Source organism: Cupressus sempervirens, chromosome 1, assembly GCF_028749045.1.
Source record: "Cupressus sempervirens isolate cs-2001-9-10 chromosome 1, ASM2874904v1, whole genome shotgun sequence".
In the NCBI taxonomy this organism is placed as follows: Eukaryota; Viridiplantae; Streptophyta; class Pinopsida; order Cupressales; family Cupressaceae; genus Cupressus; species Cupressus sempervirens.
The window spans coordinates 416,009,156-416,153,334 of NC_143118.1; positions in this window are offsets into that span (position 1 = coordinate 416,009,156).

The window sequence follows — 144,179 nt, forward strand, 5'->3', positions numbered from 1 at the left end:
CATCATGGACAAATGATGGATCTAAGAGAAATAGATATGCTGGGAAGAAGAGATATCGACATATAAAATCTATGGAGTGCAGAATATCGAGGAGACGAATACACAAATAATGCAATACATTTTATCAATGCTATGGAACAAAATGATTTACTTATACTTAAAGATATGATGATGAGTATATCATATGAAACTTTAGGTGCTAAGCAAAAAAAAGCACTTGATATTATTATGACACATTATAATCAAGGTGAACATGTCATGCCATTATGTATGATATTTCAAGAAATAGATGGAACAAGGAAATCATATCTAATTCAAGCCATTTGTCAAGATATTTATGATGCCTTGAACAAATGTAAGTAATTAATCAACTAGTCTCTACTATCATTTGTATATATCCCCCTCTAGCGAAGTAGAAAGTGCATGATAGCCTCCATTTTTGGCCACTCACAATAGAATGCCAAGCTTTCATGAATTACTAATGAAGGGCATCAAAATGTAGTTTCTTAGGCCAAAGAACCCATAGCTAGCTTCATATACTTCTCTAGTAAAGGAATTCTAAGTTTGGAATCAATGCTATGAACTGCTTGTTCTAGGCCCTTGTGCCAAGTTAGGACAAATAGGTCACGATATAGTCTAATGATGTCTCCAGCCTCAACCTTAGCTCTGGTCAAGCATCTAATGAATGACCCAATCATATCACTATCGGTCCTCCATGTATACTCATAATTGAAGATCCCTTCCCCAAGAGCTAGGCTAATGGCAATCCGACTCATGTCGTTAACTGGGTAGAGGATTCTATTCCATCTCTCCGATTTTACATTGCCACAAAATGCCATTGTCCTATTTTTAGTTGCATGAAATAGATAGATGTTCAAATCCATGATTAGGAGTGAGATAGGAAGAGATATAGATAGGATTTGGCACCCATAAAAGAAGATGAAAGCATCTAGACACAACCTATAGTAACATTGGCACATGATGTCATCCTGAAAATCCTTAATTGGCCCTCGATTATGGATGATTAATCATTAGATAAAAATCACGACTATCCATTATTACATGAAGCTTTGAAAACCATCCTAAATTATGATGGCTGCTAATCAAATGATAAACCTAAAGAGGGGAATGCCCTAATTCAATAATAAATATTAATATAAGAAATAACAATTTTTCCTAGGCATGCTAGAGAAGAAAATTGAAAATGAAACAAGGTAGAAGAAGAAATATATAGGCAAAGCTTATACAAGTAGTAGGGATTCAAATATATAAATATAAATAAATATATATATATATATATATATATATATATATATATATATATATATATATATATATATATATATATATATATATATATATATATATATATATATATATATATATATATATATATATATATATATATAATAATCTAATAAATACATGAAAATCAAAAGGAAATGAGAGCAAAGAAAGAGAGAGAGGAACAAAACAAAATCTAAGCTACGAGCCTAGGATTATCCTGGAGGAGATGAATCATTTCTAAAGAGCAAGGAATTAACTCCGTCCACCACCAAGTTTGCTAAATGGTCTACTATTTGATTACCTTCCCTAAAAATACAATAAATCCTACAGTCTTCAAGCTTATCCTGTAAAATGAGGACTTCTTCTAGCTGAGAATTGAGAACCCAATTAAGGGTAGATCATTTTCTGATAGCATTTAAAACAATTTGTGAGTCTCCTTCAATTGCAACTTTATATAATTTAAGCATGAGGCATAGTTGAAGACCTTGATACAAAGGTTCAAGTTTTGCTAGATTGTTAGAGGTTGGCTTGTTAGCCACAACTTTTTTAGCTATGCAATGTCTAGAATCATCGTTAATGATACATCCGATATTGGCTACACTTGGATTGCCATGAGCAGCTCCATCAAAATTTAATTTGACCTAGCCATTTGGTGCTAGCACCCATCTACAATTCTTTCTGGCCTCTTTATTCTTTTTCATATAGAATAGTGGTGGATTGATCAAATTGGACTAATGCTTCTTCATTAGCCTCCCAACTTAAAAAGGATCCTTCCTCTAACCATACATTCCTAACGTATGAATTGGTCATTTCAGTAATACTAGCTTCTATTTTTGGGATTAACTCTTTATATTTAATTTCCAAGTTGCAAAAAATGTGACGATTCCTTTCCTTCTACATTTACCAGGCCACAATGGATGGAGAAATATTCCATAACTTCTTGTATAAACCCTTAACCAAATTTGAGGGCCAACCTTTAAGTAGATCAAATAGGGATTTTGGGAAAGGGGTAGACCAACCCAGCATGCACTTAAGCCATTCCCAACAATTTTGGGAAAAAGGATAGTTAAACAAAATGTGATCTACATCTTTGGGATTTTGTTTACATAAAACACACTTGGAAGGACACTGAATACTAAGTTTAAATAACCTATCCATGGTTAGGATCCTATTTTGGATAGCTAACCATAAAAAGAATCCAACTTTTGGAAGGCATGAGGTATCCCAGAAGAGCTTTAATGGGATATCCACTTTCTCTAATTTTTGGGATTCTAAAATAATCCTATATCCATTTTTAACGTTATATTGACCATCATTAGATGCTGTGTAGATTAATACATCTCCCTTATATAATTTTTTAAGCTTCCTATCTTCTAGTAACTTCTCAAAAGCTTTAACCATCTCAACATCCAAGTCCAAACCTTCCAGAGATTTCCACATCCATTTAGGGGCCTCATATATATACCCTAGTGTCTTGTAATCCCCAACTTTGTTACCCCATAGATTAATCAATTTTTTTTTGAAGTCTAAAGGGATATTTCTTTGAAGAAGTGGAGGTTGTCCATCCCAGGAATCCTCCTAGAAGAGGGCCTCATCACCCTTGCCTACATCCCAAGTTAAATATTTGCTGATCAACTTACAAAATCTTATCATAAAGTTCCAACTTTCTGATCCCTTAGGTGGGTTGATTACTCTGAAAATTGAGAGAGTAGCATCCACATTAAGATATTTATTGTAAAGAATCTTAACCCATTTGTGTTGTCGTTCATTATATAGGTGCCAAATAAGTTTTGCACCTAAGGGCTTCATTTTTCCATTGAAAGTTCTTGATCCCTAGTTCACCCAAGTCCTTGGGTTTAAATATGCTATCCCATTTCATGAGACTCAATTTATTTTCCTCTTCACGATCCCTCCATAGAAAATTTTGCATTTTGGAATTTAATTTATTGAGGTTCTACTTAGTTAAATGAAGACAAGATAAAGGGAAGGTTGGAATGGTTGATAAAACTGATCAGATCTTGGTACATTTACTAGCCTTTGTTAGCCATTAATCCTTCCAACAAGTAAGCTTAGAATCTAATTTTTCCAGAATATTATCCCAAACCTTACTTGATTTCATTCCTTTCTCAAGATCAATACCTAGATATTCGCAAGGAAAGACATCTTTGCCAAATGACTAGTTGTAGTTACAATAAAAATATAATTATATTATAATATATAATAGAATTAAAATTAATAAAAAAGATACACAAAAATAAATAATTAGTTATAGCTATAATAATAACATAATATAATTATATTATATTATCTATTAGAATTTAAAATAATTAAAAAAAGATGTCAAATAAAAATAGACTATTAAATGTGATTTCAAATATTGAATAATAAAAACAATGTTTTTTCATCTTAGTCTATGAAAAATCATAAACCAACTAATATAAGGTGTAATATTAATAATGAACATATATATATTAAACACAATTAATATTTCCATTACTTCAAAAATAATATCTAACACACACACACACACACACACACACACACACACACACACACACACACACACACACACACACACACACTCACACACACACACACACAAACAATAGGTAGATAAATATAAGTCAATTTCAATACAAAAAATTATAATTTTATTTAGAAAAATAAAGTATATTTTATATTAAGATGGTTTGAATTTAAATTTTGATTAAATTAAACTAAAAGGGAGGCAATACATAAATTTAAATTTAAATTTAAATTTGAGTAATTAAGTGTTTAAATATGAAATAGTTAAAAATATCTATTATTTCTGATAGATGTTGCCCATTAGGAATTTTCTAATATTGATCATTTTTTAATAATAATTTTTTGTTTAGTGTAACAATTTAAACATGCTAAAAAATAAAATTTAGAAAAATATTTAATAGATACTATTCATTTCTATAACATAAATGAAATATAAAATAAAAATATCAGTACGTGAATAAATGGATTGGGAGTACACTCAAATTCAAGACCTCTTACATAAGAGGCTCACAATTTACCATTCCATTGTAAGATCTTTCTTGATTTATTTAATTTTTGAATTTTTAAAATATATTCATTTAGCATCTATTATATTTCTACAATCTATGCTAATGCACTTTCAATTTATGGATTTGACTGTGTATAGTTTTCTTTATCATCAACATTTTAGATGATATTGCATAATTCATCATCAAGATGCTAGAGAGAAATATCTTATCCTGAAATTCACTTTTCAAACATACATTGATATTATCATTAGTTCTTGCAAAACCAATTTTCATTAAATATACCATGCTCTAGGGGCTTGTCTTAAACCATATAATGCTTTGTGCAACTTACGTAACATGTTCTTCTTGCTAGGTTCAAAAAATTCTTCAAGCTATTCAATGTAGACTTCTTCTCCCAATATTCCATTAAAAAAATGCAATTTTGACATCCATTTGATATATCTTCAATCCTTTGTAGGAAGCATATGCAAGTACTCCTTCCAACCTTGCAATTGGGGAAAATGTATCTCTATAGTCAATTCCTTCCTCTTGTGCATATCCCTTACAAACTAATCTTGATTTGTTCTTTGTGAATTCACCTTTCTCATTCAAGTTCACTAGTAAATTTAGGCCTAAATTTTGACACAAAAAGGTCAAAATTGTGACCAGAATTGGTTGAATTGGCGACTAAACTTGTTGTCGATCTTTCTTAGTCAATTTTTTGACGTAGACATTTTGAGACATTTTGCATCAAAATTTTGACTTCATAAAGGTGGATTTACCAATGTTAATTTCATTGATTTCCTTACTCCAACCTAAACTATTATTTTCCCATTTGTGGACGTCGCTGGTTAAAATTTTGACGTGAACCCCTTCACCTGTGACAGCCAAATGGTAAACTTTGCATCGAAAGTGCGACCGACACCCCTTAATTTTTTATGCCAGTGTGATACATTCAATGTCAAATGGAAGACATGTGCATCAAAATTTTGACCAATGCTAGGTAGAAATTTAGATGAGCAATGCCAATTATTGTAAAAGCTTTGCTCTTATAGGAGCCTTCTAAACTGCACAAAATTTGATTCTAAAGTGTAATTTCTCGGTGCATGAGAGTCAGGGTATCGTGCACATTTCTACCTCCACACCATTGTTTTGTTCATCACATGATTTATTTCATACAAAACAATGGGAAGGAGGAAGAAATCTGCACGATACCTGAGTCTCCATTGAGCAATTATGCTTTACAACTAGAAATTTGTGCAATTTAAAAGGCTCGTATGAGAACAAATCCATTGCAATAATTGGCACAACCTATCTAAATTTTGGTTCTTGAGACACCATTGCTTGTGAAGATTGCAGGGAAAAATAAAATTAGAAAATAATTATTTATGAGGAATGAAACCCAATAATTTCACTTCAAATAGATAAATTTGACAAAAAAACTTACAGTACCAATCACATCATCATAAGAGCACATATATAACTATAACTATAACTATAACTATGTCCAAAACCAACATAATTTATAAATATCCACAATTCAAATATTATACCTTGATGTTTTCTTTAATGCAAAGTTTTAAGTAAACTATGTTATCGCCCTAGATGATGTAATACCAAACTATCATTAGGCTAAAGACTATAGCAAGATTTAAAAATGCAAGGAGAACTACCCAACCAAAGTAGAAAATGACATGAAAAGTTAACAATCTATCAATTGACACCTCTAGATGAAATATTTATAACAATTGAACTGAATGTTATAGAAACAAAAATTGCCTTAAAATTGACACCTCACCAGTTTTAGTTCATTTGCATCCATAATGGCTTCACAAAAGTTAAAAGCTTAAAAATTGTGAAGAACACAAAAGGAACTTGTAGTTCAGTTGCACGGTGAGGGTAAGAGACTGTCAATATCGATTGTGGAGTTGCAAATAGGTAGGCGATAAACATAAAAAGGTAGTACAAGGCACCATTTTCCATGTTCTAATATGATGAACTACCTTGGAGCTAGTTCTAAACCTTGATTTCTTAATGTTGGACTTGATCCAACAGTACCATTATTTGGACGAGGTCCCACATGACACTTTATTGCTGATTCTAAAGGCGCTAATAGAGCATTTTCACAAGCCAATCTCCCTTGCGAGCCTAACCAAAAGAGAATTCTTGATTGAAGAATGTCGAAGATAGTCACAATGTTCCTATTAGCCAAAGATAGTCATGATGTGTCTATTGCTAATAGGCACATGGCGACTATCTTAAACATTCTCCTATGGCTCTTGTGGTTCTAATCTTATAACATGAGGCTTCCTCTTCTTTTTTTGAGCATAAGGTTGATGTGGACTTGTAATAAGAAACAAATGGGTTTAGTTTTGATTATGTACAACACAAAGAAAATGAATATGTAATAGCAATTTTTGACAGAGAAATGAACTATATAAACTTATAAAGCTCATAATAGTAATTGGCCATAAACAAGAGTTAAATTCTAAGTAGACAAAGTCTAGACACATGAAGCGTACATGATTGATCAAAACCAAATCACTGCTAAGCCTTTTAACCACTCATTAATAGCACTTTCTCTATCACCAAGTTTGTAGTAGGGTTTTTATTTATTTTTGGATCTAACGTTAATATGGCATCTCCATCCAAAAATTTCTTCAAAGCTTGAAAGATTTATACATGAAGAGATAAAAAACTCAAAATCTGTCATGAGAAATAGAGCTCCAACATTGATAGTTTATACAATCTATGAAATCAAAAAGTACTTGCATATAAATTGAAACTATAAGTTGGAGAAGTGAGAATAGAATTGTAGCCCAAATGCTTGAGAAGTAGTCGAATATGTTATATTTTTAAAATATGCATGTTAAATTTGGAGTATTAATTAAAACTATACATTACAATTTGTAAAATTGACTCTCTTTTTCCTTTATTTTTAACATGGTAATTTTTAAAAAATACAAAGCTCGTTGTCTTAAATCTACACATATACACATACTTGTACAAGGACTACATAACATTAATATTTAGTTTACACATTTATAAAAAGGCTTTAGAATCTTTCAAACTAATGCAATCTTTGGGTATAAAGCTAAATTCCATGACTATTAAACAAATATATATTGAGCAAAAAGTTGATTTTCATTGACATATAACAGGGCAACAACCATGCAGACTGGTATCATTGGTTGTAGCATTTAGGTATAGACTGAAGAACAATAGAGCATTTCCTTTGTAGGGCTTCACTGCATACAAAAAAGAGGTTTGAGAGCAAAGAACATTGACAAGCAAGATTTGGCATTTACCATATTAGACAAGGACATTCCACTTAATCACTTTTTTAGTAATTTCAACTTACAGACAACATAGCGGTACTGAGACAAGCTCACTGGATTAGCCCAAAGTCTATCTTATTTCCTCCTTTTTGAGCCCTTATCCCCACTATTTTATTTATTTTTTCAATGTTCATTCAGCTCTGCCTTGATGTCAAAACATAGACATATATTCGTTTACTCCACATTACGTTACATTTTTTGTTGTTTTTTGCAACAAATCTAAGTGGATTGTAACATTAAGAATGAAATGTATATGAACATGATAACATGTCCAGGTGCATGAATCTTAGTAATCAGTTCACCTTCCACAATTAATCTTGTTCTTACCTCTAAATGAGATAAAAATGGAATAGATCATTGAAACTTGGAACACAACATTGGACACATGCCAATTGTCTACAAAATTAAGGATCATAAATTGACTACCATCTCATTCAAAGGAATCAAGGATGATTAAATGTATCCTCAAAATATTAGTAGTCTAGTTTAAGTAAAGCCTAAATTACTTTTCCCAAGACACTGAGAAAGTTGGAAGAAGATATATCCCTTTAGTTGCCTGAGTTATCTACAATCTTCAAAGAGATTAAGTAGCTTTTAGGGTTCTAGAAATAGAAGTACACAAAATAAACAACAACAAATTAAATAGCTTAGAATTTTGTTGACATTATTACTTCAATTGCAAAAAGTTATAAAGCTATTCTCAAAAAGTCACCTTGCTACTCCATATAAATAGGTTTGCACCATTTTAGACAAGATTTGTGTTTCTTTATTCATGGAGGGGCTAGATTGGGTAATTTCTTCCCTTTCTGAGGTTGATCCTTGTAATCATTATGCTCACCTCATTTAAAAGATGAATCATTTATCTCTAGGGTTATTAATATAAGTTACATCCTTCCCCATCCCTCAAAAAATAAGCATACCAAAATAACTATGAAAAATTTACCAAACATATATCTTAACAATAGTTATTCTTAGCGAAAAAAAACTGCTAGGATTTACTAGAATCGAGCATCCATGTGGTGATCTTACATCTAAAGATCATTTGAAGTGAGGAAAGGTGATTTTTCCACTACAACCACCCCATGGTCTTTAGATAATTGTTAGAACTTGGAAACAAGGCAGTATCATTATGTCCATTACTTTGATCCTTCTCTTTTTCTATTTTTTTGCAAAAAATCATACTCCTATAGAGAATTTGACCTACCTAATCTAGCAAAATAACTCTTTCTCCACAGCCTCCTAAAGTTAAAGTATTCAACACACAAATGATAAAATGAATGAAAAATGTCATCTTGATAGCGTCTCATAATTTTTGAATGAAAATTCTCCCACTTGCATCCAATTTTTCAATTATGAGTTTAAGTTATTTGACTTTTAAGTCTCTTGGTTGAACATTACCAAGGCAAATTTTGTCTAAAGAAAAAACATTAGAAATGATACATTCCTTTAAGAAATGGATGTCAACCAAAAAACTGGAATTAAATGGCTAAAAAATTAAAATATTTTTTTGGATCAAACTTTCTATCTTGTATGCTTTGGCTCTTGGTGTTCCATTTACATCACATTTTCTTTAACCTAGAGTCCTACCATTGAAAAAAAATTTCCATCTGGGACACACATAAATTTGTTCCCACATTTGAGCTTCCAATAAGTTCTTAAATTTCCTTGTCACACTAATTATGCTTATTTATTCTAGATAGCTAGGATTACGTCTGTTATTGAAGATGAATACCAAGAAAAACTTTCTGCGAGAAGCAAACAGCCAGATATCCACATGTAACACAAATCAAAATACCTTGCTTTGATAAACAATTGCTAGAAAAAAGAATTTAGAGTCCCAAATATCAGCCCAAGTTACTGAATATTATTACCATCCAAACAAAATTTTTCCTTATACTTTGAAGATCATTTTTGCTACAAAAATCAAAATCTAAAATATTACATAATCACATATTGCCTCTTGGACGATGGCTTGTACAAAAAGTGGAGTTAATAAAACTAGGGCCTATGCCTTCATGTCAGCTAGATACAGGTCTAATCTTTTTGTTCAAAATGCCTATTTCCAGCACACTGGAGTAATTCTCACATCTACACTCAACTTTACCCAACAGTTCACAAAATTATAGAAGCCATTTTAACTAGGTAGAAGCATGAAGGAGGGTGCATTATCATTAGGGCCACTAGCTACCATGAATTTTTTAAGACTATGGCGCATTTAGCTACAAGTGAAATTAACTATGTTAAAATTTTATGGTTTTGTTTTCATCTTTAGTAATTGCTCTAGATCTTCGGCAAAGTATAGGGATATGAATTCCAAAGAAATTCTTGAGATATGGGCATTACACTAGATTTGGAATCTATGTCAATTTTAGATTTAATTAAGATGATAATGTTAATTTAATGATCTTGAATTCAGTGTCATGACCAATATGCATCTCCTAAAGCATGAAATTTTGAAATTTATCATCAAAATCCTCACCCATAAGAAAATTATTTCAAGTCATTGAATGAAATAATATATACTGACTATAAGATTTAAAGAACTTGATATGAACTCTTAAGCCATCTTTTATAGCAATTATTATATCTATAAAATAATCTTCTTTCCTATAATAAAGGACCCTTTCTATGGAAAAAATATATAAATATATTCAAATGTCCAAATCTCAACATGTATGATGTCTGTATTTTTACTATTTTGCCAATCATTTACATAGGCATGGTCTCAAGAGTGAAGTCTCTATAGGTTCCAAGCTATTTACTATTTTACTATTTTACCATTCCCAAGGTTTGTATATATTTACTATTTTACCAATCATTTACATAGGCATGGTCTCAAGGGTGAAGTCTTTATAGGTTCCAAGCTATACCTCAGTTAGTTTAAGGAGTCACATAATTATGGTATTTGCAATTATTTGTCCCATTGGGTCTATCCAGTACAGGCTAGGAAAGGTTGTAAACACAAGGACCAGGAAGTATTCAAAAAGAACATTATCTTCCCAAAATTCTATAGATTCTACAATAGAAAATAAGTCACTACCTATTAGATCATTTTCAAATAATTTCACTTTTTATTAGAAAGAGATATATTCCAATAGAAGACATTGTTCACTATTACATAGAATTTCAGCATCAGTTGGGAATGAAGTGACACTTGAGGAGCCAAATATTGATGCTCTTGGACAAATTAGAGATTTAGATAAGACATTAGAAGGCAATAAGTCATATATGTCTATCTCATTATCAAAAACTAAATCACTTGCTGTTGAAGATCCTTCCAGTTCAAGACAGTCAGTACCCACTAGAAATACTAGCATGAATGGGAATCCAAGAGTGTCAAATGAAGATTTAGTTCATGGTGCAACTTTTATAGGGATAGTGAGAAGACTATAGCCATTTGGCACTTTTTTTGATTTTGGAGCTCTCATGGATGGACTAGTACATGTATCCAAGCTTAGTGATATAGCTTTGTGCACTCAAGGTCACCATGAGGCATTCCACAAGGACCTTGCACTACACCACCTTCCTAGAGAATCCATGAGTAAAATAAAAAGGTTTTAGGATGTTAGGAATATTATGAATCTAGACACTGAGTATTTATCTAAGAATAGTTTCCTAAAACACTATTGAAGATAATAAGGTTTTAGGTTGTGTCTAGACATTGAGTATGAATTTGTACATAATGTTCACCTTTCTCTTTCTCCTTGACAATCAAAACACTCAATCTTAAATATCAATTCATAACACAATGTATAACTCTTTAAAGTTGTTGTTCAATTTTATAAAAGATATTTCTTCTAAATTGAACATAATTCATATTATATATAAAAACTAAGAAAAGAAATAAGAAGTAATCTAATTGACTTCACCAAAAAAGCCTAATTCTATACAAATAAAAGAAAATTCTCAACAACTTAAAAAATAGAATACAATATACTAGAAACAAGAATTATGTGAAATTAAGACTTAACTATTAGAAATGGTTATTATACATCTGATGCTGATGGCATTCCTTCACCCTTTTCATTCTCTATATAAAATTTGCCCAGGAAGAATATTTATTTCAAACAATATGCAAATCAATTCATAAAATGTACTACAATTAGTTTCAAAAAAAAAAATCTCCCAATTACCTATAGACATCATCTAGAACCTCTTTTATCTCATGTTTGAAATGTCTTGCTATACCCAAGCTCTCCAAATGATTTACCATTGAGAGGCCAAGAATCAAATTGATAGGATAAGCACCGAGCATTGCACCAACAAAAAAATGTCTCTTAGATTTACATGATCATTATAAAAATATCATCAAACTATATAAAATAATATTTAAAGACCAACCTATATCATAAGTAGAAAGAGATGAATATCTTCTCTTAATTTCCAAGAACAACATATTTATCCTTGTAATATTATCATCTATGCACATCAAACCAAATGATTTTCTCTCTTTGTTCTCTTTCTTAGCCTGCCATATAAGGAGATGAGTGGTTATAAGAGAAAAACATATATAGTTAAATGTAAAGAGTACAGTAGGTAATATAGTTAAATACATTGGAGGAATCTTCAACAATCATAGATTTGACTTTCGGATGTGTTCTTGTATTGAAATTCTTTCTTCCGTTGAAGTTGAAATTAGAGGCCCCTAGATTAAAGATATTATTACAAATCAGTTCAAGAAAACTCAATGATAGAATTGATTATGAAATAAATATATGAATGAGTATAAAATTGTAGATTGTGCACTAATCATACCCTTCAAAACTATAAATAAATTGGACTATGAGTAGGGAAAACACAAATGCTTAACCACAAAATTATTGTAGTATTCAACTATGTTCTTCATAGCCTATAAAAGTTGACTAAGGTTGCAATGTTTATAATGATTATGGACAAAAATATAAATTAAAACAAGCAATATTATCATCAATTTTTTCAAATGTAGAATTAAATGGTTGTAAGTATGCATTTCTACCACATGCAAATGATTTTGGGATATAGACCTGTAAAATCCAATCTCCCAAGGAATAGATAGCACCACTTATCACCATATTTGCCAAAATAGGATTTTTCATAAAGTGATGTTAGAATAGTTACTAAAATGGTCATAAATTATGTTGTTATAGTAAAAGAATACTTTAACTTAAGAAAAAACTACACAATATTAAAACATGACATAATGCTTTAAAAACTAGAAAGGTACCTATAACGAAGAACTTCATTTCAACTTGCTGATTGGTTGTCACTATTAACTATAAGTTTCTCTTTAAAGTTTGACTTTACTTGGTTTCGAGAATGGTTAAATATTCTCTACTAAACATGGCCAACCACGTGAAGGTGGAAGCTCATTTGGCCCCTCCCCCCCCCCCCCCCCCACTCTAAATTCCCCATTAACATTTAATAACATTCATTCATTCATCCATTTTTGAAATATAACATTCATTCATTATAATCACATGATAACATGCATTAACACATAAAATTCATTAGCACACAACATTCATGAATAATTCATTAACATGCAACATTCAAGAGTAAGTCATTCATGAATAATTCATTAACACAATATTCATTAACACCCAACATTAATGAATAATACTCATTAACAATATTCATTAACACAATATTCATTAACAATATTCAAGAGTAAGTCATTCATGAATAATCATTTCTTTTTCACTTTCTTGCTGTTTTTTTTTCCATAAAATTTCTAAGAGGAATATCAATGTCCTTGTCATCCCCCTCCTCTATTGGTTCTAACACATATCTCCTCTTCATCCATTCAGGAACATCATGAGGTCACTACACCAAAGGGGGTCCGCTACAATAACAAGTACTTCATGAGTTAAATTCACACTATTTTATATTAGTGAATTATGAGTTTTTATTTAAATAAAAGAACTATAAATAAAAAAATTAATTTAAAAGTACAAAACATATATTTTCTTTACCTAAATGTGCGACATGATCTACCTGCTGATCAGTCTGAACATCCTTTGGCACTCGTCAACACAACATGATTCTATATCCTCAACACAAAAAGGTTACAACAAGTTCAATTAAAGATGTTAAATTGTATTAATAATTACATAATTAGTTTTAAATAGAAAATGAGCACCTCCATCGACATTACAATGCACATCAGGGCCTTCATGATGCTATATATGATCTATGCGACGATTAACAGGTTGCATTGCAATGTCATGCACATTATTATAGATTTTTACTCAAGTATTCAATTTCTAATATATTTTTTGGCATATTTACCTATGCACATGATGCAGGAGACTATTCAATTGGGGCAATGGAAGCTTGCCATAGGCATTCAGCCATGACTGCGTAGCCTTGCTTGAAGGAAATTTTTGTGTGTTCTTCTATGGCCTCCAGATTAAAATCAGCACCCTGCATTTTTTGATTAATTAACAAAATTATTTTCATTTTATAAATAATTTTTCTATGCAATTAATTTACTTCTACTTGCAATGCATACTTTGATTTTTGAATATTGCCCAGAGCCAAGCCTGTGCTACCCAACCTTTTCCAACTTGGCCTTTGTTTCCTTTGATGTGTCCTACAACCTATGAAATGTTTGAAATATGTTAAATGATATCGATATAAATATCAATACTAATTAGTGGATTATTACATTAATCTACTAGTAGTTATTACTATTGCATACCTTTTTGGATTTTTTGGTGTACTTTCTTTTCGATGTTCCCCTTTCTCCTTTGCATCCAAAATTAACTCATTCTAGTCCCTCACTAAAACAAAGAGAGGATGCTCATACTTCGGGTTTAGGACGAGACTCTTTCTATATGAGTCCCTCACAACCTTAAGATGTTTGGAAGCTTTTTGTAACACTTTCTTATGATAAAAAATATTACTACCAAACTCGTGCTCTATATGTTTGATGAGCTCATCTTTTATTCTTTTTATCTTGGAAGTTCCACCTTTTAAGAAAAAACACAAAATTGTTAGATATAGCTAGTATAAGAAAAGACCCAAATAAAAGGAAAAATGTTGCACCAATTAATGATATGAAAAAAATAAGTGGGATAAAATTAGTTTAGTTATGATGTTCCACCTTTTATGTATGGTGGGCCTGAATCTTCACAGCGTGAGGTCATAAAGCCTCCTATAAAATGTATCGTTTCCTGCAAAACATGTCATGTGATTATTAATAGTAAGAACCATTAAAATGAATCATGGGAAGAATATTTTTCATAGTGAATAAAAAATACATAAAATGAAATAAATTTCATCTTTTTAGTGATTTATTTTAGGGTTGGAGGGTCAACTTGACCAAAATTGACCAAAAAAGAAGTTTGGAAAATTTTTTAAAATGTCTAAAACCAGTCAAACTCTACCAGGGTTTTGTTGCTGATGTTTTGAAACTAAAAAAATGTACTGTGACTATATTAATTAGTATACCTTGAAAAAAATATAGTTCATAATACATATAACTTGCCATGACCTTCATTTTTTTTCAATCTTAATTGATGTTGTAACTGATCATACCTAGGACATTATGGAAAACAAATATTGCTAAAATAGACAGTGAAGCTGAAAGTGAGCACTCTAAAACTCTAATAGGAAATATCAATGATGTTGGAAATCATTGAAAACTGAACATTGAATATGAAAGAAGACTCCGACTTTTGGTTCTCTATAGAAAAATTGGTCAGTATCTTCTACTGAAAGCATGATATTATAATGTACCAAATGGAACATCTCAATGGTACACACACTTCCACTATTTAGATCATACAATTCCAATAGAAATATTTAGATCAAATTTAGAACTCATAGATGCAATTCAAAAATATTAAGTTCAAAAATATTAAAATGCAAAATAGACTTGTGCAGGGTTGTGCGCTAGCATAATAGACTTGTTAAATATCAATAGAGGAAATCATGAACTCCAAATTACAAGTGATATAAATGTACATGTTGCTTTTGGTCTCCCATCAATGTAGCTACAATATTACTATTTGAGTAATCCAAATTAAAACCACCAGGGGTACTAAATCAAATACTTCATAGCTCAAATTGAATCACTAAACTAGAGAATTACTTGTATAGACAAAAGGTCATTGATAATTCAGATGGTCCTACCAAATCCCTAATAAAAAGGAATTCTAGAATAATTAAACAACTTGCACAATATGACATACTAAAGAAGGTCATGAGGCATCGCTCCACATCAAAAGCCCTTGCATTCACCACTTCCTATCATGTTTACTTCTTGCAAGAAAATCCTTATTATAATATTAAAAATAATTATTTAAAGTACTTAGAATCTTAGGACATTTCAAAGGCATTGATTCTTCATTGTCAATCAACAACGTTCGATGTCTACATAGCTCCCATGCTAGAAACATGGGTAGCTCTAGCAAATGATGGTGAATTATCACCACTACATGCACTATGATTCACATCTAGTAGCATACCAAATGGTGCATCTCCTACCAAAAAAATAAAAACACTATGTGATGCACTCAAGATTAATGTACAAATTATCAAGTCATAATTAACACAAAACCAAATATAGAAAAACAAAGATTTACCAGTTGGACGTTCCCTTGTTGCTAACATTGCAGCAAGAAATCTCGTACAGGTATTTTTCAACCTCGTAGGAGTCTCCTGCACTGGATGACCTGAACAATACATTGTTAGCAAAGAAATTCTGAAATAATAAAAGTAAGAGTTAAGTTAAGAATTTTTGAATGTTCAAAATAAAAAAATCCTTCTAACTTGTCAACTAAAAGATTATTTTACCAGTGATAGTCAGAGCTCTGCTACTACCGACCTCACTGCATTGTCCTTGACTAGGTTGTGGATCAATCGTCAAAAAATTATGTATAATAAGAATTTAGTAGTTAAAGTTTCTTACAACTCTTTAAAAAAATTACATCAATAAAGTATTTTTGCACATATTACATATTTTACTTCACAACATAAAATATTATAAAATATAAATCTTTATTAAACTTTTTTTATAACTAAAGATTAATTATTGCTTACTTCATAATGATGAGCTTGTGCTCTCAAATTTGATAGCCTCTTCATCATCTCCTCAAACTCCATATTTGCCTCATCCAAATTTTTTATTATTTCTAAATTAATTTTTAAAATTTTTTTCTTCAACATTTTTGTTACATTGGGAGTTTCAACAATATCCTCATCAGAAGGCATAGCTAGTGGCTCAGTACTTACTATTGGTGCTTTACCTTTATCCTGAACATCAAATTGTGAGAGGAATATTAGTAAAAATATCATAAAAACTCAAAAATCATAAATAAAATAATGTAATAATATAACATTTTTCAACTATCTAATTTGTACAATTTCAATAAGGTTTACCCTCGTTGAAGAAGGGGTGGGAATAGCATCCTGGTGGCCTCTATCATCTGTTGGATCCATATTGTCCTATCACAAAGATTAAACATAAAAAATCAGCTAATTGAAAGCAATAGATAGTAGAAAAAAACTTATTAACAAAATGGTATATAGTACTTACAACCCTCACGATAGTAACTTTTTTTGTATCTATGTGATTTAAATGGTAATCTATTAGTAGTTCTTCCCTTGCACTTATTGATTTTATTGCACAAACAAAAACTTCATTCCCCTCATGTGCCTCAAATATGCAATTGGGTTGCTTACTAGTTGAGGAATGTCATGTACTATTTATAAAACTTGCAATATTACCTGTTGCTTTTGGTCTCCCATCAATGTACATAGAAAATCTTTTACTTTGATTATTTTCTTTCCGTTGTATATAATTAGCTAATAGTGCATACCTATGCATACTTTTTTTTATATCAAACAATCTGCATCCAACCATTGTAATTGTAACATGGACCAACATACTTGAACAATTCGACAACTTTATTGTAACATACCTTTATCTCATCCATGGAAAATAGGCCCAAACCATGTAATGAGGATGGAGCAATGTGATATATCCTCTCATTAACACAAAAATCAATGTTAATTGGAGGTAGCTCATTGGGTACCCATTCTTTCTCAATGTGTGTGTACCAAAAGGGCACCTTGATGTTGCCTTTGGTCTCATCATCATAAGAACATGACCCCCCATTAGCAAGAAAAAATTGTATGCGTTTATCAAATTTTTTTCTAATCTTTTGACCTCTAGTTGATCTCCCTATTTTAGTTATACTACATTTAGAGCTTTCATCTACCATTTCATCATTTCCCTTATTCGATGTAGATAGATCTGACAAGTACCTATTTGGTGGGTCCTGCAATCCATCAAATGGAAAGTGAAAGTGACAAATATAAACTGTAGTAAGTTGAAAGTGATTATACAATTATATTTCTATACAGACCTTCTTTTTCTATATAACATTATATGATTATATAATATGTCTATTTATAACATACGTGCTCAATGATAAACAAGAAGAATATAAGAAAATTATGTCTATTTATTGACTTATACCTACTAATCCATGCCACTGCGCATGATCCATGCCAAAGGGATCAAATTTCCTACATATGGTAATCATTTATCTTAAGTTAGCTAAAAATTACATGAATGCATAAACATGAACAAATTTGCCTTATATATGGAATGCAAGATCATCAATAGAAGGGGTGACAATGTACCTGTAGTCAATTGACTATTTGCAAAAAGGGTGATAATTAGACACAATATAAACATTTGTAATTATAAATAACATATGTTGTGATCATTAGAAATGAACACAATAAATATTTAATCAAATTTCCTGCATATGTCAATCATTTACCTTAGGTTAGCTAAAACTTAGATGATACATGCTTGCTACAAATAACTTAGAAGACAACATAAACAATAGGCAACATCATAAACATGAACAAATTTCCCTTATATATGGAATGCAAGATCATCAACAGAAGGGGTGATGGTGTACCTATAGTCAATTGATTGTTTGCAAAAAGGGTGATAATCAAACACAACATAAACATTGGTAATTATAAATAACACATGTTGTAATCATTAGAAATGAACACAATAAATATGTAATCAAATTTCTTGCACATGTTAATAATTTATCTTAGGTTAGCTAAAAATTACATGATACATGTATGCTACAAATAAATCAGAAGACAACATGAAAAATATGCAACATCATAAACATGAACAAATTTACCTTATATATAGAATGCAAGATTATCAACAGAAGGGGTGATGATGTTTGTACTCATTGATTATAATCATCATCATCATCATCATCATCATCATCATCATTTCCATCATCACCATCATCATCACCATCATCACCATCATCACCTTTCACCATCACCATCATCATCATCATCATCATCATCATCACCACCACAATCATCATCAGCACCATCACCATCATTTTCATCATCATCATCATCATCACCATCATCTTGATCTTCATCCTCTAATTCTTCATCATCTTCAATATCTTCTTCTTTCATAACATTATACTTTATCAGCCTTCCTCTTGGATCATGTCTAACAAAAAATGACCAACCCTATTTATGTGGAACCTTTGAGTGAAACACTTGCTCACATTGGCTTGGAAGAACATAGGACTCATCTCCAACTAGCTCAAATGACCTTGTATTAATCATTGTAAATCTATTACCATGTTGAATAACTATTCTATCTAGATCTTTTTGATTTAGTCATAACCTGTACCATTTGATGAAAAATATAAATACTTTGAAGGTGTTAAATTCACACTCAATTATATCATCCTAGATGCCATAGTATTTATTTTGAGATCATTGAGGATCTATGTTGTTTCTAGATGATATGTTGGTGACCTTGAAAATTGTAGTTATCCCAGAATCACAAGTTTTCTTTGTGTCATCCAACTTTTTTATGCAAAATTTGTGGCCATGATAGTACATATCTTTGTGGTGCTTGACTTACAATTTTTGAAGTGTGTGTAAATTATTTGCATCATGAGTTGATATGAAACATATGTCAAGTTATGATCATTAATAAATTTCTATGTACCTCTCCACCTCTTAAACCTTTTACTAGATCAAATACCATTAGCATAACATTGGAATCTCCATTATGATGAGCTTCTATAACCAATGAAGCAACACCTTCCTATGTTAATGAGCAACCATTTTGTTGACATCGTTCAATCCATTCTGTCATCCAATCAAGATTGTTCGCAATATATAAATGTATTGCATCCCACTCCCAACCACTTGTTTCAAAAAAAATACACCAATTATAAATAACTTATATTGAAGATTTATAAGAATTAATTAACTACAATAACATCTTAGATTTACATCTCACTTTCCTTGATCTATCTTTTCCCATCAAGTACTCCCCTTTGAATTTGTTAACTGAGTTGGGATCCAAAATATAATCTACATGGATCTTTGCTACAAACTTAGGAAGATATTCACTAATGTACAACATGGTTTGGTATACCATACATCCCTCCACCATAGAATCCTTAGGATGTGCTCTCTATTGAACCAAGCTTTTCAAAAATTTCAAGTTCCTCTCAACCATCCACATTGACTTGGTTGGTATAGGTCCATACAATTCAATCTCCTTAACTTGATGTATGAGGTAGTGTTCTTGCGCATTGAAAAAATTTGGAGGTAGACACTTTTTCATTTCACACATCAAAAGAGAAAATTTTCTCCTCTAATATTTTATATCTTCTTTATTTATTTCTTTAGATGACAACCACCTCATGTATTTTCCGAGATCATATATAACCTGTTTGACATTGTTGGAAAAGTGGTGTGGGAGAGATAGAGGTAGAATGTATTGCAATATTTGTAAAATGATCTTGTAAATATTTTATAAAAGAATGCAATTAAAACTACATGGTGTATATTAACATATAATGAATACAAAATAAAATGAATTACCTTAATAAATGTATGCCAATTGTGTGTTTTTAACCCTAGCCCAAATTCACTTTTCTTTAATATGAGATTGTTTATGTTCATAGCAAATCTTGTAGGAAATCGTAATTTTTTTATGACTTCTTTTATAGCATTGCTCTATTGCTCTGACAATAACCAACTAAGGGCACTTGTATCAATCTGGTCACTACAAGTTTTGACAGTTTGGTCTTTGTCATGTCTTCCATCCAAGATTTTCCATAATTTCTTTGTTACATTCTTTCCAATATGCATAGGATCAAATGAATGCATAATTGGGAGTTGCTCATAGTACGACAACCTAGTAAATTATGTAGGATAAATTTTTAGTCCTTTTGGAAGTTGTTCATTGATGTCTTGACAACCTTCACAAGTACCAATCACATCATCGGTAAATAAAACACAATATTAAAATATAAATTTGAAACAAAAACCATCAAATAGAATGACATTACCTCGATGATTTATTTTATTGTATGCCAACTTCCATAGGCAAGGTGTCATTCTCTGTGGCTTTGACGTAGTCTCTTCTTTTCCATTGAAAAGATGTTTTTCGATTATTCGGTACTTGTGATTTCTGTGCAGAAAATGTATATTCTCATCAAAAACCTACTTTCTTAAATTTTTTGAATGACAAAATTTCACCTTTGGACCACAAACTGGACGTACAATTTTTCCCTTTGTCTGAAGACCTATAAGATTTTGTATAATTGGATTAAATGTGTTAACTTTGACATACCAAAAAAGAGGTGTTTTGAAGAGAACATACCACAAAAATGTGTTAGCCCAGGGGCATGATGTGTTGTCCATACAAGCATTGCATGAAATTGAAATTGTCTTTGTCCTATTGGTCTACAGATGTCATACATAGTAACCCCATTCCATAACACCATCAACCTGTCGATAAAGGGTTCAATATATACATTGATATCTTTAACTTGGTACTTACCTAGTTGAATGAACAAAAACATTACATAATTATTATGACCATTTTGATGGATTAGTAATAATTAATTAATTTAGATAACTACTAAATCAAAAAATACTTGGAACAATTAGTGTCAACATTATGTGCTCTCTCTTTATGGACAACCAAGGAGGTATGTTATTTTTGATAACAACAATAGGCCACACTGAGTAAGTAGATCTCATCTCTCCAAAAGGATTGACATTGTCTGCTACCAATGAAAGCTTGAGATTACAAGGTTCTTCTTTAAAGAGTGGCCTTTTTTTCTCTCTTTTCTTAAATGTCAAACCATTTGTAGAAATTTTCATAATGTCATCTTGACTTCTATTGTGTGCATGGTAATCCATAAATTGTGCCAAGCTATTGCACCTAAATAATCATTGTAGACGCGGAATAATGGGAATATGTCAAAGAATCTTGCAAGGTACCTTTTTTGTTAATCGATCTGATTGATATCTACTAATATGACAAATAGGGAATTATGTTGCAAATTCATGCTATTTATGATATATAATATGATCATTTAGACATGCATGTATTGTTTGATACTTCATTCCAATATCTTTCATGATGGTAGATAATTCTTGATATGAGCAAGGTAGAATGTTTGATGGTGCTAATAAACATTCACCTATCAACCTACGACCAAAAATATAATTTGTTAATTTAAAGAATATTAATTACTACATGAACCCAATGTTAATTGTAAGGGAACTATGAGTAAAATAATGAAAGAAGATTGCATACCTTAACATACATGTCATTACTAAGTTGGATAAACCATTCATAACCTTCAAGTTCACCAACAACAATACAATGGGAAGAAGAGTTGTTTTGGAGCCTTCATATAGGGACTCGTGTGCCTTCTCAAGTATAGGTACATCAAGCTCTGTGTCATCATCATCATCATCATCTTGATCATCACAATCATCTTGATCATCATGATCATTTTGGTCATCTTCATCTTCATCATCATGGTCTTCTTCCATGGTATCATTACCTTCTACTTCAATATTCATACCTCCATGTTCCCTCATTTGGAAATCCACATTCTCTGAATTGTCATGGTCCATAACATGAAACTCAGGGATGTTGACCTATATAAAAATGATGACCTTATATTAACCATGTCCATGATGTCATCATCAAATCATGTCTTATGTAATTTATAAACTATTGGTATATTTGTTTCCCCTTCAATGTGACCATGTTACCTACAATGTTGCTTAGCTATTGTGATTTGATATCTTTGAGTTTTTAAGCCCTTACAAATTTTGCAAGGACAATAACATTTTTCATCACCTTTTCTTTTTAAGTTAGACCATAGTCTAGCAATTGTCTCCCTATTTTTTTGTGTGTTGATATCATCATACATGGCCTTTCTTGAATGGAATGACTCTTTGGTGGAAGAAGGATGATTTGTTTGCAACCTGTAGATGGTGTAGTAAGAGGAAGAAACATATAGAAATGAATACTAAAGCGACACAGATAGAAATATGTATAGATAGAGAGATAGGTTGATAAAGAAATAAAGAAATATAAAAAATGAAAAGAAACAAATACTTATTTGACCTTCCATAACTTTACCTCTACATATTGCACTTACTACATACAAGTACTTCTTGAGAAAATGGGCACCAACAACCAAGAAGGGAATAGGAGAGTCCATTTGGCTCAAGAGGAGGATGCACAAAGTGACCAAGGGGCAAGGGGAAATGCTAATCTAGAGAGAGGAGAGTCTCTAATGTTCAATAGAACCCTACTAAAGACTATCACAGAGTAAGAACCTCCCCAAAGAAATACATTTTTTGGAACTCTCTACAAAGTAAGAGGTAAGGTGTGCAAAGTTATTGTAGATTTCAATTCAACTGATAATATGGCCTCAATAGAAATGGTAAAGAATCTTGGATTGAAGAAGTTGCCTCATCCTAACCCTTATAAGGTTTCATGGCTAAATAAGGAGCAACAGGTCATAGTAAATGAACAATTTCATCTTCAATTTGAGACTATTTGTGATGTTGTAGAAATGGATGCTTGCCACCTATTGTTAGGCAGGCTTTGGCATTTTGATGTCAATTCTAAGCCAAAAATGGGAAGGAATGCACCATGAGACCACTACCAAAAGATAGGAAGGAGATCCAACATGCATCTAGTGTGATGATGGTTGGAGATAAGGAGCTTTTGAAGACCCTCAGGGTGAAAAATACCCCTTGCTTTGCCATAGTAGTAAAGCCAAAACTTGGAGAAAAAGGAAAGGATTCAGGTCTATGAAGCAAGTAGGAGTTGGGAAATGTTGGAGTGGGGTTAGCTCAAGATATTTTGTAATCTTCAAGAACCTGGTAAAGTGTATATAGAAAGGTGAAAATAAAAAAGTATTTTTATAGCTACAAAGGAGGGATCGAGAGCATTATAAATAATGAAGAAGAAACTTAAATCCATACAGCTTCACCTCTATTTACAATTTGACCTTTCTGTATGTGAAATATAACAATATACAAAATTTCTAGTCACATTTTCACTTAAAAAAGAACACCAAATATACCTTTACTACAATATCTTCTTCAGATTCTTCGCTATTAGATTCTTCAAAACTGCAAGGTCCTGTGCAGAAAAAAGATGAGATGTACTAAGTAATTTTTGATGGGCAATATTTAAACAAATCAACTACAAATTTTTTTATTTATGAAATTTAGTTTCTTTATTATGTACTGAAGACTTGGCAAGATGTTCCCACTTCTATCTATATAATGCCTATCTACATGGTTGTTTGCAAATAGTCTAGTATGGTGCCACTTTTGAACAACAACAAATGTCACTGAGGCTAGTAATTTGGCTCAATAGATACACAAGCCTATTGACAACATAGAACTTTTAGTTTATATAGCATTTAGCTATCTTCTTTAAAAAAAATTAAAGAGAATACAAACAAACTAATGAGCTATGTCTATGTCAATTGAATAGCAAGTGCTATAGTGAGTATTAGGAAACTGATCTTGCAAATAACATCTAGTTCATAAAGTAGAACTTGGTAAAATTGTCCTTCACTTACATAATCTCTAAATCAATACCATAGCTATCACTAAGGAGACATAAGAAATGTAGAACTGAATCTCACCACAAAAACCAATAAAAATGAAATAAATTACCTACAAAATATGAGTCACAGAGGCTTTTGTCTTGTTTCTTTGCGAAAAGAAATTAGTAGCTCCCTGCAAAGAATCAAAGTGAAATAATCATTCAAATTTCCTAATATCATACTTTAAATTTTGAGTAGCAAGTGAATTTCCAAAAATCATATTTTTAATTTTGAGAAGTAGTAACTTCTCCAAGAATTTTCAATTTCATTGGTTGGTTTGGTGTTAATGAAATGCATAATAATCAAGGCAACAATTGTGTTCTAGAGGGTTTTCTCCTCTTTGTCATTTAGTAATTCAGAACATGTCCCTAATCCATGGTGTGTGAAGTTGTAAAATTTTTCCCCAAGTTAATTCTTTGTGACTTTAGGCTAGTCTTGAGATGCAACCACTTGACATTTGCACCAAACCCAAAATATTAAGATAAGCATTTCTCATATGAATCGTGTGAGCTAGAACAACAACAAACACTAATCTATATTGAAAACCGACTACCACTATTGATGGACTAGAATCTTCTCTAGGGTGTGGATCTGTAACATTTGCTCCACAAGAGTCTAAAAGACATTGTGAACATTTTAATCAAGTAATGTTTCTTACTTGTAAGAAAACCTTAGAAACATAAAAGTTGATAATCTGAAAAGTTCTCCACAATTGCACATTAAATAAATAGAAACAGATCTACAAAATAATAAAAAGGAAACTCGATAGCAACTTGTATCGAGAATAATTGATCAAACTCTGATCACCTCAATGTGAAAATTCATTTAAGATATGGTGATTAAAAGTTAGGTTTTTTCTCAAAATCATTCCAACTCAGAGGACCAAATCTTTTCTAATTAGTTTAATATAGATTGGTGAATAGAAAATTCATAATAAAAATATGATTTTTTTCCACTTTTTCAAACCATATTATGAATGACAAAAATGAATTGTATACGAGTCACTCCAAATCCTTAGCTTTTAATATGCTTCATAGATGAGATTGATCATGACTTTGTTGATGATTTCGAGTGATAAGGATACAAATAGAGTGTAGTTTCTTTTTAAGCTCATGGTTTTTAAATCATTTTGAAGGTCACTATGTTGGAACAATCAAAACCAAAGGAGTGGATAGAACAGTCAGAGCTTTAAGTAATATATGAGATTTAAAATCACTTGTAATATCAAACAACTACTTTGATATGGCTTAGAGAACCTAAAAATCCAAACATTATAGGGAAGCATCTAATACAAACAAAGTATTTTTCACATACTTCACATGGATGATAATTTTACAAGCTCATAAACAACTAAAGCTCACTTAACCTTGAACAAAACTAATAATTGTTCTTCAAAACTAATGAGGATAGTAGAATACCCAAAAAACTTAACTTAGATTTGGTTGAATTTAACAAGAAGGTTCTAAAGACCATTCATTATAGAAATCAATTCAAAGGTGATGTCTTGTTGCATATGGTAAGAGAATTTTACTTTCTAAAAGAAATAGAATGATTACTAGCTCGGTGACACATTTTGATACAAAGAATTATAGTGACTTGTCAAAATATCAATATGCTCAATTTGGTATTATATGTCAAATTTTATAGTGCAACTTGACTTTGAAAGGTATAGGTATTATCTTTAGTTTCTTAGCTCATATTATTTAAGTAGATTTTGATGTAATGAATCTTGAACTCTATTTTGAAAAGAAAAGAGTTGTTGATTATTTAACTTCCACTAGTGCCACTTATCCAATTTATATAAAAAGAATACCATCAATATTTGATAATAATTTTCATGATAAGTTGATGTAAAAAGAAGTAGAACGAAAGTATAGTTATAGTCCTGATTGAGTTGAAGACAAATTTATGGTATTCATTGATTGTGAAAGATATCAAAATCATATATTATAGTTCAAAATTTTGAAATAGAAGAAGATGTGAATGTTAATTTTAGTTCTAATCCAAGATATAATTCCAGATATTTTTAATGGTTATATACATACTCTTGTCAATAAATAAGGTTGTTATTTTTAAAATAACATTTAATCTTCAAAGCCACCCAAATGAAAACACACAATATTTTGGTCTTTTTGTTTCAATAATTCACTTATCCAATGAGCAATAATATCATTAAAAGCTTCATTACATTATTTATAATGGTCTTAAATTTTGTCAATTACAATCTTCCATAGAAAGAAAAGAAGTTACCAATTGCCTAGCCTAGATAGTTATGTTGAAGGAGATCTATGTTGTGGAACACTTCCAAGAAATGCAAGTTACACTTCAAAATAAACAAAGAAACACAAAGTAAAATGGTATTTTCTACTTCTATAAATTCCATTTAATCCTAATATTAACATAAAATAGAATGAGTTTAAATGACCATAAACAAATTGGCTTTATAAACTTTCATTAATTCTTTGAAATTTTTGAAACATTTAAATTGAAACCCAAAGTAACATGAATATTTGAACTTAGTTATCAAACCTTATTTTAGTAGCATGCTAAGGACTCCAAGAGCCTTACAAAAACCAAGTAGGGTGGAAGTAATCCACCATTGGTAAGAAATAAACATTGCATGTGCATATAGCCTCAATTAGAGAGGATTATCTTAACAAGAACATCACATAAGAAATAAGATTAAATATAAAAAACAACGATAAAAAACTTTAGTCTAGCCATTATATCAAGCCTTCATTTGGATAAAAAAGTGGATCATCACATACACAAAATTGATGAACATTAGAAACAATGATGAGCATATTACTTTCAAATTGATTTAAAGTTCTATATTTGATTGATACAATATAGAAATAATATTCAACAATATAAAACCCTTTGCCAATCAGCAATAAAAACTTCAAGAGATGATACCAAAACCATGCTGTGGTCCTAGGCTTCTTATAATTTTTGTTTAATTTTTGTGTATTTAGATTCATTAGGGTTCAAATACACCTTTCTATTTTAGTGTTAGTTGTCACTCTAAGAATGATGCCATCAATACTTTCTGATATTGTAGTCAATGTCATGAATCTCTCTTATCAGTGACTTGAAAACCTCATTTTTCTTTTACAGATGCCTATTATGTTGCTGAAGTTTACCTAAAAATGTTGTCCTTAAAATAACAATTTTCTTGACATCTTATGATCAATAATTGATTGTCTCATACATCTTTATATGCACATTTTTAGAAAATTTATGTGATCTGTTTTGCATGGTGCTTCCAAATTTGATAGTCTACACATACAATAGTCTACATAGACATGTTCAGACTATTAATGATTATACATTAAAAGAATGTATCACAAAACCACTTTAAATGTGCATATAAATAGAATAGTCAATTAAACCCAAATGATGTACATAAGAAGAGAAAAGTCATCATTCCTTAGGCTCAAATTTAAAAGATCAAAAGAAAATTTTATAATATGCAAAGTCTTGCCTCAAGAAAGTCTATCATTATTTTCTTAGAATGCTTCAGCAAGAGAAATGGCTTAAACAATGAGTGGTTTATAAGATGCGTAGACTATCAACAATTGATAACTTATTATGAAATATATAATATAAACTACCAACAATTATGCATAAATATGTATAATACATAAAACTAATAACCAATGTAACCTACAACATGTGCCTAAGGAAAGAAAGTTTTATCAATACATGAGAATGTTGTAATGTGCAAAGTTTTCTATCAAGAAAGTGTATGCCTATTGCCTAAATATATTTTTAAAAATGTAGTAGTTTACCAAACAATGATTGGTTATAAGAATGTAGTTATCAAAAATAAATAAGCATTAAGACATTTGTGAATGCAATAAAAATTTGATTGAACATTAAAGATTGCAATGATGCATAAAACAAACTACAGTCATGTCTCACAAAATTGTGTCATCATGTGTGTGCAATGTGCATGCCTGCACACTTAGACAAGGAAAATTGTTTGGTGAGAGGTGAATGCAATTGTTTTATGCATCAATATTCTCCAATATTTATTCATCACTTTTATTATACTAATTCATACTTGTATATTGTTGATGGCTATATTAAACATCCACTATTTGATAAAAGAAACTAGATATATCCTTCATGATGCTGGAAACAAACAAACTAACTAGGTATGTGTGTGTAATAAATTGCTCTTTTTTTTTGCAGGGGAAACCCCTACTTTCCATAGCCTAGTTTCGTGAGAGCATCAAGTTCTAGTCTATAATTGTATATAAAGATATATAAATACACTAAGTGTATAAATTGTGAAAGGCCGTTGTAGTTTGTTTACTGCATCATTATGATCTTCAGTAATCATTTAACATTCTTATTTCTCTCATTAGTTGCCTACCCACATATCTATATTGATTGCCTATAAACTACACACTAATTAATGAACTATTTATCTTCTAAGCATGTGTGGACAAAATTTTTCTAAAAAATGAGAGAGAGACAACTCAAGTTTATTTCTTGCATTATCATAACTTCAACATTTTTAGTGCACCACCAATTGTCTCTGACTCTTTGGATTAGCCTATATACTATGCAACTTAGCACCAATAAGAAAAATAAATTGCTTCTTATTTACACCCGAACTACCATGCACTCTTAACTTGTTCGAACTAGGTAAGTGAAATAAATTGTTTACTATTCACATCCTAGTTGTACTATATATTCTCAACTTTCTGATATTGGGATCTCAATGATCAAAACAATATCATTTGTATTCTATTTCTAAAAATTTACCAAAATAAGCTAATATGTCACCTTGGGACATTGCACTGCAGTACTAATTCTCTAAGATATATTTATTGGAGATCCTTCCCAAAGATGGTTTGTAGTCAAAGTTCCTTAAATTTGATGCCTATATGAATTTGAAATTTAGATACTAGCTTAATGCCTTCTAAGTTCTATATTTAACATGAATTTAGATTCCAATGAGAAAATGTAGATTATGCCTTCCAATTGATCACTGACCATATTAATTTTGTACAGATAATTATGCCTTCTAAACTTGACAATAGCACTTATTGCTTTAATCATAGTACCCTGAACCCTAAACCATATCACAACCTCTTCTACTGCATCTTGAGGACCTAAGGATGGATACTTGGATAAATCATCTAAAGCTCCCACTTTGGCCACGGTCAATTTGTTTGCACTATTGAATTTTGAAATCTTAGTCAAGAAACTAGAACGAGTGATGTTGCATCTAATTGACTTGGCATAGGCTTAAACTTCTCAAGCTCCCATTTTGTCCATGGCCAATTGCCATATTATATTTTTAAATATTAGTCAAGAGAACTAGACAAGTAGAGTTGCATTTGATTGATCTAGCATAGGCTTAACTAAACAAAGAATAGATTTACAAGTAGTAGCAACCACCATAATGTCATACACATTAAGGAAATATTTATCATCATCCTAAACAAGGTCACACAAAAGAAATTTCTTTAGATAATGCATCAAGTGTTGATAGATTGAATAATTGTGATCTTATGCCCTTTAATCCTCATAGATAGTATTCTTCCCCTTGCCCTTGGGAACTCAAGCCTTGCAACTTCAAGAATTTTTCCACACTAACATCAATATTTATTAACCTACCCTATCACAAATCTCTCATGCAAGAACAATGTTGAATGTTCTTTATTATCAAAATAAGTAGTTGATTACTCCTCCAAATAGTCTTTGAACCGAACATGATTTGAATAAACGCATATATTTGGACATCTTCTAGACTCCACATTCTTCTTTTGATACCCCTCACAATGCTTCCCTATTGTCTTGTATGGACAAATCCAAATCTACTCACTCTGGTCTCCATCCTCTTAGTAGTAAGATGATTTTCTTAGACCCTTCTTGCACCTTTTGTACATGTTTCTTTGTGCATGACATCCCACATCCTTGTGGATGGATATTATATACCTTTCTCCATATGATTTCCAAAATGTTAGCTCTTATTGCATGTAAGATAATGTTAAAATATATTTTGTAATGTTCTTACTTAACCTATATTAAGGTTTTGACATTTCTTAGGAAAATGATTTGATCTCTGCAAATATCATAGGGTCTTAATCCTTGCAAATGCCAAAGAAATAGATATTCAATACTCAACCATATATACTAATGGATCTATGGCAACACAATACAAAATTACGAGAAAAGAATTAGACTATCAAAAATGTCAATATATAGGAATTATGCAGGAAACTCAATATTTATTTGTTCAAAATAGGTTTACATTCATTCTCCTCATGTCATCGATCATTGCAAATTTTATAAACTTATACTAACTCCTAAAATTCAAAACCAACCATAACTACCCCTGAACTGACCATAAACTACTTATTTTTTTAGTCTATCACGTTATGTTTATGATGCCAAGTTGATAAAAATTAAATTTCCCTTGCATATGAATACTGGCAAATTATATCCAAATGATTGTTTCACAATATAAGGAACACCTTTTTTTGACTATTTCTTAGTTTACCCCATCAACCCTCTATTAGCCTTTGTTAGACATATTTTGACTCAAATTACATTCATATAGTGTTGATCACTATAATTACATTATAGAATGAGTTTATAGGTCATATTAAACTATATTTTCTATTGGAACATTAGGTGATCCCATAATGTTCCTTTATCTCTCAAGTGCTTCTACAACACAAGGAAAACATTCGAAATGAAAAATATAGTAGTAGAACAAAAAATATAGGTTAGTGAATAGAAGATTAGGAGCGAATAGTGTAAAGTTTGATGAGTTGAAAAATAAAATAAATGAATTATAGGGAAGAAAATGATGCCAAAAGGATATATAATATTTTGAGACTCATTGAAAATATTATTGTCTAAGAGCAATGCCAAGGATGATCTAGCTGCAGCTAGAAAAAAAATGTCAGTTCAAGATGATACCTTGGTTGAGTTGGATAAGAAAATTGCAAAGTTGAAAGTAATAGAGAATGAGTCAAATGCCAAGATAGAGACTTGAGTAGTGGACACACATTTAATATTCCTAGACTTATTGAAGTAATTTTGTAAATTTTATCATTCAATTTCTTAAAACCAAGTAGTGATGTCAAACCTCCAGCTACTTTTGAATTCTCTTTCACCAAAACTGAACTATATATGAAAGAGCAAGTAGGGTAGATGAAGAACCCACAAAAAGAAAAGATTTCAAACCATCACAATTTGATGTCCGCAATTTTCCATAAAACCCTCTTCCAATTTTATCAGCTCGAGAAGGAAAAGTGAAGGATGAAGTTAGCCACACAGGTTGCCAAACCCCAATCATATTCACATTGTAGGGGAAACCCCTACTAGAGAAAGACTATACACTATCTCTGAAATATACAACAAATAGCACCATGTACTTTATAAAATCTCCACTATTTTGTAATATCCAAGAAAATTATTAGCAGTTGGCTGAAAACCCAATTGATAAAGACTAAAATTTTACCTATTACAATGGTTGGCATCAAAGTCAGGTCTCATTTGACATGTTCCTTTAAAGCAACTTGGTACTGGTGGCAAACTGACATCACTAAAGCTTTTTGATTTTGTCCAAACACCTACATTTATATTGTCCAACTCTTTAGCATGAATGTTAACATGGAGATTAATTTTCACTAGATGAGTTTGGCCCTACACAATGTCATCTTAGTTTTAAGCAAAGTTGGTAATCCTTGGTGAAGGCTATATCAACACATGCGCCTGACATGAGTCCTCTCTTTGGGAATCCCCCTTGCAGACACTATGTGCTCATGCAAAATGCTGGAATGTTCTAGAACCCTTGACACTGACTTGTTTAGATGAAATGTGATTTTTGTCCCTTTTTTTTGTCTTTATTCTATTGTGTGCATCACAATTGAGACCAAAATAATTGGTCGCAATTGCGACCAACACGGGCATGTTATAAAAAAAAAAGTTTTCTTTATACATCAACCAACTAATCCATTTAAAAGAGTTGGTTAAAATTTAGGGTTAAATGCACTAGTGCTTGATTCTAACTATTGAGCATGTTCTTATCCTTTGGCCTTGGTACTAATGTCCATGTTTTTTTGTTCTCCATTTGATCAATTTCCTCATTCATTACTCTAATCCAATATTCATTCTCCAATGCATGTTCAACTATTCTTGGCTCAAACTCACATAGTAAACCTGTATTATTCTTTAATAAATTTCATGTCATGATTCCCAAATATTTTTCTCCAATGATTTAACTAGGTATGTGGTGTCTTCTCACATATTTTTCTAAAATGGGTTTAAGTCTTCTTTTATCCTTTTGGTATTTCACTTGATTCATCTTGTTCATTTTCTCTACATATTTCCTATTTTAACCAGTCTTCCTCTATCTTGTGTTTGGTCTCCTCTCTCTATAACAAAACTCCTATAGAGAAATGTTTGGTAGTATGCTGGCACTCAATAAAGCTTTTCTACTTAGCCTCAACATTACCTATCATGTTGATGCTCAACAGTCACTTTCTCTAGTTTAGGTAAGCTACTTAGTTCTCCTTCATAGATGTATGCAAAGTTTATGTAATCTTCAAGTTCCTTCTTGTATTTTTCTTCAATCTTTTCTTCAAAATTGTCAACTCTAATAGGGTAAGTACACCAAGTTGTGGTGTCAAAAAGGTGACACCATTTTTTTTCCTAACTTTCAATAGTGCATACGTGCTATAGTACGCACATGCTATGGGTTGGGTATTCTGAGCCATAGTGCATACTCGCTTTTAAAAAACCTCAATTATTATAAATGGGCTACAAACCCACAACCCATTGATTTTAACTTCATTTTCCAACTTCTCCTCCTCACAACACGTACATGATTTCAATAAATTGAAGGTTTTCACCACTCGCCTTGTAAATATGCCTCCTTGCCATCAAAGTTCAAGATCACAAGAATGCGATATGTTGTTTGACCTTCATTTTGCATTGTTTTATATATTTTTTGTATTTTTTTGTAGGTTTTTTTTTTCAATTTTTCTTTAAATTTGTTTATTTATTTAGATTTCAATTGATTTCATATTAGGAAATATGAATAATGAACTGAAAAATCCCCAAGAAGATCAAAACTGAAACCGTCAACAAGATCCAAACCAAAACCATCCACAACAAGAACAACAAATTTTGCAACCTACACTAATTGGAAGACCTCCTCCTAGCACAAAAGAAAACATAATAAATGAAATAGAAAGAGGAAAAATTGAATTAGAAGCACTCATTGGTAGGTTGAAAGCTTGTGGACAAATTAATCCAATGAGAGCTCAATTGGCATCCTCCCTTGAGGCCATTAAGACCAACATAGCTTCTATTAGTGGTCAGTTAGATATTTGGCAGGTTAAGAGGGATGAAGAAAAAAGATATTATACAAATGAATTATCATATCAAGATGTTAAAAAAAGAGATATACCAAAAGGGAGGATTTGTGCATTATTTAGAAAGCCTGGTGAACAAGATACTATTAGAGAGACAACCAAATGGTTCCCCATCCATTGATGCATACACAATGGTATTAGAAATAATTTTTTGGATAGATGATGGATGGTTTTTGATGCCCCTCCTTGCAATAATCATGAGGTCCCAATGTATTTCTTAAGGAAATTGTATTGTGAGTTTGTCCTTGGGGAAATCCCCAATTATTTTGATGTATTAGACTCCTAGGGTAGATGTGGGGGGTCATCATTTAAGAGGTCAAGGGTACGTCATGACCCCACTGTAGTTAGGACAACTGTGGTCAAGCCATAGGTTGAGCATGTGACTATTCCTTCAGTTGTGAAGGAACATGTAGAGGCCAACACTCTAGGGACTATTAGTGGTTTGACATAGACCCTCATTCATTGCATGACTCCATTAGTTGAGGAGGATAGTTTTGCATGTCGCGGTCACATGTGCACATCATGCGAATCCTTATGCATGTTTGGTAGTAATTCCAGAGATGGTGCGGATGATGGGCTAGTGACTGATCAGTTCTTGAATGAGACATTTGGCATTGACACATAGGTAAATTACAATTATAATAAACTAATTTGATCACATTTCATATGAATAGTGAATGACTAATTAATTAGCATGTATTGACATCGTTCAAAATTTAGGATCAGCATGTTGGCAGCCCTAGTTGCAATCCCTCAACCCCATTTTTCATCCCGTCAATGAGTCCAGAGGTATGTATCAATTTAATCATTTAAATTAATATATATATTTATTAAGTAATCATATGAAGGATTGACAAAAATTTTTATGCATGTACATCAATTCTCTATAGGACCTTTGACATTCACTATTCGAGCCTAGACATGATACGACCTTCATAGAGGTACAATTATTTTTGGTTAATTTAATTCATTTGATTATATTTGTTTCATGTTTCATGTTACATGTAACATGTATTGTATGACATGCAGCTCTTGACATCTAAGACTTCTCCTCATCTTCGATAGTTCATCAATCGTATGAAAGAATTTTCTTGGTTTTAGTTTTTTTTTATAATAGTCAATATCAAATTTTCTAATGTTATTTATAAGTGATTATATTGATTGAATTTTTGTAGGGTCTTGTCACACCCAATTGTCCATGAACCTTCGAGGTGGACTTGCAGAGTGACTTTATGATGGCGGTAAGAAAATAGTTAATTTTGCGCGTACATATATTTGATTTCAATGTATAATAATTATTGATTCATATATACTTTTTTTTTATTAGCTTGAGTTAGAGAAGAGCCTTGACAAGAGGATGAGTGAGTGTGTGAGGAAGACCCCATCATCACCATCATCTCCCTCCACACGATGACCAAAGACCTCTAGAGATTTGTTTCATTCGCCTCATGGGAAGGAGAAGATATAGTTGATAAACATGTATGTATAGGCATCAGAAGACATATATGTTGGATTTTATGTTAGTGGACATATTTGATATAAATTTGATGTTTATCTGACATTTTATATTTGATGTATCACATTTATTTGATGCATGACATTATTAGATTTATGATATTATTGGCGAATATATGATATGTTTTTTCATGTATGAAATTATTAGTTGTCATAATATATTATGTGTTTGTTGATGTATGACATTATTGGTTATCATTTTATATTACATGTTTGTTCATGTATGTCATTATTGGTTATCATAATATATTATATGTTCCTTCATGTATGACACCCTAGTACTCATACCCACATGCCCAAGTACTAGGTACTCGGTGGAGAGCATCATAGCTAAGGACCTTGATTGAGATTTTAGATTTCTTTTTGTTTTTTTGCTTGTGTATCAGCTCATGGTTTATAAAGCTTAATTCAATACCTAATCAATTCAAAACTTTGATAGAATATTAATTAACAATAAAATTTATCACTATTTAAGCATAAGTTTATCATTTCCAATATGTCATCATCATATGATTTATGATCTTGTTCATGTTTAAATTTTTCCTTCTCTTTTATTTGTTTATCAAGCTTAATTCAATACCTAATCAGCTTGAAACTTTGATACAATATTGATCAACAATAAACTTTATAAAATATTATTTGCATTATTTATCATTTTGCATTAAAGCTAGAAATTTATCATTTGCATTATTTCATTGTCATATTATTTATGATCTTCTTGTTCATGTTTAAAATTTCCTTCTATGTTATGCATCTAAACATTTATCATAAATTATTATTATAAACATATAACAAATTTGAAACTGAAAACAATACATTACATTTGCAAACTTTATCACTGTTCTTGATTTGAAAAATCATTGTCATGGCTCATAAATTTAAGTTTTCTATAAATATAAAAGTATAATTAAAAATAAAGTTTGACATATCCAAGTACCGCTATCCCCTATTATAAAAAATAGCTATACCCATACCCTAAGTACCCCAAGTACCCTCCTCCCCATGCAACCTTGTATATTATATGTGGATCTTAGTGTTTTCTATACACATATGTGGTCTATAGGATCTCTTGCTACTTATAACTTCCTCTGACCTTGCCCAACCTCCTCACCAAGTTAATTGATCCAAACTTGTAGCATCACTCCCTTACCCTTCTAGGAACAATATCCCTCCAAACATTTTATAGATCAACTAGGGTACCATAGCACTCCCCAGTCCAACCATGGTTTCCATAATGTCCTAAGGTCTTATTGGAACACTTGTACTATGCTTGAATGGATAACAATAATGGGTTTGTACTTGATTTCAAGATTTCTTCTTAAAAGGGCTACAAGGAGAGCCCCTAATTAGGCATCGACCCATATTTCTAGGGCTAGTAGCTCCTTTTTCTTAGAGTTTCAACACCTTTGGCCTTAATAAAAATTGATTCATAGGACCCATGCTCAAGGATTTTTAGGGTCTTAGGGTGCATACAAGTCATACAACAAAAAATAGCAAAATTGAGGGTTAGGTAGAATTTTCTTGGTTGCATGTTGTCCCCACTTTTAAGACACCTTCCATGCTTCATCAAGACTCCTCCTCTATGAGTTAGAACCTCCTCATACCCCTCTTTAATCCCTCGGAAGGGAAAGTCTTCATTCTTCAAGCTTTGTTCTCGAGAGCTCTTTCTTTGCTAATAGTCCCTAGCCGGGCATTGCCTAGCTCACCTAGGGCTTGGCCAAAGAATTATTTGCACTAAATTTTAGGGACCTTTCTTGCATAACATGATACATTAGGATTTGTAGCCTTGAAATCTAGAAGACCATGGAATTTCCATGGCGGAGACAAGACTTACAACCCTTTCATGATAAATAACTCCAAAACTGGTAGCAAACAAATATCTTTGAAGAAATTTACAAAACCTTTCACAACTTGGTCATAAACTATAACTAATGCATGGTGAATATAGAGGCTACAAGTATCTAATGTTTTTTAGCTATTATAGAGAACTTTCATATATTTATTGCTCGACCTCATTCAATCCATGTCTCCTAGCTTAAGGCTCTTCTTTCATGGCACTAATATCCTTAAAAGTGTATTATGCTAGTGCCTTAAGATAATGGCATGCATGTCCCATGTTCATCTATGACAAACTACTTTCCTAAACCTTTTTGTTCTTTAACTTCTTGAATTTGATGCTTTTTCTACTATACAAATCATCTTTCACATCACCAACAAGACAACCATTAACTTCATTATTTTGACATCTTTTGGAATCCATTTTCTCATTTAGGCTGTGAATTTTGAAGTGCCTATTGTCATCTTCTTTAACACTACTATTTCCATAATGCTATAACTATTCCATTCTCCAAAGGGAAAACCTCACTATTTCAATGTCTTATCCTTAATGCTATGACAATTGCACAACTTTGGACCTCTAGGTTTGTTAGGTTCTTATTCATTAGATCACCATTCGTCATAACAATATAATAATATAATGATATAGTGTAGCCTCAAAATCACCATATATCACTAGTGCACTGACATGTACGCAACAATATTTGAAAGCCATTGTTGAATTCTTAGTTCATGCTAGGTGAAACTTTTAAATTTATTCTAATAGAGTTCAGCATTGAAAAAATAGGAGTAGATAATAAGTTTCCTCAAACTACCAACCTACCACCAGCTAAATGGCATTTGGAGCTCCTGTTCATAGCTTTAGAACTGTGATTTTTCCTTCTTCATTATCCCTTTATGAACTAACTCACAACTTTACAACTCATTGTAGTATTTGATTGTGAGTCATCTTGCACATACAAAACTAGGTGTTTTGTTAAAAGATCCTTGAAACATTTTAATTTATTACTCCTACTATAAATAGTACTAAATGTCTTCTATTCTATTACACATGATTACTAGATTTATTAATATTGTTGTCTCACTATGTCTTATTATTTTTTAAATTCACTATCATATGATCGATTAAATTAGTTCGTATATACCTCTACCATAAAGGATCTCCATGTTTTTTACCATATGACCATAATTTATGTGATATAGTAGTAAACTAGCATTTAAGAGGTTTTTCATTATACTTTAATCAATCATTGATCTCAATCAGACACCTCTATTCCATTTGCACATAACTACTACATAAGCTTCTCGCATGTACTTTTTCACTTGTTTGGACCTAGCACTATTGTTGTGCTTAGTTGAAAGAAAAGTCAGAATGATTTTAAAGATTGTCATGATCATACTTTTCTACTTGACATTCTTTTACTTATTCCATCTACATAGGAAATGATTCCACATTCTTTAACCCTACCAAAAAGCCCTAGAAATGAACAAAAATATTAACTTTAATACCATGTCATTGTTTTCATGGAAATTAGTATTTTGATAAATATTTAAGAGATTTTTTAGAGATATTGATAATTACACTACTACAAAGGTTTAAAAAGTTGTTCATCACACTCACTATTGTTGCTTTGAATATTTTCTTTTGATCTCATCCCACGTAATGCCTTTACCTTATGCATTGATTATCATTAATGTTTTTTTGACAATTATAGTAGCCTTTTATCTTAAACCCTTCATTAATATCATCTCCCTTAGTCTCTGTCGTACATCCCAACCAATCATTACTTGAAATGTAACACTTTCCATAGTCTTTCTTAGTGATGTTTCAGTTCAGCATGCCTGAGAATGTTCGAGCGCTTAATGAGATCGGATGAGGTTGGGACTAGTGTTTACCTAGCCACTCAGAGGTAACAGAATAGATAGCTTGATCCCATGATGAAAGGTGAGAGAGATTTGGTAGTTGGTAACTTTGTACTAGCCAACACTACAAGTTTCAGCATCACTCGAGATGGCATTGCAAAATCAACATAGAGTAAGATCTCCAAAAAGTGAGAGAGGTTATTGTAGCTCTCTACAACATAGTCCTATAGGATTTGAAATTGCATCCATACTTCGCACGAGCTTTGAGATATACCCCATCAAAGATCACTACCCTATGGCGTTTAGTGACATTAGGGACATTTTGGTTTGGCATGCCTGAGAATGTTTGAGAACTCAACAGGATGGGACAAGGTTGGGGATAGGGTTTACCTAGCCAGCTAGAGCTAACATAATAGAGAGTTTGATCCCGTGATGAAAGGTGAGAGAGATTTGGCAGTTGGCAACTTTGTACTAGCCAACACTACAAGTTTTATCATCACTTGAGATGGCATCGCAAAATCAAAATGGAGTAGGATCTCCAAAAAGAGAGAGAGGTTATTGTAGGTCTCTGCAACATGGTCCTATAGGAACTAGAATCACATCCATACCTTGTATGAGCTTTGAGATATGCCCTATCAAAGATCACTACCCTATGGCATTTAGTGACCCTTAGGGACATTTCATTTTGGCATGCCTGAGAATGTTCAAGCACTCAAAAAGATGGGACAAGGTTGGGGATAGAGTTTACCTAGCCACCCATAGCTAACAAAATAGATAGTTTGATCCCATGATAAAAGGTGAACAAGATTTGGTAGTTGGCAACTTTGTACTGGCCAACAATACAAGTTTTAGCATCACCCGAGATGGCATTGCAAAATCAAAATGGAGTAAGATATCCAAAAAGAAATAGAGCTTATTGTAGGTCTTCACAACATGGTCCTATAAGAACTAGGTTCACATCAATACCTTACATGAGCTCCAAGATATGCCTTGTCAATGATCACTAGCCTATGGTATTTAGTGACCCTTATGGGCATTTTTGTTCAGCATGCCTAAGAATGTTCAAGCACTTAATGAAATAGGGCAAGGATGGGAATAGGGTTTACCTAGCCACTTGGAGCTAACAAAATAGATAGTTCAATCCCACGATGAAAGGTGAGTAAGATTTAGCAGTTGGCATTTTTGTACTGACCAACACTACAAGTTTCAACATCACCCAAGATGGCATAGAAAAATCAAAATAGAGTAAGATCTCCAAAAAGTGAGAGAGGTTATTGTAGGTCTCAACAATATTGTCCTATAGGAACTAGAATCACATCCATACCTTGCATGAGCTCTAAGATATGTCCCATCAAAGATCATTTCCCTATTGCATTTAGTGACCCTTAGGGACATTTTAGTTTGGCATCCTTGAGAAAATTCAAGCACTAAATGGGATGGGATGAGCTTGGGGATAGGGTTTACCCAACCACCTAGAGCTAATGGAATAGACAGTTTAATCCCATGATGAAAGATGAGTGAGATTTGGCAGTTGGCAACTTTGTATTGGCCAACACTACAAGTTTCAACATCACCTAAGATGGCATTGCAAAATCAAAATGGAATAAGATGTCCAAAAAGTGAGAGAGATTATTATAGGTATCCACAACATAGTCCTATAGGAACTAGAATCACATTCGTACCTCACACAAGCTCTGAGATATGCCCCATCAAGGATCACTTCACTATGGTATTTAGTGACCCTTAGGGATATTTCAGTTCAACATGCCCAAGAATGTTTGAGCACTCAATAGGATCGGACGAGCTTGGGGATAGGGTTTACCCAACCACCTAGAGAAAATGGAATAGATAGTTTTATCCCACGATGAAAGGTGATCTGATGGATAGATCTAGACTAATTGCAGTCTTGAATGCTTAAATAAAATCAAACTAGCAGAAGTCTTAATACATTTAACATAAATGAAATTAAGCATCACAAACTCAAAAGCTTGAGGTGAAATAAATAGAATTGAGAGAGAGAAGAAGATAGAAAGTGCAAACAAAGTTTGATTTCAGAGTTCGCTATAAACATGACTACATCTCCGAGTCGGCTCCAATAGAGTATGACCGATCTGATTAATCTCCAGAAATCAATTACAAATATGCACCAAAGAAGACCGTTTCTTCTAGCACTTCGAGAGCATAACAATACTTTGAAGTACAAAAATAGCTCCAAAAAATATATTAGAAAAATCTCCTTATTCCTTTAAAAAAACTTCACTAACAGCAATTTCTCTCATGTCTCCCTTAGTTTTCCCAAATGACATCCTACCCCCCTTTTTATACAAAATAATTTTCCTAAATTGGCTCAAAACCAATTAAGAGTATAAAAAAAAACATCCCCTTCGAATAACCTCCTTTGCAATTTTTACATTTTGGCATTTATATAATTTTAGGGGTTAATGTTGTTAAAATAACAAATAAATCTATTTTAAGGGGGCTCTGCTATTTGATACAGGTTAAATAACACATCTGTCATGCATTTAACAAGAAACATCAGTGGTGTATTGGCACATAGCTATTTTAGGGGCAGCCAGGTTGAGGGTTAAACTCCCACCTATGCATCTTTTCAAACAACTTTGGAAGCATTCATAGTTTAAATAGAAAATCTATTACAAAGTTGCTGAATGCTCGACGTGTTCTAGTGGCAAGGAGAGAAAGTAGGGAATGAGAGGTTGAGGGTTCAAACCTCCTCAACAAATTTTTAAACCACCAAATTTGAGCTTGAGGTGACATGTGGCACTATTTTATTTTCTCATATTTTTGACATGTGTCATCACTTGAGCTGCTGATATCATGATGACATCATCACTGTTACATTTTGCCTCCAAAATTCAAACAGCCATAACTTTCACATATGAAGTCCATTTTTGATGAAACAAACATCGTTGGAAAGCTTGTGATGAGATATTCATTTTGAAATTCATTGGTGGCCACTTTTGAGATGGTTTGATTTTTCCCCTTATCTAGCCCTCTGGTCTACCTATTGACCAAAACTTTGACTGAGCGTAACTTGCACGAACAGACTCCTTTTTGCTTCGTTCAAGTTGCGTTGGAATCAGGATGGTGAGATCTTTTTGATGGTGCAAAAATTTGGAGATTTGAAGACACTTCAATTTTCACTGAAATTATCCACTGGATCAGGATCTAAACTAATTGTAGTATTGAATGCTTAACTAAAATCAAATTAGCAGAAGTCTTAATACATTTATCATAAATGAAATCAAAACTTAAGATGAGAAATAAAATTGATAGAAAAGAAGATAGAAAGTGCAAACAAAGTTTGTCCTATATCACTTGTACATCTGAATACCTCACTCACAAGCACAATGAAGACTGCAACAACATTTTTGATCATAAAAATTATTCTATCACTTCCATAAACATCTACATCAGTTGTCATAGCCACTAACCAATAAACATTGACTAGCATCAAGCTGAACAATAATGCATAAATGAAAGAGAATAAGTCAACAACATATCGATCCTTCACAATAGGAACACTTTTACCCAAGGAACCATCAATGCTTTCAATCATCATTCCCTCATGTTGTACTATGGGTGCATCCTCCAATATCTGACATTGGTTAGCTACTCCAAGTTCAAGTGTAGAACCACCTGTACTGAGAGACATAAGAGTTAACTCTTTACTTTCATTAATTACCCTTTTTAACTGTCTTGTGTTTGCAAAATAATTGATCAGTCTTAATTCTATGAGAATATACAATATATTGAATGCCATCTTTAAACAAGTGATAATGTTTCTTTTCCCTGTAGAAAATTGCTTTTTTATTATAAAGATAAGGGCTACCAAGCACTATCCCACAGATATCTAGTGGAACTGTTGTCACTTATGTTTTCACCCTTGTCCAAGGCCTATGCGTGAGGACAACCTAGTGAAACAATGGAAACAACCTCCAAGCTGTGGGACCTGAACTGTGAGGTTGAGTCTCCAGAGAAGGTCGGCTTCCTCTTACTATCAGGGCGCACCTAACTACTCTCAGAAGGAAAAGGGGAAGAAGGAGATGTAGAAAACAACTCTACCCTACCTAAACTATGGAGGTTATGCACCAGAATAGAGTGTTCAGACCCATTTTTGCCCATATATGCACTACAAAATCGAGATAACATTCAAGAGACATACACATCCAGATTTATGTCAATCAATTACCACATACAGATCAGGAAATCGAACTGAATAACTCAAGGAAAAGGATTTCACTTATATATTATCTAATAGGCTAAAAAAAGATATAGCATGCAAGCCACAGATCTCAACAATGCACCAATGAGAGGCAAGATGGATGCACATGCACATTGATGGCTGAAGGAGATGATACAGAATGTTATACAGCTCAGAGACAAAGGGAATTTTACACTGTAGACCTGTGAGTAGTAGCAGAGAAATCAGAAAAGGAGTCACCTAAGAAAATATCACAAAATTGCCTTTATAGTTTAGGCATAACTGAGGATTTTTTGCATTACATTTACTTCTCAACTACTGGCATGAACTTCTCACCCTAAAAATTCAATCAAAGATCTGGTGGTCTTAAGTTCCAAAATCTGATATTCCTCTGAGAAAGAGCCTGGAGAAGACAAAATGGTGCCATAACTGTGCTATGACCAGGTAGATGGATCGACTGAGATGGAGTGTTTTTCTATGTTTCGCATTCAGTTCTAGTGGTCGAGATTGATCATGAAGATCATATTAGCAAGATAACTCTCAATTTTCCCTTTTTGGTGCATGAATCAGCAGAGCCGACAAGTCAACGTATCCTTGGCATCAGAATGAACTGTGTGGACCAATAGCTTTCTACCCTTTTTCCACCCTGCTAAGTCTTCTTGTGTTGACCACCCTTTTATTGAGCTAACCGCGCCACCCTCCAGACTGTTATCATTAACCGTAATGATCACACTAACTGTTAGCCTCTAACTGCCAAACTTAGTCAAGCTAGCGAGACACATGTCAACAAGGCGATGTGTTGCCATGGTATCTGTTATGCAACTTCAGAAGATGAGATAGCGTTGACCCTCGATCTACCTTAAATCTAACGATCATGGAGACTCATCATACCACTATATTGTTCTTACCCTGAGCCCATAATATCTGGTGCCACCTCAGCAACCGCCCTATGCCCAAATGACACTTGGCAATATCTGACCAACATACCCTGTTGCAACTTGGCCCCACTGATCCACATGGTGAAAGGGCACCATGTCGCTATGGTAAAGATTGTACAACTTCACCATGGTGACATGGCACCTTCTGTCAATTTTCCTTGATCTGACGGCAAGTAATAGATACTACTCCTTAGTGCATCGATCAATAGACACTAGCCACGTATTGCTATCTACATTTCCTGTGCCTCCAACCCTAGACCCAATAGGACATGTGTCCTCCAAGCGCCATGTCGCTAACATAAAACTCGTGTAGCTTATTCATAGCGTGATGGCGCCTGCCGTTGATCTCTATAGATCCGATGGTGGAGATCTTAGCCTTTTCTTGCACTGGCAACATTGGAGATTTGGTCCCATGCGCTGACTATACTCTGACTTGGCATACTTAGTTGTTCCCCATTGGACTAATGAAGCACCACCTTGGTTTGAAAAGGTACCAACCTGGAGGGTCCATATTTCTTTGACCCTGCTAAGGGACACGTGGCACCCAGGCACTTGTCGCTGTTGTAAATCTCACGCAGCTCAACCATAGCGCGATGGTGCCCATCGTAGATCAACTTCAATCTGATGATCAGAACCAACTTGTACTTTGCACATCCTTCCCTCTGAAAATCACTAGGCCTGTGAACCACATAAGCTCTAACTCATACACCTGGCACCTCCTAATTGTCTTTGAAGCACCAACTTGGCAGAAATTGGTATTGTTTAATCTTGCCATGCCACGTGTCGACTAGGCGCTATGTCGCTAACGAAAAACTCATGAGTTTTCCATTGGCACCATGGCGCCTTGCCACTTTTTGAAACTTTTCGGCCTATGAAACTGACCGCCCACCGCTAGACCTTTTCGTCAATGCAACCTGCCCACCGTTAGACCTTTCTATCGGGCGCCATGTTGCTATGAAGATTTTTTGGCCAACACACAATAGCGACATTGTACCCACAGTGCCGTGAAACTTTTCTGACTCGCCAAACTTGTTGCCTAGCCCGTTGGACCCACCAGACATGTGGCGAAAGGGTGCCATGTCACAAATGTAAATCTCATACAACTCCTAATGATGAAATAATGCCAACCATAGATCTGACTTAGATCTGACGGCAGAGAACCTACGGGCCGTGGAAACTTTTACAAGGTTTGATCACTTAGATTTTTCAATGTCTCTTAGGCATTAAAATAATATTAATTCTGGGACTAGGCATTGGACAGGTTGATCATTTGAAATTTGAATCCTTGGCGGGTGAATAAATGATAACATTTCTAGCGACTCATAGGGGACACAAGCCTGCTATGTGTATGACTAGTGGTCTCATGTGTCCATTGGGCTATGGAGTCAAAAAATGGGTCTGTACATACCGTGAAACCCTAACCCTACCTATGAGGAGATCAAAACATTGGAAACCCTAGCTTTGCCTCTATAACCTCAAAACTATCAAAACTTCGGAAGCTGGCAACTCAAAGAGAGAACCATGTGCATGTGCACTTATTGAAAAGTAGGAAACAATAGAAAGAACTAAACTACTTATGCACATGGATTCACAATCTTTAGAAACAGGGCTTTAGATAGATCCCATTGACTGGAATGGGCAAAATCTTTCCATTGGGCCTACTCAATTAAAATGCATTAGCTTTTCTGCAACTGGCAATCAGATAGGTGCCACTCCATAGTCCATCAAATTTAGAATGTCTTCCTAGTTTTGCTCTATTTGAATCCCACTTTAGAACTAAATCTCCTTCTCTGAAGGTCCTAACCCTAGCCTTCTTATCAAAATTCCTCTTCATCTACTGTTGATATGTCTCTAGGGTTTGCATAGCTTTAATTCTCTTTTCTTCTAGTTCAATCAGCTCTGCCATTCTTACTGACATGGCATTATCTTCAATCAATTCTAGCTGATGAGCTAACTCCAAGGATGGGAATTCCAATAAAATTGGGAGTCTAGCCTCCCTACCATATACCAGCACAAAAGGTGAATTCCCAACAGATCTCTTGGATGTTATCCTATCAGCCCACAGAGCAGTTCTTAATTTCTTATGCCAGATCCTCTAATTGTCTTCTATTGTCCTCTTCATGATTCTAATCAGATTCTTGTTGGAAGACTCAGCCAAACCATTACCCTGGGGATAGTCATTTGATGATGTGCTCAGGTAGATATTGTGATTCATTGCCCATGCACAAATATGGGTTCTAACAAAGACTTGGCATTTTCCGAAATGATAGTAGGAGCACCAAATCTAGATACAATTCCATCAAGGAATTCAAGAACTGATGCTTCTGTAGCATCCGTCAAGGCAACTGCCTTTGTCCATCTAGTGAAATAATCAGTAGTAGCCAAAATCCATTTATGACTTGCACTAGATGGAGGATTAATGGGGCCTATAAAATCCAACCCCCACTAGGTAAAGGGTTGATCCACCTGAATAGGATAAGGGGGAGAGCTGCAAGCCTCCGTTTGCCTAAAAAGAAAGCACACTTCTCACATTTTCTCACATATCCATAACAATCATGGAATAGAGATGGCCAATAATAACTAGCCCTCATGATCTTCATGGCAGTTGTTCTTGCAAAGAAATGGCCACCATCAGGGCCATCATGAAGTTCCTTAATCATCCTCTCAGCTTGATCCTTTTCAATGCATCTCAACAAGGTCCCATTAAAATCCCTCCTGAATAGGATACCATCAATTACAACATAGGGAATGGACTATAGTCTATATTGTCTTCTTTTAGCTCTGTCCAATCCTTGGGGGTATCCATTCCCTGATAAGAAGCTCTTCATATCATTTATCTAGCTCCTTGGACCATTAACATTTATTTCATCCTGCTGCTCTGTTATTACCATAGTAGCCTCTTCATCTGAATCCTGTCCTGATAACATTTCTTTGCACAATCCTCTCCCTCTTACTAGCTTGGTAATCTAAATATCAACATCATATTCCATTACCCTAGTGATCCATCGAGCTCTCTTTTCACTGATATCCTTGCTTAATAGGAAGTCTTTTACCCTAGCATGGGGCACCAACAAATGGATCTTATTGTGGGACAAGAGGTGCTTGAATTTCTTCAAGGCTCTGATGATTGCAAGGGCTTGCTTCTCTACATAACTGTACTTATCTTCATATTCCTTGAGCCCTTCACTAAAGAAGGCTATGGACTATTCCTCATCCTTGTCATTTGTTTGAGTCAAGACAACAGAAATACTTGACTCACCACCCAGAGTGTAGAGGATGAAATCTTTCTCAAAATTTGGGTTCATGAGAGTAGGGGCTGAGGCTATGGCTGTTTTGGACTCTTCAAAACTCTCCTTTCCTTCCTTGGTCCATGAGAAGACCATACCTTTCTTAAGCATAGCTGTAAGAGGTTTCACCATGGTAGCAAGATTAGGAATAAACCTTCTTACAAAATTTATTCTACCAAGGAAACTTTGTAGCCCCTTCTTGTGTTTAGGAAGAGGAAGGGCAAGTATTGCCTTTGTTCTTTCTGGATCAATGGTCAACCCATCCTTAGATACAATGTGTCCCAATAATTTTCCTTGGCTTGTAGCAAAGACACACTTGGCTAGGTTAAGGGAAACCCCAAACTCTCTACATCTTAGAAATACCTATCTTAGATGATCAAAATGATCTTCTACATTTTTTTGAATATACAGTTATATCATCAAGGTATACTAAGACAAATTTTTCAATTAATTTTTTGAAGGCCATCTCCATTGCCTTTTGAAATGTGGCACCTGCATTTGTTAGTCCAAATGGCATCTTGCAATAAGCATAGGTGCCCCATTTAGTAGTAAATGTTGTCTTATATCTATCAGATTCTTTAACCAACACTTGGTTATATCCAGAAAATCCATCAAGAAAAGAGAATCTCCTTGACCCACTGAACTTGGATAGAATTTGCTCCATGGAAGGGAGAGGATGGTGATCTTTAAGAGAAGCCTGATTGAGGTCTCTAAAGTCCACACACAGTCTGATTTCTCCATTTTTCTTCCTTATAGGGACAAGATTAGCTACCCATGATGAGTGCTTGATAGGAAATATTATATTAGCCTCTATCAACTTGGATAGCTCTTTTCTCATTAGAGGTTCAATCTTAGGATTCACTGGCCTCTATTTTTGTCTTACTGGTTTGGCCTTATCAATTAAATCTATGGTATGCTGAAACAAACTAGGATCAAATCCTTTTAAATCATCATATGTCCAAGAAAATACATCATTAAATTCTTGACATAGATGGATGAAGTTTTCTTGCTCAGTTTCAGAACATACTTTCCCCATATTCAAAATTTTTTTACCAGCAATCGTAACTGGGGCATAATCATCCTTTTCTTCAGCTAGATTCATTCCTTTGCCTCTTTTTTGATCATCAAGATTAAAGACACTCTCCAAGGTTATGAGACCCTTGGGCAACTTGTTAGAACTGAGATGAATGATCTGATCACCATACTGATCTTGCAGTCTTGACTAATTTCTGTCTGATAATTCTGCCTCATTCTGCAAGAATCTCACAATTTGCTCATCAAAATAAAACACCTACCAATGAGTGTTGTTATCAGGAATGGAAAGCCTCACTACCACCCTTATTTGTTGCTTCTTCTCCTCCTCAAGATTCCCTGGTACATCATAAGATGCACCCATTGTTGCAAGTCTATCATCATGTTTGTTTTCTTTCCTAGGAATGCTCTGAATATTAAATGCATTGAAGCCGTCAAGAAAATCCCAGACTCTATGTTTGTAAGACTTGAGTAGGCCATTTTTGGTGATGTTCTGATTTCTCACTTGGTTCACTACCAACTCACTGTCTCCATATACTCTCAAGGCTTGAATTCCTCTCTTTTGGGCAAGTAAGACACCTTGAATCAAAGATTCATACTTGGCCACATTATTGGTGCAACTGAATTGGAGTCTAAAGGAGAAGTAGTATCTTATATGTGTAGGAGAAATCAGCATCACACCAGCCCTTGATCCATTTCTATTTCTTGAGCCATCAAAGTACATACTCTAGGTTCTATTTATATCATCATTAGTCCCAACAAGATCAGGAACTTGAGCATTTTTCTCTATTATGCAATATGTACTAAGGCCTATCTCAAGAGTCTCTAAAATAGGTTCAAACTAATATGTACTAGCCCATTCATCCAAGAAGAAATCAAGAATCTCTACTATGGAAGTGGCGGGCTCATTTACTATGTCATTTTCATCCATCTCTAGAATAGGGCAATTCATGTTGACGAGATTGGGGTTGTAAGATTCAGTGTGATGAAGGGCTTGAGGTTCTACTCCAATTGAGACATTGGCTCCATATCTGGTCTTAAATGACATATATGACCAATCAGCAGATATGAATTCACCAATTTGAGCAGTGAAGTCTCTTAAAAGACAGATAGCAAAATAGGGCTTTAGTTCAGCAACAGATATGTCCTGAATCATAGTGCAACCAGGGCATGCATGTAGGGCCACTTCCACATTCCTAAGGATACCTATAGTTTTGATAGTACTACCATCTAATTGTAACACATCCCTAACAATGGGCTCATATTTCATTCCTAAAGCATCAGCAACACACCTAGGCATTACTGAGCTACTAGCCCCTGAGTCTATCATGCAACTGTGGACTAATTTGCTTCCTATAATCAGAGAAACATAGAATGGAGGAGGTCTAACCTTTTTATTTGTCTCCACATCCCCTACTGGTTGTACTAGACTTGTGGCACTCTCCATGGTAGATGGTTGATCCTTGGGTTCAATCTTCTCTAATTCTTGTTGCAACATCCTCTTCTGCATTGGTATGGAAACAACAACATCCCACATAGAAATATTCACATTGGTCTTCTTCATTTGCTCTACCACACTCAAAGGTGTATTAGGAGTTTTGGTAGAAACTTTGGGAGCTGCACTTATAAGAGGTTGAGATGGGGCAACATAAGGATCACTTGCATATTTCTTTATAAAATCTTGCTTTTGCTGTTGTGAAGTACCTGTTTGTTCATTTGCTGCATGTGCATGAGGTGCAACACTTGAAGTTGAGGCCTGCTTAGGAGGAGGAGGGGCAGCATGTTCCATAGCTCTCTTCTTGGTTCTTGTGTTATGAGCAATAGAATCCTGGTTTACATTACAATGCTCCCCAATCTAATGATTCATGAAAGAGAAATCATCATGCCTTTGAACGTATGAGGCCTCCTTGGGATGATCCTCCTTGTATGATTGCTTTGCTGCAGGTTCTTGATCAGTCAGGGCCAAATAAGATTCTGCCTTCTAGCACATGCAATAGGTATAAGAATAGTTGCAGGAAGGACAAAAATCTTGATCTTGCGCCAACTTATTTTGAGGGACTATAGCTCTGTTTTGATTTGAGCTGGAAGCAGAAGCATGACTATTTTGCCTACCCTGATCAAAAGAGCTATTCCACTGATTAGGAGACCTACCACCGTTTGGAGCTTGATATTGCAATTGGGAAGGCTTGCCACCTTGAGCTTGCTGCCTTTCTAAGGCCACCACCTTGTTACTCATCTTTTGTATTATAGAAAAACTATCCTCTAATCTCTTCCCTTGGTCCTTCAACTCCCTCCCTTGTTCTTGCAATTTTTTATCCATGGTCCTCTCTCTCTTATCTGTATTTAGGACTAGACCTTGGAGCATTTCTTTGAGTTCATCTATTCCATTTGAGGATGTGGAAGCTTGGGGAACTGGAGGAAGGGCTTGTGATGTAGAAGTTGTAGGAAGAGGGGCCATTGTTGGTTGGTAGTTGGGAACATCAGGAAAGAAAGGCATAGGGGGCCTTGGAGCCAATTTTCCTCCTTGTATCAAGATGTTCTTCACTTTTATAGCTATCTCATAAGTGTTAGGCAAGGTATCTCCTCCCATAGTTTGGATTGTAGTGGCAATATCACTGTTAAAAGCTCTAAGGTAATGCAAGAAGGCATTACCAAGGGTAGGTTTCATTGTAGTTGGTATTCTATCCCATGTCTTTTGAAATCAATAATTAAAATCAGTCATACATTCATGGGGGGCTCTTTTTATTGTAGCCAGCTGCTCTAAAAGTGACAAATGGTCACTCTTATCCTCAAAATGTTTGCATAATCCTGCTCCAAGTCCATTCCAATCAGTTATAGAACCATGAGCTAAGCCTCTATACCACTGTAATGCTTTTCCTTTTAAAGATGAGGCTAGAAGTCTAACAGCAACATCATCCTCTATAATACCATGAATGTTACAGACATTTGCTACTTCTTGGATATGCTCTAAGGGGGAGATGGAAGTTTCACTAGTAAAATTAGGTATACTTTTAAGTACAGATACTGGTATATCATGTCTTTGGGCTAATAATAGAGGACTTCCATCATTAAAGGTAGAAAAAGCATGAACTCTTGGCTGTGCCATGTAAACAAGTGTTCTATTGATGAGTGTTGATGGCAATCTAGGCTGAGTTCAAAAGTAGGAGGAGTAGAGATAGATGTTACAAGTATATTAACTATTATTACACCCCTAACTAGTGATAATGAAGTTCTAGTCCTCCTTCTAAGATTTGAAAAAGAAAGCTCTTGATATTGAAATTTACCTCTAGAAGACGCCCTTGTTTCAGCTCTGGGCATGAATCACTGCAACTTTGGCCTAGAACCAGATTTGTTGATGTTCAGAGTCGCCAAGTACTTTGAAGGATCAGCCTCTTAAAGGCTTGAATACTAAAGCCAGCACTACCTCTTCAGTATTAATCTCTGAAACTCTTTCTTCTTGACACCAGTAGACTTTAAATTTTTCTTGAAAACAGTCCCATCGGGCGTGCCAAAAACTATTGTCACTTAAGTTTTCACCCTTGTCCAAGTCCTATGCGCGAGGAAAACCTAGTGAAACAATGAAAACAACCTCCAAGTTATGGGACTTGAACTGTGAGGTTGAGTCTCCGGAGAAGGCCGACTTCCTCTTACTATCAGGGCGCACCTAACTACTCTCAGAAGGAAAAGGGGAAGAAGGAGATGTAGAAAACAACTCTACCCTACCTAAACTATGGAGGTGATGCACCAAAATAGAGTGTTCATACCCATTTCTGCCCATATATGCACTACAAAACCGAGATAACATTCAAGAGACATACACATCCAGATTTATGTCAATCAATTACCACATACAAATCAGAAAACCAAACTGAATAACTCAAGGAAAAGGATTTCACTTATATATTATCCAATAGGCCAAAAATAGATACAACATGCAAGCCACAGATCTCAACAATGCACCAATGAGAGGCAAGATGGATGCACATGCACATTGATGGCTGAAGGAGATGATACAGAATATTATACAGCTCAAAGACAAAGAGAATTTTACACTGTAGACCTGCGAGCAGTAGCAGAGAAATCAGAAAAGGAGTCCCCTAAGAAAAGATCACAAAATTGCCTTTATAGTTCAGGCATAACTGAGGATTTTTTGCATTACATTTACTTCTCAACTACTGGCATTAACTTCTCACCCTAAAAATCCAATCAAAGATCTGGTAGTCTTGAGTACCAAAATCTGATATTCCTCTGAGAAAGAGCCTGGAGAAGATAGAACGGTGCCATAACTGTGCTCTGACCAGGTAGATGGATTGACTAAGATGGTGGAGTGTTTTTCTATGTTTCACATTCATTTCTAGTGGTTGGGATTGATCATGAAGATCAGATCAGCAAGATAACCCTCATTTTTCCCTTTTTGGTGCATGAATCAGCAGAGCCGGCAAGTCAACATATCCTTGGCTTTAGAATGAGCCGCGTCAACCAATAGCTTTTTACCCTTTTTCCACCTTGCTAAGTCTTCTTGTGTCGACCACCCTTTTATTGAGCTAACCACGCCACCCTCTAGACTGTTATCATTAACCATAACGATTACACTAACTGTCAGCCGCTAACTGCCAAACTTAGCTAAGCCAGCAAGACACATGTCAACAAGGCGTTGTGTTTCCATGGTATCTATTGTGAAACTTCAAAAGATGAGATAGCACCAACCATCGATCTGCCTTAAATTTAATGATCGTGGAGACTCGTCATACCACTATATTGTTCTTACCTCAGGCCCATCATATCTGGCGCCACCTCAGCAACCGCACTACACCCAAACAACACTTGGCAATATCTAACTAACGTACCCTATTGTAACTTGGCCCCACTGATCCACGCAGCGAAAGGGTGCCATGTCGCTATGGTAAAGATCACACAACTTTGCCATGGTGACATGGCGCCTTCTATCGATTTTCCTTGATCTGATGGCAAGTAATAGATACTACTCCTTAGTGCATCGATCAATAGAGACCAACCATGTATCACTGTCTGTATTTCCTGCACCTCCGATCCTGGACCCACGAGGACACATGTCCTCCAAGCACCATGTCGCTAACATAAAACTCATGCAGATTATTCATAGTGTGATGGTGCCTACCATTGATCTTTGCAAATTTGACGGTGGAGATCTTAGCCTTTTCTTGTACTGGCGATGTTGGAGATCTGGTCCCATGCACTAATTGTACTCTAACCTGGCATACGTGGTTGTTCCCCATTAGACTAATGAAGTGCCGCCTTGGTTTGACAAGGTACCAAACTGGAGGGTCCGTACTACTTTGACCCTACTGAGGGACACGTGGCACCCAGGCACTATGTCGGTGTTGTAAATCTCGTGCAGCTTAACCATAGCGCGATGGTACCCATTGTAGATCAACTTCAATCTAACAATCAGAACCACCTCGTACTCTACACATCCTTCCCTCTGAAAATCTTTGGGCCCATAAACCACATAAGCTCTAACTCATACACCTAGCACCTCCTGATTGGCTTCGAAGCACCAACCTGGCAAAAATTGGTATTGTTTAATCCTACCATGCCACGTGTCAACCAGGCGCTATGTCGCTAACGAAAAACTCGTGAGTTTTTCGTTGGCGCCATGGCACCTTGCTGCTTTTTGAAACTGATCGGCCCGTGAAACTGACCGCCCACCACCAGACCTTTCTGTCAATGCAACCTGCCCACCATCAGACCTTTTTGTCAGGCGCTATGTCGCTATGAAGATTTTTCGGCCAACACACAATAGCGACATAGCGCCCACAGTGCTGTGAAACTTTTTTGACCAACCAAACTTCTTGCTTGGCCCGTTGGACCCACCGGACACGTGGCAAAAGGATGCCATGTCGCGAACGTAATTCTCATTCAGCTTCTGATGGCGAGATAGCACCAACTGTAGATCTGACTTAGATCTGACGGCAGAGAACCTGCGGGCCGTGGAAACTTTTACAAGGTTTGATCGCTTAGATTTTTTGATGTCTCTTAGGCATTAAAGTAATATTAATTCTGGGACTAGCCATTGGATGGGCCGATCATTTGAAATTTGAATCCTTGGTGGGTGAAAAAATGATAACAGGAACCACATCAAATTGTACTTCATCCACAAACTTACTAGTGATTGCAAATCTTAAGGTGCATTGTCTTGTTACTTGCAACTTATCATTTTTACAAATTCAACCTAGTGGATAAGGTTTCTTATGTAATGTAGTTTTCAATCCCAAGTTTCTTACAATACTTTCAGAGATCAAGTTCACTTGAGAACCACTATCTATGAGTCCATCAATTTTAGTGTTCTTAGCAACAACCCTTAAATGAAACAACTCATTCCTTTTCTTATCTTTAGAGAAATCATTAACTTTAGATGAAGAAGTGCAACTATGAACAGAAACACCAAAGATAGGAGCTTTACCATTTACACCCATAGCTGTTATCTTAGTCTCATCATCTAAATTTGAACCAAGATCCATAACAAAATTTGTGGCTTTCTCCTTACCTTTTTGCTTCTGATCAAATTTCTGAGCCCACTTAGGCTTCAATTTGGGATGCAACTCCCGACAATGTTCTTCATCATGACCCTTCCTATCACAATGAGTGTAAGAAAGTTTCTCATCCTTCTTAATTGTAGCTACCTTCTTTCCTTTCTCTGTCTCTACATTCTTATAAGATTTCTTTACATCATTATCAAAATTATCAACAAAAGATCCTTTACCCCTTGACTCTAAGTGTATAGCTTGAACAGACACTTCATCCAAATTACAAGGGTTCAATACCAAAATAGAATGCCTAAGCTGGGAATGAAGACATCCTATGTACTTCAACAAAGTGTCCTGGGTGTACAAAGGAAAATTTAAAGCAATAGCCCTTTTCCTAAATTCTTGGGTGTACTCTTGGACAGTTTGATCTTTCCCTTGCCTAAACATTTGCCAGTCCATCATTAACTGTTGCATATGTCCTAAGGGATAAAACTGCTTCTTAAGAGCATTAACAAACTCTTCCCAAGTTAAACTGACTCTACCATGTTGTGAAACTTCTGCCTTAGTCTTGCTCTCCCACCAAGTTAAAGTTGTACCTCCTAACTGAAGAGTAGCTAATTGAACCCTATCAACATCATCTAATAGGTTCTGGACTCTATAGTAGACATCTACTTGTTGAATCCAATCATCCAATTTTTCAGCATTAAGTTCACCACAATACTTAGGCAAGGAAAATTTTACATCCAATTTGATCTTAGGCTTATATCCACTCTTGAAAGGATTAAAAGAAGTAGAATGAGAAGAAGATGGAGAAGAAGGAGAAGATGAAGAAGATGATGAAGAGGGGGATAGAGGTTCAAGAGGGTCACTACCATCTCCTACTCCTTTGGCTTTGTCATCCTTTAATGAAGATTTTGCTTCTTCCTTCTTCTTAACATTATTTTCCTTTCTCAATTGTCGTTTGTGTCTCTCTTGGAGAAGAATTTCCACCTTAGCCTTCATCTCAAGGAACGTTCTTTGAAATTCTCGCTTACTAATCTCATCGGGAACCTCCATTCCAACAATAGACACCTTTGAAAAATTTCTTCGCTTCCCGATCTCAGCATTAAATTCTTCAAGCTTGGCTTTGCCCTTTTGAATCTTGGATCTTGTTAGCATTAAAAAAAAAAAACTACAATAATAGTCAACTGGGCTCTGATACCACTTGATCTGATGGACGGATCTAGGCTAATTGCAGTATTGAATACTTAAATAAAATCAAATTAGCGGAAGTCTTAATATTTAACATAAATCAAATTTAGCATCACAAACTCAAAAGCTTGAGGTGAAATAAATAGAATTGAGAGAGAGAAGAAGATAGAAAGTGCAAACAGAGTTTGATTTCAGAGTTCACCACTAATGTGACTATGTCTCCGAGTTGGCTCCAATAGAGTACGACCAATTTGATTAATCTCCAGAAATCAATTACAAATATGCACCAAAGAAGACCATTTCTTATAGCACTTTGATAACATAACAATACTTTGAAGTACGAAAATGGCTCCAAAAAATCTCCTAGAGAAATCTCCCTATTCCTTTAAAAAAATGCACCAAGAGCAATTTCTCTCAAGTCTCCCTTAATTTTCCCAAATGACATCCTACCCCTATTTTATACAAAATAATTTGCCTAAATTGGCTCAAAACCAATTAAGGGTATAAAATAAATCATCCCCTTCGAATAACCCCCTTTGCCATTTTTACATTTTGGAATTTATATAATTTTAGGGGTTAATGTTGTTAAAATAACAAATAAATCTATTTTAAGGGGGCTTCGCTGTTTGATACAGGTTAAATAACACATCTGCCATGTATTTAACAAGACACATCAGTGGTGTATTGGCACCTAGCTATTTTAGGGGCAGCCAGGTTGAGGGCTAAACTCCCACTTATGCATCTTTTCAAATGGCTTTGGTGGCATTCATAGGTTAAATAGAAAATCTATTACAAAGTTGCTAAATGCTCCACGTGGTCTAGTGGCAAGGAGGGAAAGTAGGGACTGAGAGGTTGAGGGTTCAAACCTCCTCAACAAATTTTTAAACCACCAAATTTGAGCTTGAGATGCCATGTGGCTTTATTTTATTTGCTCATATTTTTGACATGTGTCATCACTTGAGCTGCTGATATCATGATGACATCATCACTGTTACATTTTTCCTCCAAAATTCAAACGGCTATAGCTTTCACATATGAAGTTTGCTTTTGATGAAACGAACATCATTGGAAAGCTTGCGACAAGATATTCATTTTAAAATCCATTGTTGACCACTTTTGAGATGGTTTTATTTTTCCCCTTATCTAGCCCTCTAGTCTACCTATTGACCAAAACTTTGATCAAGCGTAACTTGCACGAATGGACTCCTTTTTGCTCCATTCAAGTTGCATTGGAATTAGGATGTTGAGATCTTTTTGATAGTGAAAAAATTTGAAGATTTGAAGAAACTTCAATTTTCACTCAAATTATCCATCAGATCAAAAGGTGAGCAAGATTTGGTAGTTGGCAACTTTGTACTGGCCAACACGACAAGTTTTGGCATCACCCAAGATTGCATTGGAAAACTAAAATGAGTAAGATCTCCAAAAAGTGAGAGAGGTTATTATAGGTCTTTGCAACATGATCATATATGAACTAGAATTGTATGCATACCTTGCACGAGCTCCAATATATGCCCTATGAGAGATTGCTGCCCTATGGCATTTAGTGACCCTTAGGGATGTTTTAGTTCAGCATGCCCGACAATGTTCAAGCACTCAATGGGATGAGATGAGCTTGGGGATAGGGTTTACTTGGCCACTTAAAACTAAAATAATAGAAATTTTGATCCCACGACGAAAGGTGAGAGAGATTTGGTAGTTGAAAATTTTGTACTAGCCAACACTACAAGTTTTAGCATCACTTGAGATGGCGTCACAATATCAAAATGGAGTAAGATCCCCAAAAAGAAATAGGTCATTGTAGGTATCTACAACATGGTCCTATAGGAACTAGAATCTCATCCATACCTTGCATGAGCTTCGAGATATGCCCATTCAAAGATTGTTATCCTATGGCATTTAATGTTCCTTAGGGACATTTTAGTTTAACATGCCTAAGAATGTTCACATGCTCAATAGGATGGGACAAGCTTGGGGATAGGATTTTCTTAGCCACTTAGACCTAATTGAATAGACATTTTGATCCCACAATAAAAGGTGAGAGAGATTTGGCAGTTGGCAACTTTGTACTAGCCAACACTACAAGTTTGAAAATCACCCAAGATGGCATCACAAAATCAAAATAGTGTAAGATCTCCAAAAAGTGAGAGAGGTTATTTTAGGTCTCTACAACATGGTCCTATAGGAACTAGAATCACATCCATACCTTGTACAAGCTCTGAGATATGCCTTGTCAAAGATCAGTTCCCTACGGCATTTAGTGACCCTTAGGGACATTTTGGTTTGGCATGCTTGAGAATTTTTGAGCACTCAATATGATGGGATGATCTTCAGGATAGGGTTTACCCATCCACCCAGAGCTAATAGAATAGATAGTTCAATCCCATGATGAAAGGTCAGAGAGATTTGGTAGTTGGCAACTTTGTAGTGGCCAACACTACAAGTTTTAGCATCACCCAAGATGGCATTGCAAAATTAATATGGAGTAAGATCTCCAAAAATAAAGAGATTTTATTGTAGGTCTCCATAACATGGTCCTATAGGAACTAGAATCACATTCATGCCTTGCATGAGCTCCGATATATGCCTTGTCAAAGATAGCTGCCCTATGGTATTTATTTACCCTTAGGGATGTTTCGGTTTGGCATTCCTGAGAATGTTTGAGTGATGAATGGGATGGAAAAATCTTGGGGATAGGGTTTATTGGGCCACCCAGAGCTAACAAAATAGATAGTTCGATCCCACAACCCTTTTTCCACTAAGTTGCAAATTTGATCAACTTTGACAACTTTCAACAATGCAACTTTGCATAAAAAGTGCAATTTTTACATTTTTCACTTGATTACACTTCTACGACTTGGAAAAGGTTTGGAAAGACTAAAATAACTCAATTCCAAATGCTCAAACCTTCACCAATTCCCAAACTCCTGCAATGTTTTTAGCATTTTTCTAATTTTGCTTTGACATTTTTGCAATTTTTGAGATCTTAAATCCTAGATGCTTAAAACTTAATCTAATGACCCTAAGGACCTTTATAACCTTCTAAGAAACATAAAAATCCTTTTTTTCCTTGAGAAATCACCTATATTGCTCATTTTTGACCCCTTGGTTCAATTTGGCACTTTGCCTTATAATGGCACCTAGAGTCCAATTAACCTTACATCTTGGGTCTATTACATCCTAGGTGTTATTGGATAGATATTTGAATTACCTTTCATTTGAATTTGGTTTTAGCATTTTATCTATTCATTTGTGCAAGTTATTGCTATTTTACTAAGGGTATGGTTAGTATTGTAATATGACTAGTTTGTATTCATGGACCTCTAACTTGCAACCCAATGGTGGGACCAGGCTGATTTTTGGTAGGAAGCAAGTTAAGGGAGTATTTTCACATATGGAAAAGTTTCAAAGGCAAAAAAATTGGTTTGCTATTTTTGCTTGCAGGCCCTAGGCTGAATATCACTATGTATTTAGCAATGTTTTAAAGAAGTGGTCTAGAACTCCCAAACTTGTCACTATTACCCAAGGGAAGGGTCAAACTGTTTTCTGGCATGGTGATGAAGAGTCCCAAGTGTATTTCTTGATTCTATGACCCCATCTCTTGGCACTCTCTTTGGAAATCCAGCCTAATTAGGCCTAATAGGATTGTGAACCAAGTTGGTGTTTGGGTATGCTGGAGTAGGATCAGCCCATAAGACTTTGGGATCTTCAAGAGTATGGAAAAGGGTATCTGGAAATGTATTTTTTTTTCCACTTTGTTTGGAGAGCTTGGAAGTTAGCCCTTGAAAACTAGAAATAGACCTACTAGGATTCTTAGGCCTAGATTTGCGAACTAGGTCTATTGGTGGTGTTTGAACCTTGAAAGTGGATGAATCCTAGTGGGATAGGTTTGAGTATGATAAAAAAACTTTTTTTGAACCCTTGAAAGCATTTTCTCTAATTTTCCCTATTTGGCCTAGTTGAGGGCTAGTGTCCCTAAAGCCTAATTGAGACCCAAGTTTGCTATGAACTCTAGGGAGAGGGTAAGACCTTGGAGAAGTGGATTCCAATTGGAAAGATAGAGGTCATCATTGGGAAGATCCTAGTAACTTTGGTTGGCATCTTGTAGTGGGTTGGGTGCTGCTAGGCACTATAGGAGGTGGTGGTAGATTGTGGTTGTAGACTCTACATCAAATTTGATGCCATAGGTATAGCAGTGGGAGATCTTCCTAAAGGATACCATGTTTTTATATAAAATAGTCAAATTAATAATTATAAACATGGCGCAGGATCAAAAAATAGGTCTTAGAAGTGATTTCTTGGTCAGATTTGAAGAGGCCCTAGTTTTTGGCCTTGTTTGGTGAGGGTTTTATAAAAAGCACATATAGAGAGTTGATGGGTTCAATCCAATTGAAGAATCCTCACTTTAGGATCATATTAAGATACTTTAACAATTTTTATGGTTGGGGGACAATTATTTCATATAGTTCCTTTGTAAATGGAGCAATTTTTATGCCTAAAAAGTGGCCCATAGTGTAACAACAGAGGCTTGGTCCAAAACAACCATACCTCATATTTTGATATGTTATAGAGAAGCAAAATTAGTATCCTAATATTCAATTTATTTTCTTGATGTTATGGAAAAATGTGGAGAAAAATGCAAGAGGACAACATTTTATGCATTTTTTCTCTTTTTACATCATCACTTTGGAAAAGTGGAAATATTACTAACCTAGTTTAAAAATCAATTCTATTCTAGTTATCCTATTGAATTATTGTATATTATTTCATGCTAGTTACAACTAGATATAAAATTCGCCAAGGAAAGTGAACTAAGGCTATATGGAAGAAGCATGGCAATTTTCTCAAGGATTTACCAATTTAATCTCTAGACATTGTTCAAAAATGGATAAAGAGGGAAGATCCAATTGTAAACTTGCTTTCAAATCAATAAAATATACATATTTTAGTGAAATTTCTTGACATTTTGCAAGTATAGTATGAAAGAATAAGGGGTGGATGATGACCTTTCTAATCTGAATGTTGATGCTAAGTTTTTCAAGGTTTTTGGTAGTGGTTTGAAGTTTTTATAGGTATAATACAAAAATTCAATCATAAACATCCAAATACTAATATCCAATTGGTAATGATTAATTATTTATGCACTCTTATGGAAATCAAAGGTCGCGATTTAGTCTTTAACAAATTTATTTTTCTTCAAATCTCTTACTTGTAGCCAAACTCATTGAAATGCCTCTCATTGGAATCTAGACCATCTACATGCTCCTAAATCTTGACTACCAAGACCAAGGAAACTCTCCTATTGGAATTTGTAATCTTGGTTTCTCTCTTCTTTCAAGTTTATTTCAACTTGTGAGAAAAATGATTATTTTAGTAGCATCTTCAAATTAACTAGCATACTACCTAGTTGTATAGAGAATTTATCCACCAAATTACTAGCAATTAAAGATCAAAATCTAAATCTTGACAAATAATAGTGAGCATCTACCCATTTCATAACAATAGAACAACTTAAATGAAAAAAATTTCTTGGAACAACTTCTTTGTCTAACTACACAACTCAATATTTGTGTTGTGAGAGAGTAGGATAGACTGATGGCCATCTATTCTTATCATCAAGTATGTGCTTAAAAATTCTCTACCACATGAAATGAAATGCTAAGAGTAGAAATAGAATTTGAGTTAACCACTTTAATACTTGTGTGATATTTCCTTATATTCTAATTTTCTTTCCTAGATTTGCAAGTTTACACCTCTTTAGGGTTGAATTTATGATTTTTAATGTCTTGAATTTTGTCCAAAATCTTATTTTTGTTTATTCTTATTCTAAAAATTCCTTCAAACTCCTCAAAAATTTAAATGCCAAATGTGAAATTCACTGACTACAATCATGTCTACTCTTCTCTTTGACTATTTTATATTTAGTTGGTTGTAATGAGATCTTAAAAAATTGTTGTATACAAGGTTTGATGAATAAATGCCACCATCAGTTCTTCTCAAATTTTCACCATCCTAAACCTTGCCAATCGAAGACATCGATCAACCTAATATCTTTGTTTAAATTCCATGTCTTCAAAAAGAAATTTTGGTGTAGGACACTCTGCCCATCTCCCATGGAATCTTGAATCTTACTGAGTATGGTTTGAGTCTTGATATATTATGAATTGGTTGTTTAATATCATGTTATTAGGTGTTCAAATTAAGGTCATGTTGACCAATTTCATGTTTTAAGTGTTATGAGTCATAGTGAATAAAAAGTGGAAAAATGCCATGCAAAGGCATAAATGGACTATAAGTCAGTACTAATATGTTATAAGATGATGATAAACCTTTTAAGGTACCTAGGAAAGTATATTAGAACTTAAAATCCAGAATATGGAAAAGGTGTAAAATTGCTAAAAAGTGCAATCAGCAAATTGTGTAAAATTGAGAAAGTGTAGTCTAAGATGAACAATCATTCATATTTTTAGAACTTCTTAGGAAAGTAAAGAGTCATGTTATGATATAAATAAATGTAATCTCATATCGAGAGAGATATAGAGTGAAGGGGAGAATTTGTGGACAAGAAAAACAAATTGTTTTGTATATAGTTGTGAAATGGAAATCAGTATTTTGGTGTAGTATTGCTGCTATATTGGCATTTAGATTATAGTCCTTCTATCCTCTCTTAGGAATTTTTGGTTATGATGATCTTTAAATTTTCCTAGTTATGGTGAAGAGCATAATACTTCTATGGTTGATAGAACATTTTTATGTTGTCATTAAATATTATTACCAGGAATATATTACTTGTTTTTGGATAGTAAATTTTGTAATTTTTCAGAATATGGTGTAATAATGATTGCTTATTCTCATTCATGGAGATAGTGGAAGGTATTAATATTTCCCATGGTTGTTCTAATTTTTCCTCTTACTAAGTTAACACCTTAACTTGTTCCTTGTAAGGGATACACCCATAAATCAGCAAGTTACTTGCTGTTGCATACATTAACAATGAATCAACAATTTGAAAATAAAGAAAATGTGGCAGAAGTTGGTGTGTGGTCTGCATTCTTGTTAGGATATTTCTTTTGTTCATAAGACACTAAGGAAGTATTTGAAAGAGAAGGACAGGTAGGATATTGGAGCTTAGAAGCCAACCATAGCAATCAGTAATAAAATTTTCATCAATACAAGGGTTTGGCAATTTAAAGATCTCCTCAATAATTGGGAGCCAAACATTAGGAATTTGAAAGACTTTAATGAGGTAATGAAGTATATAAGTTCATTTGGTAGAGTTTATTGAGGTTGTTAAGAGTCATAGTTTGAGTGAATATTGTATGCCTAATAGCATAGGCCTAAGTTTTCAAATTATATGCTTGAATAAGCAAGTTAGAATCTAAGATTTTGGAATTGAAAAAAAAAAGTGTAGTAAAAGGTATTAGAATCTACTTTTATTATTGGTAGATGATTTAAGGGATTTGAGTTTTAAACTAAATTCCAAGGTAGGCTATGAGATAGAGTAGTTTGTATTGGTGTTTTGAAGTCTCTAAGGTGTCTAGAACCTTACCAATAGTGAAGGTATTGTATTGGCAGTAACTTAATTCCTTTGGAATCTTATATAATTCCTTTGGAATCTTATAGGGAGATGGTGTTGATAAAGATCCTAGAGGTGTAAGGTGATCAAGGTGTTGTGTGGTGAGGTGTAAGCAGGTTGTTGTGTGATTTTGTGGAGGTGTAGATAGAGATAATTGGAATAGGTGAAAGTGGCACAAGGAATAGGACATTCACCTTGTCTCTAACCTTAGAGAATTGAAAGGGATAGCATATGTTATGCTTAGGTAGGCTTGGAAGAATCCTAACCTAGTTTGAGAGCTTTTGTGTTAAGAAACAAGTATCATCACCACCATCCTTGCATCAATTTTCCATCTCTAGCTAGATCCTCAAAGATATAATCACGAATAATAATTTTAGGTAATTGTGCACATAACATAGCTCCATCGACAAAAAAAAGTTTTTTCAAGAGGTCAGAATTGTGAATATTGAGTTTTACATGAACATAAATTGCATCAACCCCCTATGATTATCCTTAACGGTGTGGATTCTTCTGCACAATCACAACCTTGTAATCTTGAGATTAAGAGAAAACAAACATACCATCCTCTGGTTATCCTTAAAGGATTTGACCCCCAAACCCATACATAGGCTAAAAAATTGAATCTTGTGACTAGGAGTGAACTAAAGATCATACACTTTGGTCTTAACACTTCAAATAGACAACATCTGAAAAATTTATAAGATGGGTTTTATAAGTTTATGATTTGGATATAAATTTGTTTTGGAGTTTATCTAAAATAATTACAGATGAAAAAAAATAAAAATTAAAAGCATGTTAGTCATAATGTCATTATTGGTAATAATGTTCCAAATACAAATAATTATTTGTTTGATCTTCTAGAAATGATTAAGTGGCTTATTGAATGGCTTGATGACTCTTGGAAACTTCTCCCATTGTATCCTCGCTTTCACCACTTTGAAGTTTTTGGTTATATGCACCCAATCATGACTTTACATCAGAAAGAATTCACATTCTAACAATTTTCATGTTCTTTCATTACATTTTGATCTAAACAAAAAATTCAAAACTTTCACTTATTCAAATGACTAATCTAAAAATGGGTCCTATTAAATAATCTAATATAAATTCAAATAATGTATCTAGATTCTAAACAAATCAAAACATAAAATCTGTGATTTAAACTTATCTCATCACTTACACATAATAACAATACCCACCTTGTCATGTGGATAGTTTTGGGGGAGAGGTTGCAACATTATATTTAGATCCAATTGATCTCTCTCTCTCTCTCTCTCTCTCTCTATATATATATATATATATATATATATATATCTATATATATATATATATATTCAATCTAATGAACCAATTGGATCTACTCTACATTTTAATGTCTCAAGTATTGCCTCGTGGTCTGACTCGTGAACTTTCCAAAGAATCTTATTATGCGGTTTTCCACCATATTTTATCAAGTGGACATTTGATGCGACAACAAGATTTGAATAATGAAGAATCTTCATCTCTATTTGCCAATCCTCGAATAACCACAAGTTAGGGTTCTTCATAGAATATTGTCTAAGCCATGTGCCGGTTACAACCACCACACTGATATGGTACTCTAAACCTTCACTATCTATAACCAAGTGATCCAATTTTTGTTTGACTTGGACACAATGAAAAAAATAATAATTTGTCCCTTCTTCATTTTCTTAAGGTGCAATAACAACAAAAACATGGCCTATAGTGACAATATACAAAATGTAGTCATTAATTCAGCAAATGCTTAGGTAAAAGTTATAAAGTTAAATATTGAAATTAGGAAGATATATAAATATATATTACCAAGTTGCACTAGATCAGACAAGTGGTCAAAGTCAGAAGACAAATCCATCTCTACCATTTCCAGTGCTTGTGGGGCATGATAGGTGTCAATTGGGTCCAAAATCCATATATCCCATTTGTCCACCCATTCAGTTGACTCATAGTCATCCCAATTTTTCTCTGCACATGACAAAAAATAGCATGCCATTTTTCATGTGTGGATACTCCATGAACTTGCATCAAAGCTTCTAAAAGAGTGCAACTCATTGGATTCTGTTAGTGTGCAACAATCCTCATATGGTGCAATGTTAGTATTATATATCAACCAAAAAAATGTATGAACCATAGACTCACCTTTCATACCTAGACTCATTGTAGTGTTACACCACTAGACAATCGATTTTTCATCTATCAATATTGCTCCATCTTTTTACTTTAGTTCTTCATGAGCTAAGACTCTTTTGATGCATGTGCTTCCACCATCATGCTCTCCCTTTCCATTACCAACCTCTATAAATTTCCACATATATTGAATTCTACACAACCTATGCATTCTACTCAACCAGTAGAACATCCATGCATTCTTGAATTGAGATGGGTAATTGTTTGACCAAATAATGTTCTGACAATATGTTATGCCCCTATTAGCCAAATATCCATAAAATAGTTTAAAAAAACCATGTAAAAACTCCATAGAATATGATCAATCATCGCTGATGTAAAAATGGTACTCCGTCAAAATTTTATTGTCATCCTCTATACTTGTAGGTGAATGCATGAATGTTATGTAAACAAATATGAAAACCTGTTGAGAAGTATAATACTTTACTTGCACCTCATTTTGTGGTTGTAGTGTGTAGTTCTCTATGAAGTCTATAATTGAAACAATGGTATCCAGTGGAAATGTATCCTTGTAAAACTTGAATTTTAAATCCAACCATCAAGCTCTATGTGTATGCCTTGCATACTCGTAAATAATCTTTTCATGAAAAATATTCATGAACTCATACACTGAAATCTTTTCAATGACTAAATCACATCTTTTATTCTATTTCCCATCTTTTAGAGCATATGCCACTATCTTAATTTTTTCATAATCTACTATTTTATTTTCAATTGCATGTGTACTATCCATATGTTCACAAGTTGATAAAAGTTGTAAAGAATCACAAAATAAGCATGTATCATCCAAGCATGATGTCTTGTAAAATTGTTGGCTATCCCCTATTTCAATAAAATGTTGGATGTGAATTCCCTTGAAGATCTTGGTGGCTCATTCATGTCACAATCTTGCAAAGAAAACTTAGAATGCAAAAACACACATATATGCCTAAAAAAATCAAAATGGTTAGAAAATTCAATATGTATCCTACAACAACAAGTTGTGCATGTGTGATTTATCTTCACATAAAAAGGTTTACCCATCTCAAAAAATCTTTGACTTATTCGAATTTGAGGATACATACCAATAAATTTTGCAAAAAATTATATTTGAGTTGAGTGCAAAAAATGTTTCGTATGTGGGTCACAATTTTGGCTACTAATTCTCCTTCTTACAACATCTCTTTCATTAGGGGAAAGATGTGTGTTATTTTTCCAAAATTTTTTGATCAATGATTTCAAAGCTTCATTAATTTCTTTATCCTTTTATGGTAGTCTAACGCTAGATGTCCTTAACTCATTTTTTGTTGGATCTTCCAATCTCTCATGCCTTAGCATAGCTCTCCTTAGGGTACCTCTACCAATTTTCAATTCTTTTCTTGTCTTTCTCATGAGTCAAGCTTTCTTCATTTAGGTACTTACTATTGTCGATGTAAGTACTCATCTTGTGATATTACTATCTTTGGTGCATGATTTAGAACCAACTTTGTCATAAGTACTCATTAGATTCTTTACAATGCTTTTTTAATTTGAATCATCCATCATTCTTAGTCTAAGAATCTTCATGCTAGGATTAAATTTCAAATTTCTCATCATTTCAACAAATAATTGGCATTGACCTGTAATATTTAATTCTTCAAAAAATAATCTCCACATACAATTAAATTTTCTTTGACAAGTATGCTTGCTAATCTTGTCAGGTATTGATTTCAAAATTTTAGTATCAATATCAATCAAATATTTTAGTCTTCTAAAATGAATTCTAGAAGGTGTTATAATCTCTTTCATTCCCTCAACATTTTTAACATCAACATAATGTTAAGTGTTTTTCATACCTTGAACCAAAGATGATGTGCCTTGACAATAAGATGCAAAAGATGGAATATCACCTACTTGATATGTTGATGTTGTGCCTTCAACATGACATGATGGAGTGCGTACATTGCTAGGTCTATAAATTAGTATCTTTTCAACATGAGAGGATGATATGACTCCAACATTGGAAGATGGTGTAGCTTCACAATTCAATTGTCTTCTTGAGCATAACAGTCTCATTCATTCTCTTTGTCTTTCCAATTCTTCCTCTTTGTTTCTTTGTATCGGTGGTTCTTGATCATCTTCGAAAGTTAGTTCTTCATTTTTGCTTTGCAATTTTCTTTGTTGATGTAGTAGTTTCATTTTATCTCTTTTAGTTGCCAAATCTCTCTCCCTATCTTCATTTGTTTGAGTTTTTAGTTTCTCCCTTGGCATGATGATGATTTCTACATGTCAAATTATTCAAACATCTGAATTACTTACAATTTGTAAATTGCAAATCATTCAAATACATATAAAAATTACAATTATTTCAATGAAGACACAATATATATCAAACAACTTGCCAACTTTCTAACCATTTCAAAATAAAAATTCATTCAAACATACAAATTTCAATGAATTCACTATATATTAAACAACATGTCAAATTATAATCAAATTTATCTCTATATATCAACAAACAATATTTAAAATAGATTGCACTAACCCTTTCTATAGAAAGAATATTCAAAAAGCCAATCCAATGATTGAATTTGGTGTTTGCTAGCTTCAAAAAGTCTTCAAATAGTGTTTACTAACTTTCAATAGCTTGAAACCCATGTTTTCTATCGAAACAACAAAATGCACAATAGACAAAAAGTAGAATATGGATCAAAAGGGACCCAAATTTGTTTTTTGACTGTTTTTAGGTGATTTCACATAGTGCGTATGCACTATAAAATGTGTATGCACTATGTCAAAAGAAATCTCTCCCTATCCCACCATCCCTATCCCCTACTCTCCCTCTCTCTCTCTCTCTCTACTCTCTCTCTACTCTCCCATCCCCTACTCTCTCTCACTCTCCCTCTCCCATTGCCTACTCTCTGTTACTCTATCTCTCCCATCCCCTACTCTCTCACTCTCTATCCTCTCCTATCCCCTACTCTCTCTTGCTCTCTCTCTCTCTTCTCTCCCATCCCCTACTCTCTCTCGCTCTCTCTCCTCTCCCATCCCCTACTCTCTCTTGCTCTCTCTCCTCTCCCATCCCCTACTCTCTCTCCCTCTCCCTCTCCCACCACCTACTATTTCTCACCCTCTCTCCTTTCCCATCTCCTACTCTCTCTATCTCACAAACTCCCATCCCCCCTCTCTCTCTTGGGCTACTCTCTCTCTCTCCCCTCTCCCATGCCCTACTCTCTCTCTCTCTCTCTCTCTCTCTCTCTCTCTCTCTCTCTCTCTCTCTCCCCTACTCTCTCTCCCCTCTCCCATCCCCACTCTCTCTCTCCCTACTCTCTCCCCTCTCCCATCCCCTACTCTATCTCTTGCTCTCTCTCCCCCACTACCTACTCTCTCTCCTATCCCCTACTCTCTCAGCCTCTCTCCTCTCACATCCCCTACTCTCTCTCTCTCTCAAACACACACTCGCATCCCCCCTCTCTCTCTCCCTCTCCCACTGCCTACTCTCTCTCTCTCCCATCCCCTACTCTCTCTTGCTCTCGTTCTCCTACTCCCTCTCCCACTACCTACTCTCTCTCTCTCTCTCACATCCCCTACTCTCTCTCACTCTCTCTTAGGTCTCCCATCCCCTAATCTCTCTCACTCTCTCTCTCCTCTCCCATCCCTTACTCTCTAGATCTCTCACACAGACTCCCATCCCCCCTCTCTCTCCCTCTCCTACCACCTACTATATCTCTCTATTTCTCTCTCTCTCCCTCTCTCCTCTCTCTCTCTCTCTCCCCCATCCCCTACTCGCGCTCTCTCGCTCCATCCCCCTAAAGTCTCTCACACTCTCTCCCATCCCGTACTCTCACTCTCTCTCTCCCATCCTGTTCTCTCTATCTATGCCACCCCCTACTTTCTCACTCTCTCACACTCTCCCATCCCCTACTCTCTCTCTTTCACACACTCCCATCCCCCCTCTCTCTCCCTCTCCCACTGCCTCTCCCACCACCTAGTCTCTCTTTCCCATCTGCTACTCTCTCTCTCTCTCTCAAGCTACTCTCTCTCTCTCTCCCTCTCTACTCTCTCTCTCCCATCCCCTACTCTCTCTCCCATCTCCTTCTCTCTCTAACACTCTCTCCCATCCCCTAGTCTCACTCTCTCTCTCCCATTTTTTACTCTCTGTTGCCCCCTACTCCATCTCACACTCTCACTCTCTCCCATCCCCTACTCTCTCTCTCTTACACACATTTCCATTCCCCCTCTCTCTCCCTCTCCCACTCCCTCTCCCACCACCCATTCTTTCTCCGCCATCCCCTACTCTCTCTCTCTCTCCCCTCTCCCATCCCCTACTCTTCTATTTCATAGATACACATAGCCATCCCCCCTCTCTCTCTCCTCTCCCATCCCCTACTCTCGAGATCTCTCTCACACACTCCCATTCCCCCCCCCTCTCTCTCTCTCCCACTCCCTCTCCCACTGCCTACTATCTCTCTCTCTCTCCCCCTCTCTACTCTATTCTCTCTCCTATCCCCTACTCTCACTCTCTCTCTCCCATCCCCTTCTCTCTCTCACACTCTCTCCTATCCCCTACTCTCTCTCTCTCTCCCCCCATCCTATGCTCTCTCTGCCTTCCCCTACTCTCTCTCACACTCTCACACTCTCTCCCATCCCCTACTCTCTCTCTTACACACATTCCCATTCCCCCCTCTCTCTCCCTCTCCCACCACCTAATCTCTCTCCCCCATTCTCTACTCTCTCTCTCTCTCTCCCACCTCCTACTCTCTTTTTTCATGCACTGAAACACTCTCATCCCCCCTCTCTCTCCTCTCCCATCCTCTACTCTTTAAATCTCTCTCACACACAATCCCATCCCCCCTCCCTCTCTCTCGCTCTCCCACTCCCTCTCCCACCACCTACTCTCTCTCTCACTCTCTCCCTTTCTACTCTCTCTCTCTCCCACCCCATACTCTCACTCTCTCTCTCCCATCCCCTACTCTCTCTACCACCCCTACTCTCTCTCACACTCTCACACTCTCCCATCCCCTACTCTCTGTCTTATACACAGTCCCATCCCCCCTCTCTCTCCCTCTCGCTCTCCCACTCTCTCTCATTGCCTACTCTCTCTCTCTCATCCCCTACTCTCTCTCCCCTCTCCCATCCCCTACTCTCTCTCTTTCACACACACACACACACAAACCCATCCCCCCATCTCTCTCCTCTCCCATCCCCTACTCTATCTCACTCACTATCCCTCTCCCACTTCCTCTCCCACCACCTACTCTCTCTCACTCTCTCACTCTCCCTCTCTACTCTATCTCCCCCATCCCCTACTCTCTCTCTCTCTTTCACACACACACACACAAACCCATCCCCCCTCTCTCTCCTCTCCCATCCCCTACTCTATCTCACTCACTATCCCTCTCCCACCACCTACTCTCTCTCACTCTCTCTCTCTCTCTTATACTCTCTCTCTCTCTCTCTCTCCCACCCCCTACTCTCTAACATTTTCACACTCTCTCCCACCCCCTACTCTCTCTCTCTCTCTCTCTCTCTCTCTCTCACACACACACACACACACACACACACACACACACACACACACACACACATTTCTATCCCATCTCTCTCTCCCTCTCCCACTCCCTCTCGCACTGCCTACTCTCTCCCTCTCATCCCCTACTCTCTCTCTCTTCCCTCCCCCGCTCTCTTATTCCCTACTCTCTCTCTTTCACATACATGCACTCCCATCCTCCTCTCTCTCTCACTCTCCCTCTCCCACTCTATCTCCCAGTGCCTACTCTCTCTCCCCCATCCCCTACTCTTAGTCTCTCTCTCCTATCCTGTACTCTCTCTCTACCACCCCTACTCTCTCTCTCTCTCTCTTCCCTCTCCCATCCCCTACTCTCTCTTTCACTCACCCACACACTCCCATCCCCTCTCTCCCCTCTCCCATCCCCCCCTCTCCCTCTCCCACTCCCTCTCCCATTGCCTACAATCTCTCTCTCTCTCACTCTCTCCCTCTCTACTCTATCTCCCCCATCCCCTACTCTCTCTCCCCCCTCTCCCATCCTCTACTTTCTCTTTGCCACCCCTACTCTCTCTCACACTCTCACACTCTCTCCCATGCCCTACTCTCTCTCTCTCTCTCTCTCTCTCTCTCTCTCTCTCTCTCTCCATTGCCTACTCTCTCCCCCATCTTGTACTCTCTTTGCCACCCCTACTCACTCTATCACACTTCCTCTCTCTCCCATCCCCTACTCTCAATCTCTCTCTCACATCTTGTACTCTCTCTTTGTCACCCCTACTCTCTCTCACACTTCCTCTCTCTCTCATCTTATACTCTCTTTGCTACCCATACTCTCTCTCCAACTTCCTCTCTCTCCCATCCCCTACTCTCTCTCTCTAACACACACACACACACCCATCAACCCCCTTCTCTCTCTCTCTCTCTCTCTCTCTCTCTCTCTCTCTCTCTCTTCTCTTCCTTCTCTTCTTCTCTCTCTATGCACTATTTAGGTGTCAATAGTGCATGCACACTATAGTGTGCATACACTATTGAGACCCAAATTTATTAAGCATGTGCATGCTATAGTGTGCACACACTATTCATACCTTTTAATTCTAGCAAGCCTAAGGCTTGGTTTTTCCTTGGGGATCCAACCCAAATGTTTGGAGTCTATAAACTCATCTGAGACATGTTTTGCTGCAAACATTAAAAAAATGATTGATTTTTCTTGTGTGCTCTCCTTCAAGATTCCTCGTGGTTGAGCATCAATAAGATTAGGTTACATAACATTGTAGATCTTTGTGTTAGCTATATAACCATATAATTTATATTTTATTTGAACTATTTCAAGCCTTTGATCTATAATTTCTTTTGAATGTATGTCCATTTTTTGTCAAAAATTAATATGTACTAATTGGGCTATAAATTTTAGCTCATTCTTCAAATTTTGCAACAACTTAGTTTTTTAGAAATTAGACTCCATTCTACACACTTTTAAAAAAAGAAGTTTCAATTTTAGATTAGTTTTCAATCATTTCTAGGGGAGCACACAGATATTTCATGTTTTTGGGATGTGTTTAGTTAAAAAATTCATAAAAAATAAAACACACATTATAAAATTACCCAAAAAATCTAGGATAAACTACATAATGTTAAGTAACTTTTGACTAGAGTGATTAAAGAATTTCAAAAAAAAAAAAAAAAAATTAGGGGGACCACACTTTGTACTATGTTATGGTTTTTTGGAATAAATAGTATCACTTTCTCTGGAATCCTTTTTTGAGGACCTAAAACTAAACCATTTTGAAAAAAATAAGAAGTTTAGAAACTAGATTCAAAAGACTACTACTTTTTTTTTTGTCATATCTTAAAATATTGAGTGTAACTATCTTCAAATTCTTGTTGAAGTTCAGAAATTGCTCATTTTAGAAAAAAGGTGTGCACTTAGACCATCCTTTTGGCACCACAACTTGATGCACTTACCCACCATTTTCACTTTCACCAATTTTGTTAGTGGTAGAATTCAAAAAAAATTATGCCTTTCTTTTAGTGAAATATCCTAGGAATATACCTTCATCACTCTTTGTATCAAGTTTTCCATTGCTTACATCTTTGAATATATAATACTTGGTTCCAAATACTTTGAAATATTTGATATTAGGTGCATAGCCATACCATAATTTAAAAGGGGTTTTATTTGTACCTTTCTTGACTTGAACTCAATTGAGTGTATAAATAGTACCACTTGGAACTCCTCTTCAATACTTTTGTAATTTTTTTTCCATCATCATTGTTCTTGCATAGTCCATGATTGATCTATTTCTTCATTCACCTATCTCATTTTGTGGTGGAGACCTTGGTGCTAACATTTTTCTTTTGATTCCTTTGTCAATGTAGAATGTATTGAATTCATCTAATATGAATTCACCACTTGTATCTAATCTCAATAATTTTTAAATCTTACCTATTTCCTTTTCAACTCTAGCCAAATACCACTTAAATATTTGAAAAACATCATATTTTTCTTTCAGAAACATCATAGTCATCATTCTAGAGAAATCATCAACAAATAGAATTCAAAGTACTTGTCACCATAACAAATTTACACTCCACTAGGAGCACATTAATTGAGAAGAAAATAGTTGATAAGGTAGAGGACCTTAAGAAAGGTGATGAGCTAGAGAAGGATGGTCAAGTCAAAGATGGTAATGTGGATGGGACTAAGGAGACATCAGTAGAATAGGCCACAACTAAAGAGGAGCAACAAGATGTATCAAATGTACAAGTGTTGAGTGTTAGTCCGCTAGACAAAGACCTTGTGAGTCAATAGGATTCGATATTCATCAAGGATTTACCTGATACATCATCTAAGAATATCAATTCCTTGACTAAAGAAGACTTGAAGAAGATATTGACTAACTCCACCACAATAGAAAAATTATGCACAAATCCTATACTGGTTAGAGTGGATGAGATTAAGAAGCCAAAACTTGCATTTGTAGGAGAGAAACCACAAGAAATATCCAATGTGCCCCCTTAATCTATAGAAGTGAAAGTAGTAGAAACAAAGGATATTCAAGGAGATCATAGTGCAAACCTAAGTCAGACTATTCTTACAACTAATACAACATTTGCAATGCCCATTGTAGCATTTTAGATGAAAGAGCCAGATGCACAATCAATAGATTCATTGCCTAGCCCACACAATTCATGTTTTCTTGTAATTTTAACTATTGAGAAGGATGGAACTAAATTTCACATAGGTTAGGAGGCAAGTACTACACCTAATAGGATTGAAGAGTCAACTTTGACTACTAATCCAAAGGAATAGATTGCCATATAGACATTGGTCACACCACTAGTTTATATATCTCTTCTTACTAGTCAAACTCTTCAAAGGCTGAGTACAGATGCTACACCATTGCAAATATCAAGCCCTAGTCCTAGCACATACAAGAGTGAAAAAGATACATCATTTGGCAATGTAAGTCTAGATGAAGTGATTGTGTTACCCAAGTTTGATCTGACAACAATCACAATTGAAGAGATGAACATTGTACAAGAAGCTCTATAGAGAAAGAAGATGGAAGAAATGATGAGAAGGAAGTATAAGTAAAAGAAATTTTTGAATGAGATAAAAGGAATATTTTATGATGCTTTTAGTCTCCCTATGATGAATGAAGAAAAACCCATAATTGAGTAACTTGTCACTATTGTTAAAAAAATAAAAGATAAAGACTTGGACTCAAATGTTAAACTTTTAGAATGGTCTAAAAGGATATTTCACACAAAGGTATTGTAGAAGATATCTAGTGTTATTGCACTTCGATGGGTTGATTTAGAAACCAAAATGGAGAGTGTGAAGAAGGTGTTAGAGAATATTTTCTCTCTAAACACCAAGCTATGTGATGTGAATATTTTCACATAGGAAGTTCATAGGGATGTTGGCTAACTACATAGAGATTTACAAACTATAGGTACTACTCTTAAGTTATCTCTTGGTCAAAGCCAAGCTCATTTTCATATTTTATTGTCCACACAAGGTAGGATTGCTGAGCTGCAAACACAAGATGCAAACATTCAATCTACCTTGATTAGCATTCAATTCATGTTGACTTCACACATGGAAGTGTTGCATAAGGAAATAGCCCATGCCAAGACTTTTATGAAGAAATATTCACATCTTTCAACTCATGATGGCTTAGTTGACCTTGCTACCAGTTAGATATTACGTGTTGAGTAGTCTACGAATACCGAGTCACTTAGGTGCTGAGCCAATAGAAGGAATCAAGAAAATTAGTGTGTGCTGAGTGATGTAGGTTTCAAATGGATAGTGTATGTTGAGTTGTTCAGAAGCCAAGTTTCAACATTATGAACACAGTGATGGTTGAGCATTAGAGCTTTTGGATGTTGAGTGAATAGTTTGTGACATAGTTATTTTTAATGGAACAAACTACTATGTAAACCATTTTTGGGCCTACATATGCATTTTTTAATTATTCTAGAAGATAAGGATTGAGTCATATTGAGAATCCCTATGTAGTACATGCAACCAATTAGATTAAGGGATGGTCTAAGAAACAATATGGATCAACCACAAGTGTTGATTCCAACCTAACTCCACTCCACCAATGTTTTCTTAAGGAGGAAAACCATAAATATGTTGTATGAGAGGAGAGAAGGTGCAAGAAATGAATGCTAAGTGTAGAGAGAGCATTCAAGGTGACTATGGAGGTTATGATAGTGATATGAATTGCAGAACCAGTTAGAGAGAATAGAGTAGAGCATAGGAAAGATAGAGGAGAGATATTTGATTAGAAGGATCAAGGATTCATTGAGAAATAGAAAATCTGCCATCTAGTAGTGAGGTGCTAATCGAAGGATCATGGTGTTGAATCATTTAAATAGGATATACAGAGAAAATATCCTAACGTAGTAGCCTTAATAGGTTTTGTAGTCTTAACAAGCTCTTGTAAATCTCTTAACCAAATGCTTGATTAATTGTGAGTATAAATCCTCTAACAAGGTGATATTTAAAAATCTTTATAGCCTTTGACAAGGTAGGCCCCTCATAGGGTAGATCATAGTTTATGATCAAACTCATTGTAACCATAATTGGCTACAATTTAAAACTGTAGTAGTTAAGATCTATGGGTGTCATTCCCACCCCAATTATTCTGTCATGTGTTAAATTTGTTTACGCAAGAGATACAATGTGTAGTTAGCTATTTTAGTTTAAACGCTAAATGATGAGACAGATGTGTGGTGAATATTTTATGGTTAATTTTTTGAAGTGTTGATTCACCCTCCCCAACCCCCTCTCTTAGAGTTTACTTTCCCATTTTTATTTCCAACAACAACTTCAAACAACTTAATGAAACTCATAAATCTGCTTAGCCAATATAAAAAATCATTAGTAACTCAACTTATTCATCTCAACGCTAACGTTTTTATTTAAGGTGTACAAAAAGAGGGGTGTAAGTGGACACCTTTTTTTCTATAAAATTAGGTAAATCTGAACTTGGAGGAGACATTTGAGGTTTATCCACTCAAAATGACAATATGTGTAAAATGTATAAATTTTAGTGCTTTGAGTCTACTCTTTAAACTACTAGATCTTTGACAAAATGGATGAGATTATGTGGGTTAAACCTCATACATATAAAAAATAGTTCTTGATTTTTCTAGAAAACATAACATAACTATTTTCATGTGTAACACAAAAGACATATTTATATTTAGTAGTTTGCATAACACTTTGGTAGGATGATAGTTAAGAGTCATATCTAGACTTTGTTTATTTTTTGTTATTTTTTATAATTACTTTTTTAATGAATATTGAACTGACTACATCTTGAAATTTTGGTACCTATTTGTGTGCTAAGTATAACTCACATCAAAATGATTGAAAATGAAATTTTTTTGTTCAAAAGTGTATATAATAAAGTGTAGAACAATCATATATAATTTATTTTGAATTTAGTTAATTATATCAAAAGTTATTAAAAAAATGGTATACATATGTCTATGAAGAATGTCAAGGTATTGGTAAAAGTAAATAAAGTTTGCATTGTTAATATTGTCCAAAAATATAAAAATCTATATATTTAGAAAGCTAAGAAGATTTGTAATATTATGTAGTAATTCTAGAGATACCCACTTCACCATTAGAAAAACTAATGAATTAAAAAATGAGAATTCATTTTAGAAGATGAAAAAATGTCTAAAAGAAAAAAAATAGAGGGCGCATATGTTTAATGTACACTCACTATGTGTAATTGCACAAGATGCTAATGTTGGATTCACCTAAAACATTTAAATATTCATAAGTTGTACTCAAGACTTGAATAAGAGGTATATAAGTTCTCTAATTTTCTATCGACAATGCATACATGTACATTTACATTATATAAGTACATATATAAAAGGATCACAATAAAGAAGAAAACTTACATGTGTGTATTTTGTAGTCATCCTACTATACCATATGTATCCTGTATGTTTTGCAATGCATATATGATTTCCTCACGCTCTTCCATTGAAATTATCCATAATATCTTATTAGTGGGTCTCCATTCAAGTATGTTTCTAACTTGATATTTGTTTCTACAACAACATGAGAATAGTATAAAATGTTCTTTTTTGATTGGTAATCTTCAAATGTAGCCATGTGCTAGCTACAATTATAGATCCAATTGGATACTCAAAAATATCATTATCTACTTGATGACATATCAATCTTTTTAAGGTTCCACACATCTAGCTAGCCATAACTTAGTTTTTTCATCATTATTATTAGGTGCAATAACAACATAAACATGTCCTACAAGATAAGATAAAACCTACACTTGCATGTAATTAAATTATATTAATAACATGTACATAAATAAATAGTATAAATTGAAGCACAATCACAGCCAATTAAATCAAATTTTACATACCAACTTCTATGAGGTTTGAAATACAACCATAGTCTTCTGATGTAAATGTAACATTTGCGCTTTCATTTACTATATCATCTTCAATGTTCATGTCAATAGGTGCTAGTAATTTTTGTTTTCAATCTTTAGCCCATTATGTATTCACATATTCATCATGTTCACTTGCAAGAAAAAATTGACAAAAACAAGCAAGCTCCCTAGTCTATATAGTCCAAGTGTTAGAATCCAAACTCCTAAATGAATGAGATTTAGCTGACCCACTAATTGTATTACATTCATATCTTGAAAGGATGTTCTTCTCTTCAGCTAGGTAGAAGAAATGTTTGATTGTAGAGTTCTTACTTGATCCCATGTATAAACATTTGTTACACCATCCCACAATGTCATGTGCATTTTTGAAATAGTTTTTTTCTCTAATTTTAATTTCTCTCTGCAAAGGGCTTTCTTCACACATACACTAACACCATCATATTCTCCTTTACCATGTCCAGCCTAAAAAGAACTCCACATATGGAATATTATTTTTCCTATGTGTCTTACTTAACCAATATAATATTCTAGCATTCTTGAATTTTCCTATACAATTATTTGACCATATTAGATATTATTCAATTTGAATTTGTCTCTCTCTTAAATTATGATAAAAGACCTTGAACCAATATTGGAAAAACTTAAATGAATTAAGTTTATTATTACTCATATAAAAATGGTACTCTCTAAATATTTTTTGATCCTCTTCTATACTATTAGGTGCATGGCTATAAACTATATCAACAAAAATTGCTACTTGCACTAAATTTTAATATTGTGCTTGTACCTCATCCTAGGGTCCAAGAGTGTAGTTCTCTACAAAGTCAATAACTAAAGTGAAAGTATAGTACCAATTGGAAACTTATTATTACATATGCAAAATTATCCATTAATTCATCTAGCATATTGAGAGTGTTTAACATATTTTGGTATGATCACGCTGTTAAAATCATCCATAAATACATGACAACTAATTTAATTTGTAACTAGATCACACCTTCCTCCAAGCTTCCCATCATTCAATGAATATTCAATATTTTTAAATATTTTTACATCGACTAATTATTGTCCAAAAGTAGTCAAAGAATTTTCATGCAAAAATTCATCCAACAAAGCAAGATTGCCGCTCATATTAGATGTACCAAAAACACATTCATTGAAAAGAAAATATTACTCATTAGGTTGCTTGCAAAATAAACCTAATATGAAATCCATAATATTTTGAGGTAGTGTTTGTATACCACATTCCTGCAACATTCCTGTACTATGCATGGTACTACATATATATCAAAATACATCATAATGGTAATGAAATTGAATATGAGTTTTACAACAACATGTGACTATTTCCTTGTTAATCCTTACATACCATGGTTTACACTTTTCAAAATATCTTTGAATAATGGTAATAGTTAACACCTTATCATCTAATTTTTTATTTTTTTAACAATTCAATTTGAGTCATGTCCAAAAGGTGTTTAGGATGTGGATCACATATTTTTGAGCCAACTCTCAATTTAAGAACAACACTTGAATTAGGTGATACTCTTGTACTATCATGTAGAAAAAATTCAACCAAACTTTTGACTTCACTAGTAAGTTTTATATCAAATCTTGGGATTCTACCACTAAAAGTCCATAGACTATTTGCTAGATCACATTCAAAGTCAACCCTTCTCTTTACAACTCTTTCTAAATTTTTATAACTCACATTAAGATATGCACTTATGTTACTAATAATTCTTTTGTTAGAAGTCGATTTGTTAACTAAAGTTGTTGTTATTGCTCACTGTGTTGCATTCTTATCTTTAGAGTGACTTCTCTTTCTGATAACATGAAAGGAACTAGCAACATTGGATACAACTCATTTTAAAGACTCATTTTTATTCTTGGGTTTTTCATACATTCCTAACTTTTTCATCACTTTTCACATTTTAGACATTTTAATTAGCTGCAATATTGATTGACATTGAAACCCAAATTTCTTATTATAATTTTTTTAAATCTATATAATCTATTAGCATATGTCCTAATCCATCTCCACAAAACCAATCGATGAATATTATCTAGAACATCATTAGAAAAATAGAAATTATATCCATACACTTTAGTATCATTCAAACATGTTTCTTAAGTTCTTGGTGTTTCCATGTCTACATTCATATAATTGTTGTTTTCAATTGGCATTTCAATTTCAATGTTATTTGGAATTTGAATCTCATTTTCATTTTTTCTTGGTATTTTTTTGTGGCTTACATTTTCATTGGAGTTTGTTGTGCATGATCATTTGACAAAATATTTTGATGAAGAAAACCTAAATCATAACCTACTTGTACAAAATCACCAATTTTATCCCGAGAATAAACTCGAGGGTTTGGATACACACCTGTATTGAATGTTTTATTATAATGTGCACCTAAATCTCCTTGTATTGGGTTCTATTCTTTATCCTCTTCATCCCTCGTGGTATCCTCAATATCCTTTTGTTCTAAAAAAATATTTGAAATTGAGGACCCAACATTGCTCAACTCTCTAATTCTTTTTTTTCTTCCTCATTGACATTGTGCTTCCTTCTCTTTATTTGTTGCAATCTCTTCATTTGTCAGAAATTTCATTTTCTTCTTTCTTCATTGTGTTTATCCCATGTTTGCACCGACTTTGAATTCAAACCAATTAGAGCTTGCAAAATGAAAAAGATGACAAGAAAGTAGAATAATAGGACAAAAATTTGCTATTGCATCTCAAGACTATCGAACAATGATTACAATGATTGTTTAGTGCTTTGTGGGTCAACTTTTGGAAGCCAATGACTATATATGAATTGGGTGACCAGCTTATAAATTGGGCAGCCAATTTTTAAATAATTAGTTACAGGATTTTAAAATACGGTACATTTAGGAGTTTACTTAAGGCCATAGTTATAGTTAGGAGGGGACTAAGGGTTAGGATTTTAGAATAAATTTATGATTATATAAGGTGGCATATATAATAATAAGTATATTCTCATGATCATGGATATGGTTAGGGGAAAAAGTAGGACCATGGTTATAGTTACAATTAGTGTTATGTTTAGAGTTACATTTAGGAGGGAAACTTGTTCTTGTTACATATGCCTCTTAACATAATACGAAAACATTTGGATTATAATGTTCCTTAAGTAGTTTTATGATTTAATTAGTTACATTTATAAATGGACTATTAGTGAATCTTAATTATGCTTAGCATGAATAGTGTACAATGAAGGGCTACTAAATATTATTGAGGTAATGATTACACTTAAAATGAGTATAAATTGAATATTATGCTTTAGAGTAGGTTAATAGTTAGAAATAGGACATCAATTTTATACATAATTTAATGATAATTATATTAATGATATATGTCATGTAAAATATTTAATATTACAAATGCAATGGTCAAGGTAAAACATTTGAAAGGATAGTTGGGAAGAATTTGAGCTAAAAAGTTAAATTGTTTATTTATTATTTTGATACATAGGTAAAAGGAGAACTCCTAGTAAAATTATTTAGATGAAGTAATAAGTAAAAATTTAAAGATGTAAAAACATTATATGGACCACACATATAGTTCTCCATAATGGTGTAAGTACATCACATATTCTTCAGAGATTAAAGTCATATTATGATCATTGTTCATATTATGATCATCATAGATGTCTTTCATCATGGGTAGAAACACATCTACTTTTGTAGATGTGTTGCATATGTATTTGGCAACATCTTCCATCTCAAGTATCTCTATCTCTTGTACATGATGAATTGATAAAGTTACATTCTCAAGTGCTTTTACTATAGTTGTAAAAAATTGTTTAATAATTTGTGCACACTTCTGAGACTCTATTTTAAAAAAATGATTTGATTCTACAGATGAAGTTGGGCTCATGTTGACAATGCTTGACAGTCTATCAAAGGCTACTATGCCTAGAACAATGCATGAGAAATAATTTAAAAAGTATTAGCACTAATAAAAAAGAAGAACAAATGTATACTTAATCAGAGGGATATAAATTTTAAATCAATAATGATTTTGAAAAAACATAACAGGTCACTTACTATAATCAAGTGTGGAGTAAATGAATAGAAAAACCATATTGTATAAAAATTTGTAATGAAATTTTGGGTATGGAAACATGGTAATATTATGACCATTCATGGATAGTGAAGAATAGACAAACATACTTTTCAAATATTGAGTAGCAATGTATTGGTTGAAAGTCATGAAGCACAATGATTATGATTTATTTCAATTAAAATAGTGTTTCTAAATTGAATTAATGTTATAACTACCTTAATTTGATGACCCAACTGATGATCATAGTTAAATTAAAAAATTTAAAATTACAGTTCATTAGTATAATGAAATTTCAACCTATTGGTACTTGCAACCATTAAAATGTGCAAATAATAAGCTTATCATGTTGCATTGAGCATATCCAATTATAGTTGTCATTAAATATAGAATATAAACTATCAATGTACATAATTAGAATAACAACGTAATATTTCATGATGATGATCACATTAAGTAGGTAACAAATAAATCTTTATTATTAAATAATATTTTTTAAAACATCAATGATTTTCAAGACTTCTTAGTCTACATTCCTCTACTTTTCTCTTTGAAAGTCGTTTCCCACTTTTCATTTTCTCATATTGGTTGTATGTAAAGGGTGGCGTTATCCTCATACCTTCTAGTGGCTTAACAAAATATAAAACCACAAATATCAATCCTATTCTTTCTCTTGGACCTATGTCAATTGTGGCTTTTGAAAGACTTAGCCCTTGAGATTTGTGAATAGTCAACACCCATGCCAACCTTAATGGTAGTTGGAAGGTCCTACCCCTCTACAATGGTGCTATTGGTATTATGTTTGGATGATGATGATCAAATGGTACTCTAGAGTAATTATCAAATTCAACTGTAACATATGCTCATGGATCAAGTGGAGTAGTTCCTAGTTTTTAGACAATATTTCTGATACATCCCAATGATCCATTCACAAGACTATCTTCTATCCATAGATTTGTAGTTAACATTACCCTTGCATTGTTACTAATCAATAACTCAGTATTATGTTCTTCACTTGATAAATCTTTATTTCTATTACCATTCCTTGGCTTTTTTGTAAGGTTGCATGCAATTGGATGTCTTAAAGAATACAACATCCTCATGTTACAGTTACGAACATTCTCATTTGTAGAGAATAAATGCACTATCTTATCAAACTCATCATTGTTTACAACATCTAATCTTATAGGTGTTCTTGTCATGAGCAAGTTCTAGTCATCTATTTGTGGATTTGCATCTCTTAGATTTGTGAGAAGCTGACAAAATCTTTGTTGTTGGATATTTTCTCCTTCTTGCCTAAATACATTATCTAGTGTAACCACTCTCTTGAATTCCTGCCATAATAAATTTTTCCACCTATTGCTATCATATACTGGTCTATCATTAACATGAGGTAAATGGCCCAAATCTCCAACTAAAATAATAGATACAACTAAAAGATAGTTGCAAAATTTTAAGTCACATACATAAAGTAAAATCACAAGATATGCATTCTATATAACCGAAGTTAACAAGAATTAGGAGACATTAATAACACCATGTGATGTAAGGAAACAAATACCTCCTAAGCTTATGTCTTGTTTATGTGAGAAGGCTTGTCTAAGTTGACAATCTATATTTTCTAGCATGTTCTGGCTAATGAAGCTCATTTCATCAATCAAAATATATTTGATATTTTTCATCTCTTGTTGAAAGCTTGTAAGTCTTGTCCCTTCTAGTTGGGAAAAATATTTAATTGGTATCCATAACTTTGAATGAATGGTAGATACTCCTATATTGAAAGCTGGAACTCTAGTTGGTGCAAGCAATAAAATAGAGAAGGATTTGCAACTAATTCCATTTGAAGAGATTGATTGATGGTACCAATTAGATAAGACTTTCCCATTCACGTTGTTCCTTGAATTATCATAAATAAAGGATTGACCATTTGATTGCTATGGTAGTGTGTCATAATAATGTTGAATGCCTTTTGTTGCTTGTGACTGAGATTTGTAAAGTTGATGCACTATGGAATGTCATCATACATAAGACATCCATGGTTTTTCATTTTAGGTATGAAATTTATTGCTTAGATTATTTGTCCTTTAGTTTGACATTCACTGCACCAATTTGTATTTCTATCAATATCTCTTCTTCCCAACATGTCAATTTCAGAAATTGACATATGTTGACCATGGTATAACCTAGATATTATTTCCCACTCATGTTCTATAGTATTTTCCTAAATGGATCCATTATGTTCTATCTTTCAATCACTTGAAGGTTCATCATTTTGTGCAAATTATTCCCTTTGGACATACCAATTATTATATTTGAGTGAGTCACAATTTGCTACTATAGTATCATCATCATGACCAATGTCTCTCTTGACATTATGAAAAGGTTTCTATAGTATCAACCCAGACAAACAAAATTCCACCCACTGATCAGAATCTTGCAGAGGAATATAAAAATACCTAGGAAAAACTCTAACACTAGCTACTTTCTTTCATGGACCCCATTTATTAACTCCTCTTATTTTAGGATTATACATCTAGGAGCTTGCTACATCAATCAAACTAATACCTTCCATACAAAGTGGTATTGTTTTATAACCATCAAGAAAAGATTGTGTGAGTTCTTCCTCATTTCTATCATCATTGATTACCACATGTTTGAAAACTTCATGTGAGACATTTAGATTAACAAACTTTCTGCTACACTCCACCAATGGAAGTTCTAATAACATTTGGCATGTTTCTTGAGCTCCAATATCTCTTTCTATAACTGTCATCATTAAAATATTTTTATATGCCCATGATGCTAAATCATTAGGATTTTCAAGATTTAAAAGATGCATCAACATTTGTTGATTGATATGTTGTAGAGCTTCTCTTTCCTTTTTTTGTATACTTTGCAATATATTTGATAACTACATGTCTTAAAAGGATAAGTTTCCAATAAACATTGGCCCTCCACAATTGTAGTATGTACTAATTGTGTGTATTAACTTTGTCATCATTTCTTGCTGGTTCAAATTTTTTCTCACCTGAATTTGCATCAGTGTATAACTTTGACCCATCCAAATTTAATTGCCAAGGAACATTATACTTGAAATATTGGCAAATACATATCTTGTTAACCCAACCTATTGAAAAAGGTGAAATAGATAATTTAGACATAATTTTTAAAAATTTGATTAACATACAAACCATTCATCTTCTTTTTTAACCTAAGGCATGCTCCCTCCTTATAGACTGTGTGTCTTTCAACACAATTGAGTATTTGTTCATAACCTTGATGTATATCCATCTTAGTGAGTTGTGTTGTATTCTTGAGGCATAGATGTTGACCAAAATTCTAGAAGACTTAAAAATTATAATTCATATATTATTCTATTAGATAGAGGTGAGAAACACATATTAATATTTAACTCATTTATAATATGAAACTTACATGTATGTTTCTTTAATGTAGATCAAGTCTAGGATTCCATGCATGAATAATGGAGTCAAAATATCTCACTACACATTTTCATTCATCCTAATTTGGCCAATTAATAGTGTCCATATTTGGTGCCTCTTCAAGCCATAAGAAGCCATGAACATGAGGTGAACCATGATATTTACACTCATATCTACACAAAAAGTCCTTTACTTTCATACCTCTTTCAAGTATTTCTTTCTTGAACATTGTATTCCTTTAGAGGATATAATAAGAGCCTATATGTGGATAGTTTATGATATTCTACCTTCTCCATCTTTGAGCCTCTTGTGGATTAGTAGGTGGTGTACTAGGCATTAGTGCATGTTAATTAGGCCACTACATATTCGCTACACTTAATGTGAAGAAAATTGTAGGTGTGCCAAGTTGGTCAAGAAAGTCAGTTAATTTTGCTTTACATTTTTCCCAATATGATCCTATTCCTCTTAGACTTGTTCTAAAACATACTATCCTATCTGCAAGATTATTATGTGGCATATTCTCCATATATTCACACAATTCATTAATAATAATTGGCACTTCCTAAAAGCCCCCTTTTGCAAAAATAGATGTTGAACTTTGTGCACAATGTCTCATTACCATGTTTTGTATAATATACCTAAAATATGTATGTTTTCCAAAGTGGTGATCCCTATATTTGATCAAATGCTTTACAAATTCATACAAGTATACTCATTTCATTTTAGGCTCTAACCAATTACAACTTCCATCTGGAAACAATCTTGGGAAAGACATATCCAACAACCTTGATGTGACATACTCATTAATAGGTGGTGCACCTATAAATGGTCACTCAATGAAATAAGTAACCCAAGCATGAATTAATTACATTTCCCTTTGAGAATTAGGCAGCCTTGAAGCCATAGATTTTGTGTGCTCAATTATATTACCTTCATCTATCTCCATGAGAGGACCTAGGAATACAACTTCATTTGCATCAGAATCAAACTCCATGTACACCATCTTTAATTTATGAAAAATATTCTCATCCATATTTCTAGGAAATTCATTAATAACACTTTGATCTATCCTGATAGCTGTATAAAATTTATCATTTTAAACTTTTTATTTCAATGCTCTATAAAAATGATCGTCATTCATAGTAAAGTTATATCATGTACCAGGTGGATTCATTCTTTGAACAATAATGATGGGAAAATGATTGAATATGTGTGGCAAGATTTTTGATAGCTATTCAAAATGCTAGATAAAACTAATGGTATGTCCTTTATACTTATATTGACAATCAGTTGCATGTGTAACTTGTAGTATTGGGTTTACACGTGCAATCATCATCTCTTCAACATGAGTTAAATTTGCAAGCTCTTGTAATTGACATCTAAGATCCATATTATTTGAAGATACAAACCTATGAATTCTTGTCTCTTGATGACACCTATTGCATATTGGACTCTCATTAGTGTGATATACTTTTATTCTTGCATATTACTCCTGACAAACATAACACATATTTGGTGTTTTCAAACTATATATTCGATATCTAAACTGCATTTGGAATCTTCTAAATTTAGATTGAAGCATACCATTTGGGTTGGCATGTTTTATCAATCATTTTGAAGCATACAATTTGGGTTGGGCATGTTTTCTCTATCATTTTTAAATTCTAAATCAACATATATGTCACTTCCATGTTGTGATGTTTCTGGTACATGTTCTATGGATGGCGAGCATACACTCTCAATATTTAGTTGATTGCTTATATTTGGAGGATGGTCATATATGTTACTTGGTTGTGCTTGAGGATTTTGAACTTGGTAGCTTTATGCTTTTTGTTGAAGGACCCTCTCAAAAGTACATCGACAATTGTTTCTATCTGCATTTTCTAGATCTTGATTTTTAGTTTCCAGTTGTTCAACCATTATTTTTGCACTTCTTCTAGCATATCTTCGCTTGCACCCTTAATTTTCTATTACTCTTTGTTGTTATCTTTCAAGTTCTATCTATTATTCTTGTTTATGTCTATGATATTATCTATGATCCTCTCTTTGATACTATCTTTGGTATTCTCCCTTTTCCTTCTTTGTCTCAAAATTCAACTTAGGTTTCACCATAGCTAGTAGAAAAAAACATTAATGAAGTAACATATATTTATTTATAGATGACAAATATTTCACCAATAAATATTATTAAATGTAAATTAATTTTTATACATAATGTGTGCTTCAATGAAGATAAATAACCTTGGAAATGAGTAAAATATGTTTGTATAGAAATGAGAAATACATAACCAATGAACCTTAGTATTAGAATGTAGATTTATTTTTGGAGAAAGTTATTGTGCAAGTAGATTGATGAGATTATCTAAGCATCAAAATGTATGCATAGAGTATCCATAATGGAGAGAAACATTGGAGAGAGTTTATTAGATTGTTCAAAAATATATTAATAAAGAAGATAAAAGAGCATGAAGAATGTTATTTTTAAAATTAAATTAAAAGATTTATAGAAGTGTATACTTTTATTATGAAATATACAACATCAAGATAAATAGTCACAAAAGATTTTTACATAATGGAAATCAATAATCTAATTTTTTACATCATTTTATTACAAAATAGATAAGTACATGATGTACCATTTTACAATACAAAATACCAATACCAAAAATAATAGGAAGTCCACTTTAGAAGATAGTGAACATTCTCTTTCTAATAGAGTACATGCAACAACCTGCTAAGAGATCCAAAAGAATTAATCTATAGTGTTACTAAGTTTTTAACACAATTTTTTTTTTTTAAAATAATAAAGACAAACCATACGCATCGAACACATAGTAGTTGAAGCAATAACATACAATCAACTATAAGCATACACAATAGGTTACATTCCTTAAGGATCCCATGACATTGAATCACATTTAAATTTGATTAGCTTTAAGTCTAACAACTACCACATTCACATGAAAGAATAATATTAAAGTCCAATGTCCATTTAATATACATTTGTTCTGAATGTCTCTTGGAAAATGAAATTTGGAATGCTCAATCATCAACTATACATGTCACAGGGTATGACAGGCTAAAAGAATATACATATGTAAAAATGGAAATACATCATCCATTTTGGATCCATGATACAAAGTATAGTAAAATAAATAAAACCATCCACCATACATGATACATCTATCCATCATAAAAGATATAGCATGATAAAACACAACTAACTAAGTGTGTGGTTCCTCCCAACTGTCAATAGCATCATAAGACCATTGTGGGCCCTAGCCATCCCCTGTGCATAACATCCCAAGCCACCAACCAGATCATCGGTACTATCATAATAGGGACGTCACTACTAATACATGCCACAACGTATGCATAAGGAAATCTAACATGCTAGAATAAAGCATAAGATGATCCTACAAAGTAGATAACATCATTATCTCATGCTAATCATTAATATAAGGAAATGCATTAGTAAGTAACATCATCTAAACATGATAAACAAGCATCCCAAGAAGCTCTAGCCATGATGACTACGAATGAATCTCAACGGTAAGAATGAAAAAGCACTACCATTCAACTATGTTGAACCTAAATAGCCCACTCCCACCACATTGACAAGATAGTCTCAAGTCTCAAATAAGATATCAAATCACATAACACAAATAATCTCTATGTCCAAGAAATCCTATAAGTATACTAACTCAAAGGTTCCAACATAGATCAACATCTAGACCCAGAGGCACACAAGACACGTAGGAAACCTACTATGTAAGTAGGCAAGTTTCACCTCATGAATCATGCTAGAAGTTACCCTCACAGTTAGCTTAGGACTCCAGGGTCCCTAGTGATCCCTATGCGGCCACTAGTATCCTCTCATACTGACAAGTTGTACTATAGAATGCAAGGTCACAACCAAGTGTTCTGTCTACTCCCATCCTAGTTTGTACTAGCATTCGAGGCATGGGCAAGAACATACAATTATCTTATTAGGTTCATTTTACTCTCATTTAGTGCAAATTTTTTCACTTATTAAACAACTTACAATGAGTTACCTTGGAAGCCACTTAGGGCCCCGATCCCCATTACAAGCCACTTCTTGACACTACAAGTAGATAACCTACCCTAGGCTCATAAAATCACAAATCAAGAATCATATAAATATCATCTCAACCCTATACAAATGACTAGAAAGCATCAAAAGATAATCCAAAATAATCACATCAGTTCTTTGTGAGCAACTGGAAAGCATTAAAGATAAATCACAATATCCATTAGTTCTCAATGAGAAACTGGAAAGTATCCCAATAATATTGATCAATGACTCATAATGGTTAAGTTCAACATGCCACAACATGACATCACCAAGATTAAAAAAAAATCTTCAGTCCCATCAAGGCAATTGGAAAGCAACTCAATTATAATTGATCGATGATTCAAAAATGGTTAAGTTAGGTATCTCATATATATGCACCTCAGTTTCACACAAGGAAACTGGAAAGCAATACCAATCAATAATCCACACACATCATAGAGCATGCCATCACATTACCATGGTTGGGTTTAAAAAGATCAAAGATCAAACTATCATATCATCACAATCAACAGAACTCCCAAGCCTCTGTAACAACCTAAGACTGGTCAAAGCTAGGACAAACCCAAAAACCCCAAAGCTAGTAAATCATATGTCACATGAAGCATGTACAAAAGTGTATTCCATAATTCATTAGGTTTTGAAAACCCTAAAGTTCAATATTTACTAATTTTGTTTAGATTAAATGATAGGCAATTCTATAAAGGAAAATAATTTTCTCAAACAAGAGTTTCAACCCAAAGAACTTCTAAAAATAGAAACACAACAAACACGAAGAAGACAAAAATTTGAAGAACAAGAAACTACTGCACAAGCCCATAAGATTCTATCTGGATCTTATGCTAAAACAATGAATGCAAAAACACGCAAGAATCTTCTCTTTCCTTCGAAAACCCTCTTTTCAGAAATTGGCCCCTGCAAACTTGTGTATATAGAAATGAGCTCCAATTTCCTTAATAAAGAGTTTTCCCCCCAAATCAAGGCTTTGATCATGCAATCATGTGAAAACCCTTTGTCTTTAATTAATATATTTTAATTTTCATGCAGACACTTTATGCAATTTAATTAAAATAAACTTTATTAAATTAAAGCTTTCTCTCCATTATTAAATCGTGCAACATTTTTAATATAATATTTATTAATTTAACTAACAATATTATTTAAAGTTTATTAATTAAAATGAAATTTCTAAATAAATAAATATAAATATGCCTAAATTAGAACTTTAATCAAATCTTTTAAATATAATTCTTTCATGCACATTAAAATATTCTCTTATATTTTCTTTTCCTCCACTTATTAATTAGTGTAAGCACTATTTAAAGCATAGTCTATTATTTAAATTAATAAACATAATTAAAGTTCATTATTTAAATCCAACTCTAATTTAATAATTATTAATTAAATAATATTTAATCTTTAATCTTTTAATATTTTTATTCTATTTTTATTCAACTTGTTAAATTAGACTTTTAAATTAGACTTTTATAATAAATATTTTAAACTGAAGCACATATTTAATTAGTTTCTAATTAATTAAATAACATCATATTCTAATCTTTCTTTAATCAATCTTCTAGATTTAGGCCTCTAATTTAGACTTTTATTTAAACCATAAATTTAATTAGTTTTTAATTAAATCAAATATTAACATACTAACATATTTTCTTTTTAATCAAATAATATTTGTTACTCAACTAATAATATTATTTAGAGTTTATTATTAAAATAAAACTCTTAAATAATTATTATTAAATAAATATAAATACACTAAAATTAGAACTTTAAATCTATTCTTTTAAATTCAATTCCTTTATTTAATTAATTTTTCAATTAATTAAATATTGAATTTTCTCCATAGAATTTTCATGCAACAACTTTAAGCTATTTCAATTAAAATATCATTATTAAATTAATTTTCTTTCTCTTTTGATTAATTTATTAAATTTTAATTTAATGCACAAGCTTTATGTAATTTAATTAAAATAAACTTTATTAAATAATTCCTTACTCTCTCTAGTTAATTATGAGATGTTTTAATAATATATTTATTAATTCAACTAATAATATTATTTGGAATTTTTTATTTAACATAAAACTCTTAAATAATAAATATTAATTTAGATATATATAATTACACCTAAATTAGAACTAAAACTTAATCTGTAAGTTGAATTTTTTTATTTAACTAATTCAAGACGTGTTTTTTAATAATATTTTTATTAACTTAATTAATAACATTATTAAGAGTTTATTATTAAAATAAAATTCCTAAATAATTATCATTAAATAAAATAAATATAAAAACATCAAAATTAGAACTTTAATATAATATTTTAATTATAATTATTTTATTTAATTAATTCATGAGAGAATTTAATAATATATTTATTAATTCAACTAATAATATTATTTAGAGCTTATTATTAAAATAGAACTCCTAAACAACAATTATTAAATTAAATAAATATACATACACTGAAAAAATAATTTTAATATAATATTCATTTAAATTCACTCGACTTATCTTTTTAATTAATTTATTAAATTTTAATCTCATGCTCACTTTATGCAATCTTAAAACTTTTAATAAATTAATATCATTTCACTTTTTAATTTATTTTTGAATGTTTAATTGATAAAATGTCTATTATCTTAAATAATAATATTATTTAGCATTTATTTAAAAATGAAACTCCTAATATATTATTATTAAATTATATTAATATCATCACATTCTAAATTTATTTGTATAACTTTTATTTTTGAATTTAATTCTTTTATTAAATTAATTTACCAATTAATTAAATATAATCAAATATTAAACCGTCATAATAATTTTTCATTAAATTAAATCATTAATTTTATCTTTTAATTAGACTTAATTAATAGAAAATTCACCAAAGACTCATAAAGTAAGATACGAAAACCCATCCTAGAAAAACACATACAAAATCAAACTAAAGGGTTATAATCATGAATTAATGTCATTTGATGCATTCAGAGGGTACTCAACTCAGATAGTTGTCTTGATTTTCAATTAGGACAAATGGCTTAAAGGTTCAGGATTTGGACTTAAGAATTTATCTCCCCTCTCTTACCATTGAGATAATGCAATAGGGTACGCTCATCCTGGCAATTCAAGGAAGTCGATACCTAGCACCTACAACCTACATAAAATCCACGCATGTACAAACACAATATTTTAAGCTAAACAAGCAATGGTAGAAAGTGGTGAATCATGTAGATCCTGACTAGCAGGTGACTGTGACTCCCTTCCTTAACCACATCAGAAATGCCATACATAAAGAAAACAAACACACGCACCATACACATTCAGTGTGGGGTTAGTATTCATAAGAAACACATGTACTAATCATCATCAATAACTAAAAACACTGCAATAATCATCATGCACACATGAAGTATAGAGTACTAAGTAATCTCATCATAAACCAACAAAGTCTAAAACAATATCTGATAATCTCAAAGAAATACTTCTAGTCATCAAACAAAAAATTGGCCTAACAGAGTTTGGCAATGATAACAGAAATGCAAAGTAGGGGCAGGCACTACACTACAATAATTACCAAAATATATGTGGGTATTCACACAAAAAGAACAAAGAGCATATTCAATACCATTGCCTTAATATCCACTTTTTGTTAACCCAACCATGAGATCAACACAAGAAAACTTGAGAATAGGCTTCAAGAGTTTGGGTATATGGAAAGTAGATTTCAAAAATGGTTGTTGACTTAGTAGGGACTGAAACTAATCAACAACCACACTGGACCACCAATAATCATTCTCAAAGACATCTACAACCAAATCTAATGGAATGTACCCTAGTAGTGAAACAATTGGTGGTTGAGGTCTAATATGATCTGAAAAATATCCTTTATAAGAGGTTCTCAAGTCAGCTCATCTATAATAAAATGATCATATTGAATAACAAATATTGGCCTTTGAGCATTTTCCACTCGACCTATTACAGTGTTAGGGAACCATGCTCCTTGGAAACCATCATCATCACAAAAAACTTCCTCTTTCATTCCATAGTTAAAATTCATGATGTGTACCTTTAACATAAATAGAGTACATAAAAGTTTTTCAATTAAATGTATTTAGTTCAAAAGAAGATTATAAAGAAATAGTTAGTATTAAAATATGAGTTAGAAAAAAATTACATTCTAATATTAAAAAATGGTAGCATTCCATTTCACATTTGAAACATTAAATTTATTTATGCATTAAAATTACATTCTAATATTTGAAAATGACGGCATTGCCTTCCACATTTCAAACATTAAATTTATTTATTGCATTCTAATGTTCGAAAATGGTGGCATTTCCTTCAACATTTCAAACATTAAATTTATTTATGCATAAAAATTAATTTATAATATTCTTTAAAAAAATTACAATCTAATGTTTGAAACTGGTGGCATTTCTTTCCACATTTCAAACATTAAATTTATTTATGCATAAAAATTACATCTAATATTCTACAAAATATTACTTTCTAATGTTTGAAAATGGCGGCATTTCCTTCCACATTTCAAACATTAAATTTATTTATGCATAAAAATTACATTCTAATATCCTACAAAAAAACTTAATCCAAATCAAAATATTATTCAAAATCAAAATAGTAATCTAAACTAAAAGACTATTATAAATGAAAATAGTAATGTAAATGAAATTAGTAACTTAAATCTAACAAATAATATAAATATATCTACTTTTATATATCAAAATACCAATCTAAATAAAATATGATAAAAATTCAAAATAAACTTTAAAAATATGAGAAGAAACTTACTTTTGTATTTGATGCGACTCTTGAATTTTGATCTCAAAATTTGCAATTCCCTTCTCTAAATTTCTCCTCTTCTTCACTGATGTGTAATCTTTCACAAAAAGTCTATATTCTACTCATAGTGTCTCTTTTCTATTCTGCTCAAACTCTCCAAAAATAATTCTAATTTCTCTATTCTACTCTTTGTAAATGCACTCTTCTTTGCAACAGAAGAATGAAATGGAAACATGCTTATATATTCACTCAAACTAACTCTTCTTCTCCCCCACAAAATATTTGTATGGCATATTAAATTCAAAAAAATTGAATAGCCAATAAAATTTGATGAACTAGAAGTTATTATAGGTTACTTCTAACTAATATTTCACTACATGTTAGTCATCTATATTGGTTTACTATGTTTATGTTTTCTGAAATGTAATTAATTTAGCTATTTAGGTCTGAACTTGAGTTTTCTATGTTTGATGTAAAATCTACATCTATGATTAAGTAGATATTTAATTTAAAAATACTATAGTACTCTATCTAACATATGATTTAACTATATAAGAAAATAAACTTATCTAAATAATTAACTACTAAAACACTTAAAATACAATTAATTTAACTAAAACTATCATGTAATAACTAAAAATAACTCGAAAAAATAAATAAAAAACACCTATCACTTACAATTGAAACACCCTAACCCACTCCTTAAAATCTAGAAATTGCAACAGTGAAAATGAGCTGCAAAAGTGAATTTTGGTGTATTTTTATTGCCTTGTACCCTTTCAGTCATAACCATTTTGATTGAAAGGATTTTAGCTATGACCTTGGCTGTCATGTTGACCCAGGAAACTAGCACATACGTATGACTGATAGGTTTTTGACCAAAATCCTTTCAGCTATAACCCTCCAAGATATCCCAAAGGGTGACACAAGTTTGTGCTTTTACCCTAGTGCCATGCTTCTCAATGTCTTCCTCTGTCATCTAGATTCCTTCAACATTTGGTAAGCCTTACAATTTTACTAGATACTCCTCATAGATTTGATTTCTTGTCTTCTTAACTGTCTTGTTGTCCAATATGCATTCCAACTACAATGGTTTGTTGGGTGGCAAATCCTTTACCCATTCTACTTTTGGATCTTCCCTATTGTTGTTGTTTGAACTCATGTTGTTGTTTCCCCTTTGAACAATATGAGGTTTTCTATATTGAAAATAGGTGATATACCTATCCCCTATGGTATTTCTATATCATAGGAATTATTTCCATAGTTGTGTAAAATTTTGCAGGGACAAATCCTTTTCATTTGTAGTTTGTTGCTTGGTCCTTTAGGTAATGCATCCTTGTTTAGAAATGCCATGACTAGGTCACCAACTTTGAAATGAATCACCTTCTTCTTCTAATTTTCCCTATCTTTATATTTTCCTACTGACTTCTCCAAATGATCCCTCAATTGGTCATGGATTGTCCTCATGAGTTCTGCAAATGTCTCCCCTATGGCACTTCTTGACTTCATATCTTGTAGATCCCTTAGTTTCATAGGTCCCCTTGGGTGAAACTCATATACTGCCTCAAAAGGTGTCCTTCCTTTGGATCTATTAATTGAGTCATTTTATGTCCAATCACTTGATCCCACACTAGACCATGTTGTTTTGTTAAACACCTCAATAGATTTCCTAAAGACTTATTCACTACCTTAGTTTGGCCATTAGTCTAAGGGTGATAATCTTATGAATAGGAAAAATGTGTGCAAATTTTCTTCCATAATGTTCTCCAAACATCTTCAATAAAATTTGGGTCTCTATTAGTCATTATGGTCATAGGAAGCCCATGAATTCTCACTATTTCTTTGAAGAAAAGGTTTGCAATTTAAGAGACATCATGATTGCTCGTGTAGGAAATAAAGTGAGCCATTTTTGTGAACCCATCAACTACTACAAATACCATATTCACTCCTCTATAATTTTAGGTAACCCAAGCACAAAATTCATGCTTATGCATCCCAAGGCTTTGTAGGTATTGGTAAGGGTTGATATAACCCTACATTTGATGATGTTCCCTTGGTCCTTGGAATATTAAACAACTCTCACCATATCTTCTTACCCCATTCAGCATTCTAGGAAAGTAATAGAATCTTGACACTTGTTCTAGTGTCTTTTCTTCCCCAAAATGACCTCCAAGTGCACCATTGTGCTTTTCTTTGAAGATTTTTTCCCTCATTGATGACTTAGGAATGCATAGTTTGCTACCTTTGAACAATAGGGTATCTTGTAATACATAATCAAAAAACTCACCATGGAAAGTGTTGGCATAATCCAAAAAAGTTTTATAAGCCTCTCTAAAATTAGAATTTCTCTTATACAAGTCCTTGATCTTTTCCAATCCCACACTTTGCAAATTGACTTCTTGAATTGCAAGTATCCTTCTTCTCAAAGCATCAACCACATTTTTTATAGTCCCCTTTTTTTCTTAATATAGAAATTAAATGGTCATATCTATTCCAACCACTTAACATGTCTATGATTAGGTTTTTCTTGTCTATTTAGGAAGCTGATGGTATAATCTGGTATAAACTATAAACTCTTTTGGCTTGAGGTAGTATTTCCATTTCTTCTTGAGGCTTGTACCATGGAGTATAGTTCAAGGTCATAAGTGGAATAATTTTACTTTTCTTCATTCAATTTCTCTAAAAATAATGAAATGGGATGATTCTCCTAACTAAGGACTTCTCCTATAATATTTTTACTACCATCACACTCTAAAATAAACACCTTATGAAAACTATTTAGCATTAGGGTGTGTAATTCTACAAATTTCTTTTTCAAGAATTGAAAATTCCTCTCTACTACTTTAGTCCATTTGAATCTACATTTGACTCCTCCTTTGATGGTATCAAGTATGGAAGCTACTATCCCATACAATCCTCTAATGAATCTCCTATAAAAGGTAGCTAAGCCATGAATACTCCTAACATCTCCCATTGCCTTATGACTAGGAAAATTCAAAATAGATTCTACCTTACTAGGATCCATCATTAGATATCTCTTTGAAATAAAAAAATCAACATAAACTAGTTCAAACCTAAAACAATCACATTTTTCCAAATTGATGTGTAGCTTCTCATCATGCAATTTCTTTATCACCATGCTAAGATGGCCCAATTGTTCTTCTTTGTTCCTGCTAAAGATCAGAATGCCATCAAAATAGACTATCAAATTTTTTCTAATAAACTATACTAATACCTCATTCATTAATCTCATAAATATGCTAGGTGCATTTCTCAAGAGAAATGACATCACTAGCCACTCATATAATCCCTCATTAGTCTGAAAAGTTGTTTTGCATTTATCTCCTTTCCTGATCCTAATTTGATGATATCCTAATTTTAAGTCAATCTTGGAATATACACATGATTCTCCTAGATAATTCATTAGGTCCTCAATTCTAGGCATGGGAAAACTTTACCTAACTATAATCTTATTGATTTCTCTTGAATCAACACAAAGTCTCCATGTACCATCCTTCTTGGGTGCTAACATTGAAGGGTATGCGTATGGACTCAAACTCTTCCTTACAATCCTTTACTCAATATTTCTAAGACTTCTCTACTTACCTCTTCTTTTTTTTGTGGCATGAGCTTATAAGTAGTTTTATTGGGCAATGTTACACTAGGTACTAAATCAATTTAATGGCTTATACTCCTAACAAGTGGTAGTTTCTTTGGTTTCTCCTCTATAACTAGTGAAGAGTACTATATTAGTAATTCTTCAACCTCTATAGGTAGTGGTACACTATTCCTATACTATTTTCCATCCTTCTCTATCAAATAGGTCTTCTTCTTGCCATTATGTTGGGATTTCACATCATATTGCTATGGCCCTCCTAGGATTAAATGGCAGGTCTCCATAAGAATGATTTCACATAGAACTCTATCCTTGTATTCACCTAGCTCAGACTCTACCCATGCCTTCTCTTCTACTACAAAACTTTGGTTCTTATTTAACCATGAAATATTGTAGGGGGGGCCAAGATTAACTATGATCTTGCACAACTTATCATATGCCTTGCCTTGAGTTCTAAATAGGGACTTTCTTTGTGGTGGCTTTGATTTCAAAGGAATCTTCAGAATAGTCCTTCTTATCATCATGTTCTCCCCATCAAGTATTGGTGCTACACTCCCGACTTGTGTGGCAATATTACTACAACAAGCTTCATCATTCATGATTAATTGATTCCTTCTATCTCTGGTATTATTAGAAGGATTTGTAGTTTTGAGTGGACACTGAGGCATTATATGTCCTGGTTGTCCACAAGAATAGCATTTTAGAACTCCATGTCCTCTCCCTTTTCCACCTTCATATTCTCTACCTCTGCCAAATGGCTTCCTCTGACTTTTGAATCCTTGATTACCTCTATGAGAACTTTCACCTCTCTTACCACTATCATTCCTCTGCTCATTGTGCTGATGATCTCCTAGCCTCCTATCTTGATTTCTAGACAAGTTCCTCATTATTTCTTCCTCCTTTCCCCCTATTTAAATTATCCTACCTCCTCTTTATCTTCTCCTCAATCTTCAAAACTAATTGAAAGCATTTTTCCACCATATTGGGCATAAGATGGCAACTTCTTGAATATTGTACCTTAGGCCACTTAAAAATTTGAGTACCTTCACACTCTTTGGTTCTACCATCCATAACCTTATAAAAAGCCTATGAAATTCCTTAGTGTACAAGCTCACATTCAATTTCTTCTACTTAAAATTTTGTCTTCTCATGTGTAATTGGACTTCATAGTCCTTAGGGAAAAAAGTATCCCTAATCATGTTTGACATCACCTTCCATGAGGTAATCTTGTTATTACCTTCTCTTATTCTTTCCTCCTAACCAAAGATCCACCATGTGAGTACTACTCCTTTCATTCTTGACTATTCTAGCTTCACCTTCTTTCCCTTTGTTATCCCATGGCATTCAAAGTGACTCTCTACATCTAATCCATTATGGCACTAGGATCCATCCTTTGTCCAAAAATAGGAGTGTCAATTGATTTGCTCCCAAAATTTTCAAGGGATTTTATGAAGGTTTCTTTGTCTACAAGAATGTTCTCATACTCATCATCCACATATTAATATACCTTCTCTTCCATCTCTCATTTCCCCTTATTGAGATCTTCATCAATCTTCTCTATGGTTTTCTCTACTACCCTAATATTATTTTATAATTGTTTTAGCCTCTCTTTCAATTTCTTATTCTCATATTTCTATTCTTGTAGCTTCTTGGCCAAATATGCATTTTTCACCATCTTTTCTCTTCCTAATGTAGAAAATTGATTAGATGCAAAAATCCAACCCTCGCTCCAAGCTAAGCTTTGATACCACTTAAGATGCAAGAAATGAGTGCAGTCAATTGAAATATTCTCACTATATTTCTTTGACCTCCTCCTAATCCCAATTAGTAATTTCTTCTATCCCTTAGGACCTACCTAAGGCTAAAGTGGTGGTGAATTATTTCCTCAACACTTCCACTTCACCCTTCAATTCCATCTCAGCCTTCTAGGTATTCATAAACCTTCACAAAGGAAACTAAGTTCCTCCTACACGTCATTTCCTTGAACCCTTTAGGATCTTAAGCCTTACTACACTTTTTTACTTTATTTTGTACCTTTTCACCAAGTTTTAGGACCAACCCATAAGGTTTGAGAATTCTCCTAAGCCTAAATAACAAGTTTCTCTAGGAGGCCTAATAGGGGCTCTTTCCTTGTAGCCCTATTCAGTAGTTTTAATCACCAAACTCCAAAATATTGTAAAGAACCTACCAAAAAAAAAGGTAATAGTTTATAGGTCATGAAAAGCTAAAAAATTCCAAAATATGAGCTCTGGGTCTATCCTCCTTTCCCTTTAACCCTCAAGCCCTAGTTCAGGCCTAATTAGGACTAAAACTATAGTTTGTACTAAAATTCATCATACTTTGAAACCCACTTCAAGAGTGGCTTTTCCAACCCTTAATCTCTCAACACTACTATCTTCCAAATTCAAGCATCTACAACCTCCATCATGCCTTCTACAATGTGATTCCTGACTGTCTACACACTAAGCATATGAAGATGCTTAGCCTAATGGCTATTAGGAGACTCCAAGCTTGTGGGTGCATTGAAAATAGAATGTAACACCTTCACCTCAATCCTATACTCCTTTTGTAGACCAAAAATTAGGGCTTTTCATTGTGGGGTTTAGGAGGGAGAATCCATTACAGCTAAAACCCTAGGTACCTATTAGGGTAACCAGTGGATAGAAAATAAATAAAACCTATTTCAAATCTATCCTAAACCAACCAAATTAATTATTATATTCACTATAAAGTGAAAACACAACTATTTACAATGAAAACATCTACCTATGAATGCCACTGCAAGAAAATATCAGATTGTACTTGCTATTTGCACACTTTTCCCACCAAAACTTGCTTATATTATTGACTCAAATAGTACATATAATGTCCAACCCCTTCCTTGGTTGAAAAATATTAATATATAGGTCATATCTTTTGACCTTTCACATTCACTCCTCCTTTCTTGACCATTACATGGCCATGACTATTGGCCTTCTCAAAAGTATGAAAAACTTGCTTAACAACAAAAAATGTTGCATGACAACTTTCTTTTTTGTCAATTTTGCAAATTTTCAATATTTCTATTATAAACACCTTTAAATGCCTACAATTTCATGTAAAACATGAAAGACTTCCAAAAAACATAAAATGAATATTTTTTTGTCAAATCCTAGCACTGACCAACATTGAGTGACCCAAATCTTGCTCATAGGTCTTATTACAACATCAATGAAACTTGCCTAAATGAACTCTAGAGATGATTGAAACTTAACATAATGCTTTGTGTAAACTTACACTTATTAACAACCTAATACATCCAAAATAAGGGTTTGACCAAACGGGTCAGGACCTTGGGCCCCCGCATCAATATTGAATAGTGTCTTTGGACACTTCAGTTGGTTAAAGCCTTTGAGAAGCAATTGACATAATGAACTCTTAGTCATTGATTTCAATGGAGGAAAAAAGTACATGAAAAACATCTCCTAATCATGTATGGGTGAGAAGAGTTTCCTAAGTATGTATGGGGGAGAGATACTTTATTATGAAGATTTAGAAAGATTCATGAAGATACAAAACAAGCAGTGTTCTAGATGATTTTCAGATTTGATTGATGAAGAGGATTTGAAAAGATGAGAACAAAAGAAGTAGTAGGTACTAATTTTTTATATTCTTGGAACATAGATGGTTTTTAATCTATGTTTCCATCAATGCCAAAGGGGGATATTGTTAGCATGAATGTTGATGGTATTCCTTTGGGGGAGTACTCTAAGCATTGGATAGTATTGACATGTTGCATTCATGACTGTGTTTGTCATTGATGTCAACATAATAGTAAGTATGTGAAGAATAAAATAGTAGAAGACAAAGATCATACCTGTACGAATAGAGTTTTGATATACAAGTGAAGCACATTTAAGAACATGTTGTACCTAGTGTCTTGTGATGAGGTTAAATGTGCAGAGTCTAAGTCGATGTTATACGTAAGTTAAGTGATTTACAAAGAGAAGTATAGAGATAGAGTGCATGGAAAGAAATTTCTAATGATCCTATTATATCTACTAGCAGATATATAATCCAGTGATGCATGGTCAAAAATTGATTGAAGATAGTAAGATGATGATTTCAAAAATTATGTAAGCCCTAGATTCACACATGCAAAGTTTTATATATACTATGAGCTGAAAGTGCTATTATAATTGCAAATTAATTAATTATCTTATTATAATTAATTGGGAAATCCTCAAGCCCAACTCAAAGAATTATTTTCAAGATACAGTATAAAGGAAAGATGTTATCCTTGTTTGCAAGTGAATTTGAAATATATATGTTCTATGCAAAGTGGGAAAAGGAGCAGAGTTTTTTGTGAATGCGAGTAACTGATCCAAGGGATTATTGGATGTGAGAGTTGTGATCTAGTTACAAGATCAAAAGGAGCAGAGGCCTAGTTGACATGACAGAGAAATAGGAAGGAAGAGCAATTTAATTCTATTATTCTACAAGGAATAATATAGAGATTATTTGGAGAGGGGGTTCATGGTCCTTCCCTTGAATCTCTTTGGATAGTGGGTCCATCTAGCTTCCACAACTCCTAACAAGGTTGGAATATCCTAAGAGGGATTCAAAGTCTCTTAACAGGGATTGATATATACTGAATATTGTTATAGACTCCTAATAGGGTCTATCCTCTAACAAGAAATATTTATATTAGTACATCCTCTTCTGTATATCATCCCCATTGAGGTTTTCCCTCTGATCAAGGGTTTCCCTAGTTAACATATTTGGCATTATTATGCATGTGTATCTTGTTGTGGTTTTTGATTATATTACTTACATGGTTAAGTTTGATTAAAGTTGATAATTGTGATAATAGTTGGATAACTGATTCACCACCCCCCCAGTTATATTGGTTGACTATATATTATAACACAACCATTAATTTATTCCTTTCTATGAATTATTTAGAGGACCATAAGACATGCACTTAGCTCTTAGAATTTTAGTCTAGTATTTTTTCCATCAAGAAGAAACTAGCAAACTTTAGTAATAAGTAACTTATTCATATTTTTTATTCTTCTAGTACCATGTCCTCCCTTAGATTTAGGATTACGCACCTTGTTCCATCCAACAAGAGACATATTTTTTTCTTATGTTCTCACCCACCGAAAGGTGTTCTAGATTTTTTAAAGTGTATCCACTACCTTCTTAGCTATAAAAACTATAGACATAGAGTATATAGGAACACTTTTTAGTAATTGTTTCATAAGCTAAAGTTTCCTTAACAAACTTAGGAGTTTCCCTTTCCATCTTGCTAGATGTTTTGTGGAATCTCTCCACTAGACTATTCCAAAAAGAATGGAAAGGAATCTTGGGAGAAGATAGGAGACCAAAATAAATGTTTGAGACATAGGCATTCTCAAAGTTGAAAATGGAGCATATCTAAACTTGCATGTCTTTATTAGTATTTAAAATGAATAGTTTACTCCTTTGCAGGTCTATGTGTTAACCCTGCATAGTAGCATAACCATTTAGAAGAGGCTTCCAACATTTAGCCATAAAAATAAGATTTTCTCCAAAGAGGATAGTGTCTTAAAAATATTATTGGTTTATAGTAGGAGGTAGTATAGAAGTTTCTTAACACCCTTTAAGAAGCATCTATGTCTTAGTTTTCCTAGATTCTTACCAAAAGGTAATGAGGTAAGGGGGTCTAGGGGTTCCCCCTACCTAAGTGTGATGCTAGAAGAAAAGAAACTAGAAAGGGTTCCATTAAATAGAAAAATATACTTCATAGTCATTAGAAAACTCAATATCATTTTGAGGAGCTTCACTTTGAACAAAAATACTTTTAGCACTGTGCTTTAGGGAAAGTTTTCTTAACAATCTCATAAGACTTCAATATAGTCAATTTGAGATCCATAGAAGCTTTATTGTTAGAGTTAATAAAATGTATCAGTTTATGAGTAGTAATTAGTACATCCACTATGTTTCTACCTTCCATAAAATCCTTTTGGTTTTCAAATACCAGCTTCTAAAGGACTAGTTCCAACCTATTGACCATAATCTCAGAAATAAATTTGTAGATTTTATTACATAGGCTTATATGTCTAATTTTTAAAATTGTAATAGGGTTCTTCTTCTTAGGTATGAGGCCTACATGATTAAAGTTCACCTTATCATCTAAGAACATAGATCTAAAGAAATGACACACTTCTTTGAAGATGTCTTCTCCCACTATATCCAAGTATTTCTAAGAAAAAAAGGGGGGAAAACAATTTGGGCCAAGGGATTTGAAGGATTAAAAGGAAAATGATACAATTTTAACTTTCTCAAAATAGACCTTAGTAGAAAGGGGACAATTTTCCTCCTTTGAAGATAGCATAGGAATACATTGTAGGAGATATTTTGAATCTAAGGGCCCATTTGGCCATGGGCATGGGAATGGATAATAGGGATGTAATATTTAAAATATTAGGGGCTATTCCAATAACAACTATTTTTTGGAATGGGTATAAACTCATTTTAGAGGCAAAATGGGAATGTGTATTCCAATTCCCCATTCCAAGTGACAAACCAAACAAAAAATAAAATTGTATTCCAATTTTTCAATTCCTATTCCATCAACCAAATGGGCCCTAAGAGATCCTCATTAGTTCCTAAAAAATGTTACTTGCAGTAGTGCTAATATCTTCAACCTCATTCACCAAAAATCTATCACATTGTTTTAATGTTTTGATTCTATTTTGACATAGATGTTTTAAAATAGTTTAATAAAAGAATCGTGTCTATTTGTCCTTGTCTCTAAGCCATTGGATGCTAGAATTTTTCTTCTACTACACCTCTTCATTTTCTAACTGAATCTACACCTAATACCTTTCTTCAAAAATAGATTTTTCTTGTCTAAAAAATATTTTCAAATGAGTTATTTTTGTATTTCTTAACTTTTTCTTTTACCTCTCTCAATATAGAGCATAGATTAATCATCAAGGAAGCAACCATGAAATTAATCTACCATGAGCTAATGTGATCCCTAAGGAGAGGGTGAGAGATCAACATATTCTTGAATCTAAAAGGGGAAGACACTCTTCCTACAACATTCTATTCTAGTATAATAGCATTGTGATCTGATCCCATCCTAGTTTTAGCTATAAGCTTGAATTCATCAACATTGCTCCAATTAGAAAGTAAGGTAAATTAACCTATTCTCACTTGAATAAGCCTATTTACCTATTAAAAATTAGGCCAATCTAAGGGAGGCCCTTCCAAGTCTAGATCAATAAGACTAGAGTTGAGAATAAACTCCACTAGGTTTGTCATATTTTTAGAATATTCTTCATTACTTCTGAGTTCCTATAAAGGGTAGAGGGGGGAGTTAAAGTCCCATGACACAATCCATTTGATATTATTTTTGTTTATCATAAGATTATTCAGATGAGACCAAAAATATTTAATGTGACCTCCATTGTAAGGAGCATAAATATTAACCAAGTTCCATGACCAACCGGTAGTAATATCATAACAATTAAAATAAGGGAGCTTGGAGAGGAGTGTATTAGAGTACCTAAGAAAATTTCCTTATTCTACATAACTAGAAAGCCTCTAGAAGTCCCCAAAGAATTAATTGATTTGTATTTTGTAGGAGGTAAGATTTTGTTAGCCACTTTGTAGAAACCGTCCTTCTGCATTTTGATTTCTTGCACTAGAAACATATATAATTCAAGTTCCTATAAGACAAACTTGAACACGCATTTCTTAATCACACTATTAAGGCTTCTTATATTCAAAGGAAAAAATTTCATTTAAAATAAATTTATATTAAGACACGAGAAAACCCTCAATGAGAAAACCTAGGAGCCTAGTAGCTTGAGTCTCTTCCTTTATTGTTCTCTTGCAAGACTCCTCCTTTATGGAAGATAGACACTTGAATTTTTTTTTCTAGTATTTTAGGACCCAACATTTTCCCTACATTCTTGATAATTGTTTTTTTTGTCTCTTCCAACATCTATTTTATTTCTCTTCTTATTTTCTTTCAACCGTAGTTCACTCAAACTACTCAAATAGATACTCATACTCAACCAAACTTGATGATGTGGATGGGTTAGAGAAGGATTTGAGGAACCTAAGATGATCCTTACAATAAAATTTTCCACATCTTTTAGAGAAACAATAAGACTTGTGGAGATAAGATAGTAAAGATACATGATTGTGGTCCATGATTCTTCCCATTTATAATAACAAATAAATCAAGGGAATGTAGTCTTTAATGGTTCTTTTCTAAATCCATCAATAATTTTCTATTTAGGCTTAAGAAGTGGACCTAAAGAGTCAAGAATGTGTCCCATGAGAGTAGAAAGATTCAAAGGTTTAGCAAGAGTAGAGGATGTAGCCCCCTTAAGTAGAGGGTTAGTTTTACAATGGTGAGAAATTAGACTTCCTCATTAGAAGAGTTAACTAATTTAAAGGGACACGCAACATTAAAAATTTCCAAACATTTTAAAGTTAACACAAAATTCCTATTTTTTTCATGTTCAAGTATTTGGACATGTTGGCTCCTGATTTAACAGTTTTGAAAATGACCAAGAAACCAGAGTAATACATCTAAGGCTAGAAAATTCCTATGACACATACACCTGACTACAATCTTTGGCCAACTATAAGGCTTAACTCCTTTAGTTCAAGCTCTGCAAGACCTAGGCAGGTTAACCTTCAAGTTCTAATGTATGGTACCAGTAAAATTTAAACATAAATCTAAACCTATTTACTATAGATGAAAACCCCTTATATCTCCTAATAACTCATGTAATGACATAGATCTACGGTAGCAAATTGCAAATCTAGGAAATTCATAAGCTGAGTGAGGGTTAGATATTCAGTTCTTCAACATGAAAGGGAAATAATGTTTGATTAATAATGTTGAATTCAGAAAAACTACAAATATGCAATAGTAAGAACTAATGATCCTATAACTGGCCAATGCCTAATCCATTGGGAAAATCCCTAAATCAAATGCATACATATGGATACCTGATACTTATTTATATATTCAGATATACAATCTATCTATTCACCTTATGAATAGACATCCATGTTCAATTTAAATCCAATTCTTACATGATATCCCCATCAGTCAACTTGCAATCCCTTTGACTTCTCTGGAGCATTTACATAACCCCTTGAGTTACAAGAAACAATGAAACAAGATACAACCTTAAGGGATTGCAACTATGACCTAGGCTCTTTGTTCAAAGACCATAAAATATTGAAAATTCACTGAGACAAGAGACAAGAATCAAAATGAAACTAATGAAATTCTTGTTCATTTGTATTCATTTCCTTGAAACAATACAACCAAATGCATGAAATCAAAAAATAAAAACACGTAACATATTAGTACTTGTTGTATTATCCTTCCTATTGTTATTCATACAAGAGGAAATGTTGAAAGAATGGTCTCATAGTGAAAAAATTGGAACCCTTACAATGGATGAAAGACAGAAAGATATAGACCAAGATGGATTCCTAGATCTAATCTCAAAATGACATGTGTTCACTTGGAATTCAATCCCTTGCAACTAAATAACCTCTCTCTACCTTCTCCCATCTGATCAAATTTTTGTTTTTGTCATTACTTTGTTACTAATTTACAAATATCTTTGATGAAATGATGAAAACTTTTGAGTTATCAAAATATCTAATAACTTTATGAAAATGTTGGTGAAAACCCCATTTAACTGGCTTAGAAATGACTCCAACTTCATTTTCACTGTCTATTATTGATCTTGTAACTACATTTTCAATTTTAGCTAATTCCATTAAGAAGGCCCCAAATTTCACGTTTCTGACTATAACCTGAACCCATGAATTCCTATGCAGAAATGAACTCCATAAGCAAAAAGTTCATCTTCTCACAATTTTGGCGATATATAGTATCACTATGTTAGCCTCTCAAAAACCTCCTAAATCTCAGTTTGAAATGTCCCCCTCTGATAGAAGACTCAAACATGTAACTTTGATATTTTAAATTTCAAAAATTTAAAATGATCTAATGTCTAAACTTTAGCAAAATGACCTTTTTGAATTTAAAACTCACTGACGCTGTAGTTGCTTGTTAAAAAATAATTAAAAATAATTATTTTTTATTGCTTTCAAATTTTCCCACCCTTTGAATTTGGGTCAAACTTGGTTTGACCAAGTGCCACATGTCACATCTTGACTAGTCGATTGCTCCCAACAAGTGCCACTTGTCATGATTTGATTGGTTGACTTGTTGTGCTTGCCACATCACCATCTACTCCGAGCTCGATGACACATGTCAACCTCCCGCAATCCTGCACTATTTAACCCATGAGCATCTCTATGATGTGGGCATGCATTGTCCATCAGATCATGACACATGTCACGATCTGGGTGATTCTTTCCTGAGACTGCTTTGGAGTGCCACCTCATCATGCATTGGACCCCCTACCATGTGGCATCTTTCTGCATCCTCGCATTTTGTAAACCTCGAGCACTTTCCTTTTGTGGGCATATGCCCATTGTCAAATCATGACATATGTCATGATCTCGTGCACTACCTCTCGAACTAACCACATCATCACTGGTGCATTTTTGTTTAAAATTATGTTAACATCACCCTATAGCTGGCACATCTTAGTTGGGACCCACAACATGGCATGTGCCTTGTCTTTCAAAAAGCTCTTTTTTAATGCATTTTACATGTTGTGTGGAAGATTATTTAAAATGATAGAACTTTTCCCACATAACAAATGTGGGATAAAAGCCTTTGAAGGCTTTCCACATCCATTGGTCTACTATTGGCATGAATCTTCTTGCCAGCCATGGGCAACACTTTCTCTTTGACTATTTCACTGGCTACACTTTGACTGTGTGAATCGAATGCAACTTTTTGTTTTGTTGCTTCCATTTTAACATGGTGTGAGTCTTTTTTTATGGTGGAGGCTTCCTTTTAGTGGATGGCTTGCTCTAGTCTAAACATACTGGCATGAGCTTTTATATATAGAATCTCCCCCTGCTAACTATGTGAACGGCTTGTTCTACCCTTTTACATCCTCGTTTCCTTTCATTCGGCTTCACATGCATATAAACATGTTTTAATCTTAACTTTACATTCACTGCAGCTTTTCTCTAATGCCTCCTATGTTCCTTGAGTGAGGCTTTTTATTCCTTAATTACAGTGGCTTTCAATATACTGATTTCCTTTCTTTTTAAAGAACATGATCATCTTTTTAACATGTGGAGATGCTTCCCTTTTCTCCTATGTGAGTTACTCTGCCATTAATTGGCATATTTTTCTTGGTAACTCTTTTGTTTTTGTCGACTCCCCCTTTTAATGCATTGATCTACTTTGCCCTCTTCATGTGGAAGTTCATTGCTCGCCTACTCTGTTTCACATGGTGGCTAGCTCACATTGTGTAGAACATCATTTGGTATTGCCATTTAAAATGGCATCTTGCTATACCATTTTGACTCTCTCCTTAAAAAATATTTGTGTACCCCTTGTTCTCCTATTGCCTTCTTAATGGTACATTTCTGGCCTCCTTTTTTGTTTACATGGGCAATAGCTTCTTTCTTTCAATATTGCATGGGTAGAGCTCCCTATTTTATGGTGTGGACAAAGCTCTTTGGTTTTATCGCTAGCATCTCTTTTACAATGCCATGGAAGCTCTTCTCTCTCTTCCTATTGGAATGAGTATGAAGCCACAAGAATCAGGGTGTAAATCGAATGCATCTATATATCCATAATATCCTCTTGACTTCCCTAGGTGTGTGGATTCCTCTAGCATTGACTACCTACTACTTGGCTCTCATGGTAATTGCCCAAACAACGCTATTAGCTCATGATGCAATGACAGATCTCTTGAGGTATTCTTAGTTATATGTTATCAGCTCTTTGAAGGAATAGATCCAATCAACTAGTTGTTCGAGAATGATATTTTGAACTTCTCTCACATGCACATTGAATGATCATGCTTACTAAAAATAGGAAAATATTGAGCTCATGGCATTCACTCGGGTATACTCCTATTAATTCTCCATATATTGGTCTCAAATCCATGAAAGAAAAGCCAAACAAAGGATCTTCTTTTACTTCTCCCTTTTATAAAATTTTAATTTCAATTTTAGCATTGTAATATTAACACTCCTGGGAAAAATTGACATATGGGCCAACTCCTATGCCATCACCAACTTTCAAGTGAACCACATTAGAACCAATTTCTTTGATAATCCCCACAATCTCATGCCTTAGCACCAATGGATAACTTGAATCACCATGTTTATTTTGAGACAAGCAACTCTATAGGATTTCTTTCATCATCTACTCATTTAGATAGCCATTGTAGATGCTTTCAACTTCCACTTCCTTTCATAGATGTCAAGTTCAATCATAGAGAATATTTTTCTTTGCAAAGCAATTTGAGGCAATTTGTGAAACTTTAGGCAAACCACTCAATGGTGAAATTGGATTGATTGCATCGAAAGATGAAGCCCTATGAATGTGCCTATGTTTCCCACATCTAATGATCTCATACTATCATAGGGTGAAAATATTGTAGTTATAGGTACAATGGATAGCTCAGATGCAAAAGCATATGTTACCTTTTGCTCACCTGCCAAAGGTTTAAATTTTAAATGCTCAGCTTGTCTAACGGCTAGCAACGGAAATATTATTTTTTATGCCAAGATCGGACCTTGTGATGTATTTCGCAGCCCGCAGGATCTTCTTTGTCAGATTTCAGCAAGATCGACGGTCGGCGTGATCTCGTCATTAGAGATGCATGGGAAATAGCGTCAGTGACATCATGCCCAATTGACGTGTGTCTGGTGGGTCCGGCGACGGGCTACAACGGAGGGCAGGTCGGGAAAGTTTTCTAGCACCGCAGGCACTATGTCGCTATCGCACGCCGACCGAAAAATCTCCATGGCAACATAGCGCCCAGCGGAGATGCTCACGTTGGCGGGTGACACGTTTCCACGGACTGGAAGTTTCAAAACACGGCAAGGCACCATGGCGCCAACAAAAAACCAATGCATTTTTCGATGGCGACATAGCGCCCAATCAGAAAATCCACTATGGCGAGGAAGGGTCAGGCAAATGGGTCCCATCAGTACTCTGCAACGCAATTTTCCAGCCCGGTGTCAAGATGGCGAATTAGATGTAGCCACGTATTCATCAGTGGGGTCAAGACGATATGGACCCTCCGAGTTGGTGCTTTGTCAGACCATGGAGGTGTCTCATTGGGCCAATAAAGAGTGAACATGTCCTCCAAGTCAGAGTTCAGTCAGCATCACCAGTACATGGAAGGGTAAGATCTCCACCGTCAGATCGATCCAGATCAGTGGATGGTGCCATCTCGCTATGGCAGAGAGGCACAGGTTTTAATATGGTGGCATAGCGACCCTCTGCCACGTGTCGGCGGGAATGAGGTCTTACCCATCGATGTCAGGAGAACGAATCAAATGCCAACACGTGTTCAGTAGGCCCAGTAGTTTTGGGAGGAATGGCGAGTCTTCACGATTGTCGGATCTGCAGGGATCTACGGCTGGCGCTATCTCGCCATCGAGAACTGCCCGAGAGTTAACGTTGGCGACATAGTGCCCAGGCACCACGTGTCTTGATGGAACCAAATTTCACGCAGCTGGCGCGGTAAGGATTAAGCGATCATCAGACCAATAGGGAAGTGCCACATGTGCCGTGGGCCCAGTGACTTACAAGGGAAGGGAGTTGCGGAACTCCATGATCGTTGGATCAAGGCCGATCAACGGTAGGCGCCATCCCGCTATGGCGGAGATGTGCGAAGGATATGTTGGCGACATAGCGCCCGGCCGGGAAGTGTGACGGAAAGCAAGTTTACGACGGGCTAGTTTTGCGGTGGGAAGAGGTCAGGCAGCCAGAAAGTTTAGAAATGCTGGTGGGGCACCATGGAACCATCAGAAAACTCACGAGTTTTCTGTTGGTGACACAGCGCCCAAATGGAAAATAGACCATGACGGACTCTCAGGCCTGGTGGGATCGAAGGACGGGACAGGTGGGATGAGCTATCTAACGTCGTGGCCTCGTGATTGGTTAGGATGGTACCTCATCTACCACGGTGGCATTTCAGAATACACCACGTTTGCATCAAAGGGTGAGATGGAAGTTGGGCGCTATCTCGCTATGGGAAGGTTGCCTCAATTTTCCCATAGCGACATAGCGCCTTAGTACCATGTGCCAGGTCAGTGGGGCCAAGTGTTAGGGAATTCACCAGAATGGTGCTACGTCAGGCCAATGAAGGACTGCCACATATGCCAGATTAGAAGATAGACATGAGGTGGTACTATATCTTCAACGCAACCAGCATGTTGCAGGGGCGAGTTCTACACCATCAGATCTGCGAAGATCAGCGGCAGGCGCTATCTCGCCATGGAGAAACCGCACGAATTTTGTGATAGCGAGTTAGCGCCCATGCACCGCGTGTCCTCGTGGGCCTGGATTTGGATGCCCAGTTAACATCACAGTTACGATTGACAGTTAAGTTGCCAAGTCAATGATACAGTTTGGTTGGGGCATCGCAGTCACAATTTGGTACCACCACGGATAGAGATAACTATTGGGCGCTATGTCGCTATTAGGAACTTTAGGGCATGGCGCCCATAGCGACATAGCGCCCAGTCAAACATAAAGGTGTGGTCAGCATGTGAAGAGGACTGCCAGGGTGGCAAAGGGGAGGAAAGTGATTGCCCCACGTGGCCCAGTCAGCATGTGGACCTAGTTGACCTTTTTTGACCCTGTTGTTTCGTGAACCAGAAAGGATAGAAATCAGTATTTATTTTTGCCGTGGATCTGATTTCATAATCAATTGCCACCAACTCAGAGTGAATATCAGGTGTAGAGGGACACTCCATCTATCCAGTCCATCCATCTACCATGTCAGGGAATGTTGTGGCGTCGTTTCTATCTTCTCCAGGCTCTTTCTCAGAAAGATATGAGATTTATTGGTATGCAAGCCAGGATTCAATCAGATCTTCGATTGGATTCTCAAGATGGGAAGTTAATGCCAGTAGGTAAGAAGTGAGTGTGACACAGAAATCTTTAATTATGTCTGATCTATAAAGGCAATTTGGTGACTTGTTCTTAGGGTCGACTCTTACTGATTTTCTCTGCTACTGCTTGCAGACTTGCAGCATAGAATCCCTATGTCTCTGAGCTACATAGCATCCTATGTCATTCTCTTCAGCGGTCAATGTGTATGTGCTTCATTTTTCCTCTCATTGATGCATTATTGAGATTAGCGGTCCACATACTATACCTATCTTTGGCCTATTGGATAATATACAAGTGAAATCTTCTTTTCCTAGCATCATTCAGTTGGTTTTCTGATCTGTATGTGACTATTGATCGATATAAGTCTGGACGTGTATGACTTTTGTATGTTACCCTAGTTTTGTAGTGCATATATGGGCGGGAATGAGTCTGAACACTCTGTTTTGGTGCATCACCGCCTTAGATTAGACTAGGTAGATTTTCTTTAATGCTCTCTTTCTCCCTTTCCCTTCTGAGAATAGATAGGTGCACCCTGACAGTAAGAGGAAGCCGGCCTTCTCCAGAGACTCAACCTTGTAGTTCAAGTCCCATAGCTTGGAGGTTGTTTCCATGTTTCACTAGGTTGTCCTCGCGCATAGGCCTTGGACAAGGTTGCAGACCTAAGTGACAACAGCATACATTAAGGGGTATAAATGGGAGAAATAAACTCCACTTGAATCAGGATACCCACCATTCTGACCATTAAATCCTATTATCTTTCCCCATCCATTTCCATCATGCCTTCAAACCAAAAAATAGCACAATCTCAGTCATATTGAATCATAATAGAATCTATAATGTCTGCATGGACAGAATCACCCTTGTTAAAATATTCTTAACCTTCACCTTTTTGCTTAGTCTAATGTAATTAGTTGGGCTCCCCAAAATGGGTCTGACAATTTTTTTTTTCATTTTCATACAACTAATTCCTAGAATTGATCCACTAATCATCTCAAAATAATTAGAATCAAATTTGATTTCTTACTGATCGTTAAAAACTCAATTTATCACTTTCTGCCAACTATCAAATTTGCACCCAGAGGTCTGTTGACTGGCCTTAAAAACTAACCCAAACCTCTGACCAGGTTCTAAGAACTAGCACATTGACTCTTTGTTTTGCATACTTGCACCTCACCAAATCTCACCTTATGAAAAATTCAGGGCCAAAAGATATTCACTGTCAAAGTTGCCTTCTTAGAATTACCTACAAGTAAACACGTTAGAAAGCAATAAACTAGGTTTGGATTTGGCTTTGAAAATTGGGCAAATGGACACTTGGGAAGATGAAAATTGGGGCATTCGTTCACTATCATAAATTGAATGTGGATATGCAATTTTGGCTCATGACGAACAATAGGGCGTAAATGGTGATCAATCAAAGTGAGCTACTTGGATTTTGCAAACTAGAAACACTAGTAGAAAAGCAATTTTTGTAAACGGAATTGACCTAGAAAAGTGTGTAGACGGATTCGTCAAGACTTGCAAATTAACAAACTTAAAATATTTTTAGAGTAAAACGCAATGGTACAATCCATTCAATCTCACCTATCATGGGTTTCAAGTTATAACGTCATGAATAGGAGTATCGATCAATCTGCTCTTTTTGACACTAGTAAAAGGTTAGAAATTCCATTTGGAATTACATTTGAAAACTAATCAAATGGATTCATCATAAGATGAAACTTGAAACATAACTAGTCTCTGACCTCTACAATGCAACTCAAAAGAAAATTTCACATTTTGGTCAACTAGGTCAAAATTATAACATGTCAAACAAGGCCTCCTAGAATTATGAGCAATTTGCATCGGCATGAAAATAGTAAACTACCAACTTTGAGGGACTCAAAGCCTAGTCAAACAGATTTGAAACAACTCAAAATTTGGAACATAGGCTCTCAGGTATGGACATTAGGTTGTCCCAAAGTGGGAAGTCGTGAAACATTTCTAGGTGCGAGATATTTAGATGCGAACATGGCCACTCTCATTGTTTGAGACTTTAGTGAAAATGTAGATTTGACAATTGCTCAAAACGAGACTTCACGAACTGGCTCAGAATCACAAATTAACTTCATGGAACATGTAGATGAACTAAATGAAGGATGTTAGAAACATTAAACACCTCACATGTCTGAAATGTACAGCCAAGTACCCATGCATTTAAAAGCATTTATAGCGCTTGAAATCTCAATGGCAATCACAATCAGGGCTACAATTTTGACTCAATTTTGATTTTTTAATACTGTAAAATATCAGACCAATAGGACATAAGATCTAGACTTGGAGTTTAGTAATGACACAGATCCTTGTAAAGAGTGGGTGTGATTTGGACTACATAATCTTATCAACTAAAAATAATGTACAAAAAATATTTTTAATAACTCTAAAAACCTCGTTGGTATAGAATTCCATAGTAAGGACTAGAAGAAAAACCCATGTGGTAGATACTACTCTAAGGTTAACCAAGACATCTAGTCTAGGTTTCCATTAACATCTCACCAAGGTATTCTTAGAATTTATCTTTAAGGACCAAGTTCCATTAGTGGTAACATCCATAAGGTCATCATGACTATAAAAGGATAAATTATACATACCATTTACCAAGGCATTAATTTTAATGCTTCCTTTTAGAGCCCAACTAAGGGTAGCCCAATTCCTTAGCTAGTTAATAGAAGGTTTGAAAAGGAGAAATATCCCTACCAAAGTGAAGCCCATATCATTAATATTTTCCTATAGTATATCATATAAGATACTAATGGTTGTATCCTTAATTAAGAAAGAATCCTTAGCCTTCGGATTTATTATAAGAGAGTTTGATGTTTTACAGGCCACTTTAGAGTGAAAATAGACCCCCTTATAAATGGAAGAAACCTGCTTAGCAATTGACCTTCATGCATTGTCTTGTTAGTACCTAGAGTCATGGGGGAGATTCTAGAGGGAAGAGATGAGTCCTTGGTTAGAAAGCTACAACTAACCACAATAGGCTTAGACTAAACCTTGGTAACCTCAATCAATTTTGGTGCATAGCTCAAGGAAGAGGTGGGGAGGACACACCCTCCACCAAGACCCCCCATAATAAGCATGAAAAGAAAGAGTTAGGGCATAGCAAAGATAAGAATAGAGCCAAGGTCACAAGTTGTAGAGGGAAGAATACATGTAATGTTGGAAAAAATTTGTCAACAAGGGACATATCCATTAATATGGTTGTCTCCTTTGTGAAGATTCCTCTTTCATAGAGATAAAAAAGATATAAAAGAAAAATAAGAAATATGAGAAGTTGGTATGTGATTTGGATTGAGATATATGAATATTTATATGGAAATAAAACAATAAGATACTATTCAATTTGTAGAATATACATATAAGAATAAGAAAACATGATGATAAATCAACAAGGAAATGTTAAGATATTGTAGGAAATATTAATCATTGAGTATGAAGTGTTATGAAAGATATGAAGATATAAATACAGATTAGTTTATTATATGTAAGGAAAGAAAATGAAAACCTCCATTACTAAATAATCTTGTACTTCTTCCCTATAGTTCTATGGTTAATGTTTATACATTCAAAGCTATTTTCCTTCATATTTTTACTATTTCAGCTATTGTCATATCTTGTGTACATTTGAATTCTTTAGAAAAATATGTTTGTATTCTTTATGGTTTCTTAATTGAAGAGTTACAATCTTGAAGTGATGAATTTATTGTGTATTTCACTGCAAAACACATGAATAAAATTAATTTTTCTTTCCTTTAATTTCTATCTTTTTGGTGAGATCAACAAGAAATTCCTCACTACAGTTTTCTTTTATATAGATCAATACAATAAAAAGTCAACCACATAATAGACTCCAGCTAAATAATAACCACATTTTCATTTACCAAAAAATTCACACCTTGGAAAAATTCACCATGAAGGTCATGCACTCTACTACCACCACCCTCTATTTTCTATAGGTGAACAAGGAAAAGAAAGATACAGGCAAAGAGAGAGAAACTACCTGCTCCATCTATGATTTTCTAATGGAGGATTGGCTAAAGATTTTGTTTGATAAAACCATCAAAGAGGAGGGGCTAAATTTTAATAGAGAGGAGCCTAAGGAAAAGGAGGAGGAAGAAGGAGAGAAAGTGGGAAATTAGTTGATGGTTCTCTATTTTTTGTTATGGTTTTGATCTTGTTGAACTTGGTGCCCTATGGGTTTCTTCTTTTGTATATTATCATTTATTGGACTAGTAGTAACTATAATTTTTATGGCTACTAGTATAATTTTTGATGTTATACATTTAGTAGGGATAGGATTATTGATAAGGGTTATTCTTTTTTGGAGCTTGACTTTATTTTGTTTTTTATGTATAAAATTGGTATTGGTTAGATAAGTGGGAGGTGACTCCTAGATGTTCTTCAACCTTTTGTACTTTGGGGTCAGCCCCCCTTTCTTTTGGCTATTATCTAATACTTCAAAAACTAAATAATAATGTAACAAAAATTTAACAATTTTGAGCAATCTTTTATTAAAATGATACCAAACACATGCTATATTTTCCATCACATATGTTTATAAGTTGATGTGGTGAAGTTAGAGAACTTTTGTAGAAGAATGGCTACTAATAGTATTTTCTGAGAACTATTTTAGATTGTGGTTTAGTATTTTGTTTAATGAGTTGCAATGGAGAAATTTTTTTTTCTATAATGTGGGATTCCTAATGGAGATGTACATTCATCTCTAGCTGTGTCACCTTTTAGGCTGACTTATCAGAATGACTAAATTTGAGTATTACTATCTAAAACTCAAATTTTTTCAAACATATGATCTAGATAAGTTAATTATTGCTAAGTTATATATGGTCTCACACTTTTCCAATTGGAAGTGTCTATTAAATGCATGTTTTTATAATAGTTTACATCCAATTACTGAAGAAATATAACTATTTTAGAAAACTAAATTTTCAATAACTCTTACTATTTTTTATAATATTTTTTTAATAACTTATAAACACCATTTTATAGAGCTCCAAGTAAAGAATATTCTCATATATAGTTTATACCATTTTAATTAGATATAGTATATTGTAATTAAAAATTCTACAAGTGCATACTTTAACAGTAAAAAATATGTTGATTTTGAGAAAGAAAAAAATATTAAATCATGTCAAAAAAATTAAAATTTATATGATGTTCTAGATGAGAGAGTCCTCTTCTAGAATGTATAATTTTTATTTTGGTTAGAATAGATTTGTTTCAAAAAATGTGGCAGGATATGAAAACTATCAATTTCAGGTGAGTTGAAATTTGAATCATTATAAAAGTGAAAATATAGGTCTAAAGCCAATTTTTTATGTTTGAATGTTTTGGATATATATGTTATCTATAGCATAGTCTGAGATCAAAGGGAATTAAGTTTATTTCCATATAGTTTTGTGGTGGGAACTAGACCCCTAATTTTTAGAAACTAAAAAAATATTTATAAAATTTATGAAAATATATCAATTCTTATTCCAAATAATTGTTAAAAATTATAATTGTAAACTTGATCAATTTCTAAACATTGCTTAAGTTTATTTCATTTTCAAATTCTAAATAATAATACTAGTTTTATATCATTGAATGTGAACAGTCATACTTTTGTTAGCATTTTCCCTTACAAAAGGGTGACACAAGTTTGTACTTTTACCCATGAATGATTCAAATGTTAGTTTTCTCAGTGTATATTGAAACATAATTTATTTCTTGGAAAAAATAACTATATATATCTTGTTTGGATTATAATGATTGTTTAGTGGATGATAACATGTTAATTGATATTGCAATATATTCTATAAATGTTCTAGTGGATACTTATGGAATAATATTAGCTGAAGTAATTTATTTTTATTAGGTCTTATAATAAGTAGAATTAATAAGTATTTAAGACTTCTATAAGAGAATGAATCCATTTTTAACATTCATGTGTGTGTGTGTGTGTGGATATAAGAGAAATTGTGTGTACTAAAGAGAGAATGGTAAAAATGTAATGTTTGGCTCAGAGATTAAGATAAAAGTTGATTAATAGGGGGTATTCAAGTTGAATCTAATATTGTACTTCAAGGAAATTTTATTGATATTTGGATTGTTACCAAATTGAGTTTTTTGTCCTTATTTTAATAAAGAGATGAGCTCTAAGTGAGTACCTAAATGGATTTTCATTCTCCATTGTATGTCTAACAAGGTTTCATATGTGCTAGTACATTTAGTGGGTTTTTTTCCTGCACTAAAGGTTCCCCTTGAGAACAAAATTTTAGTGATATGTGTTATGGTGTTATTTTCTTTGTATTATATTAAGGGTTTTAGATTTAATATGTTATGGATGGTTTAAAGTTTTGATTTGGTCACAATTGATTCATCTCTCATCCTTCATCCTCTATTAACTATGTGTTGTAGATTGTTTTTCCTAACAACATATGTATAGTTGGTGACTGAAAATTATTGTTTTCTCAATAGTTACATTGCTCTTCCAATCACTTCATTAGCCTAACATTTTTGGTCACCCTTTTTTTTTTCTTCTTCTTTCCTTTAGCTATGTAACTATTGCTAAGTTGTGCCAAACAGGTCTATTTTATAAGGTTTCTATTCCCATTGGTAGAGCTTCATAATTGTTATGCTTATATAGTTATTTGAGCATACTATCAAGTTCCCTTTGGAAATCTTTTATTTCTCATTGATGGGATATGTTTTATCAAAGCACTTGTCATTGAGCGAACCCTTTTTTTACTTCACCAATATTTAATGTAGTATGAATAAAATCGGACTAATTTATGTTGAGGCATGGTACATTGATGATCTTGTTCCTTTTGAAAGAACCTCCATATATTAACTTCAAAATAGTATGTTCCAATTGGATATGATTAGAATAAATTTGTTTCAAAATATTCATTCAACACTCTTTGCTAAATAAATGTCACATATGTGGGTGATTCATAGGTAAAGTTAGCATTTTAATTTTTTTCTCATTATATAGACCTCAATTTTTGTAAAAAATCTAAGCTCCAATTCTTACAATGGTGTGATAAGCTATAATTTCAAATTTGGTATGAAATTACACAATTTGAAAAATTTATGAATAGTAAATAGTATATTTGTCTTGCTGATTTTTTGCTACCCTTCTTACATATCTTAATTAGTGTTTTAGGTCATTAAGAATTAAAGGAACATCATAAATTAAAAGAAACATAAAAATTTACCAAAATTAATCAAATATATGCAATCTTTCATAACACAAATATTAAATAATATCAAAACTTAAATCAAAAAATAATCTTTCAATAAATTACCCATAAAAATAGAAATCCATCTAAAATCCTTATATTTTCCCATAAGAAATATAAAGAAAAAAGGTCTTCAAATTGGCATATGTTTGTAATAAACTTGGTTAAAATTGAAATGAAACCTTAAATAAAAGTGCAGCATGGATGAAGGTCTATACTAATTAGATTTTGAAAGATTGAAAATTTATATCAACTTCCAAAAAAAATAGCATTATTTGTCCATATGAATGTGATTAACATGCAACCTCAAAATGAAACAAATCTGAAAAGGTGTTGGTGTTGGTATTCAAGGGTCTATCACATTACACTATAATGTTTACACTTGGACACAATTGTTTCCTGCTCCTTTTTTTGTCATAGGTGTAGAGTATCAGCCAACTTAAGGTATAATTTGTAGTGATTATGTAGATATATGTCAAAACTTTTTCATTGATTTTGAAATGATGTTCAATATATATACATAGAATCTATAACTAAATGTTTAAATAGAAAATAACTTCAAAGTTTGTTATCCTTCACTACTATGTAAATAAAATATAAAATATATATTTATCTATTGTCTATGCTCTGCTATTGAGATAAAAATATGTACTTATCTTTGCTTAGAAATATGTACTGGAACAATTCTAACACAACAAATTAGGCCGTTTATGAAATTCGTAGATTTAGTAAGTCATTCTCTTATGTATTCCCTATTCTAATTGACGAACCAAAAAGAACATAGAAAATGTATTCCAAATTTTCTATTCCTATTCCAACAACCAAAAGGGCTAGTTTTTTATTCATCACATCATTGCCCTAGTTTTGTATGGGCTACATATCTTTCAAAAATCTCATGTCTCGAGATGATCAATTTTTTTTTAGGTACATTCAAATATGTTAATTACATATGCTACGTGCACAACAAGTCTAAAATTGGATGGATGGTGAAGATTAAGAATTATTACAATTGTCTATTTGTATAATGTTGTTCTAGGAGAAAGAAAGTAGAATGCTTTGTTTACATGGTAAGATAATTTCATGATTAAAGAGGGTGAAATAAAGGTGTGCAATAGTGATTGGCCATTAGAAATATTATATTCAATAAGGAATATTAGATCCAATAGTCAAAAAATGTTTCTCATAAATCATTCAACTTTTTGTTTCCTAACAGTTATAGAGAAGAAAATCTCATAATTGGGTGGACTCTAATAGGTCTCTTTACATAAATTCTTTAATAGAGTGAAATATCATAAGGAGTTTTAAATTCTATAGTGACCTATATCCTACAAAAACTTTTTTATTTTCTAAATAGTGTATAGGTCACTCCTAATTGGTTGAACACCTAGAAAGGGTATTGTAGCTCCTAACATGGAAAACCTTTTTACTATAGTGAAGGGCTTGTTCATGTTGTTCCCATTGTGGTTGTCTCTATTTATCCAAGGGTTTCCATGTACAAAAGTTAATGTGTTGTGTGTGTTATATGTGTGGTTGATTGGTGTTATTTACTCCTCTTTTATTTTAATAGTTATATGATATGTATTTTGGAGGTTCCTATAAGATAATAAATTTGATGATTTGAGTTAGTGGTTTACCTATTTGCACCTATTCACTCCCAAAATCAATGCTTATATATAGAAATAATTGGTATCAAAGCATATATACTCTAGGAAGACAAGATTAATTGCTTGGAAGAATCCATCATGATCAATGAATTTTAAGGAAGGATGGGGAAATCTATTTGCATAACAATATAACTTGTTGAGAAGTGACATGAAAGCTAGAACCACATTAAGAAATAATGTAAAAGTAGCATATCTAAAGAATTTGAGGAAACAATTGTAGAAGTGATGAATGAGAACTAGGAGCTCAAAGAGAAGGTTGTAAATCTAAAAGAGGAACATGGAGATCATATAAATTTTGTATAAAGGTATTTAAGCAAATAGAGATGTACACAATGCAAGGAAATGTGAAGAAAATTCCAAGAAAGTTGTTGAAAATGTATTAAAGAAAAATGATGAAGAACTAAGACAAGATAGGAGGTGGTATTACTATAGAGGCACATATAGGATGTTATTGATGAAAAGTCTACAAGTGGTCAGTGAGTAAGAAAGACTAGGAGAAGAAAAATGAGAAACTGAAGAATGAATTGAAGACTAATAAGGAATCTATTGAAATATTTTAAAAGGTTAATGAGAGTTCCCAAAAGCTTACTCAACAACTAAACAATCACGAGAAATATAAAGACACAACATTACTTAGGTATACTCCAAGTAGAATATTTGAAGATGCAAAATCATCAAAATCTAAAGAGATTTAACAAGACCTAAATATACAGAAAAAAGGCACAAGTAAGAAACCAAATACACCTATTTGTTGAACAATTATGGAAAATTTGATCATACTACAAATATTTCTAGGAGTAGATTGATATTCATAAAGTCTGAATCATTTAATGGACATTGTTATAGTTGTGAAAAATATGGTCATGTTCGATATGAATGCTGGTCTATAATTAGAAATAGATCAAATGGAGATATATTTGATGGTCATTGAAATGCTTGCAATAAATATGGATACAAAGATAAATATTTTATTTTTAAAGCATGGGTTCCCTATTCTTTGGTCAAATCAATGCATAGATACAAAAGGGAATAAAAATAGACTGTCAATAGTATTTGAGAGGTAGGTGATGAATTAGACCAAAAATTTGATGATTGGGACATTTTGGAAGATCATATTTATGAGCTCAAGGCTCGCATTCCCTTCGTTTAAGAGAAGGAAGATATTATTTAGTCCTTGGCTAAGGTTAAAGAAAAGTAGATAAAAGTCAACAAAAAGATATGGAATGTGGTAAGTTTTAGTAAGTAGATGATAAAAGAAAAAAACTTAATCTTTTAATAATCTATAAGAGGAATTAGAATTTAGTAAAGAAAAATGAAGGAAGCATGAGGAAAGTCTACTTATAGTTTCTTAGTTAGCTAAAGAGAGGTCTTCTTCTATTGTGATTCTGCATCTTCCCAAAAGAACTTCATTTTTTTATAGTTTTGAGGAGCTCAATGAAGATTGAAATCTCCCTTTTCTTTCATTTGTTGTGCTGGTTTGTTTTGTTTGGTAGTGGGCCAACATCTTGCATAGGGTTTGCGACATGGATTAATTGCCTCATGTGGTTCTATAAGACTATTGGTTATATTGAGTATCAATAGGTTGATATTTTGGTGCAACGACAACCTTGACCTTTCTAACAATTGGTATCAGAGCTTGGCAACAGGTTTGAATCCCGCAATCCACAATGAGTGACATTGGGAGGGGGATTGTTGGCAATGGGCCAACACCTCTCGTAAGGTTTGCAACATGGCTTAACTGCCCCATGTGCTTGTATAAGACTACTGGTTGTATTAGGCAATAGCATGTCAATCTTTTGGTGCAACAACCCTAGCCTTTCTAATAGTTCTAAATTTTTGTTGTTTATTTTATGGTTCTTTTGCTAATGTGTTGAAATTACCTCATATGAATTCCTTTAGTGTTGTCTTTAGACTTGATACTATTGTGTTGTTAGGTTTGAGCTCTTCCTCAATTGATCTAATAAGAACATAAATATATGAATTGATGATACAATCTTGCAACATCAACTATATTTTTTAAACTAGAAGATATTGTCTATTTATGAAAAATGTTTCATTGAACTTAGGGAAAAGTGCATATAATGTTGAAATTGATTTCTTTAAAAATAAATTTAATATTAACTCTAGAAAAAATAACAACTGTAAAATATTCTAGACATCCTAAAGTTGCTAATTAGAATCTAAGTTATGATTAACTGATTAAAACATTATTTTATTTTTTACAAATCCTTCTAAATTCTTGTAACATGAAATATAAGCACATGAATTAAGATAAAACTTATTATTCTAAATTCAATCAATTTTTTTTTAACAAATCTTTCCAAATTCTTGTAACATGAAATATTAGAACATAAATTAAGATAAAACTTATAATTCTAAATTTTCATTTTACATGCTGTAAATTATTATACACATGTAATTCATATGTTATTTTACTCCTAGCACTAATAAATACAATTATATATCTTATTTTACTACAAGCACTAATAAAATCATTATCTTTCTTGACAATCTATCAGCCAAAATAAAGACATTGTTGACATTTCATTTAAAATCATTGAGCTCAAATGAAAAATATTATCCGAGAATTTACTTTAAAACAACAAAGTAAAGTTGAAGGAAATTGGGCAAAGACAGTCCATAATACTTGTCGGCTTTACAATTTACAAATTATGCTATCCTCCAACTCACGATGGAATCAAAACTTTTTCTTTTGAAGGAAAAGGCGCATTATCACCTCTGATTTCTGGAGATTTTCTGCAAGTTTTCTAAAGTAATAATAACAATCATTTTGTTGGCATCGAAGATAATCCAGCAAGATCCCACCAAGCTTCATAAAGACAAAGTGTGCGCCTATTAAATTCCACTCTTTGGGTACTTCTCTAATTTTGCCTTACTATTCCTCTACTGAATAGCTTTCATTCGCAGAAAATAGCAAAAGCAAAAGCAAAAGTTCTTTTGTAATTTTCAAAGACAAGGGACTCCTTATTTAAGAAAATCAAGAAAATTCTGATTACGACATAACATATCTGTGCATTTTAATAATGAAAAGAATTTAGCTTTTACTTTTATAAATTCATTACTAATATACTACTCTGTAATTTTTCATAAAAAGGAAGACACGGAAAACGACAGTGAAAGCTCAGAATTAGACCGTACAGCAGTAATTTACTGACAAGAGAGAATGCTTTATTTTGTTTTATCAGTATGAAGAGTTTTTTTAACAAGATCTTTATGAGAGCTGGAGTCCTTGCCTTTCATAAAAAGATTCATATTTGCCTTTCATAAAAAGATTTATATAAGTTGGTCAATGATAATAAATTTATACAAAGAATATAGGTAAACAAATCTAAGAAGAGCTGCGTACTGCAGCTGAAGTCTCGCTTATAAGAAAAAAATTAAAACAGAATGTGATCTCTCTATCACTTGTGGTCCATAATTTTTATTTGTAGGATATTTCATATTAAACTAATCTAATAGAATATTAATCCCTTTTTTTTGTTTAAATATGTATATTATTCATGTTGTTGAAATGAATGTAAAATTTTACCATTAATTATTAATTATTGATTATCAAATATTTAATAATAAAATAAATTTTATAGAAATAGATCTTTATATGACATATTTGAATAATTTTTGAGCAAATATAATTATGGAGAGAATTCTCACTATGTTTAAAATAGGAGTTAATGTGTTTTACTCAAAAACTACATAATTAGATCATCCCAAAAGTTCTACAAATTGACTTAATGTAAAAAGAATATTTCACTTACCAATACATATCTAATTAAGATATATCACACACCAAAGTCATAGAAAAAATTAATTATTTATATTTTAATATTGTTTATGTACATTAAAACTATAATGTGAAAATAAAATAATTTCCAACTTAAAAAGTAAATAAATAACACCCATTATAATAGAGGAGAGTAAAATTCTTCAAGAGCAAAAAGATGTGGATAAATCTTGTGTTTCTTCTTTAACTCCACTTTTTTTTTTTTTATTGAGATTTGACCTAGATGAAATTTTATTTTAAAATAAAAGAGTACAAATAAATCAAACAGGCACATTATTTTGAAAAAAATGTAAGTTTAAAGAGCATGGCAAGGCAAATTAGTAGAAGATGATTTGTTATTTAATTTGTAAATAAATATGCCTCAAATTTGTTCGATAAAAAATGTAGTTTCTTTTAGAAATTCATATCTTCAGTAGATTTGTATTTCCTATTTTCCACACCTTTGTAGATGATCAATGGCAATCAGAGTATATTCATAGAAAAAATTAATGTAATCACATCACTAGACTAATCTAAATATCAACAAACAATAAAAAAAAGTATGAAAAAATCTTCACGAGGGAAGCCCAATAGAGGCACTTACTATAAATAATTGAACATAAAAATTGAATCCATGCAATGCTTAAGAAGGATACCTTCTCTATTACACAATTACCCCATTTAAGTAGAGCTAATCCAACTTGAAGGACTATTTCCTTTGAAAAAAAATGCTGGTGATAGCAACAAATGCAATAGTTATTGAAGATGTGATGGATAATAGTGTCCTTTTCTACTTGGAGTTGTTCAGTCTGGTTATTCTAGAAATGCACAACATACACTTCATTCTCCATATACAATAGCTCAGCAGTCATCCATTTCCTCCCAAATTATCATCCAACTGGTTGAAATATCTATAGATCTGAGTCCAGTTCATAGGGTAAAAAGACATGGGTGGAAAAACTTGAATATCGTAGCCACAATGATTCGAAAACCTGGTGACAAGATGTGTAATGAGATAATGGCCATCGTGCAATTGCTATTGCTTGAACTAACCTAATTTTAAAGCAAACTCTAATTAGCAAATCCAAATAAAGGCAAAGCAAGAGAGAGATTACTAGATTCTTCCTCCATATAAATACAAACCCTAGCCAAACACATTATAACTATGTTTTCCACATCTTAGCCAAACACATACTTGTTAATAATAGTAATCATGATGCCCAAATGAAATTACATTGCTTTGTTTAATTGGGACATGTCTCTATGTGAGACATGTCACTATGTGAACCAGATTCACATAGAGACATGTCTATGTTAGACATGAATCACATGGAATTATATATATTGACTAGTCAAATATCAATGTAGTAAATGAGCACATTGTTGCCTCTTGTGAAAACATGCTTTCTGAGCCTCCTCACATTTTCTTTCTTGGCAATAAAAACACAAGTTTAGCATTCCACCACTCATGGTTAAATACAATGGATCAAGATGCAAAATATACAACTAGAGATTATGGAAGATCGCTCTCAGTGCCCATATCTGTCTTTCCAACCAACAAAGCCCAACTAATGGCCATAGTCATCAATGGCATGAAAAAAAACCAAAATGTCAATGTCACAAAATGATTGCTTGTGTGGGAAAAGGTTGTCTCATTATCAAAAAAGAGATTTCACAATAGATCTCTAAGTCGACAAAACCACCAAAATATGTATAGTTGACATGGGAATTATTGTCTGAGATCTATTGAACAAAGTGGCCAAGACTGAACAAAATCTCTTCCATCAGATGAGTCAGCATGAGAGCTCATAGTTGTGGCCATTTGTATACTAAAACTCTATTGTCATTGAAAATAAGCACAAACTCCTGACACCAGAGGATGCCCTTTGTCAAACACTAGAATCATATTAAAGTGGCTCCATCTACCTTTCTCTAAATCCACATTTTGAGCCCTAATTGCCTTTTGGAACTTTGAAAGGCACTTCAAGATCATAATATCACTGTCAAAATAAATTTTCCACGTTTGTGCAAAGCCAAAAGGTGAAGAATGTTAGACTTGTCAAAGTAAAATTAAGTTAGTTATATTGGATATTCTCTAAAGCAAGTAAACTCCTAGATTTTAATAAAGTGAATTAGGTAGAAATTTTTTCGTTTCTTTGTACAAATGTATTTCATAGATGAGCTTTCATTGCTTTCCCAATCTGACAATTAAAACTTCCATTGTTGTAATCAATTGTATAAACTGACATTTAATAAGTAAATGCAATTGTTGTTTAGATTACATAATGATTGTAACAAGAATTACAAAGCTGTAACATGGAAGCCCTAGGTCACCTAGAAATATCATCAGGATGATCGATGCAAACAAGGATAAATTTGCAAAACAAGAGGAGAACCAATAATAATAATTGATTCAAATGAAATTTTTTATGAATTCTTCAGATCATAAAAGACTCACCTTACATGCAAAATAAAAAAACTTGTAGAATCAGTAAATGTAGTCATATTACTCCTACATAAATATCAGAGTGTTTACATAGATAGATGAGTGCATACCAACAAATTATTTGTAGGGAATGTGGATGGTTAATCCATGTGTCTCAAATAAGTGTTTCCTTATGGCATGCCAAATATCACATAAGTGAATTAATATAAAGCCAACATCTGTCAAATAATTTCAATATGTGTAGTGTTCAACGAATGTCCAATTGTTTCCAAATAAACTTTCCTATTTTTTGTAACAAAAAAGCAAAAATACCACAAGAAAAATCAGCATTGACCAATCAGAAAATAAGAATTAAACAAGAATTGTGATACAATTTGAGTCATGCCTAATGTAAAAATGAGTTAAGATTGAAATGAAATATACTTTGATGACTTTGATTAAATAGATCTGCAATAAATTAATATTGTGAATTTTATAAATAAGAATAATATAAATACTATATAATATTTATAATATTATTTTATTAAAAGTTTACACACACACATACACTTTTGCATTTTTCTATCAATAAATTATAGATAATTATTGTATATAAACTAAAGTTTAGCTGTATTATTAATAAATATTTTGTAAAGAAATAAAATGTGGATTTATAAAATTTAGATATATAGATATAATTATATGTTGAATTATATAAATATTAAAATCAACTTTTATAAATTTTTATTTTTATTTTAAAAATTTTTTGACATCAACCTATAACTTTACTTACTAATTATGAGAGAATATGTAAAGTGTAATCTTAGAATATTTTAAATTTTTAAGAAGAAAAATTGTAAAAAACTACTAGCAAAAATATGATGAACAAATCATAAATAATAAATAGTCTTAAAAAAAAAAAAAAGATAATTGTAAAACATTATAAATATAATGTAATTTTTTTACAAGGTAGCCAAACTAATTGTAGAAAATGAGATGAAAACATAAGTCTCCGTCTATATGAGGAATAATAACAAAATTTCACTTTAATAAAATATTTTCTACAAACTATAGTATAAAAGAACTACTCACAATTTCTAAGAAATGAATTAATAGATACAAGTGATATGAATGAAAGCTTTAGTCTCCACCTATTTATAGATACGACTAATAAATGGTACAACAATGAATATTTTAATTATTGGATATATAAATATTGGTAAAAAAAACTTAAGTTATATATAATGTATAAAAATAATAATTTTTTAAAATATATTATAAAAATTAGAAATATTTTTATATGTGAAAATTGTATTTAAATTATTTAATTATAAATTTACACATCATACTTAGTAAAAAATAATAAAAAATTATTAAATATAATTTATTATTTTTCTTAAAAAAGTAAGTTCATTTTTATTTATGAAAAATTATATTTATATATATTTTAAATTTCTTGAAATAAAAAAACAATAATGAAATTTAATATTTTTGTATATTAAGTTTTTATATTTTCACCTCATCGATTGGGTGACTAGTTTCATAAGGAAAAAAATGCATTAAAGTTTTGGAAATATGCACTGAAGTTTTGTACAAAGGAGGTTGTTTGTCAGCCTTACATAAGAAATTCATGGTTATTTCTATACTTTATTTCAATTTTTATTTTTTTTGTTCTTTTCATATTGAAAAATGAAATTAAACTCCACCAAAATTGGTTCTAGTCAATGAAAAATTAGTAATTAATTTTTATAAATTAATTTTATAAATAAATCCAGCCAAACATTAGACTTTGAAAATCTTTGTTGTATGTGAAATTAATTGGAGAGGACTAATGAAAACATTAGTTTCCTACCTATTATAGGTAGGGACTAATAACTGTAGGACTAATAAAATTTTTAAGTATTAATTTACTAAATAAAATTTAAAAGATAATAGACACCTATTCTTATATATAAATATAATTCAATCGTCGTACATGATAGATAAACTGATGTTTTTAAATTTGATTCTTTGCAATCCTCTATAAGCAAACAATAAAATATAAGAAAACTATTATTTCTTTCAAATTTCTGAGAGAATAATAATTTCGATGTAACGGCCATCATAAGGTTTTACTTTAAGCTTTCATCTCTCTCCATTTCTTAATACGTCAAGTAACTGGGACAGGTTTAAACAGATAAAAATGTTTGTGAGATATTGTATTGAAGTTTGTTTGTTTTAAAGAAAAGTTGTGGGAGTCATTATATAATATTTAATAATATATAAGTTAGTTGGAAAACTCTAGAGCCTCAATGCTTTGAGCATCCAAGTTTTCAGTTATCTGGACTACAGCAATATAAGGGTTCATTTGGTAACAGGAATATAAGTGGAATAGGCATATGTAAATTCTTAAAATTTTGAATTCTTTGTTTGGATGCACCAAATTGAAATTCAAATACAAAGTAAAATAGGAATAAGTATTCCAATTTTGGCCCAAAAATGAGGTTTTGCAATTCCACTCAAATAAGTGTGATTGGAATACATATTCCTATTCCACTTTTATTTATTCTAGAAAACATAAATTTTGAGGTCCGCAAATTCTCCATCAAATATGAATCAAATAAGAATACATATTCCAAAATAGGTATTCCTATTCCCCTATTCCTATAGATTTTCAGATGCAAAATCTGAAAATCTTATATTGCTGTAGTCGAGATAACTGAGAACTTGGATGCTCAAAGCACTGAGTATGAGAGCTTTGCCTGGTATCCACCATGTACGTGGTTCGCTCTTCAGTGCAGTCCAGTTATCAATCAGGTTAAGACAGATAAAATAAAAAAGCCCCAATGACATACCACTCAGTTTTATGGCAGGCAGTACCAGTGAAGACATTTTGTGTTGCTCGTCTGCCATTGAATTCAGAAAACGCTTATGACAGAACTGAAACAGGGGGATACTTTCAAAACAATGGCATGTAATCTTTATATCCTGTTAGCTAGGTAATCAAGAACAAGCGGAAAATAAAAGTATCATATATAATTAAAGCTTGGATATTAATTATTGATGTTTGATTATAAATATTGCTCTTTTTTATGATTTTCTTACGACACATGTACGATATTGTGGCCATCATACATGACGTTGTAATCACAATTTTCCATCGTTTCTTGACAAGCATTTCTGATTTTTATCTGCTGTCTTCGAGAGCTATATTTGACGTATTATAGTTAGCCCATAAATTACATTGCTGTAGCCACTCACATCTTCTTTTGCTTTTGTAATTTTCCGCGTGGGGAAGCTCCAGAGCATATAATTAGCAAGGGATATTTCAGGGCAAAAGAACGGAAGTATGATTACTTACACAGCAGAATTAAATGTCACTTTTGTCTTTATGACGTTATAGTGTGCTTAAAAACAATAGAATAAATCGCCTTAGTGGGAAATGTCCTTAAAAACAATAGAATAATGCGCCTAGGTGGGATCTTCATTTTTTCCATGTTGCTGGAAAAGTTGTAGAAAATTGGAAAGACGTGAGAATATCCCCGTCTTGTTTGAATATATTTATGAGGAAGAGTCTCTTTTATATTAATAATTGTTTGATAATAAAAATATCCCATAAATTTGACCTTGTAAAGGTTATTCAAAACCACAACAGTTTTTGTTCCTTTATCAGTGGTGGGAGCCCCGGGGTATAATTCTTAACCTGTAAGGTCCGCAAGAATAATGGACTGCTCACTACCAAATCTCCTCAAACTATTCCTCCTATTTCTGAATGATATGGAGTTCCACATTTTTAATTATAATTTTTTTAGTTATTTGTAATGATTGTTAGTTTCTTATTATTAAATTAAAAACTAATATTTAATATACTGAGTCTAATGTGTAAGGTAATAAGAAAAAGAAAGATTTTTGTTATGTGATTTTTTTTAAAAGTACAAATATAAGTTTTTATATATTTGAAATATTATTATTAATTTTAAATCTTTAAAAAAAATAATGATCTATTGTACATTATTTAAACAAGACATTAAAATATCAAAAAATAAGATAAGGATGTCCTTCAAAATCTAGTTTTTCTTTTTCCTTTCATAAGAAAGATAAGCTAGTTGTTATTTAAATTGTTATCTTTTGAGAGGTTCTTTTATTATACTTATTTTTTTATTTTGTTTCAACCGATTGACCTCTTTCATTCTATTTTTTGATTGATTTTATTCTTAATTTTAAAATATATTCATTTATTTATTAGTTGTTATGAATTATAGTGTAGAGAAATTTGATATTATTAGCTTATTATAGATAGTTTGCATTTATCAAAATTGAGAATAATGTTTTAATAGATCAAGTTGAATATTTTTTATGTGAAATTTAATTCAAATAAAAAAAATTTACATAAAGATATGTCAAGATGAATAGATTAGACTTCAAGAAATAATATTGCATTATTTGATATTCTACATTTTGGATTAAGGAAAAATCAAGTTTTATAGGAACCTAAAATCTAAAAGTTTCAGAGTACAAAGATAAAAATGAAGGAGTCCAAAACTACAACAATGCTTGTGAAAGATTTAACTTTGTAATTTCCAGCATCTCAAATGCAAAGACCAACACAAAACCATAATCTAGCACACATACCACACTAGCAAAATTAAGAAAACAAAAAAAAACACAGAGAACCTAGACTAAAATAATTCCTTGAGGAGCTTGACTGGCTACATCTTAGCAATGTTAGGGTCCTCTATATTCTTTGCCAGAACAACCACTTTCCTATTCAACTTTCCCCCCATTCTTCTACTTGGTCCACCCAAGTTACTTTAGCCTGACAACCTTTGTCCTCTCCAGTAAAATCTACCTTGAGTTCAATGCCTTCAACATCCACTTTTCCTTTACCACTAATGAGTTGTTGAACCAACCCTTGAATTTTAGAATTGCTATACCCAATTACTTTATTTAGTTCATTGATTTTCTCTAGGATACCTTCTTCCATCTTTCTTGTGACCTTAACCTCTTGTTGTAATTATTTATCTATTTTACCCACCACCTCCCTAATGGATTTAGTTTCATTTATTACCCAATTGTCAAAACCAATCGAAGCCTTTACTTCTCCTTAGCCCTACCAATGTTGTTAGGATCTTCTTGGTTAGGCATGGGAGCAATGTCTTCCTTTTCCGTCACATTATCATTTGCATAGGATCATCTTCATAACTTGATACTGAGTACTCGACAATGTTTTAGATAGGAGAATCCACCCTCTCCACACTTTTATCTTTAGCAATGTCCCTCCCTTGCATCTCTTTTCTCTCTCCTTTGTAGGTCTTCCTATCAATGGCAAAAATAGATGGGCTTTTAATTCTCTTGGCAAAAGAGAAATCATCATTTTCTTCCCCTATTTTTATTCCTTCGCCTTCTCCACCCCATAAATCTTCAAAGACCCTATCCTCCTAAGTTTCCAGAGACTCATCCTCATCACCCATTTCCTTCCTTGATTCATCACTCTCAACACCCTTTTTCTTCCTATTGCTAGAGGATTTTTTACTCCATGATCCAGTTTTAGATTTCAAGCTAGGGCTTGTGGTAGGGGTTTTGGTTTTACAACTTAGCAAAAAGAAGAATGAGGCCCTCATGAAGGATAGGCTAGGAAAATTTCTTTGTCTTGATGGAAACACTCCTATCTAGGGAATGAATTACTTAATAGGGATAAGAATTCTCTCCCCATACAAGAAATGAATCAAGAACAAAATTTTTAAATAATGCACCTAGTTTTGCCTACCATCTATGGTGAAGTAAACCCTCACACAATTCAATGAAACAAGGGTTTTGTTTTCTTGTTGGAAAAGAACTATCCACCTTAACCAAAGCCCTTTTCTCCATTTTACCCTTCAGAAATTTCTTCAAAACCTCATATGATGTTTTCTTTTCCTTAAAACATTTTTTTTCTATTATTTGAAAGTCTTGTGTTTCCAAAGATGAACTTGATGTTGAGAGAGAAAGACACCCCACATGTTGTAACATTGTATTCCTTCTATCCCTTAAAAAAAGTCTATTGTTGCCTCTATTTCAAAGTCATAGAGATGTTCCAAATGGAGTCTCTCCAACATTTATGAGTTTCTCCCAAACCTATAGATCAACCCTCCATTTATTACAATTACTATGCTCCTACCTTTTGGGTCAACACCCATGATCTTATCGGTAGTTTTGTCACCTTCACAAGCCAAATGATTATGTAAAGTATTAAGGCTAAGGAAAAGAACAACCAAGACAAACAAGAAATCATGGTTGTAAATCACTTTATTTTGTGCTCTATATCCACCATAGTAAATTGTAATTACTATCATACAATTTGATGTATACATCATGCTTGTTAAATTTTTTGATGAGACAACATGTATTTTCCTCATAAATCTTACCTTTTATAACACAATTTTTCATTAGGTTATTTGAAATTGATCTTGCCTCTTTAAAAATCATGACAATTGCCCACGTTGGTTGGGTTTTCCTTTGAGAAAATTAATAATGATTTGACATTTCACTATGTTATATAAATGAATTAATTTTTTGTTTCTACAATTTTTATTATGTTTTGGTTATATAAAAAAATGTCATTACATATTTTCTCTTCCAATTATAGTTTACTATAAAATATGCATGTCTTAGAATGAAGATAGATTTTACTAACAATACTGATTGCTTTATATTGATCCAATGTCCTTTTTCAATATTTAAGTAGTTACATCTAAGTAAGTTTGGACGTACACATATATTTTGAGCTACATGATCATTTTAGAAGCTACATAGATTTCATAAAGGGTGCAAAATGTAGTGATTAAATTTCTCTATATTTCCTTCCCTTTCTCATTAAGTCTTGGATTCATTTGAAAAAATAGTTTGATCAAATTTAATGTTTATAAAGGACACAATCTTTGTAAAAATTAAGATTCAATCCAAAATGTTCACATATTTATATTTATATTTGACTACACTCAATCAATCCCTAAGTAGTATATAATCATTGTTGTTCCTTTGTCTAATTTATACTAGAGGTTATCTTAGTGGTGAATCTTTGCCATTTGGCGATCCTATCTCGTCGGTCAATCATCATTTGGAAAATAGAGCATGTAAAGTTGATGAATTGCATCACCAAAAATTTACAAGATTTGGGTCCAAAGCCCTTGCTAGTCACCCATTAGTTTTCACATGATTGGTTGAAAATCTTGGTCCAATTGCCATTGTAATCTACGTTTTGTATTCAATTATTTAAAAAAAAATTTCATCTTTTACATCTTGTTTTCTTATTGGACAACATTATTTCACCATTAGTATAACCAATTAATTTTGCCTTGGGTTGGGTGTTGTCTACCATTTTCCCAATGTGTGTCAACTACCAGCCCCATTTAGTCAAGCCTTTTATATTTTAGGTTTACATAGGAAGGTACATTTCACCTACATTTTACATTCTCATTTGTTAATCCCTTACAATTTACCAACCTATTTTGGTATTATATATACATTCATAACTATAAGATACTATTATTCTACACAATTTTCTTGTTTCTAGTTTGGACTAGCATTTCTTATTACTACCAAAGTTTCTGAGTGCTGAGAACATTGTCCATTAAGTAGTTGTGACTCATGGACCATGGTTTTCATAAAAGGTAAGTGGTTTTTAATTTATTTTTTATGTTGTGCTAGCTTTTTTACTATCTACTAGACATCTCACATGCTCAAATAGGTTTGAAAATTTTATTGGGTAGTACTATAGATTCTAGTACTGTAGTCCCCTTCTTATGCAAATGAATCATATTATTGTCATTATATATAGTCTAAGTAGTCTACTATCATAGTCTTTGAATCGTCACTCTTTTATTCAACAAGTTGATATTGTTTTTGCAACCTTTATTAGTTTGTAATGTCAAACAAGATGGGTTGCGATAGGATCCTTGAAGGCCAAGAAAGGCCACAAAATGCCTACAAGGAGCCAAATTTTATACAAAAGCTTGTGCCAGAAGGCCTACCAAAATGTTTTAATGGAAAAATAACCCTACTAGGAACATTCTTGGGAAAACTAGAGATGATACACTTCACCATTAAGCTCAAAATTGAATTTCTACTATCAAACAAAAATATTGTTGAGAGTGGAGAATGTTGGATACATATGAAAATTATAGTTACCCACTAATACCTACATTTAATTTGATGGAAAAATTGAAAAGTTCATCTCTTCCCCTTTTTTTGATATACAATACTCATATATTTGAATCAAAATTAGGCCCTTTCCAAGCTTAGTCAAACCCTAGTTGACTCTTCCTGATATGTGGCCTTCCATGATTGGTTGCCAGAACCCTATCACCAACTTTGTCATATTACACATGGGTGCTTCACCATGTCATTGTTACATGGCATCATATCACTTCCTCTCATCTCTAATAGCTATAGCTTATGGTTGCATGAGATTTTGACACATGAAGCCTCCTAAACAGTCACTTGGTAGCAAAGCATAACTCCAAAAGTCTTCAAAATTGACCCTACACTATTACACTTAACTATATTCCCCTTGGGTCATAGGTTCATGAGCTTAACTGCTTGAAGTCTCCACTCTGGCTACAACATTTGGGGTCAATTTGCAATGACAATTTGTGATGGTGGTGTAATTTATAGTAATTTTCATGAATTTTTTTTTTTGCAATTGTCCCCAACACCATTGTAATACAGACGTTGGTGTCATAGTTGTGAAGCCCTCACGAAAAAAAACAAAAAAAACACCATGACACAAATCATTTTTTGTTTTTTTTTATTCTAGAGAGCTATGCATGAAAGAGGTGGATACCTCCAAATGAGGGTGGAGAGATATGAACATTATTGTGCTCTTTTTATCAGTGTATTTGGTTTTTGTGTCCTTGTGATCTTTGCATTTCATTGGAATGCCTTTTCTCTACAATTTTATTATCATGTCATGCTCTTTCTCTACAATTTCATTGTCATGTTGTGCCCTTGCAATCTATGTGCCCTTGCTCTACAATTTTCTTCTAGGGCAAGAAGAGGTACATATGTAAATTTTCTTTTATTTCTCTTCTAAACATGTATGTCTTTATATTTCCTTCTAAACATATATCTCTTTATATATTCAGATAGATCTTTTTAAAGCTTCTTATTACATATTATCTCACAATAAAAAAATGATATAGCTACATACATATTCTAGAATTCAAATAATAAAACAATAAAACTCACTCAACCCATGCTAAGTGACTTACCTCAAGATCTTGCACAAAAATAATGCAAACAACAAAAAATGGGTAGAGTTTGCAAGAAATTTTACAAAAACATATTAGAGTAGATATTTTTAGAAAGAAACAAACCTTAACCTAATTAAATTGGTCTAGTTGCTAATTAGTTGGGTTGATTACAAATTCCTATAGAATTGTCATTAGATTAGGTTGAATAAAATGAAGAATCGGTTGTTCCTAGCTAGCAGGATCAAATACAATTTTTGAAGGTGATAAAATTGCATGTGTAGATGCATCACTTGCATGTCAGGCATGAAGTGGATTCCCCACCTTATAATGAATGGTTGGATATGAAAGCTTTGTACACTCGCCCAAGAATGGAAGCCAAGGATGTAACCATGCCTATATTGGAGTCTCCCTGGGAGAATTATGAGTATCTAGTTCCAATTTTAATTATTGGTGGTTTCATTTTGAAATGTGGTTTGAAGGGTAATAGTTTGTAAGCATGTGTACTCTTTTTGTCAACTCTCTCTTTTTTAAGTTATTATTCATGGATATAGCTTGAGAGTTGTTGGATATCATTATGTGTTTGGATATGGCCTATTGGGACCCTTCATTTTCCAAAGATTTATGTAGGACATATATTTTCCAAGTTAGTCTTCCAAGTGAATGAAATACATATTAAACTAATGTAATCTTTAAAATTAATAGTATGATATTCTCTTTCTCATTGTCTTGTTATTGATTTTGGTGTTGACTAACAAAATATCGAGAATGATATTATATTGTAAATAGGGTTTTATTTGATATTATGTTTAATTCATAATTATAGTTAGATACTATACAACTCCTTATTTGAATTTTCATCCCTCTATTTTTTGCTGAAATTTATGTACCAAGATCTTACTTTGTGCATACTTTGATCGTTATAAGTATATGATGATTAGCTAGTTTAGTATTTCATTAAATAGCATTAGACACACAAATTATTTATTTAATTAAACTACTTTTTGAGTTCTTTATTCATATATTTGCAACCACTTTGCTTAGTGTTATGCTAAGATGATATGGTCTTTTCTATGCATCATAAAAACATGGAGAAAGAAATTGAAAATCTATTCTAGAATATACAACAATAGAGAAATAATACAACTCGAAGAAGCAAGGATTTAGGTTACTTGAAGATGGAGAAATAAATTTTCAATTGAAAATATTTTAAACAATCAACTTTTCCTAGCTAGCAAGATCAAATACAGTTTTTCAAGGTGATAAAATATTATATGCAGATGCATCACTTGCATGCCAAGCATGAAGTGCACTCTGTAACTTATAATGAATGGTTGGACATAAAGGCTCCATATGCTAGCCCAACAATGGAAGCCAAGGATGTAACCATGCATGTATTGACATAGTGTCCCTTCGAGGATCCCAAGTATCTATTACTGTTGTTAATTTAGACATCACCATATGATCCAAAATGTTATAAAGCACTAAATCTAGTAGTAACTTCTCCCCTGTATCCAAAAAATGCAGCATAGGTTCACGGTCCCTTGGCTTCCACAAATTTGTGGTAGCTATTCTCATTGCTAGAAGAATAACTTTGGTGAAGAGTTGGGTGAAAATAGTTTAAGAAGAAATTTTTGCTTCTATGTAAATGCCATAATCACGAGGCTCATTTACTTACAGAATCCTCTGCCACAATGACAATACCTCTAAACCATGCAAAGGATGTTGAAATGGTTGCCAACCTTGAAACACTCTTATAAGAAATGGAAAAGAAAATGTAGATGCAATACATGAAAAATTTCAAGGTGATCAAATCTTATTTCCAAGGTGAAAATGACAAATCCTAATATGTTAATATCTTAAATACAATAAATTGGAGAGTAGGAATCTTGTAAGAAGTGTGTTTTTTTAAAGATCCCATGTATACAAACTTTTAAAGGAGAAACTAGATAAAGAACACACACAAAAAACAACAAAATGTTTCAAATAAACAAATATGAGAAACCAACATTTAAGATATTATGATATGCTAGTTTAAGAAAATGCATATGTTATTTCTAGGGTGATCATGATAGGAAAAGAAAGAATGTAATTCTTATTATAGTTTGGTCAAACAAAGATGAAGTTTTGACACAATAATAACTCATTTTTTAACACCACTCACTTGATCATGGATAAACCAATAGATGGCTAATTTTAAGGAAACAATAATTCAATTGAAATATGAACTAATGAGGAATCATGTGAAAAACTCCATAAATGTTCAAGAAAACAAGAAGGCCAAAACAAGAAGAAGAATGGAGTGACAAAGAGTTACAGATAAGAGGAATGGAAAGGAAGTGGATCAAGGAAAAGGGACATAGCTATTTGATCCTCAATAGCTTTCAAATTTACATTGTATTGTAACTTTGGCATAGGTATTTGATCCTTGATAGCTTTTATTTCAACATTCAAGTTTTCAAGATTTCTCAAAACCCTCACTTGTGCACCTCTCATGTCAAGCAGTTTCTATATTGTTTTAACTATTAATCTTAGATTGGTTTTGACATATGAGTGACAATATACTTAGGTCATTTACTTAGTTCATTTTGAACAAGTAATACATGAAGATCATAAGTTGTCATATAGTATATGCCAAGCGACATATATTTAGTATGAGTTGAGTAACTAGTAAGTGTCAAGTCATTCAAGTGTTGAGTAGATGGTATGTGCCAAGCTATTCAGATGTTGAGTGATCAGTGGATGTCGAGTCATTTAGAGGTCAAGTTACAACATTGAAGTTGTAGTTGATGCTGAACATCAGGGACTTCAAGTGCTAAGTTACATAGTTTTGACATAGATGTTTGTAATGGCACAAACTTCTATGTAAATCATTTTTGGGCCAACTTAAGGATTGTTTTCTAATCTTTGATGATAACGATGAATATTTATTGTGAGTCCATATGAATTACATGTATCCAATCATAAAAAGGGAAGGATTAAGTAGTAATATGGTTGAATCACTATTGTTGATTCATACCTAACCCTAAGTCATCTAGGTCTTCTTAAGGAGTATAAACCCTAAATTTTTTATGAATTCTTAAGGTGAACTAAAGAGAGTATGGATGTACACATAGAACATTCATGGTGACTAAGGTGTTATGATTTGAGTTACATTGTAGAATTAGTCAAAGGAGAATAGATGAAAGTATTAAGAAGATAACAGAGATACATTTGATTAGAAAGGATCAAGTACACATCAATATAGAGGTGATCTGACATCAAGAAATAGAGTGCTAACCAAAGGATGAATGCTGAGATATTCTAATACGTGAATTAGTTAAATCTCTTAATAGAGTACTCTTGATAGGGTGTTGTAAATCCTTTAACATGGTGCTTAGTTCATTGTAGGTTAAAGTCCTTTTACCAGGCACACTTTTACTAGGGTGTTGAAATCTTTTAATTGGGTAAGATCTAACAATATTGTAAGCCTTTAATAGGGACCTTTCACAGGGTAGATCATGTTTTATGATCAAACATTGTAACCTTCATTAGATACACTTTATTACTGTAGTAGTGAAGATTGATGGGTGTCATCTGCACCCCTATTTTAACTTCTCCTTGGAGGGTTTCTAGGTAACCAAATATCTTGTGTCATACATGTGTTGGATATTTTAGTTTCATGCTATGGATGTATATGCTTAATTTGGTATTTTAGTTTATATGCATAAATTGTGATATGGATGTGTGGTGAACAGTTTTTGAGCTTGAAATTTTTAAGTGTTGATTAACTCCCCCACCCTAGAGTTTACTTCCCTCTTGTATTTCTAACAATTGTTATCAGAGTTGAATTCTCTGGAAAGGAAAGCTTTCCATCTTTAAAGAAAGATCTTGGAGATAGAAATTTATAAGTTGGGAATGACTATTGAGAACTAGAAGATTGAAATAAAACTTGCCCTACATCAACTGAATGAAGTAATAAATGAGTTAAAGATATCAATGAAGAGAAGGAAGGAAATTTCTATTGAAGAGAATGACATACAATACCAAGACATTGACACTATTGAATAGTTTGTAGATGGAAACACCAATGAATTTGATGCAATAATTGCAAATCTGATGGAAAAGAATGGAATCCTAACTGAAGATGTCAAAAATCTCAAAAGAGAACAAGAAGTTCAATCAATATTACTATGTGAGGTGACCAAGAAAAAAAAAAAGATGAAGAGGACAAAGTCATGATTGAAGATGAAAAAAGGATTCTGACCAGTAGACTAGAAGAGAAAATAACATAGGTAATTAGGATTGCTAACATGCATTTATAAAATTTGGGTCAAATGATGATTGCAAATCATGAACTAAATGCAAAGGATATTGAGATCACAACATTGAAGTTGTAGAATGAAAAATTAAGAAATGATCTAAAAATACAAAAGGAGTTTGTTGAAAGTTAAAACAAACCTAGTGAAGCCATCAAGTACTTTGAACAATTGATGAAATCCCCTAGATTCAATTGTGACACTTTTGGATTATGTTATACTAGTACTGAAGAAGGAGAATCATCCAACAATGGTAAAGAAAGAAGTAACAAATGTAATAACTCCAAACCTAGTTTTCATAATTGTGCCAAGATAGGTCATACTACTAATGTTTGTAGGAGCAAGACTGCAAATCAAAATCCTAAGTAGAAGTCCATCGGTCATTTCCACAAATGCAACAAACTAGGACATTACGCAAATGAATGCATAACCAATACCATAAGTACACAAAAATTTGAAGGATATTGCTATAACTATTGAAAGTATGGACATAGAGCATATGAGTGTAGATCCAAGCCTAAATGGTCATCTAACAAGCAGAAAAAGGTAAAAGACAATGGAAACTCTTATAATTGGGATTATAATACTAGGTATAGTTGTCACTACTATCAAGAGTATGGACATATTGATAAAAATTGCATAAGAACATATTTCATAAGTGAATACAAAAGATGTTTGAACCAAACCACATATTTTAGCTATTTGAAGACAGGTCATATAACCAAAAATTGTCCAACAAGGTCAAAAGAATAGAGTAGTGAATTCAACAAAGGAAAAGGAAAGGTATATGTTGAAAGTGTCAAAGTTGAGATGAACAAGACTTGGAAGAGAAAGGAAGCTTGCAACACATCAAGTTCAGATGGGGTCACTTCACCCAATGGGTTAGGTGATCACACCTACTCCAATTAAGCAATCAAGAGGTATGTGGGATTCAAATTTAAAAGGATATACTATACATCAATTCCAAGGATTTAGTTTTGAAAAGATTACATATGCATGAATAGATATGTGAGGTGTTGATTATAACTTGGAAGAAATCTTTATGTTTTGTCAGTTTTCATGTTATTGCCATGAATGAAAAGTTTCATTATGGCTACAAAGTGAAATGTTAGTTGATGTCAAGCTATCAAAGGTGATAGTGTTGACTGAGATCATAGTGGTTTCCAAGTGAAAAGGAAACTTTATGGAAGTCGAGTGAGTCAAAATCTATATTAAAGCCAAGCTTATAGCTATGTAAGCAATAAGAATTAAATGTAAGGTTTTAAGGTCTATATGATCAATTTATACTCATGTGAAATCATTCAAATTTGAGGAGGACATGAAGAGAAAAAGGAGAATTGAAAAGATCATTTTAGTGTTTTCTAGCAAGATTCAATAGTCCATCACAATAGATTTACAAAGGTAATTATCATGTGTGTTGAGCTACGTAGTTTAAATTTTTGCAAACCCTAGTTTACATAATGGCATGTAGTTCTTTAGCTCTAAGATTAAAGATGGTAAAGATTGTTTCAAATTGAAATTAATAAGAAACGAGATTAAAAAATTCAAACTTTAGAGCCATTACTGATAATGCTTACAAGCAAGATCTATTTGGTGCATTGTCGATGATACCACCTCAAGTTTTGATGATTCAAGACATAAGATATTGGTACACATGCAAGATGGGTAGCATATGAGACATGGAGATTAGAGAAACCTATTGGAAATTATGTAAAAATGAATCATTGAATGATGAGTTCAAAATTGTAGAGAGAAAAGGGTTGACTCGTGCCCTCAATTTTCCCAATATTCTCAAAACTAAATGCATAAAGATAGTTTTGAGTAGAGTTCATGATAATTCTATATGTTTGGATAATGGAATAGTGAAAA